At 47.5% G+C, this 127,944-nt stretch overlaps 6 protein-coding genes and 1 non-coding gene across 18 annotated transcripts; 2 read left to right on the plus strand and 5 right to left on the minus strand.

Annotated features, from left to right (window-relative positions):
- Positions 1–2,786: 2,786 nt before the first annotated feature.
- LOC128094077 (leukocyte immunoglobulin-like receptor subfamily A member 5) lies at positions 2,787–11,704 on the minus strand. Its single transcript, XM_052712155.1, has 5 exons — positions 11,236–11,704; positions 10,761–11,045; positions 10,316–10,621; positions 6,221–6,271; positions 2,787–6,091 (listed from the first exon to the last, which is right to left on the minus strand). The coding sequence occupies exons 1-5, from the start codon at positions 11,570–11,572 to the stop codon at positions 5,916–5,918; spliced, it is 1,155 nt and encodes a 384-aa protein (XP_052568115.1). The 5' UTR covers positions 11,573–11,704; the 3' UTR covers positions 2,787–5,915.
- A 3,329-nt stretch (positions 11,705–15,033) lies between these two features.
- Positions 15,034–31,954, minus strand: LOC128094079 (endogenous retrovirus group K member 10 Gag polyprotein-like). 3 transcript variants are annotated; one of them, XM_052712158.1, is made up of 4 exons: positions 31,630–31,954; positions 26,788–27,615; positions 15,669–20,443; positions 15,034–15,182 (listed from the first exon to the last, which is right to left on the minus strand). In XM_052712158.1, exon 3 carries the CDS (start codon positions 19,967–19,969, stop codon positions 18,983–18,985), a length of 987 nt encoding a protein of 328 aa, XP_052568118.1. In that variant the 5' UTR covers positions 19,970–20,443; positions 26,788–27,615; positions 31,630–31,954; the 3' UTR covers positions 15,034–15,182; positions 15,669–18,982. The 3 variants fall into 3 exon arrangements, with proteins under 3 accessions (XP_052568118.1, XP_052568119.1, XP_052568117.1); XM_052712159.1 differs by lacking the exon at positions 26,788–27,615; XM_052712157.1 differs by having other exon boundaries at positions 15,669–27,615.
- A 21,696-nt stretch (positions 31,955–53,650) lies between these two features.
- Positions 53,651–60,350, plus strand: Cdc42ep5 (CDC42 effector protein 5). Its single transcript, XM_052714399.1, has 3 exons — positions 53,651–53,935; positions 54,229–54,335; positions 59,842–60,350. The coding sequence occupies exon 3, from the start codon at positions 59,842–59,844 to the stop codon at positions 60,295–60,297; it is 456 nt and encodes a 151-aa protein (XP_052570359.1). The 5' UTR covers positions 53,651–53,935; positions 54,229–54,335; the 3' UTR covers positions 60,298–60,350.
- A 1,192-nt stretch (positions 60,351–61,542) lies between these two features.
- Leng9 (leukocyte receptor cluster member 9) lies at positions 61,543–63,662 on the plus strand. The gene has a single exon (XM_052714398.1). It carries the CDS (start codon positions 62,144–62,146, stop codon positions 63,608–63,610), a length of 1,467 nt encoding a protein of 488 aa, XP_052570358.1. The 5' UTR covers positions 61,543–62,143; the 3' UTR covers positions 63,611–63,662.
- Positions 63,661–75,784, minus strand: Leng8 (leukocyte receptor cluster member 8). Of its 7 annotated transcripts, XM_052714389.1 has the most exons (17): positions 74,799–74,931; positions 73,035–73,127; positions 72,259–72,430; positions 71,817–71,924; positions 70,742–70,852; positions 69,751–70,003; positions 69,399–69,540; positions 68,979–69,182; positions 68,701–68,751; positions 68,313–68,591; positions 68,083–68,223; positions 67,679–67,964; positions 67,158–67,259; positions 67,005–67,073; positions 66,777–66,906; positions 66,488–66,695; positions 63,661–64,906 (listed from the first exon to the last, which is right to left on the minus strand). In XM_052714389.1, exons 2-17 carry the CDS (start codon positions 73,070–73,072, stop codon positions 64,744–64,746), a joined length of 2,457 nt encoding a protein of 818 aa, XP_052570349.1. In that variant the 5' UTR covers positions 73,073–73,127; positions 74,799–74,931; the 3' UTR covers positions 63,661–64,743. The 7 variants fall into 7 exon arrangements, with proteins under 7 accessions (XP_052570349.1, XP_052570351.1, XP_052570346.1 ...); XM_052714391.1 differs by lacking the exon at positions 68,701–68,751; XM_052714386.1 differs by lacking the exon at positions 74,799–74,931 and adding an exon at positions 75,518–75,784 and having other exon boundaries at positions 64,788–66,695.
- Positions 75,785–76,677: 893 nt separating this feature from the next.
- On the minus strand, positions 76,678–95,166 carry Ttyh1 (tweety family member 1). 4 transcript variants are annotated; one of them, XM_052714396.1, is made up of 14 exons: positions 94,915–95,164; positions 91,885–92,063; positions 89,743–89,854; positions 88,746–88,966; positions 85,986–86,081; positions 84,785–84,857; positions 84,416–84,491; positions 83,088–83,143; positions 82,803–82,895; positions 82,280–82,372; positions 78,436–78,578; positions 78,257–78,302; positions 78,059–78,134; positions 77,349–77,463 (listed from the first exon to the last, which is right to left on the minus strand). In XM_052714396.1, exons 1-13 carry the CDS (start codon positions 95,038–95,040, stop codon positions 78,096–78,098), a joined length of 1,353 nt encoding a protein of 450 aa, XP_052570356.1. In that variant the 5' UTR covers positions 95,041–95,164; the 3' UTR covers positions 77,349–77,463; positions 78,059–78,095. The 4 variants fall into 4 exon arrangements, with proteins under 4 accessions (XP_052570352.1, XP_052570356.1, XP_052570357.1 ...); XM_052714397.1 differs by lacking the exon at positions 77,349–77,463 and adding an exon at positions 77,565–77,935; XM_052714392.1 differs by lacking the exon at positions 78,257–78,302 and having other exon boundaries at positions 76,678–77,463; positions 94,915–95,166.
- An 18,694-nt stretch (positions 95,167–113,860) lies between these two features.
- On the minus strand, positions 113,861–114,024 carry LOC128095884 (U1 spliceosomal RNA). Its single transcript, XR_008213477.1, has one exon. It is a non-coding gene; the product is annotated as a U1 spliceosomal RNA (small nuclear RNA).
- Between the last annotated feature and the right edge of the window lie 13,920 nt (positions 114,025–127,944).

Genomic DNA, 127,944 nt, shown 5'->3' on the forward strand with positions numbered 1-127,944 from the left:
ATTCAGCACCACAGACCTGGATTCACTTCTTCTTCCAAACAGCAGTGTGCTTATCTGTGGTGGTTCAATAAAAGCAGCCCACATAGGCTTTTATATTTGAATGCTTAGTAACAAAGGAGTAGAACTCTTTGATTGGATTAGAAGAATTAGGAGATCTGGCCTTGTTGAAGGGTGTGTGTCACTTATGGGTGGGTTTTGAGATTTCAAAAGCCTATGGCAGACCCAGTTACTCATCTTCTCAGCCTGTGGACCAGGATATAGCTCTTAGCTACTGCTCCAGCACCATAAGTGTCCATCCCACCATGATGATAATGGACTAAACTTCTGAAACTGTAAATAATTCCTAAATTAAAAGCTTTCTTTTATAAGAGTTGCCTTGGTCATGGTGTCTTTTCACAGCAATAGGCCAGTGACTAAGACAGTATCTAGGAGAAAGATTGAGAACATGTGTATGAACAAGTACATGTGGACCCTCTGCTTGACTTCTGCAGGTATACCAGTTATCCTCAAGCCCAAAGACTCTTGGCAAAGTTGCTAGATTTCTTCTGTTCTTTTCACTGAATTCTTCAGCCTCATTATACTGTAGGTGTTCAGTACATGTATCTGAGTCATTTGAGAATGGAGTTCATCTCTGTTGTTTGGCCTTGAGACCCACTAAGTTTAACAAATATCATCTGTATGACCATTGGTTTTGAACTGCCCACTGAAGCCTAGATTCCTCTGTGGGTTCACAGTTGAAGACAATGAATTTCCTGTGCCCTGAATCCATCAGACAGAAATGCATAATTCAGCAAGGAGGGGTAAGAAAAAGACATGAGTTTGGGAAAGTAACTTGGAGTAGGTGGGTAATCAAGTTGGGAGGGAGACTAAAGAGAGTGAGGGTATCGTAGTTTTAATACATTCTCCATAGTCTCGGGAATTTGAACACCTGATTCACAGGTGGTGGCACTGTTTGGAGAAGTTGAGAAGGTGTAGTCTTGTTGGAGGAAGTATGTTACTGGAGGATCAGAGCTCACCGGAATAAGGGTCCTGAATGGTAAGGGGTCAAGTGGGAGGACTGGGGATTGAAGAATAAAGGAGACAAGAAATAAAGAACACTAAAAGCAATCACTGAGACCAGGAGGTCCTGCAAAAGCTGATGACTTATGCTAAGTTTAAGTTTATGTTTAAGAAGTATAGCATCATATATACTGTTTGCAGGGGAAAGGTCAAGGTCAGCAGAGAGCTACATCACACAATGTTGGCAAAGAGAACACAGAATACCACAGATGCAGCTTCCCTGGGACTGATAATCACAGCCCAGAGCAGGGGAAGTCAAGTCCCCAGAAACCACAACCTTGACCCTTTAGAGAAACTGGCTGTATCACCAGACCAGCCTTGCCAAGACTGTTCCTGGACAATGACACAGAACTAATTCTCCCTTTGTCCTTTCATTGGGGCCTCTGAGAAAGCCTTGGGTAGGTCTAGCTCTCAACTATTGGAGGTTGGCTTTGAAAGTTTAAAGACTTGAACCATTTCCCTTTCCAGTTTTGTTGGAGACCGACTCCGGACAGCTGTGTCTTGAATTTTGTGTGACCTTCCTTACTTTATCAAACCTTGCAAAAACAGGTTCCTGGCCTAACCGCGGGCTGTACAACTTCCTGGAGTAGGTGCTAATCAGCCAGCTGCAGGGGCCTGGGACCAAAGCAACCTCACCCTTCCTTAGGAATTTTTCATTCTTCTCTCCTTTTGCTTCCTCTGCTCCCCCTCCCTGCCTGAAGCCCTGCTTATAAGCCTCAATACCCAGTCAATAAACAAGACCTTGACGCGACTCAGACTGACTCTGTCTTCCCTTATGCGCCTGGTCTCCTTTCTCTCTCGCCCCCATTGATCTTTCAGGAGGTGCCTCCTCGGGTCTCCCCAAAAACCTGGCCCGCGGGACGGGTCACAGTTTGTTCTTTTTGTGTTTGTGGTTCAAGAGGTGAGCTCTCAACATCTTACTCCAGCCACCATGCCTGCCTACTGCCTCAGCCCTGCCATTATAGACTCTAACCCTTTGGAACCATAAGCCAAAATAAAATCTTCTATAAATTGTGTTTTATCACAACAACAGAAGAGTAACTAATACATAAGCTGGTACCAGAGTTGGCTGTTGCTGTGAAGAACCTGAGCATGTTGGGTATTTTGAAGGAATGTGGAAGACTCTGGGACACTGGGCTAGAAAAGAAATTGGATTCTATAAGCAAACTTAAAAGGCCATCCTAGTGCAAGCCTGGCAAACAGTTCTGAGACTAAGGCAAACTGAAGAGTTTAACTGTAAGTGGGAGAGAGACCACCCCTGTGATATTTGGGCAATGATCTTGTTTTATTCTGCCCATCCTAAGAATGTGTCTGATGCCAAATTAAAAAGTAATGGTATAATTTCTTTGGTGGGGGCAATTTTGAGACAAAATAATATTGAACCTGTTGTGTGATTGTTATTAATGACTGTTGAGAAAAACTATACAGAGAAGAAGAAGAAAATTAGTAGTACTCTTCCATGCTTTCTCCATCAGTTCCTGCCTCCAGCTCTGCCCTGCTTGAGGTCCTGACTTCCTTTCATTATGGACTGGGACCTGGGAGCTGTAAAATGCAGTAACCTTTTCCTCCCCCATGTTGCCTTTGCTCAAGATGCTTTATCACAGAAATAGAAAATTAACTAGAACTGGGGGTTACAGTAATCAGCATGAACTTTATACATGATGAGACTGTCATGTGTAAGAACATATTTTATTGTTAGTGGTGCATACATGCATTAACAAATTTAATCCACTATATGCAAAAGATTTATACACCATGAACAATGCATTTACACAGGCTTGTAAATCTGGGTCATTCAGAAGTTAGTATCATCCATTACATCAAAAAGGAAAAAATAACATATATGATGAAGGCATTCATGTAGATAAAGAAATGTCAATTTCTCACACCCATTCATTACAAATAGTCATAGAAAATTAGGAATAGAGAAGTTTTTCCATCTGAATAAGATAATACACTAAGGCTGAAACTAACATTACATTTAACAATAAGAAGCATAAAATCTCATTTTAAATCAGGAAAAAGGCAGCAATATACCTTCTCTTCATAGGTTGCTCAGCTTTGTGCTTGAATTCCTAACTATTACACTAATTAAGGACAGTAAGTAAATTAAAGGCCCATATTAGGAACAATTGCTTGTATCAATGTAGATAACACAGAAATGAATTATTTTTCAAAAATGACTTCATGGAACTAATCAGCATTTATAGCAAAGTGGCTCACAATTGACTCATTTACACGCCAGCTGCTTTTATAAATACTAGCAGTGAACAATGGAATTTTAAGTTTAAAAATACATCTGTTTCAACACAGACACTGCCTGCATCTGCTGTGATTGATTGATAAATAAAACACTGATTGGCCAGTAGCCAGGCAGGAAGTATAGGCAAGACTAGGAGAGAGGAGAATTGAGAGAACAGGAAGGCAGGGAGGAGGAGATGCCAGCCTGCTGTCCAGGGAGCATGATGTAAAGACAACAGGTAAAGCCACAGAACACGTGGCAATGTATAGATTAACAGAAATGGGCTGAGTATAAGAGTAAGAGCTAGACAATGGTAAGCCTGAGCTAATAGCCGAGCAGTTTAAATAATATAAGCGTCTGTATGTTTATTTTATAAGTGGGCTATGGGACTGTCGGGGCTTGGTGGGACCTGGAGAAAAAAAACTCTAATTGCATGCATCAATTGCACAAAGTGAACCATCCAGTAACTGCTGGAAGCAGATGAAGAGACCCACATCCAAGCACCAGGCTGAGCTACGGTGGGAGTCCAGTCCATAAGAGGGAAGAGGGATTATAGGAGCAAGGGGCAGTCAAGATCATGATGGGGAAATCCACAGAGACAGATGACCCAAACTTGTGGGAGCTCACAGACACCAGACCAACAGCTGTGGAGCCTGCATGGGATTGAACTAGTACCTCTGCATGTGGGTGACAGTTTTGTTGCCTGGTCTGTTTGTGGGACCCCTGGTAGTGGGACAAGAGTCTATCCCTGGTACATGAGCTGACTTTTTGAAGCTCATTCCATACGGTGGGATGTCTTGCTCAGCCTTGATGGGGGTGGGGGTCTTGGCCCTGCCTCAACTGAATGTGCCAGGCCTTGTTGACTCCCTATAGGAGGCCTTAACCTTTCTGAGGAGTGGATGGGGGTAGATTGGGGGAGGTGGAGAAAAAACAGGAGGAGGGGAAGGAGGAGGGTTGGTATGTAAAATGAACAAAAATAATTAAGTTAAAAAATATATCTGTTTCATACATCAATTCTAAACTCCAAATAAATGATATTCAGTTGGTATTATGAAGTTGCCTATAAAGTGGCTACTGTAATTATAGCCAATAATTAGGCAAGGCTGTGTGCACCAGGATTGTGGGAGGAGTTATTTAATTTTTTCCCAAATTTATTATATGAGTACTGTATTTACAACATTTACACCCCTCCATCTTTCTCCTCCAACTCCTCCCATGTATCCCCACACTCTATCAAATTCATGGCCTCTTCTTTAATTATTATTAAGAAAAATTGTATTTTCAGAGCCATGTCAGCAGTACCACACCAGAGAGTTTCTTCAAATACAAGCGTGTTGACTGCAAGCCTCCATGTTTCAAGAAAACTACACGAAGAGTATGTGTTGAAAGCCTAGGTTTCAAGAGACCACATGCATTCCAATCTTGTTGTCCACTTTGGACTGTGATTTTTGAGCATGATTTTTGCTACTTCAGCCAAGTTCTCGGTACTCATTAGAGAAGATGAAAGCTCATGATGCAGGTGGGGAATGTGGTAGCATCTGAAAAAGGAAAATGGGAGCTGGAGAGATGGCTCAGAGGTTAAGAGCACTGACTGCTCTTCCAGAGGTCCTGAGTTCGTTTCCCAGCAACCACATGGTGGCTCACAACCATCTGTAAAGAGATCTGGTGTCCTCTTCTGGCCTGCAGGCAGAACACTGTATACATAGTAAATAAACAAATCTTTTAAAAAAAAGGAAAATGTTGCCGGGCGGTGGTGGTGCACGCCTTTAATCCCAGGACTTGGGAGGCAGAGGCAGGCAGATCTCTGTGAGTTCGAGGCCAGCCTGGTCTACAAAGTGAGTTCCAGGAAAGACGCAAAACTACACAGAGAAACCCTGTCTCGAAACACAAAAACACAAAGGAAAATGTTACATGAAAGGGAGGAAAAACAGAAGCTACACAAGGGTGGTGACCCAAACCCAATTTACAGGACAGAGTTATCCCTCCCCCGAATCACTGGAGATGTGAAGAGATAGGAGATAGTCAGCTAAAGTATACATCTAGACCAATGGTTCTCCACCTTTGTAATGCTGTGACCCTTTAATACAGCTCCCCATGTTGTGGTGACACCGAACCATAAAATCACTTTCTTGGGAGCTGGAGAGATGGCTCAGAGGTTAAGAGCACTGGCTGCTCTTCCAGAGGTCCTGAGTTCAATTCCCAGCAACCACAGGGTGGCTCACAACGATCTGTAATGAGATCTAGTATCCTCTTCTGGCCTGCAGGCATGCATGCAGACAGAACACTGTATATGTAATAAATAAATAAACCTTTTTAAAAATTACTTTCTTTGCTACTTCATAACTGTAATTTTGCTGCTGTTATGAATTGTAATGTGAATATCTGATACACAAGATATCCGATATGTGTCTCCCAAAGGGGTCGCAAGACACAGATTGAGAACCACTGATATAGGTGGAGAAATAACATCATGATATGCTGAAGAAGACCTCTCCACCACAACATCCAAATGTTTCCCTGCATTCAGATCACATTTACTCTCCAGATATTCTCTGAAAACGGTTCTCCACTGTATTTCCCAGATGTTCTTACAGAACCACGTGAGTCCTCAGACTTATTCCGAGGTCTCTGCCACCATGACAGATGTGCTACTTTCTCTCCTGGCTGCGTGTTGGGTCTGTCTCTGGCTGTGCTGAGCTTCAAAGAGCAGAATGCCAAGGAGTACAAGGACCAAGACAGATACCCCCATCCTGACGAGATTCTCCTTTGTGTAATCCTGGGGCTTTGAGACTGGAGATTGTAGAAAAAGAGGTCACAGAGGTCAGGGCAGATGAAAATCACCCCCAGGAGACTGCTTTCCCCTGGATAGGACTTGATCTTCTGTATTGAGTTCTGTGGCTAAGAATTCTCCTTACTCACCTGACTGGGGGTCTGACATGTTTGGTGATGGCCAGATAGGCTGAACTGTATCTAAGAACCAAAGAAAAAAAGGTAGGATATAGGGGGCTGGAGAGATGGCTCAGTGATTAAGAACACTGGCTTGCTGGGCAGTGGTGGCACACGATTTTAGTCCCAGCACTCAGAACCAGAGGCAGGCAAATCTCTGTGAGTTCCAGTCCAACCTGGTCTATAAAGTAAGTTCTAGGAACTTAGAGAAACCTGAGTTTTACACAGAGAAGCCCTGTCTCAAAAATCAAAAATACAAAAAATAAAAAAAAAGCACTGGCTGCTCTTCCAGAGGACCCAGATTCAATTCCCAGCACTCACATGGCAGCTCACACCAGTTCCAGAGCTTCTGCCTCATGCAGGCAAAACACCAAGGAACATAAAATAAAATAAACATTATTTTTGAAAAAGTAGGATGTGTGAAATACTTGAGACTCAAATGTTTTTTCTAGTTCCCAAGTTTTTAATTTCTTCCTTTCTCCCTCCCCTGCACCATGATTTTAAGAGAAGGGACACTTTAAAAAAGTCAAGTCATGCCAGGCGGTGGTGGTGTATACCTTTAATCCTAGCATTTGGGAGGCTGAGGCAGGCAGATCTCTGTGAGTTCAAGGCCACCCTAGTCTACAGAATGAGTGATAGGACAGCCAGGACTGTTACACAGAGAAACCCTGTCTCATAAAAAAACAAAAACAAAAACAAAAACCACCAAGTCAGGTATGGTGGCACATACTTTTAATCCCAGCACTCAGGAGGCAGAGGAAAGCAGATCTCTGTGAGTTGAAGGTCAATCTGGTCTACATAGTAGGTTGCAGGCCAGCCAGGGTTATATAGTAAGACCCTTCCTCAAAAGCCTCTCTCTCTCTCTCTTTTTCTCTCTCTCTCCAGAATACATAGACCGTCACAGAAATCTACAACTGGTCAAAATACAGAGTAAGAGGGCCTGGAAAATATCATGACAGACTCCAAATGGCCCAGTTAAGAATTAGGCCTCAATTCCTGCTTCTTGAAACTGAGCAGGCAGTTTCTGAGGAAGTCACAAAAAGTACAATCAATCTTTAATGCCCTGAACAGCAGCTCAAGTTATACAAGGCCTGAGCCAGCCCCTACAGCCTCACAGCAGCTCAAGGTAATAACCAAATAAGGACAAAGCCTGAGGCTTGTCCAGGCCTGCCCCAAAATGAAAAAGCCATAGTCTTAGCTAGCCCTTACTAGTTCGAACCAATTGAGCATATACTAACATAATTGCCACTTGCTTAAGCCAATAATATCTAAAGTGACCTTACTGCCCTAGGAACTCCCCTTGGCTATGCTTAAAAGGAGTTCAGACATCCCTCTTGGGGTCTTCATCATCTTGCCTTTGTATGGGATGGCAGGCCCCAGCATGCTGGAATACAAAAGCTCTTGTTGAATGTATACGTGGATGGTGATATTTTGTGGAACTTCTCCAGAACCCCAACATTAGAGATTAGAGAACAGCTAATCATGAGTTGCACACCCCTACTGGCACAGCTACAATACAACCCCTATGCCTAAAACTCAGGGAATATTTCAGAAGAGAGGGCAGAAAGATTATAAGAACCAGAGGACTAGGACACTGGGACATCTGCTATGAGACAGTGTCTTCTATCTATGGCAAGGAATTGTACCCATGAATTCAAATATATATATATATATATATATATATATTTGCCTAAACAAGACCTGCATGATAAAACCAGTTGACATTGACATGCCGGTGTGGGTGGGTGAAATCTCACAAGATCCCACGCCTAAATGAGGAAGCTACAGGCAACTGGTGGCAGCTGGGATTCAGTCTTTTCCAGGGAAGAGCCCTTGGTTGGTGATTCAATCTCAAGTGGTCAGCCCTAAACACACACACACACACACACACACACACACACACACACACACACACACACACACACATGAGCAACACTAAATGTAATACTGTGTTTGTATACTGCATGTTGTATTTATATATACATACACATAGCACAGTAATTAAAGAAAAGGTCATAAATTTGAGAGGAAGTGAAAGATACATAGGAAGAACTGGAGAGGGAGGAGAAGGGGTAGAAATAGTGTAAATACAGTTATGTGTGAAATTCTTTTTAAAACTGAAGTAAATAAATATAAAAAATAAAGAAGGAAAAATATTTGAAGTTTTTATTTATGCTAATTTCACTGTAATATTTTTATAGAATAATTTTATAAAATAATCCAAATTTCTTGGGGGAGTTGCTGTTTATTTGTTTGTTTGAGACAGAATCTCTTTTTGTAGCCTTGGCTGTCATTGAACTTTCTACGTAGACCAGACTAGCCTTGAACTCACAGAGATCTGTCTGCCCTTACCTCTTGAGTTCTGAGATTAAAGATGTGCACTACCCTGCCTGGCAAGTCCAAATTTCTTAATTTAATTTCTTACTCTGTTTCTTCTCCCCCTCCCTCCCTCTCCCCTTCATTCATTCATTCCTTTCTTTCTTTCATATGTCTGTCATTGTTTGCCTTCCTTCCTTCCTATCTGTCTTCTTTTCTTCTTCTTTCTTTTCTTTGGAATAGGGTCTCATGTAGCCCAAGCTCATCCTCAACTCACTATGTAGCCTAGGATGACTTTGAACTTCTGACTCTCCTGCTTCCATTTTCTGCGTGCTGCAGTTATAGGTACCAAACATGGTTCCGAGGTAATTTATAGTGCCAGGACTTCCTGCATGCTAGGCAATAACTCTATACCCCTGGCCCATTTCCTGTGTTTCTTCTTTCCTGTAAATGCACATTGCTTTCATCCTATAACTTCATGCAGACCTGTATGAGCCCTCCCTTTTGTAGGAGCTTCCCAATGGTCTCCTTGCTGGATGCTTCAGACCTACTCTGATCTTTGTGTTCAAATTTTGCATCAGAGTCACTTTAGAACAAAGTTTTCCTGAATTTCACTAAAACATCTCATTAGAGCCAAGAGTTCTCCTGGGAGTAGGGCAATGAGCACAGACAGAACAGGTAAGATTGCTCTGATCTAAGACCCTGAGTTCCACAGGGGGATTGTGGTATGACGACAAGTAGGGTGATGAGTTCCAATAACTACAGCATCTTTAGGTGTCTCTAAAAGGGGAGGTCAAAACACTTATTCAGAATTCTGCCTGATACTGCTGAGCTAGGAAACACAGAAAGGAAGTAACTGTTCTCCCCTTGGTCAGAAGGAAAGTGTCCATTATTTTCAATGACTGACATAGCAGGGTGACTTTCTCTCCAGGACATACCATGGGACTTGGCTTCCACTGAGAGGGAGAGTGTGACAGGGAACTGTCCTAGAGGAAGAAAGATGGGTGGGGGGGCTGCCTATCTTGTTCTGAGCCTGTCTCTGAGGACTTGGATCTCTTTCGGCTTTCTATGACTTTGCTCCTGCCCCACTTCCTGGTCTTTGGGTCCTGAGATCCTCATCTTTCACCCTAACCATCATCTCCTCTTCGTCATTTGGTCCTCTGCAGTTTTGAGTCTCTGAGTGGAGCCACTCGGCTCCTTAACTATAATCAGGAGGTCCACTGACCTCTTGAAGGAGATATGTTGTACATCAGTCGGCTCCTCAACTATAATCAGGAGGTCCACTGACCTCTTGAAGGAGATACGTTGTACACCATGACATCTGTACCAGCCCCTGTGGGAGTGCTTACAAGGCACTAGGGGAGGTTGACCCTGAGAGCCCAGGGCTGTGGATGGGGTCAGTTCCTCATCCTGTGGACTGAGAAAACCTTTCATAACCTATGTAAGAGCAACGGGGAAGAGTCAGGTTCTCTCCAGGGGAAAGGGTGAGGGCCTTGCAAAGTCAGCAGTGAGAGCTTCCTGGGCAGCCCTGCAGGAAAATGGGCTGAGGTTTGGTGGGAAAGCTGGTGTCTGTCAAACACCTGTCTCCTCACATCCTACCTGTGGGTGCCACTGCCACCACCCACACATACAAGGCTCTGGTTCAGTTTCCCTCATCCTCCTAACTCCTGGGACTCCCTTAGGAAAATCAGGGATCATGGCAAAAACTTACCCTGTCAACAACTAATTGAGTCAATGATGGAGCTTCCTTACCTGAGACATGTATTTCCAAGGGATCACTGGGTTCCGACCACACCTGGGGACTGATGACGTAATAGCCGTAACATCTGAATATCCACCTCTGGCTGGGGGTCACAGGGCCCACAAGAAACAAGCCCTGGAATTGCCCAGTCGAGTTTATAAACACTGAGTCCAGGATCAAGGAGGCCTTCTGTTCTCCTTCCTTAGTCAGAACAAACCTGTTAAAACTCAGCTGTGAGCCACACTGAAGGATAACAGTCTCTCCTGAGGTCACCACAGCACTGGGCTGGACAGAGAGGCTGGGTTTACTATAGAGTCCTAGAAAAGAAAGTAATAACGTGTTTAGTGGACTTAGAACAGTCCACATTGGCTTCCAGTGTTGGTCTGTGGGACAAGGAAACTTCTGAAAGCAGACCCCTTTCCTGAGGGCAGAGCCTGGGGCTGAGTGTTCTCTCACCTGTCACTACGAGCTCCAGAGGGTCACTGTGCACTGACCATCCCACAGGGGTCTTATAGTAACATCGATATCTTCCTCCATATTGTTTTTCCATTGATGGGATCAAAAACTCAGCCTTGTTTGTGACCTCCATTGTGTTCTGTGTGCGCCAGGGATGTGGACCCCCCTCTTTGTAAAGACGATATTCCTGGGCCCCTGTGGTCACCTTACATGAGATGGTTACCTGCTTCCCTCTGGCAACCACTGGTCCTGACTGAACACTGAGGGTTGGCTTGGAGGGATTCCCTGAAATGAAATGAGGGGCTCTGTCATAGGACATTCCCCCTCAGATGGCAGCCTTCATTTCCAGCACTCTACCGCCCCCTGCCCCCCGCCTCCCACCCCCGTATCACCTGATGTTCTAAAGCCCGGCTGAGCAGGGATATCTTCAGGTCCCCAGGGAGAAGTGATCTGAAACAGCTGGACGCACACTCACCTGCCAACACTGAGGTCTCTTGGCCCAGATTCAGCCCTAGAAGAGAATCCCTTGTCAGAACTTTGCACCTAATGCTGACATAAGCAAGCCTTCCAACTTCACTGAAACCACTTAAACACCCCGGAGTTTCCTGATTGGCTAGAGCCTGGCTGTGTGGACCGTAATCCCCTTCTCTTCTTCCAATCTTACCCAGACAGAGCAGAGCTGTGAAGGTGAAGGTCATGGCACCTTCTCTCAGGGGCTGCAACTGTGCTAATGGAAGAGACCACAGAGTCTGGCCAAAGAGCCAAACAGCACAGAGTATGAGATCTTTAGAGAGAGACTGGATGCCTGGCATCACATGGGTGTTTCTTAGGAATACTCACGGGAAGAGGAACAACGCTCCCTAGGCGACTCTCATTTCCCTAGGGCTGTGGCTTGGATGCGCTCCAGAACGTCTTACAAAATTGACCATCTCCCCTAACCTCTCTCACTAAGAAGGCAGCAGCAAACAGATTTGTTACCTCCTTTGCTGGGCCCCCTTGCAGTTGAAGGTGGCTGAAGACTGACCCTTCTCTCTTAAAAACTCTCCGTGGAGAATCCACTCTTTCGGCTCATCCATCTGCACAGCACGGTGGGGTCTTGACAGTGATCAGTCATTCCCGCAGCCATAAAATCGCTTCTGAGACGATACAGGGTGATGTTGCAGCGCAGGTGCAGAGGAGCGGGCACACTGAGCATCCAACTGTGCCCCGTACGCGGCGTTTCATCCTGGGGATGGACCCAGAAGAGAACGCAGCTGTTCTCAGGGTTCTGGGTGTGGGTGTCCTGTGGCGAGCAGCCAGCTGCATGGAACTCCCTTTCTTGTCTTAGCAACATCACCCCACCCCATATCTCTTGGAACAACCTTCAGAACTGTTCTTGCCTTCTCAGTATTCATGGGGTTTTTTTTGGGGACTGAGTTCTTTTGCTGAAATAGGGTTGCTTTCTCCTTAATGCCTGCATGTTACTCACTGCTGGTGCCAGTTGGAACACTGGCGTCTCATCTCTAAGGTTCCTCATTTAGAACCTGTTGTAAGCACTTCACTGCTCAGATTGTTCATGCTGCTGTGCTGTCTGGGACGTTCAGAATTTCAGTCATCACTGATTTCCTGCCCAGGGTGCAACATGAGTTAGGGGCGCGAGATGTTCATGTTGTTGCACAGTTTAGGTGCTCACTAATGTGTGTGTGTCTCTCTCTTTCTGCTCTGAGTATTTACAAATGGTCCATTATAATATGTGTGAAAACTGCAGATCATCATGGGTCAGGGAAAGAAAAAGAGAAATAAAAGATCCCTGAATGAAGAAGAATCCATTTCACAGGACACAGCTGGGGCCGTGGATGTAAGATCTTCAGAGGTCTGTAGGGGAGGTTGCTCTCCATGTGGTGGAAGTAAGGTTAGGGATCCTGGCAAAGGCAGGCTCTGTGGCTCCAATTCCCTTGTTTGCAGAGGAGCACTGACATGCCTAAGCTCTCTATGTGGTGGAAGTAAGGTTAGGGATCCTGGCAAAGGCAGGCATCTGTGTAGATGTACCCAACCATCTTATTAAATAAGAAACACAGAGCCAATTCAGAGAAGAAAACCAAGAGGTCAGAGCTAAGAGCCTCACCCTTCCTGATTCAGCAATCCTCTTCAGCCAAGAGAGCTCTCCGCAAGGGACCTACTTCCTGTGTATATGTCTTTATATAGTCTAGCTGTTCTGCCTTCTCATTGGTTGTAAACCCAAACACATGACTGCCTCGTCACTGCCTGTATGTACCGCCCTCCAGGTCCTTAAAGGCGTGTGCCACCGCCGACACGCACTTGCTATTCCTCTAATAGCTCTGACACCCAGGCAACTTTATTTATTAACATACAATTAAAATCACATTTCAGTACAAGTAAAATACCACCACATTTCCCCTTTTCTATTTTAATAAAAAGGAAAAAAAAGAAAAAGGTTATAACTAACAAAAGAAAAACTATATACAAAAGTACAATGACTATATACAATATATACAAGTAATAAATGTCTAAACAATGTCTAGTCCATTTGTATTTGACAAATTCAGAGAAAATAATTTCATTATCTATCCTATTTTGTTAAGTCCAAAATGTATCTAATTCACTTTCTATCCTAATTAATCTTCAACTATAACTAACTAACCTTCAACTATAACTAACTAATCTTCAACTCCCTCAGTGACCCAAGAAGGAAATAATATTAGCTAACAAAAATAAAAACAGGAAGTGCATACAAGCAACTTCCAAAAAATTTGTGAGTTGACAGAAACAGCCAGCTCCCTGGACAGTCACCTGAGGTTTCTCCACAGTGCTGGGGCATCATCTTCAGCCTATAGGCTTAGTGTATCTGACAGACTCATTTGTGAAGTAGGATGTACACAAGGTCAACAGTTCAACCTCACATTGGGTGCAGTCCATGTACCAGAAACATCTGAATTCCACTAGTGTCATGTTATGATTCAGGATTTAAAATTCTGGAAATTGTTGATGGTTTTTTAATTCAACTGTCCATTCTTCTTGGCTGTGTATATATGGCTTCATCTCAGCATCCCATTCTTCTCCACATCCCTCTATCAAATGCCAGTCTACTATTGAGAGGCGTGAGCTTAGTTACTCTTCAAGAATAACTGTTTCAGCTGCTGTTCCATTGCACATCAGAAGCCATCGGCCCACTGCCTATTCAGCTGCCTTCGAAGAAAAGGGCACTGTACCTTTTCCGAATTGCGAAGGCCACTTCAGGGATGGTGCCATATTGTCCTGGCCTCAGAAGATGCCTTTTGATAAAGCCATAACCACACTTGTTTTGGCAAGAATCAGTAGTCCTTTGTTTCATGTCCTGTCTGTCCATTTTGTCAGCAGTTGATTCAAGGATACTTTGTTGTCCAGTGGCTAACTTTTGCCACAATGAAAGTTAACTCCATATGCAGTTTCTTCAATGCCCATATTTTCTCTGAAGTAGATTGGTACTTCCAGGAGCCGACATGTCTCATAATCATAACAAAGAAGAAAAATTTTCTAAGTTATTAAAACATTTTAAATGCCATATTCTGTAGATCTCTGAAGGGTTTGAAGATGACCTGTCTAAAATATATCTGCTCAATTTTTAAAACATATCTAATATGACTACAAGTTCTATTGTAATGTCTAACTGCTAACTTTCATTTCTTTATATCCTAATAGTTGGTAATAATAACATTCAAGGATCAGAAAATTGCATTGTTAAATGAATGGTATAAGTACAATTAGAAATATACATATAGCATTTTCTAACAATATCAATTTCAATATATATAACTTGTATACAATATAAAACAATCCAATCCAATGTAAAATATTTAAAACTAGTAATTGTCTTTTTCTTCTTCTTTCTTTCTTTCTCTGTCTTTTTTTTTAAACAAGAACCTTAAATCTAATTTCCTTTGCTTAGCCTTTTTCCTAACCCTTGACAACAACTTGTAACCAACCCCCCTAAACAATGAAAATTATCCCAGACCCAAACCCATTAAAAAGACCAAAAAACCACCCACCCCACACCACCTCTTTGGGAATGTGGGTGTCGTATTCTTAAAATTGCTTCCTGCTGGGTATGGGCAAAGTTGTTTTTATCCTAAAAGAAAAATTTTAGGTTAATTGTCAAATTCTAGGAAAGGTAACTGTGTCCTTCATTATCCAGTCTGTGTATAATGCCAAAGTTCAGGGTTTATCTCAAGTCCTTATTCAAGTAGTCTTTGAGACTGGATCATCTCAGCTAGTCATCTCAAAATTGCTCTGAGCACCTTGTAGTTCAAAGCTGATCTGTAGATGATGTTTGTCAGCTTAGTGATATTATTATTGTCCACATGGAATTGTTGTTGTTGTGGGGCCCCAACTTCTTCCTGGAGACTTCAGTTGATGTTAGGCCTGGCCGTGATTTCCTGCAGAAAACTGATAAGAGATTCGAACACAAAGACATATATATGCAGCTAATTGAAGCCTTTTTTCTAGAATTAATTAGTACTCTATATGACCATTCATATCTTAACAAAGGTTAAAACGTATATATATCTATATATCTATATATATTAATCTTGTAAATTTTGATATAAAATTTATACTTTAAGAAAAGTTTAAAGAATCAGAATAGAATCAAAGAGTTGAGATTAGTAATAGAATAGTCCCTTAATTAATTTGGCTTTTCTCCTGTCCCATAGCAGAAGATGGCTCTTTTATTCTGGCATGATACAGGGAGTTTGCATTTTCCTTTTAACAACATGCTTGAGTTTAAAGAAGGAGAGAACCGTTCTCCAACTCCAAAGTCAGCTTTAATTTTTAATTGAACTGGGACTATTAGAAGACCAATAGTGTTAAATCTTTAGAGAAAAGCAGAAACAAACATTTAGGAAGACATAAAATTTTTTAGATAATATATACCCATATGCCGTTTCATTCTGTTTCCTGGGATAGATGATTTGTCCCTTTTCTTCAGTTGTCTCATTTGTCCAGTGTTCTTCAGATTCCTTAACCTTCATTCTCCTAAAAGACAAAAACAAAAACCTTTCCCCAAGACTAATTTTGGGGATGTTCCTTTTTGGCAAGTTATTATCTGATTAAATGAAAAGACATGTGTTACTGGTATAAGTTAGTTTAAATTGGATGTTCATGCTTGTTGAAGAACTATCACCTCCTCTAATTAAGAGGTTTCTCTTGTTCAAATCGAACCTTTATCAATCTTGATGGTACCCACAGTTTATCTTCTCCTGTAGAAACAAAAGCAAAACCTCGTCCCCAACGTAACACATACCCTGGTTTCCATTCTGAGGTCAGCACATCCTTGAAGTATATAGGCTGATTTAATTCTGTAGTTTTTTCTATTATCCAATGTCTCTCTGCAGCTGCTGTTCCTTTCTCATTAGCATTAAGAAAATTCAAAGTTAATAGAGCATTATGCAGTCTATTTCTGGGGGGTTTTGTTATCCCTTTCTGTTTATTTAGCATATCCTTTAGAGTTCTGTTTGATCTTTCTATAACTGCTTGACCTGTAGGATTATGTGGTATGCCTGTAATATGTTTTATATTGTAATAAGCAAAAAACTGTTTCATTTTAACAGAGACATATGATGGAGCATTATCAGTTTTGATTTGTGCAGGTATACCCATGATGGCCATAACTTCTGGCAAATGAGTGATTACAGAATCAGCTTTTTCAGAACTCAAAGCAGTTGCCCACTGAAATCCTGAATAAGTATTCATAGTGTGGTGTACATATTTCAGTTTTCCAAATTCTGCAAAGTGAAACACGTCCATCTGCCAGATTTCATTCCTTTGAGTACCCTTTGGTTTACATCCTGCTGGTAATGGCGTTTGATTGTAGAAGGAACAAGTAGGACATTTCTTTACTATTTCTTTGGCTTGTTGCCAGGTTATGGAAAAATCCTTTTTTAAACCTTTACTATTGACATGATGTTTTTTATGAAATTCTGAGGCCTCCAGCACATTTCCTATTAATAACTTATCAATCTCATCATTGCCTTGTGCTAGAGGGCCTGGCAGACCAGTATGGAATCAGATGTGAGTTATATATAAAGGATGACTCTTTTTCCTGATTGTATCTTGTAACTGAATAAATAGTGAAGATAATTCTGAAGCATCAGGGATAAATTCTGCAGTCTCAATATGTAATACTACTCTTTCAGCATACTGAGAGTCAGTAACTATGTTGAGAGGTTCTGAAAAATCCATTAATACCAACAGAATAGCATACAATTCTGATTTTTGAACTGAATTATAAGGACTTTGAACCACTTTACTTAAATTTTCTGATTTGTAACCTGCCTTTCCTTGTTTGTTGGCATCTGTATAAAATGTACGAACTCCAGATATGGGTTTTTCCCATACAATTCGAGGCAAGATCCAATCAGCTCTCTTTATAAGATCAATTCTATCGCTTTTGGGATATTTGCTGTTAATTTCTCCCAAAAAATTACTGCAAGCTCTTTGCCAAGGTTCACTTTCTGTCCATAATTTTTAAATGTCCTCCTTAGTTAAAGGTACGACAATTTCTGTTGGGTCTATTCCTGCTAATTGACGAAGTCTCAATTTTCCTTTCCAAATCAAGTCAGAGATTTTTTCCACATAAGTTTTTAATTTTTTATTTGGTTTATTTGGTAAAAATATCCATTCCAATATAATATCTTCCCTCTGCATTAATATTCCTGTAGGAGAATGCCTAGAAGGTAAAATAACCAAAATGCAATCCAGCTTTGGATCAATCCGATCCACGTGCCCTTCATGTACTTTCTTTTCTACCAAGGCCAATTCTTTCTCAGCTTCAGGTGATAATTCTCATGGACTATTTAAGTCCTTGTCACCTTCTAAGGTTTTGAACAAATTATGCAGTTCATCACTTTTTACCCCAACAATAGTTCGTAGATGAGAAATATCTCCAAATAATCTTTGAAAGTCATTAAGAGTCTGTAGTCTATCTCTCCTAATTTGCACCTTTTGGGGTCTAATTTTTTGTAGCTCTATTTTATATCCTAAATAATTAATAGAATCTCCTCTTTGTATCTTTTCAGAAGCAATTTGTAAGCCCCAGCAAGGCAAAATTTTCTTTACTTCTTCAAACATTCTTTCTAAAGTATCTGCATTTGAGTCAGCTAGTAAAATATCATTCAGATAATGATAAATTATAGATTTAGGAAATTTTTTACATATCACTTCCAATGGCTGTTGTACAAAATATTGGCACAGAGTTGGGCTATTCAACATTCCCTGTGGGAGGACCCTCCACTGAAATCTTTTAACCTGTTGAGAATTATTATAAGTAGGCACTGTGAAAGCAAATCTTTCTCTGTCTTTTTCTTGTAAGGGTATTGAAAAGAAACAGTCTTTTAAATCAATAACTATGAGAGGCCATCCTTTTGGTAACAGAGTAGGCAAAGGAATACCAGATTGTAGAGAGCCCATTGGCTGAATTACTTTGTTAATTGCTCTAAGGTCTGTTACCATTCTCCGTTTACCAGATTTCTTCTTAATAACAAATACAGGAGAATTCCAAGGGCTGGTTGATTCCTCAATATGCTGAGCATTTAACTGTTCTTCTACCAGCTCTTCTAAAGCCTGGAGTTTCTCTGTTGTTAAAGGCCATTGCTGGACCCATACAGGCTTGTCTGTTAACCATTTTAAAGGTAGAACTGTTGTTGTTTTTGGAAGATCATCAGTTGTTGTGCCCTGTTCTTGTATAATATGATGGCTGGTGACCACTCAGAATAATGCCTTCTAATATTTCTCTCAGAAACATGTGCTAGTTTATGATTTGTTTCTGAGATTGGAGGGATGTTAATCTGAGTATTCCATTGTTGTAACAAGTCTCGACCCCACAGGTTCATAGCTATGTTAGCCACATATGGTTTTAATTTTGCTCTCTGTCCTTCTGGACCTATACATTCGAGCCATCTTGCACTCTGTTTCACCTGAGATAATGTCCCAATTCCTAACAGTTGAATGTTTACCTCCTGAAGAGGCCAAGTTGGATGCCAAAATTCTGGTGCAATTATGGTAACGTCCGCACCTGTGTCTACCAGACCAGACAACAAAACACCATTTATTTTTTATCGATAATTTTGGTCTTTGTTCATTAATAGAAGTTTGCCAAAAAATTTTCTTTATGTTTTCTCCTGAATTTTCTATTCTCTCTGTTTCATCATCCTGACCAGCATGACTTATTCCAATAGGCATTTGGTTATTTAATTGCTCTGAGTAGGGGTTTCCTCTACAACTGCAGGAAAGGTTTGAACTGGATTTGCTATTGGGGCCTGCATGAGGCCCCTCTGGGAGTTTCCCGAAGACTGAGGCAAAGGATTACCCTGTCTGTCCCTTGTTGATCTATATTCGTTGGTCCAGTGTTTTCCCTTACCACACCTTCTGCATACTCCAGAAGGAAGGGGCATTCTGTTGCCATTGTTCCTTGAGGAAACATTCTTTCTAGGAATGACCTGTGTACAGTCCCTTTTCAAATGTCCTTGCTTTCCACATCCAAAACATCTAACATTCCTCAAACCTTTTGAAATTGCTTCTGCTACCCACATATCATCATGCTCATGAGCTTCAACATTAACCGTGTCTCTAATCCAATCTTCCAAAGGTACAGATCTTGCCTTTAATGGCCTGATTATTGTTTTGCATGCTGCATTTGCATTCTCAAAGGTCAAAGATTCAATTATTATCTTACTAGCTTCTGAATCCGGGACCATTCTCTTTACTGCTGAAGCCAGTCTTTGTAAAAAATCTGTGAAAGATTCTTTTGGGCCTTGTACAACCTTTGTAAATGACTCAGTTTTTTTTCCTGGTTCCTCAACTCTGTCCCATGCATTCAAGGCTGCTGTTCGACATAAAATTAGGGTTTGGACATCATATAAACATTGTGTTTGTGCTGAAGCATATTGTCCTCCAATAAGCTGATCCTGGCAGACTTGTATTCCTTTATCTCTCCACTGTTTTTCTATGTTTTTAGCTTCATCCTTGAACCAAGTTAGCCACTGAAGCCTTTGACTGGGTTCAAGAACAGCTTGTGCCAGCTCCCACCAGTCCTGTGGTACAATCCTATTATATGCTGACCAAGAGTTTAACATTTGCTTTACATATGGGGAATGCATGCCATAAGATACTATTGCCTCCTTAAACCTTCGTAAATCTAACATTTCAATTGGAGCCCAAATATTTTGTGTAGTCATTTGATCAGGCAACTGCTGTACGGTTACTGGACAAACTAAGGGTGACTATGTGAAAACAGGCTTTCTTTCTGTAACCCTATGATCCAATCTTGAAGCAACTTCACTGTTAGTTTCTTCTGTCTGAGTTTTTACAGGTTTAACAAGTTTTTCTAAAGCTGTCACCCTGGCACTTAAATTGACTATCTTTTTAAATAGTAAAATGAGGATAAGCATAATAATAAACTGCATAATTCAGTCAACATTAATCTTCTCATATAGCTGTTCCATTGTCAGACTGCCTAAAATTGCAAACAAAGCCCAATTTTCTTCCAATGAACACAGAAAACCCAATTTTTTTTTAATGTGGAAAAAAATTTCTCTTTTAAATAGTTTCCTTTAAAATATCTGATATGTTAAGTGACTTACCAAGTCCTCGTAGAACAGTACCAATCTGAGGGAATTTCAAAACAGCCACCTAGTGTCCGAGGTGTGAATCTAGAGAGAGAGAGAGAGAGAGAGAGAGAGAGAGAACACGCAAGAACCGTAGCCGCAAGTTCTGCCTAAGAGCTTCAATCCAGCCACGTGTTCCCGCTTGAGCCTAGTCAAGCCTTGGCTCTGGCTACCTTAAGCTCCAACCACGTGCGTTGGCTTTACAGGCAGGGGCCCTGTTCGGCAGGGCAGGCCTGAGTTGTTTGTAGCGCCGGCTTTAAGCAAGTAACTCAAGGTTAGTCCGGCCTGAGGCCAAGCCGACCTGGGCCCGGGCTAGGGAGCCGGCCGCCCTGGCGGGAAACGGGACCTGCCGCCAAGTCAAGTTAAGCAGTTTTTAATGGATTCTTGTCACGTTGGGCGCCAAATGTAGATGTAACCAACCATCTTATTAAATAAGAAACACAGAGTCAATTCAGAGAAGAAAGCCAAGAGGTCAGAGCTAAGAGCCTCACCCTTCCTGATTCAGTGATCCTCTTCAGCCAAGAGAGCTCTCCACAAGGGACCTACTTCCTGTGTATATGTCTTTATATAGTCTAGCTGTTCTGCCTTCTCATTGGTTGTAAACCCAAACACGTGACTACCTCGTCACTGCCTGTATGCACCGCCCTCCAGGTCCTTAAAGGCGTGCGCCACCGCCGACATGCACTTGCTATGGCTCTAATAGCTCTGACCCCCAGGCAACTTTATTTATTAACATGCAATTAAAATCACATTTCAGTGCAAGTAAAATACCACCACACATCTGTGGCTCCAATCCCCTCGTTTGCAGAGAAGTACTGAGATGTCTAAGCTGATTGTCCAAGCTTCGTAGTCAGCACTAAGCTGTCAACCTCTGTGAGTGCACAGAATAGATCCACTCCAGTATTGTCGCCCATGAGTGTCTGTGTCCCATGAGACTGACTGTGAGTGTGTCACACTGGAGCCATCCCTGACGGTCACAATTCTGAGCAGACACTAAGTGTGGAAAGTAGATACCACAGTGCAGAACTCGTGTACAGTCTCCCCAGTCTGAACTGTTCCCTGGGTCAGACTGGGAGGAACCCTCTGTGGGCAGTCAGAGTCAGGGAGTTGAGATTACCAACAGGAATGGGTAGCACACAGTATGTCAGAAAAATGGGGAGCTAGAAGTAAGTAGGTATTATTTCAGTGAGAAGTTGTAGGTTGAATTACTTCATTTAAATATAATCCTAGCCGGGCGGTGGTGGCACACGCCTTTAATCCCAGCACTCGGGGGGCAGAGGCAGGTGGATCTCTGTGAGTTTGAGGCCAACCTGGTCTACAGAGTGAGATCCAGGACAGGCACCAAAGCTACATGGAGAAACCCTGTCTCAACCTCCCCCGCAAAAAAAAAAAAAAAGTAATTCTATTTTAGTGAAAGAGGCCATGGTGGAGTGTGAGAGGACTACCAGGAAAGAGCACCCCCTCCCCCACACACCAGAACTCCACAAACACTGAGGCTGCAGGAAGGAACATTTCCCACACTCCCATTTTCCACTCTCCCCTCCTCCACAAAGCCAAATGGAACCTATCAGAGCTAGCAGGGGCGGGCAGGGGTGGGTGGGGGAGTCTGAGAACATCTCTTTTCAACCCGACAAAATCATGCCAATAATTCACTCCATAAATGTGTGCTTCTCTCAACCTTGGTCAGAGAAGCTTCCTTTTGCATTTGCAGTGGGCTCATACCTGATCAAAAGGCTGGCAATAAGTAAGTGTAAGTGCTCAGCTCTGTAACACTTCCTCCCTCCTCTGAGGCTCAGGGAACATCATGAACGAAGGGGTAGAAAGAGTAAAAGTCAGAGGCTGGGGAGGAGTGCTGGGAAATGATGTCTTATGGACATGAATGCCTGTTACACACATGAACCTCCAGCAGGTGTGGTTCCCTGGTTCCCTGCAGAAGATCTGCTCAAAATCAGGGCAGCTAAAATCCCAGTGTGTGTGTGTGTGTGTGTGTGTGTGTGTGTGTGTGTGTGTGTGTGTGTGTGCTATTGGCAGATGCTGGTTGTTGTACAGAGGATGGGGGAAGTCACTTTTCTTTAAAAGTATAGCGACTGCAAGGTTGTCCATGTTGTGGTGTATTACCCCATGCCAGTGAACACATGTGCAGCATTAATTGAAATCCAGTAAGTTAAAAATAAAATTATAAAAAGAGAACATGAAATTGGGAGGGAGATGTGATGAAGGGTTCAGGGGTAGGGTTGGAGCAGAACTGTGGAAGTGAGGGGTGGATATATGATCAAGACACTTTGTATGCCCATGGACTGTGGACTGGTGGCTGTGGAGCCCCCGTGGGACTGGACTAGGCCCTCTGGATATGGAAGATGGTTGTTTGGCTCAAACTGTTTGGGGGGGACCCAGGCAGGGGGACCGGGATCTGTCCCTGGTCTATGGTCAGGCTTCTGGAACCCGGTGCCTGCGGTGTGACACCTTGCACAGCCTTGGTGCAGTGAGAAGGGGCTTGGACCTGCCTATGCTCAGTGAGCTGGGCTCTGCTGACTTGCCATGGGAGACCTCGATTTGGGGGATGTGGGGATGCGGGGTGGCTTGGGAAAGAGGGCTGGGGGGTGGGAGAAAGGAGGAGGGGGGATCTGTGGATAGTATGTGGAGTGAGTAGAAAATTTCTTAATAAAGAAAATGAAAGAAAAAAAAGAAATGCACATGGATAAAAAAAGAAAATGGCATCAGAAAAAAGACACTTTGCATGTTTGAAATTTTCAAAGAATAAATTAGAGGAAAAATGTGATTAATAACTAAAAATTTTTTCCTATCTTTTCCTGGTATTAAAATAATTATTACTTTAAAACTTACTATTTGTACATCTATATGTAAAATATTCATGTTCACATATATACATATGTAGCGATAATCAAAGAGAAATAAATTATCAGTTTGAAATGGGGGGGACATGGAAGGAACTGGAGGGAGGAAATAGGAGGGGAATGATGTAATTATATTGTAATTTTAAAATGCATAGAAATGAATAAATAAATTGTAACAAATGAAACTTTACATATATAGTCTTTGTCAGATTGAGAAAGTCTGCTTCTTTTTCTGGACTTCAAATGCTTTTTAAATTACAAGCACATAAAACTTTAAATCAAAAGCTTTGTTTGTGCCTCCCAAGATAATCATATGGGTTTTTTTTCTTTTAATGTAATGGGCCACATATACAGACTTTTTATTTAAAATATCTTTATTTTCTTAGATAAGTCCTACTTAATCACAGTACACTTTTAAACACATTGTTGGACTCAACTAATTTTCCTTCAAACTTAAAATTCCTTAAGATTACTAAGTTGTATTTTTCTTAAGCTATTTTAGACATTTTATAGTTTTAAATAAACTTCAGCCAGGCATGGTAGTTCAAGCCTTTAACTCCAGCACTGGGGAGACCAAAGCAGGTGGATCTCTATGAGTTCAAAGCCATCCTGGTCTACACAATGAGTTCCAGGCCAGGAAACACTATACATAGCAAGACCTTGTCTCAAAATGCAAAACAAAGCAATAAGAACTTAAAATTTTTTTAATTTTTTTTAATTTTGGAGATCATCCCTTGTCTCCAAAATATATAAAGAACTCAAGAAATTAGACATCAAAATACCAAATAATCCAATTAAAAAATGGGATACAGATCTAAACAGAGAATTCTCAACAGAAGAATTTCAAATCACCAAAATATTCAACACCCTTAGTCATTATGGAAATGAAAATCAAAATGACTCTGAGATATTATCTGACACCTGTCAAAATGGCTAAGATCAAAAACACTGGTAACAGCTTATGTTGGAGAGGATATGGAGTAAAGGGAATACTCCTCCACTGTTGGTGGGAGTACAAACTGGTACAGTCACTTTGGAAATCAATATGGTAGTTTTTCAGAAACATGGGAAAGGCCCATGGTCCCACGTTTCTCAGGTCCTGCCCAGCCCCGCAGTCCTGCATCTGCTTATAAAATAATCATTCAGAGGCTTAATATTATTTACAAACTGTATGATCTATGGCAGGATCCTTGCTAGCTAGCTATTTCATCTTAAATTAACCCATTTCTATTAATCTATGTTTTGCCACTTGGCCATGGCATTACCAGTCTGCTGGCATCTTGCTTCTCCTTCAGCAGTGGCTGGCATCTCTCTAGACTCCACCTTTCTCTTTCCTGTCTCTGTCCTTGGATTTCCCACCTGCCTCTAAGAAGCTTTGCCATAGGCCAGAGCAGCTTATTTATTAAGCAATGGGAGCAACATATATTCACAGTGTACAGAAAGACATCCCACACCAGGAAAATGTGGTACATTAACACAATGGAGTATTACTTAGCTATGAAAAACAATGACCTCATGAAATTGCAGGTAAATAAATGGAACTAGAAAAATCATTGTGAGTGAGGTAACCCAGACCCAGAAAGACAAACATGGTATGTACTCACTCATAAGTGGATATTAGGAGTAAAATACAGAATAACCAATGTACAATCCATAGCCCCAGAGAGGCTAGATAATAAAGAGGGCCCAAAAGGTGATGCAAGAATTTCCCTGGGAAAGGGAAATAGAAGAGATCTCCTGAGTAAACTGTGGGTGGGGGTGAGAAGGTGGGGGGATGGGAATTTCAGGGAGTGAGTTGGGTGGGCTGGGTGCAGGAGGTGGGTTGGGGGCAGGACAGATTGGGGGAGTAAGGAAAGAGACATCTTGATGGGGGTTGTATTTCAGGGTTAGTAAGAAACCTAGTGCCAGAGAAACTCCCAAGAATCCACCAGGATGATCCTAGCTAAGACTCCTAGTAATAGTGGAGAGGGTGCCTGAACTAGTCATCTACTGTAATCAGATTGAAGACTACCCTAATTGCCATCAGAGAGCCTTTATCTATTAATTGATGGAAGCAGATGCAGAGATCCACAGACAAGCACTGGGCAAAGCACTGGGAGTCCTCCTAAAGAAAGGGAGGAGAGATTGTAGGAGCCCAGGAGGATGGTAGGGGAAGGCAAGGTCATAATAAAGGAACCCACAGAGACAGTTGACCTAAGCTCCTAGGAGCACATGGACTCAGGAACAACAGTTAGAGCCTGCATGGAACCAACCTAGGCTCTCTGCTTGTGTATGACACTTGTGTAGCTTGGTCTGTTCGTAAGGCTCCTAGCCATGAAATCAGGACCTGTCTCTGGCACTTAGCTGGCTTTTGGGAACCTGGTCCCTGTGCTGGATTACCTCACCCAGCCTTTCTGCAGGAGGAAGAGTTATGTCCTGCCTCAACTTGATGTGCCATGCTTTGGTCAAGCCCATGGGAGGCCCGCCCATTTTTGAATGGAGAGGGAGGAGGAGTGGATGGGGAGGAGGGTAGATGGGAGTTGGGAGGAGAAAATGGGAAGAGAGGAGGGAGAGGCAATTGTGGTTGGTATGTAAAATAAATGAAAAATGCTAATTAAACAAAATAAATGTTTTTAAAAAGAATTCAAAGACAAAAAAATACAATTTTGGACTTACAGGAAAAAATCTACAGAGCAGTCAAGATATAGCTCTTTGGTTAACAGCACTGGCTGTTCTTCCAGAGGACCTCAGGTCAATTCCCAGCACCAGTTCACAGCTGTCTATAATGCCAGCTCCAGGGATAAGCTACACTTCTGGCCTTCAGGGGCATTTGCACTGATGTTCACATAGTCACATGCACATGCACTCACATAACTAAAAATAATTTTAAAATAAGTAGAAAGAAAAATCTCTACATATTTAACATCCATAACTTGACAAGATTGAATATACATAATATATCTTATGAAATTTTCAATATAACCTATATTATAAACATACCTGTCTCCTCTAAGCTTCCTCCTACTGTCTTCACTTTCTGCTGTTACTAATTTTTTAATAACATGATGTTGGAGAAATGACTCAGAAGTTAAGAACACTGTCTGCTCTTCCAGAGGTTCTGAGTTCAAGGCCCCAGAACCACATAGTGGTTCACAATCATCTCTAGTGGGATCTGCTGCCCTCTTCTGGCATAAAATCATATATGCAGATAGAGCACTCATATACATAAAATAAATAAATCTTTAAAAAATAACAAATAGCGTGATATTGATACATATTCTCTTAGGGTGATATTCTTTGAAATGGGGTCCACTTAGTTCATGCTGGGTTTGAACTCATGGCCTCAATAGACTCTTTGGTTTCAGTGTTTTGAGTCAAGTGGTACTAGGTATGCACCACCAAGTCTGATTGCAGTTGTCTAATTATTACTAAACACTTTTATTAATTATATAGTTCTAGAACTTATTCAGTTAATACAAAGGGAACTTTCACACTTCCTTAGCCACTGAATAGGTCTGGCACTATCACAGCAAGCAAGTTTCTGTATTAAAATACCTTCAAATTGTGCAGAATGCTGAGCATGTCAAAGGCTTCCCTACCACTCTTTCATGGCATAGTCTGAGAATGCCCAGTGTTCCTGTCTGCGATACGTATGATGCAAGCTGAGCATGCGTTGAGGAGTTTCTCTTTCTGACAGAGACCATCTTAATGACACATACTGAGCATGTCCACATATAGACACTCTTCCATTAGTGTTGTGCTGCAAGGTGAGTATGTCCCAAAGAGTTTCTGATGACGAGTGTAGGTTTCGTGTCGTATGGTCCATTCCATGATCTTCTTGGGCTACCCAAAATATATCTACAATCTTTCTGTCTTGAACTTCCTTTCTTGAACTCTGACCTTACATTAAGAAGCTGCACATCCCTAAAGCTTTTTCTGACTTGAGTGTGTATGGGCTCACTGCATAAAATCCAATGACTCCTTTCTTCAAAAACTCCTGGCTCTCCTCATATGCTGTGTGTAATGAGCCCATCTTCACTATTTCATTTCCTGGCTGTTTGTTTTTGGATTTCCACCTACTAAATGTGGTTCAGTTGCAAATCAAATGGGTCAGATCAACTGTTCTGCTGAAAGGCTCGGGGAGGGGGGGGCTTGCTATTAACTCCCAATAGGAGAAGGCATGAAGAAAAGCATTATGTACATCATTGACACCTGCACTGGTGGAAATAGGTCTTGAGTTGGCATACACTCCAGTTTTATCCATTAATAAATTCATGTGCTGACATCTATTTAGGCTGTTGCCATTGCTTGGTGATTGTGGGTATTAATTTCACAAACATGAGCATGCTTGAGATCTTGACATCAGTATGTTTGCATATGAACCTAGAAAGGGAAGTACAGAAGCTTTAGGTAGTTCCATTTTAAATTTATTTTACTGTTTTTGTTACCATACAAGAGAATAGGTTTCAATATAATAGTTTTGTATATTTATATCATTGTACATTGCTCATACTCCTCCATTCTGTTATCCTTTCTTGCCTAAATATAACCTAAATATAATCATTATGCTCTCATTTCCTTCTCTGGCTATGGCAAGCCTGAAACAGGAGAATTCCAAGAGTCACTAGAATCAAAGCAGCCACAGTGATCTGAACAAGATTCTCTGCTCTGTGATCCTGGAAATTGGACAAAGAAATCACAGAGGCCAGAGACAACCTGAATGTCCACACAGGGCACATGCCTCCCATAGACAAAGCTGTACCTTCTGTATCTATCTATCTATCTCCATATCTAAGGATTCTCCTTGATCAGGTGTTTTGGTGTCTGACTTATTCTGTAATGGTCTGAGCTGTTCCCAGGAAATAAGGAAGCAGATGAGGATTTTCATCCTGAGATGCGAAATATTCTCCTGAGATACACTTCCTTATGTCTTATTTTCACGACTTAAGGTAGACTATTACTTTTATTTTATGTGCATTTGTGTTTTGCCTGCATGTGTGTCTGTGTAAGGGTGTTGGATTCCCTGGATTTGGAGTTACAGACAGTAGTGAGCCATCATGTGGACATTGGGAATCAAGCTGGGTCCTCTGGAAGAGCAGCCAGTGCTTTTAACTGCTGAGCCGTCTCTCCAGCCTTTTATGATAGATTCTTAGTAAGCACTTTCCCTGACACAGTCAGTTTCCTTCTGATACTTCAGCCTTGCTATCTTTTGTGAGTTCAGAACTTGTGTCTGGATTTTCAAAAATTTATCTGTGCCTCCCAAGAGCTCAGGATTAATGAGAAGTTGTTTACCCATTCAGAAGCAATAGCCCCCCTCTTATGCTGTCTGCCCATTCTGATCACAGGGACATGCAAATTAATTTCCATAGAGATGATTTACCACTCATTTCCTAGCTAAACACCCAGAGGCTAAGGGTCAAGCCCCAGTCCGCAGGGACTCTAGCACATCATCTGTACAAGAGAAGAAATGCATCAGCTCCTAGCTAGATACCCTGGAATTTTATCATCCTTTGGACCACTCATTAACTGAGCATCATAAAGTCAGAATCACAATGCAACATACAGAGAGAGATACACAGAGATGTGTAAATTCTAAGTGCTAGTAATGCTGATAGGAAATACAACCTGCTTCTACATATAGATATATAAACACAGAGGCTGGAGCAATGGCTCAGTAGTTAAAAGAATTCACTGCCTTTGCAAGGGACCTGGGTTCCATTCCCAGCCATCACGTGATAGCTCATAACTTTCTGCAACTCCAGTTCTAGGGCATCTGATGCTCCCTTCTGGCATCTATATATGCTGAACATATATGGGGATTGAACCTGAGTCCTCTGGAAGAATGGACAGTATTCTTAACCACTGAGCCATTTCATCAGTCCCTGTTTTGAAACCTTTAAAACAATAACTTCCTGTGTAAGTCAGTTTATGAGATACATATTTTACTCAAAAAAAAAATGAGACCAATCTTATTTTGTTAGAATTAGATGGCATTTATAAACTTATTATAGAACAAAAATCTGTGTGTGTTTGTGCATGTGTGTATGTGTGTCTGTATGTCCATGCATATGGATGCCAGAGATCAGCATCCAGTGATCTGATGTCTTCTTCAAATTCTCTCCACCATATTTGGGTGGGGGGGCCTCTACCTGAACTTGAGCTTGCTAATTCAGCTAGACTGGGTGCCAAGCAAACTGAAGGAATCCTCCTGTCCCTGCCTCTCCAAATCTTCGGTTATATCTATGCTAAGCCTTCTGCATTGATACTGGAGATCCTAACTCAGGTCCCCATGCTGAGCAAGATTCATTTAAATTATTGAGTCATCTCTCCAGCCCCATGTTTAGAAAGGAAATTCTTTTGCCTGTCCTGGAACTCACTCTGTAACCCAGGCTGGCCTCGAACTCACAGAGATCTGCCTGCCTCTGCCTCCCGAGTGCTGGGATTAAAGGCGTGAACCACCACCACCACCCGGCTTTTTTTTTTTAATTTCAGGGCTGAGGACTCAACCCAGGGTCTTGCGCTTGCTAGGCGAGTGCTCTACCACTGAGCTAAATCCCCAACCCCGGAAATTCTTACAGCTGGAGAGATGGCTCAATGGTTAAGTGCACTGGCTGCTCTTTCAGAGAACCCAGTTCAATTCCCAGCACCCAAATGATGGCCCACACTGGCTGTAACTCCAGTCTCAGGGGTTCCAATGTTCTGTTCTGTCCTCTGTGGGTACTGTATGTGGTGCAGACTTACAGCTCACAACCACCTGTGACTCCATTATCATGGGGATATTATGCCTTCTCCCGGCCTCCGTAGACAAAGTACACGCATAGTGTACAGACTACACTCATACATTATTATGTATTATTAATTATTATTAATATACATTATTCAGGCAAAATACTCATGCATAGATTTTTAAATCATTTTTAAAGGTTTCAGAACTAAAGGAACAAATACACAAGAGTGTAAACAGAAAATGTAGAGTAGAAACAATTGGCTTTTGCTTTAAAAAAAAAAAAGTGCCAAGCAGTGATCCCCATAGTCACAGCACCAAGCAGCTGTACATCCCCTCCTAAGTCTAAGTACATGAGGGGCCATGCATAGTGGTACCCACAGCATGGATGTGTAGTGGGTAGCCATTCCAGCTTTGATCTGGAAGTTCCAACCCCCATTGAGACTTCGGCAATGTCACGCCTACAAGGCGGGGCAAAGGGAGGTGCCTGGGGACCCGAGAGCTGGATCGGCGGGCGCTCTCTCTGTTGCGGGACCCTGGACTGGAGAGGTGGACTGAGCAGAGCTCCAGAGAACACCGCTGGACTGTGATACACCTTCCCCAGACTCCGCGACCTACCTATTCCTTAATTTGTAAGTTACGCCATTAAATAAATCTCCTTTTAACTACGTGGAGTGGCCTTAATAATTTCACCAATATGGATGCCTCTCTAAAAAAGGAGTATGTCTTTGGGGGGGCCTCAGCCTCACCCACAACAAGACCTCACTGTGACCTGAGCAGCCTCATCTCCTTATCTGAGGGGACTCAGGAAGACACTCCATGCTTGAGTGAAGGGTTGAACCCTCAAAGTCTCTCAGCAACTGGAATCAAGAGCTACTAAGGTAGTATCCCTGTGTCCTGCCCTATACTCACCCAATTACCTGTGTTCTCTATCAGCCCCCGGGATCCTCTCTGAGTCCTGGTCAGACCTAGACATCACATCCTGCTAACACAGTGTGTTCTCCCTCCTCTTCTTCCAAAAAATACTTCAGGATTGGTTGGTACCAGTGTGCCATACAGTGTGTTATATACTAGTGCACTGGTGTGTACTAGTGACTCATAGAGTGAAAAAAACTGAATGGATTTTATGGCTCATGAAAGAGGAAGGCTTCTGAATGAGTAGGTTTTCACAAATCTTTACTGTTCCCATAATATTTTGGTTTCCCCTTACCCAGCTGAGACTCAAAACTGATGGGTAAAATCCCATGTTCCAGCTCCACATCTTTTAGGTTTTTTATCTTTTAATAAGAGATTATTTTTTTGAATTATGTGTGCATTGAAGCTGAATGTCATGATACATTCCTTTGACTCCAGCATTCAAGAACTAGGGGCAGGAAGATTTCTGTGAGTTAGAGACTAGCCTGGGCTACATAGGGTGTTCCAGGTCAGCCAGATACATAGAGAGACCCTGCCTTAAAATACAAAAGCAAACAAACAAAAACCACAATATTTGAAAAGAAACCAGAAGCTAGTTACTAGGATGCTCATATCTCAGATAGTTGTTCTCAAGTCCAGGACCCTCCAGCCATCCCCAACATCAGTCAACATCCACTACTCCCCATCCAAACTGCCTGGGTGTTACACAGTGTCCCAAGTAAGGTGGAGGGACCTGGGACATCTGGGAATGCACTCACCTGCCAATACTGCTTTCTTATAGCCCAGACTCAGCTCTGAGAGAGAATGTCCTTTGAGAAGTTTGTCCTGAAAGCTGCGCAGGTCCTCTCCTACCAAGAGCTTCCTGAGCCCTTGGAGTTTCCTCACAAGCCAAGTCCTGTCTATGGAGTGGGGTCTCTCCCAGATGTAGGTGACTCCTTCCCGTTTTTACATCTCACCAAGGCTGAACAGGGCCATGAGAGTGAGAGTCATGGGGTCTTCTCTCACCTGCTGCTGTTCTGCAGGCAGTTTGAGGATCAGACACACAAAGTGTGGCCTTTGTTGGCCTTGTGTTCCCAGAGACAAGGTTGGCACACCACCAGCCTCACAGGAAGAGGAACTGACCAACATCCAGAGCTTGGTCTTTATCTTCTTAGGGCTGAGGCCCAGGCAGTGGTGGGGACAAGACTGTTGACACTTTATATAGAAAGGCATTCTCCCCCAGGTCTATGGACATATGACTTAATGGTCATAATAAGAGTCAGGCTATAAACCCCTCTGGTGAGGGTGACTGAGGGCTGGTCCTTCCATCTGAGAGGCTCTCCATAGGATCCCTTTCCCTCCTTCATCCTGTCATGTATCTACACAACACTGTGTGGTCCTTAGTATGGCCAGCATCCTCCAAACCCTGAAGATATTTTGAAGGAGATACAGGTTGGTGTTGCAAGGAAGACACAGCTACATTCTGGGGATGAGCCCAGAGGGATCCAGAGGAATAGAAAAGGAAAAAAATCTGTTATATGGGCTCTGTATGAGGGTTTCATCAACTATTCCTTTCTCATTTATTTGCTTTTCTTACCAAATCACACGTGGCTGCTACTGGAGTTGTTGGGTTTATAGTCTGGACCCCCAAATCCCTCACAATCCAGGTTCAAGCACTTGTCCTCTATAGGACAAATAGATAGACAGAAATAATAATGAAAAACAAGAGGGGGAGATTTAGTCACTGTTAGAACACTAAGACGATCTAACTGATTTGCAGAAGGATGCTAGCCTCCTTCCTGGAATGGGGCTGTGGTTTTTACTGCCCCAAACTTCCTCCTTCTGACTTCTTCATTTCTATAAGACATTACAGTTCCTCCTGACCCTTCTTCATGGACCAATCCATGTCATTTCTTCTTCCTAATTCCCGTTCTTGTGTTCCTTTCTCACTTTCTCTTCTCTTCTGACCACAAATCGTCGCCTGATAATGTCTGCCTGTCTAGACACTAATGTTCACTAGAAGAAATTCTCTGGTTTCCCATTGAGACATGGGGGAAATATTTACCAATGGCCTTCATCCCATATTCTTCAAGGTGAAAGCATTGTGACATCTCCTCTCAGGGTGTTGTGAGGATTGTCCAGTATAGACACATTCTCATTTTTAGAATAAGACATGGAATCAAGAGTGCTTGTGGTAGGAGTGATTCATCAGTGCTCTACATCTGCCCTCCTACTGCACAGGAACAGAAGATACCATACTGCATCCTGGGTAGAAAGTCAGATGTTGTACAGCACAAACTCTACACTCAGGCAAAGTATTAATCAAATCTTATTTTAGGAATTTTATCAAGGAGGCTGGAGATAAGGTTCAAGAGTAAGGAGCACTGCCTGCTCTTCCAGAGGACCTGAGTTTCTCAACCCACATTGAGTGGCTCACAACTGTCTGTTACTCCAGCACCAGTAGATTTGGCACAATATTCCAGCCTCTGTGAGGACACACACACACACACTCACACAGAGAGTGTGGAGGAGAGAGAGAGAGAGAGAGAGAGAGAGAGAGAGAGAGAGAGAGAGAGAGAGAGAGAGAGAGAGAGAGCATGCATTCACACATACACATAAATAAAAAGTCATTTTGGTTTTTTTTTTTTTCCAGACAGGGTTTCTCTGTGTAGCTTTGCGCCTTTCCTGGAACTCACTCTGTAGCCCAGGTTGGCCTCGAACTCACAGAGATCCACCTGACTCTGCCTCCCGAGTGCTGGGATTAAAGGCGTGTGCCACCACCCGCCCGGCCTAAAAAGTCATTTCTTAAAGTTTCATCAAGGAAGCAATGTTTTATTGCTATGACCTCTGAAGCACAGCACACCTCTATGTTAGTTTCAGTGAGAACCACCATAGACCTGTGTATTTGAACACTTGGTCCCCAGTTGGTGGCATCATTTGGGGATGATTGTGGAACTTTCATGGGAGGCTTTCTGGAGGAAGTAGGTCATCAGAGGTGGACTTCAATAATTTATATAGACTTGATTCATGTCCAGTTCACTGTCTCCGCTTCTTGTTGGGCATCTTATTTCCACAGCCTGCTGTCATGCTCTCCTCTCAATTATGGATTATCCAACCCTCTGGAACCATAATGAAAAACAAACCTTATTCCATAAGTTACTTCTAGTCATGATATCCTATCAGAGCAAGAGAAAAGTAATTAATGTGATCCTCCTTCTGCTATAAGGAGTGTGTGCTGTTGTTTCTCCATTTCCCTTTCTGGACTATAGCTCATAGAACATAAATTTAACCACTAAACACTTTACAAGTATGTAATTCAGTGACACTGAGTAAATTCTCAGTGATACACGGCCACCACCGGTATCTAGTTCCTAGACATTGTCCCCAGTTCAAAAGAGAACCCCAATATCCACAAAGCAGTCACTGCCCTTGTCCGCTCAGTTAGTGATTTCCGCAACTATGGAGCTGTTGGGTACAGCTGCATATTTTTTTTTTTTTTGGTTTTTCGAGACAGGGTTTCTCTGTGTAGCCCAGGCTGGCCTCGAACTCACAAAGATCCACCTGCCTCTGCCTCCCGAGTGCTGGGATTAAAGGCGTGTGCCACCACCGCCCGGCAAGCTGCATATTTTTTAATTAGTTTTTCAAACTAGTTTACAAAGCAATTCCGGTTGTGCAAAGCTGTATTTTTTGTTGTTATTATTATTATTACTATTATTATTATTATTATTATTATTATTATTATTATTATTATTATTTTGGTTTTTCGAGACAGGATTTCTCTGTGTTGCTTTGCGCCTTTCCTGGAAGTCGCTTTGGAGACCAGGCTAGCCTCGAACTCACAGAGATCTGCCTGCCTCTGCCTCCCAAGTGCTGGGATTAAAGGCGTGCGCCACCACCGCCCGGCCTTGTTATTAATTTTTTGGTTTTTCGAGACAGGGTTTCTCTGTGTAGCTTTGGAGCCTTTCCTGGAACTCACTCTGTAGCCCAGACTGGCCTCGAACTCGCAGAGATCCACCTGCCTCTGCCTTCCTAGTGCTGGGGTTAAAAGCATGCGCCACCACTACCCGGCTTATTTTTTATTATTTTTAATTATGAGTGTTTTGGGGGAGGTGCACACATGAACGGAACAACCTTGGAGGCCAGAAGAGGGCACTGTGTCCCCTGGAGCTGGAGTTACTAGTGGTTTTGAGCCACCCGTTGTGGATGCTGGAACCGCATCCAGTCCTCTACAAGAGCAGTAAGTGTTCTTAAACTCTGATCCATCCCCTCAAGCTCTGTCTTTATTTATCCTCCTCCCCATGCACTTCCTCGGTCCCCCTATTCCCATGCTGTCCTACGTCTTCGCCCCCCAAACCCCCCTCCTGTGGATGCATCTTATAGATGAAATGCAGAGTAAGCAGCGCTATTCAATCATGCTCTATCATGTAGCACATTTCAGCCATCTCGTGTATTCTTATAGGATGCATCACAACTTAATTCCTCCTAGATTGAATGTAATGGACACTGCATTGGTCAATTGTCATTTGCCGTTAAGCTTGTTGAAAACTGGACTCTGGGAGTATGGAGGGCTCTCCTTTCCCATTTCTAGCATGTGTATTGCAAGTGTCTTCATGGACTTCTCTTTTCTTTTTTTTTTTTTAACTCTTTAATGATTCCATTTTATTGAATTGTTATTTTTTAATTGTTTTCATTATACATACATACCACAGTTCCCCCTCCCACCCCTCCTCCCACCTCTCCCATCTAACCCCCACCCACCTCCATCCACTCCTCAGAGAGGGTAAGGAAGGAGGGTAAGAGGGAGTCATCTAAGTCTGGTACATCAGGTTGAGCCCTTCTCCCTTGTATTATGGCTGAGCAAGGTATAGGGAACGGGCTCCTAAAAGCCAGTTTATGCACCACGAAAGAACCCTGGTCCCATTGCCGGGGGCTTCACAAACAGATCAAGCCACACAACTGTCGCCACTCTCAGAGGGCCTAGTTCAGTCCCATGCAGCTTCCCCAGCCATCGGACCTCTCTTTTCTTACCAGCATAAGTCATACTTGTATCTATATGTGTCCCTAGTTGCATTATACATAAATATAATAATAATGATGTACATGTAATGCATTCCATAAATAAAAACAACTTACATGTTTATCTTCTTTATTTTCTTCCATCGTTATCTTATCAGTTGTATTAGTACCTGTCTCACTGATGCAATAAAACACCCTGTCAAAAACAACTTAAGGGCCTGAAGAGATGCTCAGTGGTTAAGAGCAGTTGCTGCTCTGGCAGAGGACCCAGGTTCAGTTCCCGGCATCCACGTGGTGACTCACAACCATTTATAACTCCAGTTCCAGAAGATCCAATGCCCCCTTCTGACCTCCAAAGACATCAGGCACATGTGTAGCGTCCATACATAAATGCAGGCAAAACTCTTATAAAAGAAAATACATAAATCTTTTTAGATGAAACTCAAGGAAGGAAGAGTTCATTCTGGCTCATCATTCCAGGTTACAGTCCATCTTGGTGGGGAAATCCTGGTGGCAGGAGCATAAGCAGCTGGTCACATGGTATCCAGTCAGGAAACAGAAAGATCAATGCTGGTGTTCCGCTCACTTTTTCCTTGTTATGCAGTGAGGGATCCTAGCCCATGGCATGTTACTACTCACATTTAAGAGGAGTCTTCCCCATCTCAATTAAGCTAATCTGGATCATCCTAACAGACATGCCCAGAGGCTTGAATCTATAGTAACTCTAGATACTGTCAAGTTGACATTCAGTAGTAACTGTAAGCCATGTGGAGAAAAATGTAAATTTAGAGCACAGATTGTAAAAATTGCCAGCTTTATTTCTTAGAACTTTAACTGTAATATATTAAGAACATAGGTGACATATGGGCACCACTAATTGGATTCAGTAGGGGTGTGTGTGTGTGTGTGTGTGTGAGAGAGAGAGAGAGAGAGAGAGAGAGAGAGAGAGAGAGAGAGAGAGAATTATAGAAGAAATAAATTTGAGATAAGGTTATGAATTTGAGCCAGAGATGTGGGGGGAGGATATGAAAGGGGTCAAAAAAAGAGGAAGGAGTAGATACAATGAAAATGCATTTTGCTCACATATAAAGTTCTCAGAAATTAATTTAAATGAAACAAATGCAACGGTGAAATGTAAACATCACTCAGAGATTTGAACTCTCTTCTAGTAAATTGATATCCAATTGTCTTAGCTTCATTTCCATTTCTGTGTTAAATACCATGACTAGAAACAATTTCAGAAGGAAAGAATATATTTCAGCTTACACTTCCAGCTGACAGTCCATCACTGAGGGAAGTCAGGGCAGGAACTCAAGGAACCTGGAGGCAGCAGCTGATGCAGAGGCCATGGAGGAGTGCTGCTTACTGGCTTGCTCCCTATGGCTTGCTCAGTGGGCTTTCATATACAACCCAGGACCACCTACCCAGGAATGATACCACCTACAGCCTTTAAAAATTCTAACACTTTAAAAGTTGTCTATTTAAAATATTTAAATAAAATTTAAAATAAAAGTTAAGTCTATTTCTTTCTGAAATATCCAGCGTCTTCAGCTGTGGGCTCCCATAAAATCAAAATAACAAGTTTCGTACTTTCTTACTCCCAGAAGGAAAAACACTGAAGTTCCGTTCAAATCAAAGCAAAACCAGAGTCCAGCAGTGTAAAGCTTGGTGTCAGATGTTGAGGACACATAATCTCCTGGGCTCTGAGGGGCTCCCCTCCCCTGGCTCCACCTTTGTAGCACACTCAGCTTCTCTTGCAAGCTCAGGCCCGCTCCATTTGACCGCTGCCGTCCTTGGTGGTCATCTCATAGTACTGGCACCTCCAAAATTCTGGGGTCTCCAAAGCAACTGGGGTGCATTTTTACCAATGTCCTCTCCTGAACTCTGTTCAGGGTTTCTGATCCTGCCACTGGGTGCCAAGCTTTACCTTCTCTCCCATGACTGCTGCCATCATGGGGCTCCTTCTGCAGCGGGGGCTTCGCCTTCACCAATGGCCTCTGAGTCCGTTCCTGTCTCCAGGTTTCTGCTGTGAACTCCTGAATTGACTTTGCTGGATGATGGACTGTAACCTGGAAGCTAAAACAAACCCTTTCATCCCCAAGTGGCTTTTGGCTACAGTCTCAGTGATAGAAACCTTAAGAAGGCAGTTATGGAGGATATCCATATCTTATTAGACAGAACTATGGGCTTATTATCATTTATATGGAGAACAGATGTGGCATGAGGAAATGTGCAGTGCCCTGATAATGGTTAGACTCGGGATGATTGGCTTCATGTGTCAACTTGGTGAGCCATTGTTCCCAGACACATGGTCAAATATTATTCTGGAGGTTTCTCTGATGGTATTTTGGGGTAGGATTAAATTTAAACTTTTTAATCTTCCACTGAAGCAAATCACACATACCCCATAATGTGAGTACACTGGCTGGTTTTATGTCAACTTGGCACAAGTAAGGCTCAACACAGAGAAGGGAGCCTCAACTGAGAAAATGTTTCCAATGGGCTGCAGGCAAGCATGGAGGGAGGGCATTTCTTAATTAGTGACTCATGTGGGAGGGTTCAGGCCATTGTGGGTGGAGCCACCTGGGCTGGTCATCCTGGCTTCTATAAGAAAGCCTTGTGGAGCAAGCCAGTAAGAAGCACCTTTTCATGGCCTCTGCATCAGCTTCTACCTCCAGGTTCCTGGCCTGTTTGAGTTCCTATCCTGACTTCCTTCAGTGATGGACTATAATGTAGAGTGTAAGCTAAGGCGGGGCAGTGGTGGCACATGCCTTTAATCCCAGCACTCGGGAGGCAGAGGCAGGCAGATCTCTGTGAGTTCAAGGCCAGCCTGGGCTACCAAGTGAATTCCAGGAAAGGTACAAAGCTACACAGGGAAACCCTGTCTCAAAAAAAAAAAGAAGTGTAAGCTAAATAAATCCTTTCTTTCCCAAGTTCTTTTTGGTCATGATGTTTCATCACAGCAATATTAACCCCAACTAAGACAGTGAGTGAACTTCATATAATCATGTGTTGGTCTGGATGAAACCAAAGAATGATGTTCTCTAAACAAGAAGAAACTCTACTAGCAGGCAGTCTCTGCTCTGAACATCAAGTTCATTTGTCCCTGGGTTTTCTAACTTGTTGGGTCCACATGTCAATTTGAGAGTTTTGCCAGTTTCAATAATTGTGTGATCAATTGAGTGTGTGTGTATGTGCACATGCACATGCAAGCACAAATTCAGTTGGTTTTGAGTCTCTACAGAACTTACTACAATAAGTGTTTCTTCTTGGTAAAGTAAAAATGTCTTAGAACTTGATAGGTAGAGCTAATGATTACACAAAATACCAAACTCAGAAAATGTCACTGGCTTATACAGTTCCAATGAGTAAAGGGTTAATTTTGACCAATGAAAATGTAAGGATATAAGAAACTCCTATTTAATCCAGTTAAGCAATTGACAGACCGAAGAAAGGATTCCATGCCGGTCCAGCTTGGGAAACTATTGAGTTGCTCAGGGTCACTTACAGAAGCACATCTGAGACATCATTTACAAAAACATGGTCATTCTCAGGCAGCTACAACACCAAGATTTCTCTTAAAATATTACATAACCCACTCCTAGCAACTGTGCCCTTCTTATATAATCTCTGGAAGGGATGGGACCCCATGAGCCTCATGAAATCACAGCCTCTTTGCTTCAAGATCTCAACATTACAAGCTGACAAAATTCTGATGTGTTAGCCGGGCGGGTGGTGGCTCACGCCTTTAATCCCAGCACTCGGGAGGCAGAGGCAGGTGGATCTCTGTGAGTTCGAGGCCAGCCTGGACTGCCAAGTGAGTTCTAGGAAAGGCGCAAAGCTACACAGAGAAACCCTGTCTTGAAAAACCAAAAAAAAAATTCTGATATGTTATAAACTTTCTTATTACCTGTAATATACACTCATAGACAATGAGAGAAGATGTACTGTCTAGACTAATCGAAGCCCACATCTTCCCTGTTAGCCTTCTCTCACTTGGCCTGGAGCAGAGCAATATCTTATGATTGATCTGAACTTTGTCCATGTCTTAAGTTCTTCACCTCCTGTTAAACTCTGAGTCCGTCCCTGGATGTACCTAGAGTCTGGATGCCTTCCCTTGTAGTTTTCTCTTCAGGTGCAGCCTCAAGAGAATGGCTTTCCTGGTTGCTGTCCACAGTGCTGATTGAGATGCTGACATTCTGCTCTGAGTTCAGCACCATGGTCAGAATCTATAGGTTCATGCTGCTCCTTCCAAGTTCTGCTGTCTGAGTTGGAAGAGTCACACAGGCTAAATTAGGTGTTTTTCATACACATAGTCTTCCTGAAGGATTATCATAAGAAATGTGCAGTTGGATTGAGGGTATAGCAAAGTTGTCAAAGTGTCTGCCTATCATGCCTGTCATGCATGAATTCTGGGGTTCTAGCATCTTACTCACAGAAACATCAGGATTATACATACCTATAATCCCAGCACTCACAAAGTGAAAGTGAGAGAATCAGAAATTCAAGGTCACTACTACATCACTACTACATAGTGAGTTCTAGGTCAGTCTGGGTTACCCAAGACCTTGAAGGGAGGGAAAGAGTGAGGGGGGAGAGAGGAAAGGAAGGAAGGGAGGGAGGGAGGGAGGAAGGGAGGGAGGAAGGAAAAGAGAGAGTCATGGCATGAGCATAAGCTTGAAATGTGCAAAGAGATGTCCATCTTTAGCATCAATTTAAATTATCTTCACACTCCATGGATTCTGACTAGAAGAAGAATTTAGAAGTTCAGTTGTCCCCTTATGCCTCAAAATATCTTCTTTTGTTAATTACACAATACCACAGGCCTGGTGATCTATAAAGATGGGTTTGGGGGGCTCATTTTTCAAGTATAATATTGAGGCCACATTTGGAGACAGCGCTCTTGATGTCAGAGTCTTGACGTAACATTTGACATCAAGTGGTGACAGACAAGGAACACCTGACAGACCTAGCCAAACCAGCTAGATAGGGTGGTGCACATCTGCAATCCCAGAATTTGGGAGGTGTGTGTAGGAGGATTGGCAGTCTAGTGCCATCTTCTGCTTATAGCAAGTTGAAGAGCAGACTAGAATACATGAGACCCTGTCTCAAAAACTGAAAATAAAAGAGAGACAGACAGAGACAGAGAAAGAGACAAAGAGAAAAGAAAGGAGGGAGGAGGAATGGAAGGGAGGGAGGAAGGAAGGGAGGGAAAAAGTGGATAACTGTTCTAGCTATGACCGTGAAGCACCGCCCCTAGTGAGGTAGCAGTAGTGATGTCAAATGTTACGTCAAGACTCTGACATCAAGAGCGCTGTCTCCAAATGTGGCCTCAATATTATACTGGAAAAATGAGCCCCCCAAACCCTTCTTTATAGATCCCCAGGTCTGTGGTATTGTGTAATTAACAAAAGAAGATATTTTGAGGCATAAGGGGACAACTGAACTTCTAAATTCTTCTTCTAGTCAGAATCCATGGAGTGTGAAGATAATTTAAATTGATGCTAAAGATGGACATCTCTTTGCACATACCTGCCTATGGCCTTGAAGTACATGCCCCTGGGGCAGGGCCACTTGGAACCCTTAAGACCTGGGATGAATTTTTGTGGCTCTCTCTTCACTCCATCAGGGTTTTGGATGCTGGAACAGACCAATCAGATCTCAGGCAGAAAAATGGTATGAGACCATGCCTCACCCTTCCAGGATCCTGTGACAAATTTCTCTATTCTGTCTTGTGAGTTTTCTTTCTCAAATAAATTCCTTTGCCCTTAAAGCAGACTCCGTGGATTTCTCCCACTAGAAGGAAGGAAGGAAGGAAGGAAGGAAGGAAGGAAGGAAGGAAGGAAGGAAGAGAGATGGAGTGGTGAGATTGTGAGATGAGTAAAGACACTTGTATTACAGCCCTACAATCTGATTTTGATCCCCAGGACCCTCATGGTGGAAAGAAATAACTAACTCCTTCTGGTTGTCTTTTGACCTCCATATATACACTGTGGCATGGGAGTGAGTTCAAAGTGTGTGTGTGTGTGTCACACAAATACACAAAAATAAATAAATGTAATAAAAAGTTTAAATGAAAAAAGGAAGAGAAAAGAAGGAAAAGAAGTCAATTCTAGAGGTAGTTTACTAAACCTGTTTTAAGGTATGAGATCCAAGAGACAGAAGAGACTTGGGAAAATGGATATTACCTTCTATTGTGGATATGGTAAGAGGGTCCTGCATGGAATTCTTCAAGGGACAAAGAGTATTTGGAATGGACAAGATGGAGTCCAGCAAAAGATGAACAGTACAAAAAGGTGAGTCCCAACATATCTAGAATTACTGCTGTCATTGTTTTCTTTTTATTGATCTGATAAACACTATGACTGTGGTGGTTTGAATGAAAATGCCCCCCATAGGCTCATATACTTGAGTGCTTAGTCCCCAGTTACTAGAACTATTGGGAAAGGATTAGGAAGTGCGACCTTGATGAAGGAGGTGTGTCCCTGAGGGTGGGCTTTGAGGTTTCAAAAGCCAAGCCAATCCCAGTCCAGGCCCAGTCTCTCTCCTTTCTCTCTCTCTCTCTCTCTCTCTCTCTCTCTCTCTCTCTCTCTCTCTCTCTCTCTCTCTGTCTCTCTCTCTGTCTCTCCCTATAGACAGAGAGAGAGAGAGAGAGAGAGAGAGAGAGAGAGAGAGAGAGAGAGAGAGATCTGCCTGCAACTTGTGGATCAGATGTGAACTCCCAGCTACTTCTCCAGCACCATGCCTACTGCCACACTCCTCGCCATGGACTAATCCTCTGAAACTGTAAGCAAGCCCCTAACTAAATGCTCTCTTTTGTGAGAGTTGCCTTAGTCATGGTATTTCTCCACAGCAACAGGACAGTACCTAAGACAATAACCAAAAGCAAGTTGGGAAGGCAAGAGTTTATTTCATTAAGGATTGTAGTGCATCATTCAGGGAAGTCAGGACAGTAACTCAAGCAGAGCCTGGAGGCAGGAACTGATTCAGAGGCCATGGAGGAGAGTGCTGATTACCAGCTTCCTCCTTATGCCTTGCTCAGGCCACTTTTTTATAACTCCCAGGACTACCTGCCAGGGGTAGCACCTCCCACAGTGGGTTGGCCCTTCCTGAATCAATCACTAATCAAAAAATGTCTCATAGACTTTGCCTACAGGCCACTCTAATGGAATCGATTCCTCAATTAAGAGTCCCCTCCCAGGTTACTTTAGCTTGAATCAAGTTGACACAAAATCAACCAGCACAACTGCCTCTCCTTGACACTCTTTTTTTTAATTCATGTGTATGTGTGCCCTGTCATCATGCACACCAGAAGAGGGAGTCAGATCCCCTTAGAGATGGCTGTGAGTCACCATGCGATTGCTGGGAATTGAACTCTTGACCTCTGAAAGGGCAGTTAAGTGCTCTTAACCACGGAGTCATCTCTCTAGGCCCCTCAATGCTCTTGACTCTCAATATTCCTGAACATGTTGGTGTCTGGGAAGTCACCAACTGAGTCTACACCTCTCAGGGTAAAAACAGAAGCTCAAGGCCCCTTCAGGAAAGATGCAGATAGGCAACCTAGACACCCATAGGTCAGATACACCCACATGAGGCATCAGTTTGGGAGTTGGTGATGTGACACATTAGACTGGATGAGGAATCCCCTATAATAAGGTGAGATCGTACATAAGTCTTTCAAAAGACACCCTAGCACCGTGATGATGTGGTCTGTGATGTCACCCAGTAGAAAGATAGAGAGAGAATATCTCTTTTTCAGTCCACTAGAGGGCAGCATCGTTATACCGGATGCCAGTTAGTTCTCTGTTGCAGATTTTCACAAAGCCTTCTTCAATTTTGAGTCTCTAATCCTGGAGGGGTCCTGGAGACACTTAAAATTATTTTAGACATTTATTTTCCGACTCAAAGCCATGATGAGAAGCCGTACTACATTTGCTACCAAAGAACAAATATTAACAGTGGTTGGTGAGGCGGAATGCCTCCTCAGAGATGGCGAAATCAGAATCCTGAACTGGGTGTGGTGGCTCATGCCTGTAATGTCAGCACAAGGGAAGCAGAGACCGGCAGACCTCTATGAGTTGGAGGACAGCCTGGTGGTCTACATAGTGAGTTCCAGGACAGTCAGAGGTACATAGAGTGACACTGTCTCAAAAAAAAAAAAAAAAAAGGAAGTGGGAGAGAGAGAGGAGGAAGAGAAAAATAATTTAGAGCACTAGGAAAAAACATAACTAATCTTCGAATCAACTTGCCACCGGGCGGTGGTGGTGCATGCCTTTAATCCCAGCACTCGGGAGGCAGAGGCAGGTGGATCTCTGTGAGTTCGAGGCCAACCTGGTCTACAGAGCTAGTCCAGGACAGACTCCAAAGCTACAGAGAAACCCTGTCTCGAAAAACCACAAAAAAAAAAAAAAAATCAACTTGCCAAATCAGATACAGTGATGCACACCTTTAATCCCAGTACTGGGGAGTCAGGCAGATCTCTGTGAGTTCAAGGCCAGCCTCATCTACATAGTGAGTTCCAGGATAGTCTGAGCTGCATTGTGAGACTGTCGAAGAAGAAGAAGAAGAAGAAGAAGAAGAAGAAGAAGAAGAAGAAGAAGAAGAAGAAGAAGAGGAGGAGGAGGAGGAGGAGGAGGAGGAGGAGGAGGAGGAGGAGGAGGAGGAGGTCCTGCACTGTAATGGACAAACCTCAAGGACATTGTGCTAAAAAGAAAACAAGCCAGCTCCATGTCCCTCCCTCAAAAATCAAATACCATAGGATTCCACTCATACAAAATGTTTAAATGTGTTAGAACCATAGAGACAGCCAGGTTGCAATCCCCAGGAGCTCAGACTGCTGAAGCATGAGTATTGCCACAAGTTCAAGGCCAGCTTGGACTAAATAGGGAGATGCTGCGTCAATGAGAGAGAGAGAGAGAGAGAGAGAGAGAGAGAGAGAGAGAAGTGATTATGAGGGATGGGGAGAGGGAGGAGTGGAAGTTATTAAAAGTAGCTTAAATGGTCAATACTGTTTTTAATCACAGTGTTGTTGTTGGTTTTAAGTTTGTTTTTTGCTTAACCGAGAAACACGGATACTTGTGTGGGGTGGAGCCAGGAGTCACCAGCCAGCCACTCTGCACCCAGGCATGCAGGGCTCTCCCTATAACCCCATCCGCTTGAATTTAGAGTCAGGCAGGAAGACCCTGGTGAAATGGGGAGACCTCAGACAACCCTCTGTCAGGGGCTGTAGCCATTGTCTCTTGAGGATTCCCTACTTCCTCAAATGTCCCACTCATTACCAGGGCATCCAATGCTCTTCCCAGGTCCTCAGTGGGCTTTCGGGAAGTCTTCCTGATGTGAAAGGTGGAGGGGGATGGGGGGACAACTTCAGGCTGCCTGTGCTTTGGGGCAGAAGCCTCAGCTGAAGGAGTAAAGCACCTCCATTAGAACAGAGTGCTCCAGACATAGATCACTGACCCCAGAGCATTGACTCTCTCCTCCCCGACTCTCTCTTCCTCTCTCTCCATCACCTTTTTCCTTCCTTCCTTACGCCTCTCTCTGTCCTCTCTGAACCTAGACAGTGTTCTCACAAAGTCCCTTTGTTGCTGGGCACTGCAATCCCGAGGTACTCTGGCTGTGGGTGGCCCGCCCACACCTAACAGTGAGTTGTACAAATTCTGGAAGCCCCAGGCGCCAGTCACTGCAGACTTATGGCCCCTGGCTTTATGGACTTTGGTACAGGCTCTCCCTAGATGACTCAGCTAGGCTGATATGATGGAAAGAGATAACATACCATGTGCATAACACACCTAAGAAGTATATTTCCTTGTTTCCTGTTTGCTTGCTTGTTTTTTGAGTCAGAGTCTTGCTGTGTAACCCAGGCTGGCCTCAAATCGACCATCCTCCTGCTTCCTGCTCAGAATACTGGGATTATAGGCATGGGCCACCATACCTAGCTAGATGAGAGAGGGTCTTGCATTCAGCAAAAGCTCAGTAGATGCTGTCCTTTAGTCGTCTAGGGCTAGGGTGGACCTGCTTCTGTTTCCTCCCTCCAGCTGAGGCAGAGTCCTTCTTCTCTGAGACCAGCCCAGACAGCAAGTGGCTTAGGGCTGTGTCCTAACCCTCTCCTCCTCCCTCCTTGCCTATTTCCAGAGGAGACTGACTCCTTCTTCCCAGCCAAACCCTCTCTAAATTCTCTGGGCCTGAAACAGTCACTGTAGGATGGGGCCCAAGCCAATAGTGACTGTTTCAATTTGAATAAATTAAAATAACTAAATGAATCTAAAATTCCATTTTCTCAGCCCTACCAGCCACGGGTGACCATCATCTTACAGTGTTAAAAGTCAATCTCACGCCCTCCCCTAGTCCTCTCCCATGCAATAAATAAATAAATATGTTAAAAATAAAATTTTGAAAGACGCTCATTTTTTCAAGGTTATAGCTAGAATAATCTTTTTCCTTTACTCTTTGGAATTGTCACACAATATACAGTGTATGTACCTTAAACTTGTTTTTTAAAATGACAGAAAGGAGGCAGGAAGGGAGGTGAATGGAAAAAAGAGATAAAAAAGAAAGGAACACGACTGCTCCTAGGTATGGTGGAGGAGAAAGTCTATTATAGATGTGTGGAGGAGCATAGCCAGAGACGGGGACATCTAGGAGAGTCCAGAGTGGACATGACCCTGAGCCACGTGTGGAGAGGGGGCGCAGGAGAGAGAAGGGAGAGAGGGGAACCAGGTTTAGTAGTCAGGAGGCCCAAAGGTACAGAGAGCGAGAACTGAAACAGTTGGATTATAAAGGGAAGAGCAGCCCAGTCCCCTGGGGTGGAGAGCTCAGGGTAGGGGGCGGGTTGTGCAAACCTGGAGGACCCCATAAACAGGTAAGGACTGAGGGGTGCTGGGAGAACCTGGCAGGAGCACCCACTTTGAAATGTTAAAAAGGCACCTCAGCCCTTTGTCCCAGGTTTGAAACCTAAGAGAAGGAAGGGAAAGAAACAGAAGAGTAGCTAATGTATCCACAGTACGGAAGAAAGAAAAGAACAACCTTTCCTAATCTTACCTACCCCTGTAGATATCCTATCTCCCTGCCCAGCCCTTCCGGTCCCGCGTGGTGCCCTGTGTCCTCTTCTCCACACTCCCTTTCCTCTCCTGACACCAATCGCGTCCACCCACACAGCCCTCAGGTCCCAGCTCCTACTCACAACCACAGCAGTCTCTGGGCTGTTACCAAATCCTTTGAACATTTTGTCTGGTTGTTTTGTTGTCCTTGGCCTGATTTTGAGCCTCGCGGTTTTGTTTCCATCAATAGGGTCAGGTTAAAGGAAGAGCAGCTTCAGATCTGAAGTTTTAAATTATTATAACTGGGCTCAAAGACATCTTTATTAATCAGCCTAGGAGCCGGGATGGTCCACGCGTTTTTGCCAATGGGACGTCTGTTTATTCCTGTGGTTTTGGGACTTGACAATCTCCTGGTTTTCTGCAACCTGCTGTTTGTGGAAGTGTTTTCCCTGTAAAGTGATTGGGAAGCTTGAATACGCAGTAGAGAGTTGATGTTGATGAGAGGTGATAGATGAGGCAAAGCCTGAGTTCAGTCTCCACATCCCATAGCAGCAAGAGAGACCTTGACTCCCTTTATCTCCACATGTGGATTGTGGCATGCATGTGCCTGCACACACAAACGCTCTAATAGTAATCAGAAAATGATAAAATTATGTATGATGTAATCATATATATATATTAGTTTAGTTGTTTTTAATAACAGCATTATTAAGAATGAATTCCAGGGCTAGCAAGATGGCTCAGTGTGCAGGTGCTTGGTGCCAAGTCTGACAACATGAGTTCCATGCCCAGGCCCCAGATGGTGGAAGAAGAACCAACCCCCTCAAGTGGTCCTTGAGCCTCCACACATGTGCTGTGGCATGGGCATTTGTGTGTGCACACACACAATAAAGGAATGGATATAAAATAAATGATGCAGTCCAGTATCAAATGGCAAATAACAACAACAATAAAGCAGCTACTTTCGCAGTAGCTGGTCCCACTCTCACCGTTGCTATAATTGTAAGAAAGGGACCTAAGATATTCCTGGGAGCTTTTGAGTCTTGGATAACTCTTAGGTGCTATTGTGGGTTTGTTTTAGTTTGGGTTTGTTTCTTTTTTTATTCCTTACTTTTGTGACACTAAAGTTTATTCTCTCTTTCTTCTTAGATCTGTTTCTATGTATGTGAATGATGAAAAAATAATAAAAATAAAACGGAGGAAAGAAGTATAGTGAGCCACAGTCTCCTCTCTCTCTCTCTCTCTCTCTCTCTCTCTCTCTCTCTCTCTCTCTCTCTCCCTCCCTCCCTCTCCCCCCCACCTCTTGATTTATGCCCCAGACTGGCCTTGAACTTGCTATGGGCTGAGGATGACTCTGAACCGATCCTCTTGCCACCTGAGTGCTGAGATTCGAGTCTTGTGCCACCACACCTGCTTTTCCCAAATCATCTCATAGGATTTAGGCGTATTTAAAGAACACTGCAGGTGCCTTTGAGCACAATCAATATGGGTATCAATTATCACAAAGGTGATTTTCTTACCCAGGAGTATTTGGCACCAGCGTCTGTGTTATGATCTGAAGGTCTCTATCCCCAGACACTGAAATCCTCACCCCCAGGGCTATTGAGAGAGTGGATGACAAAATGCTTGGAATTTGTGTCTTTGGAAAAGAGACCATTGCCCCTCGCACCTTTTAAGGACGCAGGCCCAAGAGGCTGTGTGTGAGCAGCAGTCTGCCATCACACCCCAGATCTGTTCTGATCTTGGACTTCATGATTCCAGAACACTGAAAAAAATAAGTGCTTTGGGCGTCTATGGTGTCACACATCTGTGAACCTACCACTGGGGAGGCTGAGACAGGAGGATTGTGAGCTCAAGGCCCAGTTTGTGATACTTTATTATAGAAATATAAACGGAGGAAGCCTAGGAACACTTTTGACCTTTCAAATGAGAAATGTGGGAAATATGGAGGAAAATCTCATAGTCAGAGCCCAGGGATAGCTGCTCAGCTCCCATGGCACTCATGAAGGGTGACCTTCATGACAAAAAAAGTATCCAGCCCCACACAAATGTGGATGGAGAGAACCAACTATATAGAACTGTCCTCTGACCTCCATACACATGCCCCACCCACCCACCCACATACACACACATACACCATACACACAAATAAGTAAATTTTAAGATGTGTTCTTAGTTTTAATTATGTGTGTGCATGTGTGTCTGTGCATGAGTCTATGCACTTGATTCTGGGTACCCACAGAGGCCACAAGACTGGACACTGGATTCCCTGTAGCTGGAGTTACAGGTGGTTGTGACCCACCTGACTTGGCTACTAGGAAGAAAACTTGGGTCCTCTGCTAGAATGGTGCATCACTTAAGCACGGAGCCACCTCTCTAGCCACTATAAAAATAAATAATAAATAAATAAATAAAGCTTTTCAAAAGGCCATGCACAAATAACATGTGCCTATGAGCCCAGCATTAAGAGAGTAGAAATCGACGGATCCCAAGGGTTTGCTGGCCAGCCAGCCTATCCAAATGTGTGAGCTCTGAGTTCATTCTGTAAGAGACCATGTCTGAAAAAATACCAAGGGTCTGGAGAGAGAGCTCAGCAGTTAAGAGCATTTGTTGCTCTTTCAGGGGACCTGATCAACTCCCAGCACCCATACGGTGGCTAAAAACATTCTGGAACTCCAGTTCCAGGGAATCCAATGCCTTCTTCTGTCTTCCACGGGCACCAGGCATGTATGCAGACAAAACACACATATGAATAAAAAGAAAATAAGTAAATCTTTAAAATAAAAAAATAGTAACAATAACAACAACAATAATAATGTGGATAACCATAGAGACACCTGACATCAACCTCTGACCTCCAAAGGAGCATACACAGGTAGCACAGGTGCACACATATGCAAGGAACACACACGCACGCGCACACAGAGAGAGAGAGAGAGAGAGAGAGAGAGAGAGAGAGAGAGAGAGAGAATAAAAAACAAAAAGAAAATTATCCCTAATAAGAACATTTGAGAGTGAAAAAGCGAAAAAGCTTAGGTCAATTTGTAAGAGTTCCTGCCAAAGTCAGGAGCTGTATCCCCCTTACCCCTCCAAACTAACTTCAAGAGATACATAAGATGGCAAATGCCGGGAGCAGGAGAATGCCTTGTGGAAGAACGCCCCAACTGGTTACCCAGTACCAGTTGGTCAGCCCTAAGATGATATACATACAGGTAACCTTACTGGGACTGAACAGGTTGCATTTATGTATTTAGGAATATATATATATATATATATATATATATATATATATATATATATACACATATGTATGTATGTAAGTATGTAACAACTACTGAAGGAAAAAAGAGGCCATGAATTTAAAAGGATGGTGCATGAAAGAGGTTATATGGGGAAAGGGAAGAGGTGGGGAATAATGAGATTATATTATAAGTTTCAAAATTGACTTTAAATAATTTTAACAATAATAAGACAGGAACTAGGTTGGAGGTCACTAAAGCTTTATTAGTTAAAGGTTCCCCCACAAGAGAAAGATGTGTCCGTGCATCCCCGATGTCACTGAAAATTACTTTAAAAAAAAATAGGAAATAAAACTATTTTTTGAAATGAAATAAAATAGTAGCGAATGTGTCTAAACCAACCAAAGAAGAGGAAAGCTTCCTGTGGCTCTAACCCTCCCGGTCCATACCCTGCCCTCCTCAGAACCAACCACCCTTCTTCACTTCTGACCCCAGCCTGGCTTTCTCCTCCCACTCTGCCCTCTACAGCTGGCTCCCACCCACGCCCCCAGCAGTCTTTGGATTGTTATTACATCCAGCAGCCCTGTTTATTCTGTTGTGTTTTGATTTACTGTCCTCGGCGGCTTCCCCGTCCCAGGAGGGTTTGTTGTCTCCTCTCAACCCTCCTCCTCCCCTTTCTCCCAGTTCCACAACAGCCTTGCCCCCGGGGGTCATTCCCTCCTCTTATCACTCAGACTTTGCACTTGAAGAAGATATTGCCCCAAGCCTTACCTTCTCGCTTTTCCTTTCCATAGGTTTCATAATGGACGGGGTAGTGTTAGGAGCCTCTTCTCTAAAAATAGTGAGTTGCACCTGGGGGGGCTGCTGGGCACTAAGTCAAGCACCAGGCACTTCTGAGCATGGAACCCTGGGTGCCTTGACAAAATGCCTGTTCATGAAGCTTACCCTGCTCCAGCCCACAGCATCGCCTAAGACCAGCTATTCTCAACCTTCTTTTTTTTCTTTTTCTTTTTCTTTTTTTTGGTTTTTCAAGACAGGGTTTCTCTGTGTAGCTTTGCGCCTTTCCTGGAACTCGCTTTGTAGACCAGGCTGGCCTCAAACTCACAGTGATCCACCTGCCTCTGCCTCCCGAGTGCTGGGATTAAAGGCGTGCGCCACCACCGCCCGGCTGTTCTCAACCTAATGCTTCGACCCTTTAATACAGTTCCTCATGCTGTAGTGACCCCCCCCAACCATAAAATTATTTTTGTTGCCAGGCGGTGGTGGCACATGCCTTTAATGTCAGCACTTCAGCACTCAGGAGGCAAAGGTGGGAGGGTCTCTGTGGGTTCCAGGCCAGCCTGCCCTACCAACGGTGTTCCAGGGCAGCCAGAGCTGTTACACAGAGAAATTGTCTTGAAAAAAACAAATTAAAAAATAAACAAATAAATGATAAATAAATAATTTTCACTGCCACTTCATAACTGTAATTTTGCTGTTATGAATCATAATGTAAATTTTTGATATGCAAGATGTCCGATATTCAACCTTGTGAAAGGGTCACTCAACCCCAAAGGCGGTAAGACCCATAGGTTGAGCTTGCTGCTCTAGGATGATCTCTGAGGGTCATTGGAGTGGACAGAATGAACCGATTCAAAGACATCCTCACACTAGCCGGTCCCCCCCCCCCCCCCCCCCCCGCCCCAGCCCATGCGTGGGTCACTTCACCTCATGTGACAGAAGGAGTTACATGTGTACATTGCCCCCCTTAACTTGTGTATGTGTCATATATTACATTATATGTCTTAGCAATATATTCGTTGCAATGTTAATGAAATGTAAAAGCATGAACACCGAGAATAGATAACTCAATAAAATCAGAAAACAGCCAGGCATGATAGCATACCTTTAATCTGGGTACTCTGGAGGCAGAGTCAAGCAGATCTCTGTCACTGTGAGGCCAACCTGGCCTAGACAGCAAGTTCCAGGGCTACATAGTGAGACACTGTCGTCTCAGCTGTACAGGATACTGAAGTGGGAGGAAGTAAAATTTGAGTTCAGCCTGGGCAACTTAATGACAGACCCTGCCTGAAAAACACTGTGAAGGGTAGAGGAGGGTGTGCTATATAGCTCAGTGGAAGAGGGCTTAACGAACATGCAGGAAGCCCTGGGTTCAAGCCCTACTGTCACCAACAAAACAATTCATCAACTGCAATGTTTACCTGTGTGCTTGAATATGTGCACATTCGTGTGTGTGTGTGTGTGTGTGTGTGTGTGTGTGTGTGTGTGTGTGAGAGAGAGAGAGAGAGAGAGAGACACGAGAGAGAGAGAGAGAGAGACAGAGAGACAGAGAGAGAGACAGAGAGAGAGACAGAGAGAGAGAGACAGAGAGAGAGAGATCATGTAAATGAATCATAGTAGTCTCCAGGTTCTATCCATTTCCTAAAAAATGACATAATTGTGCTTTTCTTCGTGGCTGCACACACTCCATTGGGAATATACATCACAATTTCTTTATCCACTCATCTATCTGTTGATGGACATCCAGACTAATCCAGTAACCTGGCTCCTGTGAATAAATTACCAGTATGTGGGCTGGCAGGTATGAGGCATGCTGCTGACTTAGATTCCTCCTTGTGGTTTTCAGGCTGACCTCTCAGGGTCTGCCAAAGTCACTTCTATCTGCTCCCCTGTGTGCCTATGTTCTAGGTGGTCTCTGCCTGTTCTCCCTCAACCCAGACCTCTGAGACAAAGTGTCCCTATGAACCCTGTGGAATTCTCTGTGTAGACCAGGATGGCCTGGAACTCACAAAGATCCACCTGCCTCTGCCTTCAGAGTGCTGGGACTAAAGGCCTGTACCACTGTGCCCAGCCTCTGCCTTTCTCTTAATGTGCTCCCTCCTCCGTGGGCTAGGCAAGTTCCCAGTGGTCCTTCAGCGTGCAGCTCAAAGGGGCTTGCTTGTTAGATCTGTGACTGGGTCTCCCCTGCACCCCTTGAACCTGCCCACTCTCAGTAGATTTCAGCAGATTTTGTCCTAAGCCACACCACACCTCAGGACAGCACACTCGGTACCCCCACACCACCCCCAGCTCCCCACTCCAGCCATGCCCCATCAGCTTCAGGAGGATGTTTCCAACACCACTGTGTTGTCTTCCCCACAGACCCCGGCACTCAGAGCAATGACTCTTCTCTGGAAGGTGGCTGAAATAGGAACATCCATCTGGGGAACTCTCCAGGGCGCTGTCAGGCCACTGCTTTCTCCAGCCAGGACTTTTTAGTAGTTCTCGCTTTCCTTCTTTCCTCTCTTCCTGTCTCCTCTCTTTCTCAACACACACACACACACACACACACACACACACACACACACACACACACACACACACACACACACACACACCCCACTCCCCCAACAGCTGCAGAGTCTGGAAGAAATTACTCTTCTAAACAGCCAGACTTCCCTAGTTTCAGGAAATTCCAAGCTGGGCAGGGGGAGGGGCCGGGGCCGGGCTGGGGACGCGCCCGTCCATCCCCCTAGCTCTGCCCCTGCTTCCAGCACGTCCAGTCCTGGTCTCCTCCTGCCCCCACTATCCTCTCAAAGGGCTCTCAGCTTTTCCACCATACACACTTTCTAGTCCTTTAAATCCTAGAGGCAAACTTTGGGGGAATAAGGAAGGCTGGGAGGGGCCTATGGCTTAACCCTCTCAATCCGGGACAAGAAACCAAGACCAACTAAGCTGACTGGGCGTTGACTCTGCGCTCTCCTGGTAGGCTACCATGGCCCCCGAGAGGGGCTGAAGCTTAGTTCCCGGTGCAGGTAAGAAGGAACCACAACCAGGGTTGCCAAACTCTGGGATCGAGTCTCCTGAGTCTCAGGGAGGAGGGCACAGGTCTGGATCCCCATAAACGATAAAGAGTGCAGAAGCCTGGACCCTTGGAATGTGAGAGCGGAGAGCAAGGAAACTCCCTGCCTGTGAAACCAGAGAGCTAGGGGGTGGGGCTCCTGGGACCCAAGAGCGCAGGACCCGGCCTGAGTTGGTGGCATTCAGACCATATGCCTGGGTCCTGGAGCCCCTTCCAGGTGGGGCATGACAGTTGTTTCTTTGCCAGGTGAGATCCCGCCCGGAGAAAGAAGAAAAAGGGCGCCAGCGAGGTAGCCTCCGAGGCCAGGAGGGACCACAGCTTGAGCCGGAACCCACTTGAGTCAGGACCACGAGGTGAGAAGTCTTGTGGTGGGCAGGGGTCTTCAACCAGAGGGAAAAAAGGCACAGACTCGTTACCAAAGAAATCGGGGCCTTTGACGGCCCTGCTGCAGCCGCGTAGCTTTAGGAAAAGCGTTGCCAGTCCTAAGATCCCAGGGGTCTCCAGGTGGGGTCTCCTGCCAGGTCTGGGCTCCACCCTCCTCCAGCCGGAGAACCAGTTGGGCCAGCTCCGGAGCGGGTGGTTATTTGCGTCCTGGCAGGGCTGGGACTCAGAGAGGACAGAGGTGAACCAACTATGCCCCTCACCCCTGCAGCTGGAGCGGCACAGTGCCTAGGCAGGAAAAAGTGTGGAAGAGGCCAGAGGAGGTCTGCTTATCTGAGAGCGCGTCTGTCCGGACCGGCTGGGTCCCCTGCGTGTGCTCGCCTCCAGTCTGCTTTGCATTGATCCCTAACAACAGCCCCTCTGTAAGAGCCTAGGCTGATGACGAACTTTTTCCAAGAATGACCGCATTGCCTTGGGTGTAACAGCCCTGCAACAAGCATATTCGAGCTTAGAGCTGGGTGTGCAGAAGGACACCTAGGCTGAAGAGGGAAGTGACTCTCTCAAGGTCTCAAAGCCAGCCAGGAGCTACAGGAGCGTTAAAATCTCCCCGTGCGTGTGTGAGAGGCAATATATGCACTGTGTGCATACGTGTATGCTAGGGGATGTGAGTGCCTAGGTCAGAGGAGAAGTCGGGTGTCCTGATAGATAATTCTCCACCTTCCTTCACCACCACCACCACCACCACCACCACCACCACCACCCGGGGCCGGGGTTCTCTGTGTGACCGTCCTGGCTGTCCCGGAACTCGCTTTGTAGACCAGACTGGCCTCTAACTCACAGAGATTCACCTGCCTTTGCCTCCCAAGTGCTGGGACCACCCGGCTGGCCACCTTATTCTTGAGATGGTGGAGGGTTGCTTATTCAAAGCGGAGTTGAATGAGCCCACGCTGTCTTCCTGACCTTGCCCTCGGGTTTAGAACAATTAACCATGTTTCCAATCCAAAGAGCTTTTTCCTTTGTTTATTTTTGAGACTGGATCTCACTGTGTCGTCCTGGGTGTCCTGGAACTCTTCACATAGCCCAGTCTGGCCTCAGACTCACGAATCTCCGCCTACTCTGCCTTCTAAACAGTGAGATTAAAGGCATGTGCCACCGTGTCCACCTCCAAAAGCTCTTTTGGACTGTGACCCCAGACTTTAACAGCTTTCTAGCCCCACAAAAGCTCTTTTTAAACTCATTTCCCCCCTCATGTAGAATGGAAAAGAAAACCAAACTCAGGTAAGATACCAAAGAAAGCTCTGGCCTTTGTATGAAATTAAAACATTTTTTCTTTCCTTCCATGTGGTCCACCTCCTGTGAGTGGCTGTGAACTGTAAGAGTTTCGTTACATTCCACACTTTGTCAGCCTGTTCTAAACCCTGCCTGGAGCATTTGTTCTTGTGTGACCCAGGGCCAGTTACTGAATTTTTCTGTTTTTCATCATTGAAAAAGAATTTTAATTATCATCTTCCACTTCTTGGATTGTTCTGAAGACTAACGAGTTTGAGCATCCTTTCAAGGCCTCTAGGCCAGTGCTCAGCCCTGAGAAGGTGCTTGGGAAATAAAATGAGTCAGGCAAGTGTTTCCTGTCATCCCTTAACATGCAGGGGTCTGACTCTTGCTTTTGGAGAATAAATTGAGCAAAAGGATAAGGAAGCTGATCAGAGTCCCACAAGAAAGGAAGGGCAAATTTTGAGCCCCAGTGTATGTAATATAACAAATGTGAGCCTAGTTGAATCCAGTGGTACAGGCCTATAACTCCAACTACTAGGGAGAGGAGCTGAAACAGGAGAATCACAAGTTCAAAGTCTGTCTTCGTTCATCACAGAGTGAATTCAAAACCAGTCTAGGCAAGCTCATGAGGCTCATATGAAAAATCTTTTTTTTTTCTTTTGGTTTTTCAAGACAGGGTTTCTCTGTATATCTCTGGCTGTCCTGAAACTTACTCTGTAGACCAGGCTGGCCTCAGACTCAGAGATCTGCCTACCTCTCTGTCTCCCAAATTCTGGGATTAAAGGTGTACATCACACATGCCATTGATTTTTTTTTTTCCTTTTAAAGGCTAATAGTGTGGCTCAATGTCAGAGTGTTTGCCTAGAATTCCCCCAGTGAGGGCCTAGGGGCGTGGCTCAATGGTAGAGTGCCTTCCCGGAATTCACCAATAAGGTATTAGGGGCGTGGCTCAATGGGAGAGTGCTTGCCTAACACCCAGGGTCTTAGCTAACTCTAGGCTAGCTTCAGCAGCACACCAAAAAGGGGTTGGAATTCTACGTAGCGTTTACTCAGTGAACACCTACCATTTGCTTTGCTAAGATGGAGCATTCTCTTGGCATCCCACCTTGCAGATGGGAAAACAAGGTCAGAAGGGTCACATTGCTTATCCAAAGCCACAGAGCAACAGCCCCAGCCAGATCCAAACCTGGGCAACTCGTTTTCTGAATCCTACCTCTTTTCACTTCTCACTGCAGAGCCAATACTAAGATGAATGGCATCACTTGCACCCAGAGAGGGTTTTTATGGTTAACTGTGGCTCAGTATTCACTAATGAGTCAAACACAGCATCTTAAAAAAAAAAAAAAAAAAAGGAGGGGGGAATTATAATAGGGAAAGTCCGCGTACCTGTCAAATCGTTAAGGGCAAGTCTTACTCTGTCAAAACTTTTGTTTTCATTACAGTGGAAGGAGGGAGTGGTGGTTGTGTGTAGAGTTACAGTAAAAATGTGTTTATTCACTGACGTTAAGGGCAGAGTTGAACTGGTATAGCAAGAGTAGTTTCAGAGATTGGCAAGGAGGCACAGGTTTGTATGCTCAGCACTTGGGGAGGCTGAGGCAGGAGCATTGCCCTGAATTGGAAGCTAGCTAGATCTGGCTTGTAGTATGCTGTCTCCAAAATAAATCTTCTCAAAAACCACCAACAACAAACACCAACACTGGTGGCTAGGCCTGTAATCAGACTTCTCAGGTAGCTGAGGCAGGATGATGAAATTCAAGTCCTGGGCTACAAAGTGAGTTCAAGGACAACTTACTAAGATCTTGTTCCGTAATGAAAAATTAAAAGGGGGTTGAGAGAGGGGCATGGCAATGTTGGAACATGACTCAGGCATTAGGAGCACTGACTACTCTTCCAGAGGACCCGGGTTTGATTCCCACACTCACATGGCAACTCTGGCCTATCTGTAATTCCACTTCCAAGGGATTTGACACCCTCTTCTGGCCTCTGTGGGCACCAACCAGGCATGCATGTGGTACACAGACATACATGCAGGTAAAACACCCATACACATAAAGCATTTTTTTTAAAGAGAGCTGGGGATGTAGTTCAGTGGTAGAGTGCCTTCCTAGCATGCATGCGATTCTAGGTTCAGTGCCCAGCAGAGGGGAAAATACAGGAAGTCTGCAAGTGTACACGTGTGCATGAATTCGATAGTCTTTGGACTATGTCCATCTCAATTATTTCGAACAGTTTTGGCTGTACTTTGTGTTCACATCATCGTTGATACTTCCCAGGGTGCTGAATGCTGAAAGAACAATGTTGGCTCCCTTGCCTTCCTCGGACAGTATTACCAAATCTAATCTTTGTCCCCCAGTTATTGTTTGGGTGACACGGCCTTTTCTACTCCCAACACCAGCACAGCCAGTTGGCAGCACTTAATATTAAAAACACACTTGGAGTCGCTATCTCTGTGTGCTCTGCAGGGAATCGGCACTGTCATTTTATCTGGTGTATAGACAGGAAAAGGAAGGATTAATTTGTGGAGATTCATTTAACAGGAAAAGGGTGGGGTTTTGGTGGAAATAGAAACAAGGGATTTCATCATAGTAGTGAGCGTTAAAAGTACAAAGTTGTCAAAGTCCCTCCCACAATTTCCATGGAAAAAGACCAAGCTCTAGGATTGGGTTTCTGTTTACCACCCAGTCAGGTACAGTAATCTAGCAACTTCACATCAGGTTCACAGTTCACAAGCTAGCAGCTGCAAACATATGCCATTCTTGCCAGTATTTGTGTAGTAGATTGAGTCATTTATTTTATCTATGAGTATTTTGCCTGCATATGTGTGTATGTATACCACATGCATGCTTGGTGCCCGTGGAGGTCAGAAGAGGGCATCAGATCCCCTGGAACTGATGGTAATGGATGTTTGTGAACCATTTCCTGGGTGCTGGGAATGTGTATTTTTGTGCATGCATGTGTGTGCAGTGCCATCAGAGGCCAGCAGAGGGCAGCAGACTTTTTGAAGTTGTAGTTATAGGAAGTTGTAAGCTGCCGAACTTGGGTACTGGGATCAGAACTTCCCTCCCCTGGAAGTGCAGCAAATACTATTAGCCTCTGAGCCAACTCTCCAGGCCCTCATTACTGCCAATTTGTAACATGAGATATTTGCTTTATTATTTGTGTTTTACAAAATGAGATGCTACAACCTAAGTCAAAGTCTTCCCCCAAAGTATATCATTTTAATTGTAAAATTCTGTGTAAACATACGGCTCCCCTGGACCACCTTAAATCTCTCAAATGAGAATCTTTCTTTTTTTTTTTTTTTTGGTTTTCCGAGACAGGGTTTCTCTGTGTAACTTTGCACCTTTCCTGGATCTCGCTCTGTAGACCAGGCTGGCCTCGAACTCACAAAGATCCGCCTGCCTCTGCCTCCCAAGTGCTGGGATTAAAGGCGTGCGCCACCACCGCCCGCCGAGAATCTTCATGTGGTCTGTACAGTGAATTTTGCACATGTTCTGTAGAGCCTTCCTGGTCCACTTCGTCAGTGTGTATGGAGGGAAGGGTGCTTAAGCGTGTGTGGTTGGTCCTAGTCCAGTGCCTGGGGTACTCACTGGCCAGTCTGCCCTGTCCTAGAGGATGGACACTGATAATCTTCATCTATTCTTCCCCTATCTTCATCTATTTTTTTTTTTTTTTTTTTTTTTTTTGGTTTTTTGAGACAGGGTTTCTCTGTGTAGCTTTGTGCCTTTCCTGGAACTCACTTGGTAGCCCAGGCTGGCCTCGAACTCACAGAGATCCGCCTGGCTCTGCCTCCCAAGTGCTGGGATTAAAGGCGTGCGCCACCACCCGCCCGGCCCTATCTTCATCTATAACTAATGCTAACTGGAGTTTTTTTACTAGCCTTGTTGGGAAGCACTTTGGAAGTCATTTTTTGGTACTTACCCTCCAGGAAAGCTCAACTATTAGTTACTGAGGTGACCCACATTGCGTAATGGTCATGGACCTGTTAGACTCGTGAAAAGTTAAACATGTCATCTGAGATTTGAGTCCAGCAGTAGTAACCTTGGGAACCTCTCACAGCCTCAGTTTCTTCACTTGTTGACCGAGAATAGTAGTGCCGACACAGTCCTGCCTTATCGGAGCATTCCTGTGGCTGACTAGGTAGGTCTGGGACATAGAGTTGGGGCTCCAGGGTGAGGCAGCTCTGACATGCCTGTGCCCCCACAGATGCCGGTGTTGAAGCAGCTGGGCCCCGCGCAGCCCAAGAAGCGACTGGAGCGCGGAGCACTCTCTATCTCGGCGCCCCTTGGAGACTTCAGGCACACACTGCACGTGGGGCGCGGTGGCGACGCCTTCGGGGACACCTCGTTCCTGAGTCGCCACGGGGGCGGCCCGCCCCCCGAGCCCCGCGCGCCGCCAGTCGGCGCCCCACACTCCGTCCCTCCACCTGCAGTCCCACAGCCCCCTGCACCTGCTCTCCTCGTGCCTTCACCTGCGGACCCGCTGCTGTCCTTCCATCTGGACCTGGGCCCCTCTATGCTGGACGCAGTGCTAGGCGTCATGGACGCGGAGCGCGCCCAGACAACCAAGCCCGTCGGGGACGCCCACCCTGGAATGCAGCACCCGAAGGCCTGCTGCCGCTCCAACGCAGACCTCCCGCTGGACGATGTCATAGGCCTGTAGTGTCCTTATTCCTGCATTTCTCCCTCCCAACATCCCACTTTTGTACACATAAATGACTGTGTCTGTTCACTTTATACTGGAAGGGGCGCAGAGGCAGGACGGTGGGGTGCCACCAACTAAAAGCCAAGGCTGTCATTAGTGGTGTCCCTTTAAGAGTCTGAAGGTGGCCGGGCGGTGGTGGTGCACACCTTTAATCCCAGTGCTCTGGAGGCAGAGCCAGAGGGATCTCTGTGAGTTCCAGGCCAGCCTGGTAAAAAAGACTCTGAAGGTGTATTCATGTAATGCCCCTCCCCAAGGGCGGAGCCTCACACCTGGCCGCTCCCACAGACGTATTCATTCTTCAAATATTGACCCAGCCTCACTGCTAACCTGGATAAAGTCCAGCCCCCATGACTTGCTTAGCACCACCCACGGCCGCCTGGCCCTCCACATCCCCACCAGGTGCACTTCGATCGGGCGGTGCCGCTCTTTTTTCTAGGAATGGCTGCAAAGGGAAGTAAGTGGTTGAGGAACCTTTGGAGCCCGAGGGGTGTGGTCCCCCGTGGGGAGAGCTTCTGGTCATACCAAACGGTTTGTCGCCTTGAGGGTGGCTGTTGCGTCACAAATCTGGGCACAAAGTTAAACCTGAGTCCACAGATGACCAGATGTTTCAACATCCCAGAGGTGCGGGGCTCCCTAGGCCTATATCGTGGACCGAGGATGGGGCCAGATTCTCGAAGGTTCCCAGAGGGGAGGGACATTTAATATTAATCACGCGGCTTGGGGAGGGTCTATCTTAGGTCCCTGGGGGGCAAAACCAACTTAAGTTAACCGGACCGGAGGCAGAATAAGGTCTTTTGAAGTTTCCAGAGGGATGGGTCGTATGTGTCAACCCCTAGACTGGGGATAGGAGCAAGACCCGTACCCCACAACCAGACTCAGGTAAAACCACTGAACCTTGGTGAGGCCAGGGTAAGGCCAACCAGAGGCGGGGCTTATGTAAATCATTCAGGTGGGTCGGGGCCAAGGTAAGCCACGCTGCCCGGACAGGACGGGACACTTATAAGTAACTTGGCACCGGGCAGGAGCAGGAGTCGCTTTGCTCATAGTGAGGAATCGGATGTAAGTCAATTAATGGTATGGGGACTACACACTTTAAGGACGGTCGAGGGCGGGGCCAGGATACCTGAAACACCGCCCCCACCTCCACCCCCCACCCCCGCCGCAACACACACAAAGGGCGGTGTACGTGTAAATCTTGTGCTGCAGGGTGGTAGGGGGAGGAGGAAGGGCAGGCTCCCTAGAGGTCCTGAGAGAGGGACTGGGTACAAGCAAAGCGTTTGGTTGCCGAGGGCCGCGATCTCGTAGCCCCACCCCCAACGTCATGGGTAAAATATATGTGAATCAGCTGGCTGGGGAGGAGGCCTTGCTCCAAGGCTCCCTGGATGCTCTGAAAGCGGCGGAGTACATGCACAAGTACTCGCAAGGGGTGGAAACTGTCTCGCCAAAGCCCAGAAAGGGAGGAGCACATATAAAATGGTTGGACGGGATGGAACCTGCCTCCCCTTAGTGCCTGGGAGGATCTGCACACTAGTTAATGGGCTGGTTGGGCAGGGCTAGCTAAGCTCGCCAAGGCCCCCGAGGGGTGGGACACATCTGGGGCGGGGCAAGACCAGGTTCCTAGGGAAAATCAGAGGCCGGCTACATGTAAATAAGCTGGGCAGGGCCGGGAGCGCCGGAGCCAGTGGGACACTCCGAGGTCGGGCCTAGGCTATCGGCCTCCCTCTAGGTGCGGCAGGCGGGGCTCCGGGCGTCACAGTTGGGGCTCAGCGCGGTGGACCGAGGCTGCCCAGGGTGCCGCGGTACCATGGAGGCCGCGGCCGATTCCTCCGAGGGCCCCCCGGCCTGCCGCTTCTTCCTAGAGGGCCGCTGTCGCTTCGGCGCGCGTTGCCGCCAGCCACACCCCGGGGCCCCAGCGCCAAGCCCCGAGGTCGCGCGGCCCGAGGCTGGGTCCAAGAAGCCGGCGCTGCGTACTGCCGCTGACGTCATCCAGCGCATCCGCTGGGACCCGCGCCTGGACCCCGCCGACTTTTCGGTGGGCTACACCGACCGCTTCCTGGGCGTGCAGGAAGAGCCCTTCTGCGCCTTCTGCTGGGACGAACCGCTGGCAGCGCTCGGGCCCGGCGTGTTGGCCGTCCCGCAGCACCGCATCCGCTACTTCCGCTTCCGAGGCCGCCTAGTGTGGGACCGTGCCTCTCGTACTGACCTCATTTTTGGCTCGGGTTCTGTGACTGGACGTGGACCCACCATCCTGGACGCGCTGGACGGCGGGGACGAGTACTGGCCAGAGGTTGCACTAGAAATCCCTGACACCGAGAAGACAGAGGCAGCTTCCGAGGTTCAAGACACCCAGGATGCTTCTAGGGAAGAGGATGGAAACGCGGCAAGAACTGGGCTTGGTTCGGGCTTGGAGACACCCAAAGAGGGTGGGGCAACCAAAGAGAGCAGAACTGGGCTTGATTCGGGCCTGGAGACACCCAAAGAGGGTGGGGCAACCAGAGAGACCGTCCTGAATAGGACGGCAGAGTCAGGAACACCAGACCCAAGGGAGTGCTTCACAGGAGTAAAGGAGATCTTGGACTCACTAGAGGCACCTGGAGCCACACTGCTTCCACGGTGGCAGGCACAGGCCATGGAAGCTCCAGGGCTTTCTGCTGAACAGATGGAAAGTGAGTGGGATCAAGGGGCTTGGCCTGATGAAAGGAACACCCCTCGCCAGCCCCGGCCCACACACTTTGTGGCAATGATGGTAACAGAGCCTGGGCTGAGGGCGGAAGTGGTCAAGGCCCAAGAGCATCTGGTCCGGATTGCCCCTTCTTGTGCGGCTTTTCTTGTACCTGCGCAGGCCCTGCACCTGACAATGGCCTTGCTGAGGCTGACAGGCCCTGGGGAGGAGGCCGCAGCAGCTGGGGCTCTGCGGAGGGCCCTCTTGAAACCAGGGCTTCAGGCACCCTCTGAGCTGCAGTTCAAGGACTTGGTTCTTCTGGGCCACCATGTGCTCTGTGCCACACCCTCCCCCACGCTGGCAGGCATGGCCCAAACTCTGAATCAGAGGCTAGAGGCTGAAGGGCTGAGAGTCGTGCAGCCCCCAGGGGGACTACAGCCACACCTCACCCTGGCCAAGGTGCCACACGGATCCCAGGTTTGCATCCCTGAGCCTGGGTCAATCCTGAACCAGGAGCTGGGGAGGCAGCCCCTAGGGAAACTCTGGCTGTGCCGTATGGGCAGAGCAGGGCATAGCTACCTGCCCGTGGCTGAGATTCCCCTAAAGTGACCAAGGTTCCAAACTTTGAAGAAACAAGCCAAATAGAAACAAGTTCTCTCTCTCTCTCTCTCTCTCTCTTTAATTTTGGTTTCAAGCTTCCAAAATGTACTGTACTCAATGCTCAAGGAGAATGAAGGGAGGGGAGGGGAGAGGTGGGGAGGGGAAGCAGGGAGGCATCTGGAAAAAAAGCAGCCTGACAGTCCAGCTGTTTGCAACCTCACAGCACATCCTCCAGTTACATGGCAGAAGAGGGGGGAGGGGTGAAAAGAAAAGGGGGAGAAAGAAGAAAAATAACTTAAACACACACACAGAGAAAAGAGAAGGAAACATGACGTGAGCTGGTGATCCATGAAGGCAGAGGGGAGGAAGGAAAGGAGGGTAACCATTTTACCTGTATTGAACCAGGGAGCAGGGAGGGAAAAGGAAGAGGAGGGAGGGAGGGGAAAAAATCAGAAGAAACATTGGGGCCGAGGGAGGAAGGGACACGGAGACAACTTAATACAACTTGAGTAAGGCGAGGCAGCCCTGCCGGCATGGTCCCGCGAAGGCCTTGGAGTCCTCAGTGCGCTGTGCTGCTGGTCTGGCTGTGTTGGTGGTGCTGGCTGGCGTTTCTGGGGTGAGGGGTTGAAGGTGGGGCATAGTCTTTAAGCAGCTCCCCTCACCCCAAACACTGAGGCCCCAATGGCTGGGCAACAAGAGTCTATGAAGAGGCAGACGAGGCAATAGATGTGGCTGGCTGGTGCCCCGCTGCAGGCCGGTGCGGGCTGGACGGCCTGTCTTCTGCTGGCCCCCCAGCATGGGATGGGCCAGCACGCAGGGTCAGGTGCTGGAGTACGAGCTCGAAAGAGAGAGAGAAAAAACACTGAGACAGCATTAGTGGAGGTGAGAGGTGGACACAGAACCTGTAGCCCCCACCCCACCCTCCTCCACTATACTCCCAATTATCCCCTCTGAGACAAAAAATAAAAACGTAGAAAAATCTCTGTACAGATCCCCGGTGGGAAACGGGGGTAGGGACGCTGGCTCTTCCTGGAGCCCACTCCCCACAAATTAATTTACAACCCATGTCCATGGCTCAAAAACAAAATCAGCAAAGGCGGCGCTGGGCCACAGCCCTAACCCCGCCCGTGCTCGATGGGTGCTCAGAAGGCTGGCAGCTGCGCCAGGCTGAGGCGGCAGTCCACGCTGGAGTTGTCCGGGCCCGTGTAGGACAGGCCCAAGGGCTCTAGGAAGGCCCGGCAGGCGGCCTCGCCCTCGAAGGCCAGCTCGGCCTGCAGGTAGGAGACAGGCAGCGCAGGGCGGAAGCTATGGAGACAAGAGGAGAAAATGATGAGGCAAGCGGACCAGGGAGGGCCCAGGAGCAGGAGCAACGCTCCCCATCCGGGCTCCCACAGTTTTCCTCAGCAAGGAACCTGCTGGCTTCTGCAGCCCCTCCCAACCTCCCCACAGCAGGGGCTTGGGGGGGGGGCAGGGATGGGGTTGGTAGCCCCAGTGCCCAGCTGCCCCCCCCTTGCCCACACTTACCTGTCCAGGAAGGAGGGGGCAGGAGGGAAAGGGCCCAGCTGACTCCTCTGCTGGCTGAGGGGCTGGAGCCAGACAGAGTAAGTGGTACAGGGCTCAGAGGGTAGGGACAGTGGCGCCCCACACTCCAGGATACTTGCACAGAGTATCATACTCAGCAGTGCCTTCTGGTTGGTACTAAGATGTCCTAATAGTGTATGTGTCCTACTAGTTCTGGGGACATTCTACTACAGGCCACCACAGCCCTTTAGCCACTTGGGAAGTCTCACCAAGTATCTGGAACCAGTCATCCTATGGCCCTGGGACAGGGCAACCTCCCTCTCTCTCAAGTGGCCTTCCAGGCCACGGCAGGGACTTGTGTACCAAGAATGGCTGTGCCAAGTTTACAGGGAGATCAACACAGGCCAGCACCCTGAGCACTCACAAGGACCATTTGCGCTGTGCAGCCAAGGCTGACTATGAACAGATTAAGAATCACTTGCACCACTGAGGCTTGAGATCTGCTCATTGAGGGGCCCACTGGACCACAAAAGACTGACAGCCCGATGCCCACTCATCTCAGTCAAATCTGGAACCATATCCCCATAGCCCCTCCCTTGGGTTGAACTGACTACAACAAAATCCTACACGTTTCCTAATGCACAGGTTGCAGGTACCACCATAACAGGACTACTACCTTAATGAGAAAATGCTGCTGTTTAGCTCAGCATTCAAGGCCCCTCGAGATTGTTCACAGACCTCTTGACCAGGGTTTCTCAACCTTGGCAACACTGGCACACACTACTGTGGGCCTTCTGTTGCACAGCATCCCTGGTCTTTACCCACTAGGTGGCAGCATCATCCACACCCATGTGACAAGCAAAAATATCAGGGGACAATAGGCGGCACATCTCTTCCCCACATGGACAAGCCTCATGTCTGATGACCAGAGGGCCTTGCAATACCACCACCCTCCGTGCCACAGGTCCCCAATCACACTGTCCCAAAAGACTTCTGGTACTCAAGAGTGGAATGGGCACAAGGCCTCATCTCAAGAGACTGCTGCAAAATGAGCCAGGCTACTCTTTCTGATGTCAGGAAGAAGAGCAGCAAGTAGCTGCAGGTAAAGGCCGGGAAAGGAGGAGGCAGATAAGCCAGCTTCCAAGCTGACATGGACAGAAGAGGAGTGCAGGGAAGGAGAGGGCACGATACCAGGAGCAGTGAGGTAAGAAGAGTGGGAGAAAACCCCGAACTGAGGGTGGCTGAGGAGGAAAGCAATGAAGGCCAAGGGAGGGACTCCAGCAGAGCAGCTGAAGGACGACCAGGATGTGGAGGGGGCGTGGCAGAGCCACAGCACAGAATGCAGCAGAGTGCAGTGCCACATACGTTTTGATCATGGCCTTGAGGGCGGCCTTGCGCTCCCGGTCTGCAAACTTGTCCACAAGGTAGCCTGACATACAAGGCGCATGGCAATAGAGCCGGAAGAAACGGTGGTAGTTGCCTAGGGCCCAGGCTGCCCGCAGTGCTAATGCATGGGACACACAGGGGTCCGCCTTCAGCTCCCTCGTGAGGTATGCCAGCTCCGTAGTGATGTCTGCACAGGAGAGAAGAGGAGGTCAGGCAGCAGGGCACCACCTTGGGCACGGTACCCTCCATCTTGGGACGGGCCTCTCACCTCCAGAGTTCTTGGTGAAGATGTAGTAGAGGATTCTGTATGCAGTAAATTCACCTACATTGCCTGCCAGGTTTTCTGCGTACAGCGACTTGAGTTGTGTCTGGCACTGGTTGAATTCTTCATGGTCACCCTGAGAGTAGGGCATGGAGGAAGGGTGTGAGGAACAGACAAGTACAGGTGGTTTTGAGAGAGGGGTGGGAGCCCCACGGCAGCTGCCTAGCTCCCTACCTTCTCCAAGGCAATGCGGGCGTGTGTCTCATACACCTCCACGGTGAACTCGGTGCGGATGCCTTGCACCTGGGCAGTGGGAAAGAGCAGTCAGGCTGAGCAGAGAAGGGCAAGATGGCCCTGACTCCAAAGCCTTCTCGGCATCTGCCTTACCGTCAGGTCCTGCCGAATAGACTTCATCTGCTCACAGGCGAAAGCGTAGTCCTGCTTCTCCTTCCAGTGGGACTTGACCATGCACAGAGACTTCTTCAAAACCTGCAGGGAATGGAATCCAGGCTGAGTGCAGAGACAGCCGACAGGCCAAAGCCACTGGGTGGCTGCTCAAGGAGAGCTGCGTACAGCCTGCACAGTGACTCACCACTATGAACAAACAAGATCAAGCCAACACAGCAGGACTGAGTGCCCCACGACTTCCCGTTGACACACGGTGCTGTGCCATCCTCAAGCACAATAGCTACCTTTCATAAGGCCACTGGCTCCAGGGTCCCACATCAAAGTCTGCCTCAACTTTGCTTGTAGTAAGGCTGATGGTGGTCCTGCTATGCCCCAAGTGTGAAGAGCCTGCATGCTAAGGTCTTCTCATAGCCAGAGCTGCCACCTCAGACACCCCACATGTCCCCTGCTCCCCCACTATGTTAGCTCCCTGGCCTAATGCTAACACTGCCTGAACTTACAGAAACAGGTCGCACAGTGGATGGGTCAGGGGCGCAGGTCAGTCGTAGATAGTGCTTTGTGATGTCAGGACAGGTGCCCACAATCTGCAGCTCCTGCCAGTCAGGGTCAGCTCCACTGCTTTCCAGGTTACTCATCTGCAGCACCAAAGGTTCAAGGCGCAGGCGGCGTGAGTGCCCGTGCTGGAAGCGGGCTGCCCTCTTTTGCTTCTTAAGCTCACGCTCTGGGTCCTCACACTCCAGTGCTGCCATCTTCTTGCGGCTGCGTTTGGTGGGAGCTAGGTCGTGTCTGGGGAGAACGTGTAAAGAAGGTCAATGTCTTTAGCCACTGAGAAGGCCATCGACCCACCTGCGAGACCCAATAAACTCCACCTAGGCCCAGGAAGAAATGCCACTCAAAGCCTCACCTCTTTCCACGCTGCGCCCTGCCTCGGCCCCGATCCATGTGGGCCCCACGACCACCCCGACCCTTGGGGGGTGGGTTCCTGCGGCCTACAGGGTGACACTCATTCCCCGAGTAGGAGCTGTCAGAGTCTGAGTGGGAGTCACTGAGTAAGAAAACATTAAAGTCAGGCCTGGAACACAGGGTAAGGCAGCAGCCCCCTCCCAGTTGCCCTCCAGCCACAAGCCTGCACACCTTCTCCGGAAGTGGCGGGTGGGGGACCTGGATGAAGAGCGGGAGCGCGAATCTGTGCTGGAGGAAGAGCTGTTGTCCTTCATGAAGACGTTGCGGTTGCCGAACTTGGCGAAGCTGCTACCCCGGGCTCGGCCAGCACCCCCAGCCCCAGGTGTCCCTCGCTGGGATTGGGCACCCCCGCCCCTGGTCACCGAGCCTGCCCCCCTGGGAGGGTGAAGGCTGCTAGGGGCCTCCCACCGCTTCTTCTTGGGGCTCTCAGCCACAGGCTCCCTGGTCAGCCTGAGGATATAGCAGGGCAGGGCATTACCAACCAGCCACCAACCTGCAGGACTGCAGACCCCACCCTATGGCCCAGGGCCACAAAACCTCAGAAAGGAGAGGCACTTACCCCGGCAACTCAGCCACTGTGGTGCAGGAAAGGGACCAAGCCCAAGATTGTCTGTGTCCAGGGGATGCTCTTAGCCATCAAGCCACCCATACCTCCCCAGCAGGCCCTGCCTGCTCCCCCAAACCCCATCCCTGATCACTCCTGGGCCATCCACCCACCCCACAGGGTCCTGAGATAGAGCTGTCAGTGTTCTGGCTCATTTCCTCTGAAGCTGCTGGGTTTTGAGGCCCCAGCCCCCAGCCCACACCCAGCAGCCCCACTGCGTCCCCCAGACTGACCCAGGCAGAGGCTCTCGGCTCCAGTCGATGGTGTAGGCAGAACCGTCCTGGAGCCGGGCCTGCAGCACCTCCTTGAGCAGCTTCTCTGTCCGGTCCTTGTCCTCTTCCGACTCGCAGGCGGTGAAGCACCGCTCCACATATTCCTTCATATCCTGCGGCCAATCATCCGGCTTCCCAGACAGGTTTCCTCGGCCAGAAGGCCCACTGTGGGAACGGGAAGACAGATGAGGGCACTCAGGTGGGAGGACCCGCGTCACAGCAGACCCTTTCCTGTGATCTGAGATGGCAGTCCTACACTGTACATTTCCAGTGTTCCCTTCGCCTCATGAGGCACTCAGAGTGGCCCCTAGAGAGGGATCCTGGAGTACAGACATTGCTGAACACAGAGCACGTGTAGGCAGGGGTGGGGATGAGAATCACCTGTGGTTCTGAGCTTTCTCAGAGTTGGGCTGGGGGCCAAAGCTGCTGTGTTGACCCTCTGCACTGGAGCTGAAGTTCTGGTTGGTGACAGCAAAGGGCCGCTTCTGGATGTTGAACTTGAGACCTCCAGTCCCAGGGGCTGCTGTGGGAGGACAGCAGAGACTGGAGTTAGGCCTTCCCCAGACATTCAAACTGGCCAAGCTCTGGACCAGGTCCCTAGCATGACCATATGAGTTCCAGAACAGCCTTCCCCTAGACTAGGGCTTACCACAACACCCTGACAGAGGACCAGCCACTCTGTGGCTCATAGCCAAGCCCCAACTTTCTGACCATCAAAGGTCTGTTAACTCACGTTTCATGCGAGTCCACAGCTGCTGACCCTTCTTGGGCTTGGCAGGCTCGCTGTAGTTGTGCGGCCCATAGGTCTGCCCGGTAGGTGCCCCTGCCTGACTGTGCTGAGTGGCTGGGGCTGTTCCAGACTGAGGGCCGTTGCTTAGACCATGTGTTCCATGCTGAGGGTTTGAGGGCTGAGTGGGCTGGGCTGCAGGTAGCTGCTGAGGGGAAGCCTGGTAGGCCATACTCTCATCCATGCCAGGGACTGGAGGCTGTGGGAAGAAGCAGAGGCTGAGGGCAGCAGGCAGTATTCGGAGGCTGGATCACGTGGTACTCAGTTCTTACAGCCACCCTCTTCAGCACTAAATGCTACAACCTTCTGTGGGTTACAACTGTCCACAGCTACCTCGAGCAGCAGCCACCATTACTGCCAACCCTGGGGCCTGACTCTACTGAGGACACAGTCACTAGGGTTCTCTCGAGCACATCAACACTCACGACAGCACACCTGCCCGAACCCTCTGATGAGGCTGCACCCTCTCAACTCTGAAGAGCCACTAAGGTGCAGAGGTCAGGGAAGCGAAGCAAGCACTCAAACCCAGGTCAATGTACTTCCCATGCGCCAGGGACCCCCACTCCTCTAGGCTGCACCAGATGCAAAGGCGGCATGGAGGGTAGGTGTGAGTGTGTGTACACCACTTGCTGTGTGTGTAGGGGGCACACTTGCTCCTGAATGCAGTTATGAGTGCACATGCTGGAGGAAAAGAGAAGACAGACCACAAAGCTACAAACTACTCCTGCTATCTCCCCAACACTACAGCCCCTTGGCCTTGCCCAGTCTCAAGCCCATTCTTGTTTTAAAAGCTAAGCTTTTAGATCAGGAGCTGCTCAACAAGAAAGAACAGGGAGGTAGCAGCTCTGAAACAGTGCAGCCCATTCCTGACTACAAGTCCTCTCAAAACCCAGGCTCCTGCTCCCAGCTGACCAGGAGCAGCTAGGCACAGCATTACCTGGTTCAGAGTCCCTTGGTGCTGGGGAGCCGATGGCTGCTGGGCTGTAGCTGAGCCGTAGGAGCTGGCCATCCCATACTGGGAGGGGGAGCTGTAGCTCTGGTACATGCTCTGCCAAGGCACAGGGAGAGCCGGAGTTAGTGAAGGCTGCTCATGCCTTCGGCCTCCCTTGGAACTGTGCTCAATTCAAGAGGCTATAGACGCCAGGCCCATGTTCTTTCCACCACACAAATCTACCAAATCATGTATTTTCAAAAAAATCCAAACAACAAAAAAACCCTCTTCATTCCACTCATGCCAGCACCCAGAGCTCCTGTTAACAAGTGGTGAGACGTCGTGAGTGCCAACATTTCTAACGCTATGATCAAGAGGCAGGCAGCGGGCAGGGACAGTGGCTCACCCCTTCCATCACATGACTCGGGAGGAGGGTGGAGACAGGTGGGGTTTCTGTGCAGTTTGAGGCAAGCCTGATCTACATAGCTTGTTCCAGGCCAACCAGGGTGACACATTTAGACTGATCTTTAAAAATAAAAAATAAAAAGGCAAGCTTGTGGTGGTGGTGTGCATTTAGGAGGCTGAGGCAGGAGGGGAGTTTGAAGGCAACCTAAGCTAAATAGAGAACTCTGACCCAAAAAGTAAAACAAATCCCAGGCTTCCGCTACACAGCTATCAGTGTAAGTGGGTAACATCCCACAGTAAGTAGCATGAAAGAAGCAAGGCAGAGAAGAGAAGCAGGAGTATGACTTGAAGGGTTTGGCAATGGGAGGCTCTGAAGATGCTCTCTGGGCAGCCAGGAACGCTCAATGAGCACAGTCAAATGGAGAGCTGCAGCAGGGCAAAGCACAGGTGACTGGGATATGCTAATGTCCTGGGGTCTGCAGGGAGGCAGTGAGGATGTCAGCATCAGCAGCTGGGATGGACCATGGCCAGGTCAGATCCTGAGACCTGAGCAGGAAGCCGGTTCACATTGGAGGCTACTGACAGGTTTCTGAACATCGCTCTGTCTGTCTTCACTCCCACTAACCATTCCCCAACATCGACAGAAGACTCTCTCGCCCAGCAGCCAGGTACTCACCATGGGGTAGTAGTAGCTGTAAGGATAGGCGTAGTTGTACTGCTGGTACCACTGGTAGTATTGTTGCTGCTGCTGCTGTAAAGCTGAGGCTTCTGCCTGAGAGACATACTGTGGAGACAGAGGCATGTATGTGGCAGTGAGTACCAGCCACAGGAGCCTATGGGAACTACAGTCCCAAGAGGGAAGGTCTCTACTGCAGAAAAGAAAGAGAGTCCATGCCTGACAGTAAGTGTAGGCTTATGGAAGATGGGGCAGGCCTCCCTCCTTAAGATCACTCAGGCCCTGGCTGACTCCAAGTTGTTGACCTTTCCCTCCACCAGATTTAGTTAACAGGAAAACACATTTACAGTCCCCTAAGGCATGCCATCCTCTAGAAGCCAGCATCCTTTCCATCCTGAGTAACAGCCCCGCCCTAGCACAGTGATTCCCAAGTCCTTCTCACCTGCGCACTGGCCACAGGCCCACTGCTGCTGGCTTTGGAGCTGCTGGCAGCCCCTGCTTTGCTGATGCTGGCCAGGGCCTGGCGGGCCTTCTCCCACTCTGGGTTCTCGTGCATGGGAGTCTCCATGCCATTCTCTCTGCTGGCCCCAGCCACCATGCCATACTGAGAAGACCTGCAAAGGTGAGACAGAGTTCTCCTACTGCACACAGGTAGACAAGGCCCAAGTTCCACAGCTAAGCTCTCTACCTACCAGAGCCCTAGCTGAAGCTGGCACACAGCAAGTGCCAAGCAAATGGAAGGCTGACCAGTGTGTACAAAACTTTACATGACCTATGGCCTTAGGAGGACTCATTTTTCACAAGTAAATGAATTCTGATATGGCCAACTATGGAAAAAAAGAAAGGAATTATTAAAAAGACAGTAAGAGGGGGCTGAGAGATGGGTCAGTGTTTAAGAGCATGTCTGGTCCTGCAGATTTTGCAAGTTCAGTTCCCAGCACCTATGTGAGGTGGCTCAAGACACCTATAACTCCAGCTCCAAGGAATGTCATGCCTCTTCTGGCCTCCATGAGTGTGAACAACACATACATACATACACACACACACACACACACACACACACACACACACACACACACACAGAAAACTCAGAGGGGAAGCTTGCCCCTCTACCCTAGCCCCCGGAATTTGGATTTCTTCTTCTAAGCCATGTGAGGTCCCATTATGTCTTGTTCCTATTTCCCGTCACAACGGCTATGTTCCCCTAGCCCTACTAACCAATCTGCGCTGCGCTGATCACCCACGTTGGCCGCCATCTGGACCTTGGGGTGTAGGGAGTGGACCTCGGGAGCCAGACTGCTTTTTCACTGTCTATAAGAAAAAAGATGAGTTAGACCCAAGGAGGAAGAAGAAAGTAGATCAGACCCATAAAAGGATAGGCAGGAAAGAGAGCATCTCATAGAAGCATTAGTAAAGAATGGAAAAGAAACCAGGCACAGTGGTTCATGACTGCAATCCCAGCACTCTTTTGGGAGTTCAAGGCCTGCCTACACTGCATGTTGAAATCCTGTCTCTAAAACAAACAGCCAAAAGAATCAGAGGGAATCCCTAATGTGAAATGAAGACCCTTAAGCATGAAATGAAGACACTGGACTCCCTAAAATGCAGGATGTGAAAATGAAAGACAGACAAGATGATGAAATTATCATTAGCAGAGTGGATGTGAGAGGAAACCAGGCTGAGGTGGTGGATGGGGAGACCTCAGTCCTGGGCAGAGGCTCTAAAGAGAATTCCTAGAGTATTGATACAGGTTCTGAAAAAAGCAGGAGGAAGGCACTCCAGTGAGTAAAGTCCTAACTATCAGTGAATAAAGTATCAGCTAACAACAAGTTTGGCAAGAGGGAAGTTTCTGGGGACACACTGAGGAGCACAGAGCTGAGATTGGAGAACATCAGCGAACAGAGCAAAGTTTCCAAAGAAAAAGGGCATCTCTGGGTGTCCCACTGAGGAGCATCAGAGAGTGGGAGGTAGGGGAGGCTCTCTCCATGTGAAGTCACTCGATGTCAGAACCTGAATCATCAGGGTCCTCAGAGGACAGAGAAGAGACTTATATAGGACGTTCCTAGGAGCAGGAGCTGGTCTGGGAGAAATAACAGACACTCCCTTGGGTAGGGTGTCTGCAGATAAAGCTTCAGAATGCCCTGGGAGACCCACAACACTCTTAAGAAACCATTAAGGGTGAAGGGTGGGGTGGAAGAAACATGACAGCCTTGGGGACAGGGCCCCAGGGGCCCAAACAACAGGGTTTACAGCAAAGAAGCCCAATGAAGAACCCGAAATCTTACAGGAAGCTTTAGGGGCACTGACAGGCCTCAAAGACCTTTAAAAAGAAAAAAAAAAACAAAAAACAAAAAACACCAGACAGACCGCCGCTGGGTGGAGTCAAAGGGTCGACATTAGGGAAGCAAGTGGGAGAGCCTGAGGGTACTAACTGGTATTAGGAGTTTGGCCTAGGGAGCAGGGGTCTGATGGACGAGGGCAACACGGACTCTTAAGCTCAGAAGCACCTGGCTGTCCCGCAGGCATGGGGTCCACGACACCAGGTGGAAATAGTGGTCGCCCTGAACCCAAGCGACCTTCCTTTCCCCGCCTCCGGCGGCCAGCCACCAGCTCAGCCGCGCCTGCGCACCACGCCGCGAGGGTGGCCTCTCTCTGGGTTGCCCCGGGCAACACGGCGGCCGGCGTAACAGCAGGTCAATGGGGCCGCCAGGGGAGCGTCTGGGGCTCTGGGGACCGCGGCGTTCCCGGGGCCCCCCCACGGCAAAGCGGAAGCGCGTGCGCACGCGCAGTGGCGCAGGTCGCGCGCGCCCGCGCGCACCAGACACGGGGCATGCGCGAAGACGCCCGGGCGGCCACACCCTTTGCAGACGCTGGGTGCGGCGTCGGTTAGCCTCCCCAAGCAGGCCCGGGCTCGCAGAGCGCGGGGCCCGAAGGAGTCCCGGTGCTCGACTGCCAGTCCGCCCCACCATTCCTCACACTCACCAGGACCGCTTACTCCCGGGATGCGTTACGGGCGGCCCAAGGCGGCTACAAGACAACCGCGATAGCGCCCGGTCACCGGCGGGCTCCTCTGGGGCTGGAACGTCCTGGCCGCGGCGTGATGACGTCGCCCGGACGTCTGTACCCGCCCCGTGTCGCGCCCAGCCAATGGCTGTCACCGCTGGGTTTGCGCCACCCTCCACCCCTCCCGCCTACGCAATTGCGCGTGGGCGTTGTCAGCAAGCCGGAAGCAGGGCGTGGACGGTGGCCCCGTGGGGACAAGCGCCGTAAACTCTCCCATATAACAGCCTACTTTTGACAAAGTCTGCAGTAGTCATTAGCCCTAAAATGTAAAGTATGGGGACAGGAGTTGTGAGGCTGCGCACAGCGCCGTGACGTTAAAGAACAAAAACCAAAACAACAACAACAAAAGAAGCCGGGCGGCGGCGGCGGACGCCTTTAATCCCAGCACTCTGGAGGCGGAGCCCGGAGGATCTCTGTGAGTTCGAGGCCAGCCTGGCGCACGCCTTTAACCCCAGCACTCGGGAGGCAGAAACAGGCAGATATCTGTGAGTTTGAGGCCAGCCTGGTCTACAGAGCGAGATCCAGGGCAGGCACTAAAACTACACAGAGAAACTCTGTCTCGAAAAAAGAAAGGAGTGGGATAAGGATGAATCTCCCCTTGGTAGGCTTGCCTAGTGAATAAACCTGGAATGGCTCACCTGGCCTGGGGAACAGTGAGTGCGAACCCAAGGAAGCAGGAAACACGCGTCGCTTGAGGAATGGGAGTAGCCATTGAGCTGTGACGCTGGAAAGGTAGCCGGGGTAGAGGGATGTGTAGAGAGAGGAGGCTTGCAGAAGCTAGAAGTATGTGCGTATGTGCATGAGTCTGTAGATGAGGCTGACGGGGAACTCGAAAGAGATCCGCCTCCCTATAGGACTAGAGTTGTGAGCCGTCACGCCCGGCCACAATAGGCTTTTCATAAAGCTCATTGTTTACACCACGAAAGAGTGAACTGTGCCATTCAGTTAGGGATCCCTGTTAATAAACAAAGAAACAGCACCTTGTAGCCTAGCTTCCGGTCACACTTTGTACTAGCGACTTTTGGTAATTACACACTTGATTAACTTTGTATCATTTTGTTACTGTTAGCATGATAGTTTCTTCCCATCTTTTTTTTTTATAATGAACTTTTATTTTAGAATAAATTTGGGTTTACAGAAAAAAAAAGTTGCAAAGATAATACGGGAGTTGGGCATAGTATTCCCAGTTTCCCCTATTGCTACCACCTCGGATTCACCATGGTTTATTTGTTAAAAGTAATAAAACTGACTGATGTTGCTTTAATACTCTGAACTAAGCCGCAGACTTTACTTAGCCTTCGATACTTTTCTAATTAATGTTTTCTCCGTGCCGGAGTGTAACCCAGAGCATCATGTTGCGTTTATTCTGCTTTCTACCTGTCCTGTCAGAGCTGACGTGTCTAGACTGAAGATACCCATTTGCTTGACGATGCAACTGAGGTTCAAGGAGTCAGATAACTTGCCCGCATCAGCACAGTGGTGCCAGGACTGGGCCCAGAGGTATCCATCCACCGTGAGAGGCCCTTCAGGGTTTTTGTCCCTTGGTGTTTGTGCATCCTACTGCCACTGTTTGTCACACCCAACTTGAGGATCCTGCTCTACCGGCTTCCCCTACAGAGCTGCTGGTCTTCCAGAGAGTGCTACTTCTCTTTCCCTTTTGTGGACTTTTTGTCTCCAGCATTTAACTAGGCCACGTGTTGCCCGGACAGAGGCCTCTTCACACACGTTTTTAGTTGCTTGTTGTCTTTTTCTGGAAGCTCGGTCCCCGAAGGATCACCAGGTGGAGGGATAGTTCTCATTCTTTCACATATGAGCAGGTTTTTCTTTTTTTTTTTTTTTTTCTCACATAACTAGGGATTCATAGCCTCCGGGGCAGCATATTTTGAGCACCTCTTCCTGGGCTTCTAGACCAGCACCAGACAGCACCCCACTTCAATGTCACAATAAGTAAGTACTGGGCTGGGGAGTAGGACATCGTGCTGGGAAATCATTAGAATTTGAACAACTTTGTGAGTTTGTCGTGGGGTTTTTGTTTTTTCCTATGTTCATCTCAGTTGCTTACTTTTAAATTGAGTTGTCTTTTTGTTAAATCAATAGAAGCTTCTGTGGGTTATTTGTCATAGGTGCTGCCTTTTTTTATAAAAGAGAACTACATAGGCATTACTCCCCAGATAATAGATTTCCCTTTTTACTCTGCCGTGTTTGATTTTACTTCATAGCTCATAGGCTGCCTTATCTTTTCCTGTCTAGATTTCATCTTCTTTCCAGTCTCCCCTTCTACATCACCCTGGCCGCACTCCATACAGATATTCTACTTTCTCTTTGAACAGGTCTGCCCCTTGACTGGCACACACTTAGGTTTTCTGACGTCTCGTGCTGGATTTGAGCCGCCAGGAAGCGAGTTGATTCCACACCGTTCCGAAACCCACCAGGCCTTGTACATTCCACGTGACTGGAAGCTCGACTTTGTTCCTGTGGATGCACGCACGTTTAGATCTAATGCTAGGTTTGTTCTCTTCCTGGGATCTGCCTCTTCCATTGTCAGGATATGCATGTGACTTTCAGAACCAGAGCGGTGCTGAGCCTGGACAAGAGGAGAGTTGCCTTTCAACCACCAGGGAAGGGGTCTCCCTAGCCCAGTCAGGATTTCCTCTCTCAGGAGGGAAGAAATAAGAAGGACCTAGCTATTCGTAAAATAGTCTTCCCTTTTATTTCAAATCAACCCTCTTCCAAGTTAGTGCCACAAGTTGAGATCGCTAGGAGATGAGCCCAGACATCCTTATACCCGCCTCCAGCTTAGTCCCTCCAAGGACAATACTGGCAGCCAGCCAGAGGTGAGGGACACCCAGCTGTAGGTCAGCCCCCTTCCCAGTCAGCCCTGGTCACTGCTCTGCCACCTCAGCAGTCCCCTGTGTTAAGGACAAATAGGGATGGAGAAACGTTGGGGCCAGAGCAGAATGTCATCCTATGTGAGGTGTCCATGGCCAGCAGTGTTAGTGGTCAGAACCCAGTCAGGGTCAGGTTAGTGGGGCCTTCTCCAGCAGCCAGGAAAGGAGCTAGAGAGAGAGAGAGAAGGAGCTGACACAGGAAGGAGACACTCCCGTGGACACCCACCCAGCATCAGAGTACCATACATAAGCCAAGGCCCAGCAGAACACCAAGGTGCCATTGAAGCTTACCGAAGAGGAGAGGCAGGCTCCAGGCTGGAGGGGAGGCTCAGATGGAAGACTGCCACTGCACAAAGCGCTTGGATTCCTAGCAGGATAACGGGGAGAAGACGTGCAGTGAGGATCTGTCATTTACTGTGGGGCCCCTTCCTCCTCCCTCAGACCCAGGGGTTGACACCCCAGCCCCCCTCCTCAGACCAGGGTCTGTACCTGAGGGTTGAAAGGGTCGTCGTCATCTGTGTCATCGTAATCATCACTGAAGTGCGATGTGGGGAGTAGCAGAGAAGCAGGATGGGAACCCATCAGGAGGCTGCCCCATCCCCACCAGTGGCCCTGGGTACTGCCTCCTGTCCCCTCCCTGGGGACCCTGCCCTCTCTCCCCTGCTGACCTGGGCGGGAAGAGGGCCCAGGCACGGGGCAGGCTGCAAAGGGTGGTGGCCAGGGCCCCCGCAGACAGGAGGGAGAAGAGCATCAGGAACAGCAGGCCCTCCAGGGCATCTTCACACAGACCTCGGAGTGCCGAGCCGTAGTCCTGAGGCAGAGGGTAAGCCTGAGAGTGTGCACATGTGCACTTTGTACCCAGTTGTACGCAGGTCCAACCATCCATTTACCTGGCTGTGTGGCACTGCATGAGTCAGTCACCCAGACTCTGTGCCCAAGTGCAGTCTCCCATCAGAGAACTGTTTTGAACGTGGATGGTCATTCCATGTGTTCACCTTTCTGCTGAGCTATAGCCTCACAACCCATTCCTATTTTATCCCATGCCCCCACCCCACATGCGAAGTGGTCTAGCATCATCACTCAGGCACCCAGAGAACTCTCCCAGGAACCTAGGTGGGAGGGCCTCTACACTGGTACCTCCCACCAGCACCAGCCCTGCCTGTCCTTGCTCCAGCCAAGTGCTATTGACAGATGAGGATGCCAGCACCCTTTCCTGCAGTTGGGAAAGCCACATCCCCACACATTGTCAAATGCCCCTTGGAACCCACAAATCGCTGGCTTACATAACACTTAGGATTGGACATGGCACATGGAACACATGCAGAAGAGGCTGGCTACTGTGACTACCACCCTGGAGGCCAGCAGAACCACAGTGACCTCAATGCCCAGTGGCACAGCCAACATGCTGATTCATTCTGCAGGAATGGACTAAACCACCTTTGCTCCAGGCATGTCCCCAGCACTGGCAACCTTCAGTACATAGGACCAAGGAGGCCACCTCGGAGGCTGGTAAGCTGGCAGGACAGTAAGATGTTAGGACTGTGCCCAGCAGAGGCCATTTGAGAAGGGCACAAGGAGTCAGGCAGATGGTTACGTCTAGACAGAGGCAGGTGGCCGGGCTGATGTGGAAGACAAGGGTAGAAACCCCAAAGCTGAGGCCACAGAGCTTTTGGTAGGGCTGTCGTCTACACAGGCTCTTCTAGGTCAGTGCCAGGAGCCCTGGCTTTAATCCATGTGCAGGGGGATTCACGCAAGGTTTTTTAGAGGAAGACTCTGATCCGATTGTGTTTGAAAGGATCACCAGCTGTCATTGGACAGATGGAATGAGCAAGACTGGCATGCAAGAGGCTGAGGTCTTGGGAAGGAGGTAAGGAGGGCCAGGGTCTGCAGCCGTGGTGGCTGTGTGAGCAGCAGATGCAGTGGGAAGTGAGGATGGGGAGCGAGAAGGACAGTCCTGACGTCCTAGTTCAAGGGCTAGGGTTAAGGAGCCCACCAGGACACTGACCAGTTAGGTTTGCAGCAGGCACACACATACTATGCCCACACATCCTTGCAACAGCCCCAGGTAATGCTGTCTTTGGCTGTCATGGAAAGCAAGCTGAGCCCAGAGAGTGGGCAATCTACTTGTACAGAGTCATACAGCCTAGAAGGTACAGAGCTGAATCTGGAACCAAGTCTCTCATTTAGACAGGGTCTCTCCCTACAGGCCTGGCTGGCCTAGAACTCACTTTGTAGACCAGGATGGCCTCAAATTCACAGAGATCCACCTGCCTTGGCCTCAGCCTCTGGAAGAGCTGAGATGAAAGGTGTGCACCACCACCACCCCCAGCCCATTCTTTCTCATCCTAATGTTTCTTGTTCCTATTTTGTTTGAGTGTGTGTGTGTGTGTGTGTACAAGTGGAAGGGGTGTTTGGATGCCTGTGCATGTGGGGTGGGGGCAAAGATTTAAGTTCAAATATATTTTGGGTTTTTTTGTTTGTTTGTTCTTGTTTTTCCAGACAGAGTTTCTCTGGGTAGACCTGGCTGGCCTAGAACTCATTTTGTAGACCAGGCTGGCCTCAAACTCAGAGATCCGCCTGCCTCTGCCTCCCGAGGGCTGGGATTAAAGGTGTGCGCCACCACCGCCGTCAGCAAGGTGGTGTTTGTTTTTGAAACAGGCTCTCTCACCTGGACCTGGTGCTCACCAATTGGGCTAGGCTGGCTGGCCAGCAGGCCCCACATAGCCACCTATCTCTGCCTCCTCAGTGCTGGGATTTTTTTTTTTTTTTTTGGTTTTTCGAGACAGGGTTTCTCTGTGTAGCTTTGCGCCTTTCCTGGGACTCACTTGGTAGCCCAGGCTCAGTGCTGGGATTTTAAACCAGCACCAGATGGCCTGCTTTTTCCATGGTTTCTGGGGATCAAACTCAGGTTTTCATGATTGTGTGACAAGTACTTCATAGAGAGAGAGCAATGTTCTCAGTCCTGCTCCTAATTTTAGCATGTGGTAAAAAAAAAAAAAAAAAAAAAAAAGGCCTAGATGGGAAACCAAGGCCCGGGTCATGTGGCTTATCAAGGGTGGGCACAGACTCGGACTCCTCATCTCTCCCTTCACAGTCATCGTGGAACCAGTGTTGGAGCTCAGCATCTTCATGAGTCATAAAACAGAGTTGGGGTCCCAGCATGCCACTGTATAAACAAGCAAGGACCCTTCCCTGGCTCTTCTCGGATACCTACTCAGTGCCCCATTGCTCACTTTTTGGTACCTGCCCCCTGGGGCAGAATACCACATTAATTTCAGACTTTGGATACCCAGCAAACAGTGCTTTGGGACAAGGACCTCCCAGGTGTTGCTAGGGTCTCCTTGTAGAAAGGAATCTCTCTGCTGAATCTGCATGCTAATTCCAAGGTAGACAGATAACCAGAAGGTGGTGAAGAAGCATCTGTCCTGCAGATCTGATCTGCAGTGAGTCCTTGGGTGGTGGATGGGTCAAAATGTTTCAAAAGCAGAAGGGGACAGACTGGCCATGTTTAGAAGTGCAGGCCAGAAGCAGCTCAGTACCCTTCCATGAGGTCCTTGCCCTCTGGGCAAACCACTCAATTGTCTTCTCCTAGTCTCTGGGTTTGAAAAGTATATCTAATAATAGTCCCTGCTGGGTCTGGAAGATCTTGCCATCCCAGCTAGTGGGGAGGCTGAAGCCAGGAGATGGGGAATCCAAGCCGTATCTGGGTAATTTAATGAGACTCTGCCTCAAAATGAAAAATACTTTTTAAAAAAAACTGGAGGCTGGGGACGTAGCCAGGTTGGGGGAGTGCTTGCTTGAAATGCACGAGGCCTTGAGTTCCATTCTCAATACTTCCTAAGGTGTGCGATGGCACACACCTGTAATCTCAGCACTCAGGAGGGAGGTGTGGGCAAAACGATCAGCACTTAGGGTCATCCTCTGCTATAACAGCTAGTCTGAAGCAAGCCTGGGCTACATGAACTCCTACACACACACACACACACACACACACACACACACACACACACACACACACACACTGTGGGAGACTGTGAGCAAGGAAAGCAGGTCCATTTAGAACAACTCTCGATGTTGTAAGGCTGAGAGTCTTTGCAGTGCTCATGATCGTTCCTTCAAAGGTGTAAAGGTGGGGAAACTGAGACTCAGAGATACTGGCTGGCCCTTGAGGCCACACAGCTCACAGCTGAGCCCATGGTGGGGCTTGAACAGGTGGCCCTGCCCTGCTTTTCCCTGCCCCTTTCACATCGAGAGGTCCATGAAGGAGCATTCAACCCTGGGAACTGGGAGCCTGCCCAGGCTCTCACTCCAGGGCTTAAGAGGCTGAGCAGCTTTCAAGGAGGAGAAGGGAAGGTGAAAGATGAAAAACATGGGAGGAGGGAGAGAGGATGAGAAAGAGAGAGAGAGCAGCAGAGGAGAGGGAGAGGGGTAAGGAGAGGGAGAGGAGAGGGGAGAAAGAAGGGGGAGGAAGAAACAGACAGCGTGCAGGCCAGCAAGCACACAGGAGCTCACCTTGTGCAGACTGCGGCAGTGCAACAGCGCCACCAACTGGTGGAAGCTTCCCTCTGTCACATTCAGCGTCTCCTCCAAGGATAACAAGGGCTTCTGTTGTGGGAGGGAACGAACACAGTTACACAGTCCTTTTGCTACCCCCGCAAACTATGCCCTGACCTCAACTCAGGAGCCCCACTTCCCAAAGGGACCATCCCCTCTCTCCCCTTTGCAGAGGTTCAGCAGCACTCCAGAGCCTCCCTCACCTCCACGGCTACCCCAGCCCCAAGACACCAGTCAGCTTCGGTTGCCTCCACCTCTTCCTGTAGGCTCTGGCCCAGAGACCTGCTCAGCGCTATTGCCCCGCCCCTTTCCATAGACTCTACACACAACAGGAGACCCTGCCTACTTGGAGAAGGGCCAGCTCCACGTGCCTATCTGACCCAAGCCAACCTGTCCCGTCATATGAGCAGGCCCAGCATCCCACAGGTTCACCAGGCTCAGCCCTCTCTCCCCTCGGGCTGGTACCGTCCATTGACCTAACCTGTGCTGCAGGAAACTGAGGGACAGCTTCCCGCTCCAGGCCCTGCAGCTGGGAGTGGATGCTGGCTAGAGCTCGCTGGGACAGAGTCAGCCTCTGCAGGGAGATAAGAGAGAGGAGCACTCAGGTCAGGGTATCCATGATGCCGTCTGTCCACTAGAATACACAACTCTGGGCCATGGCACCCTCCACCTCCCACGGAACCCAGGAGTACAGCCCATCATATGCCCTTGAGGTTTCACGTTAGCCATCTCCTCAATTCCCATTTCTTTTGCCCATAGTCCTAACCTGTTGGAAGGGGTTGGAGACCGCCTGGTTGCACAGGAAATAATAGTTGAGGATGTCTGAAGTGGGGGGGAGAGAAAGGAGCAGGCTATGAGCCTGGGCCCAGGCTCTCCCTGGGCAAATCTGGAGGGCCATAGCCCAGGGGACATTCCCCACCCAGTTTGGAACTTTCTTGGGGTCTCAAAGACCTGCTAGCCACTCTCCTATCCGTTCCTTATCCTCCCTTCTTCCTCCCTCCTCTTCCCCTCCTTCCTTCCCTCCCTTCTTCCCTTCCTTTCCTTCCCTCCCCTTGCTCTCCCCCTTCCTTCCATTCTCTCCCCTTCCCCGCTTTCCTTTCCTTCCCTCCTCCTCTTCTTCCTTCTTGTGTTGTTGTTCAGTTTGCTGCTGTTGTTTTGAGACAAGAGTCCTGTAGCCCAAAGCAGCCTTGAACTTGCTATGTAGCTGAGGATCACCTTGAACTTCTGATCTTTCTTCCTGCACTTCCTGAGTGCTGAGATTTCAGGCACAAGCCACTGTGCTAAGTTTTATGTGTTGCTGGGAATCAAACGTAAAGCTTTGGGCATGCAAGGCAAGTACTCTACCAACTGAGCGACATCTCCAACTCCATTCTGTTTTTGCTTTGTTTTAGAACACAGTGCGACAAGGTCTACATAGCTCAGGCTGCCCTTGAACTTATGCCTCAGCCTCCTAATTGCTGGGATTATAGGTGGGCAATATCACACCCCATACTTTCAACCCTTCTGCTTCACTCACATCTGGGAGCAGATTCAACTGACCTAATTATGCTTCCCTGTTCTCCTGTTGGGGTCCACAGAGGTTTCTTAGTGAGATCTGAGCTTGCTTTACACAGCAGGGCTGCATTAGGGGATGGCTTGACCACATGCATGGTCACTAGGTATTTGGAAGGGTCTGTACTTGGCTGTGCTGGGGGGAGGTCTTCTGCTCCCCCCCCCCCCGCCCCCCGGCATTTCTATAAATAGCCCTTTAGAAGAGAAAGAAGGGGCTGGTGGGTTTTGACCCAGGCCCTCCCAAGGCTATCCTGTGTTTCTGTCTCTCTCCTCTATATTTCTATCTAAGTATTTCTCACTTCTCCCTGCTCAAGAGTACCCTAGGGGAAAAAGTGGGGGCAGATCCCCCACATTCTCCCACAGTCACACCCTCCTATCACTGAGGCCCATGGCCCCCTCCCCCTCCCCTCACACTCACAGGCATTTTGATCCTACCCTTTTACCATCCTGCCGGGACTGGTAGATGGTTCTGCACTCTACCACAGACTAGGCACTAGTGGGTGGCAGGGAGCGTAGAGGACAGCAGGGATTTATGGGAATCACCTGAGCTGAGCCCTGTCTCCTCCTGGGTCAGGTTCAGCACATAGGTGTCTGGGTTGGAGCAGAAGTCACTGAGGCCCTGGTGAAGGAAGCAGGAAGGGATCAGACCAGAAATGTCCAATTTCATATTTCCACAGAACTCAGAGGTCCAGGCTCCAATCCTCCTCCCTCAAACCCAGGGGTCCAGACTCTAGCCCTCCTCAGACTGAGGAGTCTAATCCAGACCCCAGCCTCTGCTCTCTCAGGACCCAGCAAATAAGGCTGAAACCTCAGAACTGTGATCATGTTTCCCAAGCCTTAGGATTTATGGCATTAATTAGGTCACGCCCACCCCGGGATTCAAAACACCTGAATCCAGAGCCCCATACTTACCACAGCTGTGGCAGCCTCTAGGCCCATAGAACCCCAGCTCAGGACAAGCACCAGGAGACTCATGGCGGTCATCCTAGAGGGGGAGGTGGCTGGACTCAGGTCTCTTAATCAGCCTTGCCTCTTTCTACACCCCACATCCAATCACAGCCCTCCCCAGTACCCACCAACCTCTGTAGCCTAGAGGATTAGAGGCAGAGGCACGGGAGTAAAGGGTGGGGTAAGGCCCAGACTGACGTCAGATAGAACATCTGTTCAGTTGGAAAAGGAGAGGGGAAGGTCTTGGTTGGCAGGTCAGCAGCCATTATCCCGACTGTTCCTGGACCCTAGGAGGCAGCTGTCCACCCATGAGCTGAATTTCCTGGGATGTTATTGTCCAGGGTCCAGTAGGTTCGGAGCTAGCTCCCAGGCCTGTCCACAGCCCATTTTATTTAGCGATCTTTTCCCTACTCTCTCAACCTCTAAGCCACAAGGTACGGGGAGTGTTCCAGAGTTGATTTCTGAAATTCTGAGCTTAGCTTATTTAAGTCTTGACTTATGTCCAGGGTTGTGAGGGGTAAGATAATTCTGGGTCATGGAGTGGTAGGGGAGGTTGACGGCTGTTGTAAACTGGAAGACCTGGTCCCCAGTCACATACTTGCTCAACACAGTGTGTTCTATCAGTCTCCAGGCCCTGATGAGGGCTTAGATGCAGTCGTTGGGATCTAATGCTGGCATCTCTCCCAGGAGGAGTCCACAGACAGTAGGCACCAAGGGAGGAGGAGGATGGGTTCTTCCCATGATGGGCAGGCTGGACTTGAGCCCTACCACAGTGCATCCTGACTGTTGTGTGGCCCTGATCTAGCCCCAATGGACTTCCACCACCTCCCACTGTTAAACAGAGGTCAGTGCCTACCTCCCTGGGAGGCTGAATGTGAGAGTTCCATGAAGTCCTAAGAATGGTATCTGGCACACAGAGAACTGTTCAGTAAGAACATGGGTCCTAGGTGTCCCCACATTCTGTCATGTCCCTCACCTGCCATATAGACAACCTGGTGGCACTCCCTCCACGGGTTTGTTGTGGTAACCAAGGGAGAAAGCATCTGGCATGTCTCCCTCCCCCCTAGCCTACAGCAAACGCAATCTTCGTCTTTCCCATGACTTTAGCAATGTTGCATGCCGGAAACCCGGCATTTCCCTCCCCTGTGCAATACGCTCTACTCACACAACCACCAGCCACTTGCTCTGCTTCGCCAGGCCCAGGAGGGTGAAGAGACAAACCAGAAGCACCAAGAGCAGCAGGAGGACGTAGGCCAGCCACCTGCAGGAAGAAGGGCCATGGCTGTGGACCTCTGGAGGCCAGCAGGACCTCAGGTTCACCCCAGCCTGATCCGGCAGCCTCTCTGCTGCTCCGTGAAGTTCATTGATGAAATGGTGCAAGGCTCACAAGACTCTGGAGTGCTCTGTAGCATAGGTTCTGGAGTTGAAGCACCTGGGACCTACCCTGACCAAATCACACAGAAGTTCTGTGGTCGTGGACACGGGCAGTGGCCTCTCTGAATAGGATGGATCCTTGAGCCAGCACTATAGGGTGTCAGTTACCTGGGACCTTATTGCACACTTCAGAGGTATGATGTCTAGGTCTCAATTATTCATTTAGCCATGTAACCTATTTGCCTCAGTTTCCCTACTAGTAACCTGAGTGGCATATCAGGATCAACTTCACAATCTGATATCAGGTGAATGAATGGACACATGTAAAGGTCTTAGGAGAGTGGGCTTGTGGGTGAAGTTAATGTTAGCTAAATCACCATCCAGGGGAGGCTTTGAATGCTCCATAATATGTAATCAAATAAGTAACACACCAGGACTGCAGAGGGAGATGCACGGAAGGCCCAAACTCAGTGCTCGGCACATTGCAAATGCTCAATAAAGTGCCGTTCTCAGCAGTCCCCACGGGACTGTGGTTTGCACTCTCTGAGACCTTGCCCCTGGTCATGCCTCCACGCGTGGCCCCAGTGCATTTGCTGGGCCCCTCTAATACCAGACACGTTCACAGAGCATCTGCTGAGCATCATTTGCACCGTCACCTCCACCTCCCCGACCAGACTCTTGGAATCCTAGGTTTGACCGTGACATAGAACCTGTGGCCCTTGGACCTAGGCCTGACTGCCTCCCACTGTTTGATCCGCAGCATGCACCCTCCGCTGGGATTGTTTCAGCCCCAATGTGCTCGTACCAAGGAGCCCGGCCTCCCTGCTTGGGAACAGGAGACTCGGGGTTGTCAGCTGAACGCAAGAAGTAATGAAATACCTAAGAGTGGATAAAGCTTGGTCTTGCTGGCTGCTGAGATGGATGGCTGCCTCGGAGGGCTTCACAGCTTGTTCTCGCCCTCCAGTGTCGCCTTTCAGCATGGCCCTTGCAAACACTCGGATATCAACTGCCTGCCCGTCCCCAGACAAGCCCCTTCCTATTTTATCTGCTCCAAAGCTCTCATGACCCACCTCACAGGAAATGTGTTTGCTTTGCCTACACGTATGTGCGTCTACCTGGGGTCTGCAGAGGTCAGAAGAGGGTGTTGGAGCCCGGGGAACTGGAGTTACAGATGGCTGTGAGCCGCCATGTGAGTGCTGGGAACCGAACCTGGGTCCTCTCTAAGAGCAGCAAGTACCCTTAACCACTGGAACCATCTCTCTAGTCACTCCTCCTCCCCTCCCCACCCCCCACCCCCACCCCCCGGCCCCGAGACCTCCTCTGTGAACGTAAAACCTCACACACGCTAGGCAGGCAACTCTAACCAAGTCATGTTTCCCAGCCCCTCAGGACTGGATTCTAGGTAAATAAATGTTCTACCAGAACCACAAAACCAGCCCCTCATTGTGGAATTCTAGGCACGGACTCTACCACAGGAGCTTTGCTCCCTAGCCCATCATGTCACGGGTGGACTCCTGGCTGGGGCTCTACCACTGAGTCACACCCTCAGAGTCACACCCTCAGCCCCTCACAGGGAGATTCTAGGCAGCCGTTTTACCACCGAGTCATACTCTCAGTCCCTCACCAGTCAATTCTAGGCAAATATCCTTCCGTTATCCATGGCCTCGGCCTTGTTTTGACTCTTCGGTTTGAAACAATGTCTCACTAAGTTATTCAAACTGGCCTTGAAATTACTCGGCAGCCCAGGCAGGCCTGAGTTTTCAACCCTTTTAGCTCAGCCTCCAGAGCAGTTGAGATGACAGGCCTGTTTCCCATTGCTCTCCCGGCTGAGCAGAGTCCTTCCTGGGTGGCATTTCCTGTGCCATTCCTCTGCTTGGCATATCTGTACTTGACTATTTCATCAGTCACCGTGTGTTCTTTGTCTCAGACACTCAAGGTTATCAACTAACTTTCCACAGGGCATTTTGAGCTATGCATGAAAGGACTCACTTTAAGGTGGGAAAACCAAGGCCAAGGCATGGAAAGAAACCTGTTTAAGCCTGTACATATACAGAGTGGCCTCTTAAAGCTGAGGTTCCTAATCATATGCACCGTCTCTCTCCAGATGTTTAGTTGCACAGTGAACACAGTACAGTGAACACAGTTGCCTCCCAGATAATCTAATTTTAGATAAAGCTAAGGTTTGCTACTTGATTAGTCCAGTTACTACTGATTTGCTGAATGAATGAGTCAAGGAACGGCTGAGTGAGTGAATGAATGAGAGATCATTGAGGGGGTATGTAAGTATGAGGATGGGCCCTCAACCTCTGGACCCATCCACACAGCTGGGTTTATCAGGCTGGTCTTATATTCACAACTGGGTAATTCTCCACAGTGGGGCTGGCCTATAGGATGCTGAATAGCATCCCTGCCTCCACCTGCCAAGTGACAGTAGCTTCTCTTCCAACTAGTGGGGCAAATAAAACTGTCTCCAGATACTGTCCCCCACACAACCCCCCAGGGCCTAGTTGAGACTACGATGCTTAAAACAATAGGGAAGCCCTTTCCCTACCTGTACTCCTCCACAAAAGTCACATCTTCAGCCACCTGCACTGGGCTGAGGGACACTCCTTGCCAGAAGGCCAGTCCTTGCAGGTGCTGAGCCGCAGCCTCCGCCTGCCTCCGGGCTCCCCGGGTGGCGGCCACCAGCTCCACGCGCTCTGACAGTACTTCCTCCAGGGTGGTCAGCTCCGTCCTTACTGCCTCACCCAGCCTCTCCACTGTTTCCAGCACCTGGGGAGAGGACGTGGTCTCAGGCCCGGGGTAACCTTTTCCACAGCCTGGGGTTGAGGCTGAAGGATGGGGTCTCGGGGGTGAAGCAGGGATGAGGAGTGTGAGTTGCCAGAGATCTGGGGTTCTGGGGCATCTGAAGACTGGGGAAAAGGGCCCCCAGGTCCTGTCATCTGCTCTAGTTGGTCAGGGGCTTGAGGGCAAGGTAAAGATTCTAACCCCAGCATTGAAATTAGGTCAAAATGGAAGAGTGAGTCTTAAGTCTGAAGTCTGCATCTGCCTTTTTGAGTCTGGGGTCTCAAATCTGATTCCTTGGCTCTCCACAAGTAGGCACCAAACTGCAACACGCGCATGCATCTCAGCCCTGAGCTCTGGAATCCTAGGGTACAAGATCTCCCAGTGGGGGATCCCTGAGCTTGCATTTGGGCCAAGTGTAGGGTCTGTAGCCTTGGCTCTAGCCTGAAGACAGGGACTGGTGTCCTTGGTGTTTTGTCTCTGGCTTGGGATATAAACTGAAGTGCAGGCCTGGGCCTGGATCTGAGTCTTCACTCTCTGTGTCTGAATCTTCTAGATCCAGCTCCAGGTGGCAGCACTGGGGTAGAGCATAGGGCCTAAGGTCTGCAGGTCTGAGTTTGAAGTTCTGCATCTGGGGATTAGGTTTCTGGTCTGGGATCTGCTTTGATTTTGGCTCCTTTTGTTCCTCAGCGGGGGACCACGGTCCCATGGGGAGACCAATTGGGGTATGAGTCTGCAGTCTGGCCAGTGGCTGGCCCCCTCACCAAGTCATCAATGGTGCTGAGCGTGTGGTTGGCATGCAGCAGTGCTGAGCTGAGCTGGGACACCCCGTCGCTGGTCTCGCTGTTGCCATAGAAACCAATGCCAATGCCCGCACTGAGAGAAGAAGGAAGAAGAAATACCAGCCCTCTCAGACCCTGGAGGGCAGGCACCATGCCTCCACGCGGCACCCACCCTCCTCTTTGCTTCATTTGCCTATCCAATCTCTGCATCCACCCTATTGGTTCACCCTCCGTGGGAAAAAGAACAGCTCAAGGTTGGCCTCCACCAGTTGCCAAGGTAACCTGAAGACCTCACTCCCCCAGCTGGAGAGACGTCATTGTGATGCTAATGGTGGGCGGAGTGGAGGAAAAGAAGGAGCCCCCCAGATTTAACTCGCACCTCCCCAGAATGGAACCCTGGTTTCTGCCTAGCCCTGGATAAAAGGTTATCAATTCCTAATTACGATCAGCTCACAACCCACTCCGGCATCCTTTGCCAAAACACCCCGCATTCACAGCCTTGTCTTAGGAGTCATTAGGCCATCCACACCTGTCTCTTCCTAGCCCAGGTGGTCCTTGCCCCTGCCTCCTCAAGGTTCTTAGGAGCACAAGGTCCCTAGCCCCTATTCTTTTGTAAAAGACATTGTGCCTGGAGCTCTCAGCCTTCCCCTATGCTGCCCAGGGATCCAGGCATCTGGCCAGCTGGAAGAGGAGTAAGAGAATGTGGGAGGGAGGGCTGGAGGCCAGGCCAGGAGCTGGGCCCCTGCCCCTGCCCAGCCAACACACAGACTTCCATTGTGGAGCTTGAATATGGGGACCCACTTTCCTCCCTGAGTCTGTGCCTCGCACTGGAGGGGGCGAGAGCCTGATGCCCTCACAGTTCCCAGCCTTGGGCTAAACAGGCCCCCACCCCATCCCTTGGATGGGAGCCTACTGCCCCTGCCCCATTGTTCAGAACCCTACAAAGCTCCTCTTGTTCCCAGGCTCTGAGGGGGCTGGGGCTGTGTCTCTCCCCCACTGGGTCTTTGTCAGCTTCCCCCATCCACCCCCATTCTGGAAAGCCTGATGAGAAAACATCTTGGATATAGGGCGCCCAGCCCTCGTATCCTCCCAAACACACACCCTCTTCTTCCTACAACGAGGAAGAGTGGCCCAGAGCCCAGACTGGGGTGACTACTCCAGGCCATACCCCCAGCTGGCTGGAGGGGGCACCACATTCCTATAGGGCTCCTGATGACCACGCATGAGGTCCCCAGCAGGTCTCAACCCCTTCAAATCCTTAGTCCTCTTATAGGTGACATAAGTCAGCTAACTAGCCATGACCCAGGAGGAGCTGGACTCGGGGTCAGCAGTCTTGCTGTCAAGTTCACTGAAGTTCCTATGGAGTTCCTATGGAGGGTCCTGGGGGGAGGGGGGTGCGGGTAGGGAGGGTTTCTTTCTCCATGAGCCTGAATCTCCACTTGCCTCTTAAACTGGGTGGGCTTAAAAAGTCATTTTCTCTTCCTCCCCGAGCTTCCCTCATTCAGAACCAGGGGTGGCCAGCTTGAGCACAGCTCTTATCATGAGAAAGACTCAGACCCAGCTTGGGTGGGGGCTGAGCAGGCGCTGCTGCTGCTGCTGGTGACCCTGGAAGGCCTGTTGTTTCCCTGACTGGAACTGTGGCTCGGAGTCGCAGAGTGCCCAGGCTGGCATGGTCAGTGTCTGGCACACGGGAGTTATGCTCAGTTGTTGAGTGAATGAGCTCAGTGAATGAATAACTCTTTGATCAGTGTTAACACAGAGGACACCCCCTGGACCCAGGAGCTGTGTGCACTCTCTCCGTGTAACTGGGGTCCGGGCAGCACTGCCAAACCCACTTCAAAGATGTGGAAACTGAAGTCTAGAGAGAATATCTCACTCCCCTAAGTAGTGAGAGAACCACTGAAAACCCCAAACCTGTCCCAGGCTTTCAATTCTACTCTCAGGCTGGCTGCTTAGTCCTCCTTAAGTCTCTAGCCCTCCACTCACCAAGCAGACAGGCACTGGCAGTGCCCAGGGATTCTCTCCCCTGACTGCGCCCACACCCCAAGGTATCATGAAGAAGGCTGACTGCAAGTGTAGAGAGCTCTGTCCCCCTACTCCCCACCCACCCTGGGGCCCCATTACCAGCCCACGAGGAGGGCAGCGATGCAGCTCCAGATGACACAGCCTCCTCCTGGTGGGGGACTCTTGGCCCCAGGGGGTTCCGGGGGCCTGCAGCAGCAGAAGCGGATGAGGTAGACAGCGATGAAGATGAGGCTCAGGCCCAAACCCAGCCCAGCCAAGGCTGCCACCAGCAGCAGGGCCTGAGGAGGAAGTGATGAGAAGCCTCTGAGAGCACTTTCATGTCCCAGACAAGAAGTTCCTCCTCAGCTGCATGGATGGGGGCAAAGCCCAGTCCTTGATGGTGTTCAGGTTGTGGGAAAAGATGAGATACCTATTCTCTCTCAGACTAACAGCTGAGGCCCATCCAGAATTTAGGGCTAGGTTGCTGGAGGCCGCATCCAAGTAGGGGACTCAGGTTTTGGGTTCCAGCCCTGGACAGTTCTTCCCAGGTTGTGTGGCCTCAAAAGGGCCCCCCTCTCTCTGAACCTTGGTTTACTCCTCACTGCGACCAGGCAATTGGAACGCAACACGTCCCAAGGACTCCCTGAGGTTCCCTCTGAACTGTAAGGCAGGAAGGGGCAGGAAGGCTCCCATTTCCATACTTCAGGAGAGCAGGAGAGGCAGCCTTCTTTACCGCCTCTCCCTCCTGCTGCTGAGCTGAGCTCACACACCCACCGCAGTTGAGTCTGTCACCCCAGGGCTGGGGCTGGGGACAGGGTGCTGTGACAGCTGTGTGTGTGTGTGTGTGTGTGTGTGTGTGTGTGTGTGTGTGTGTGGTGTGTGACACAGATACACAGGCTCAGAGTCAAAGACAAGAAAGAAGGGGGTAGAGATGAGACACACAAAACACCAGAGGGATCAAACCAGAGACAGGGGAGCGAAGGGAAGAAAGAGAGAAAGACAGAGAGGTGAAGAGACACAGAGAAAGAACCATATAGAGAAAGAACTATAGAAGAAAGGAGACTGACAGGGCAGTGTATACTGAGACCCAAAGGACGGAGGAAAGGGAAGAGAGGCAAAGGGATGTTAACAGCTGCGAACACCTTGCAGCACACAGTGGCTCTGAGCTAGGTATGGCACCACACCCCTGTAACCCCAGCCTTCTGGAGGCTATGGCAGGAAGATCGCCATATTTTCAGGCCATTCCCTGTTACATAAACTCCAGCCAGCCTGGACTACAGAGTGAGGCCGTGTCTCAGTCAATTACAGAACTGTGGGCTCTGCATGTGGTAGGGTCTTTCAGGAGACCTGTGTCACGTGTCTTCTCCGAGGCCCAGAGCTGGACAGGATTTACCTGGAGCCACACAGCAGGACAGGGGCAGTATGGGGTCTGGAATCACAGCCCTGCAATCCCAGGGACTATGGTCCCTAAACCATAGCCTATCTCCCTGTCCTCCACATCACCTGTGGGAGTGACAAGTGTGTGCAGTGTTTATGTGGCTGTGAATTTGCCTTCCACCAGAGGAGGGCATATGGAGTGTGAGTATAAGGTGTTTGTGTATATCATGCTGCATGTCTATGTGCAAGAGAATGCTTGTGGGCATTAATGTTTTCTAAACATAGCTTCTTCAATCAGTGAGGGGTGATGGGTGGACTATGTGAGTGTATGTGTGACTTGGGGTGAGTTTGAGTTTGTGTGTGTGGGGGGGGGGTAGATGTGTATGTGTGTATGAAGGTGCCTGTGTGTGTGGTGGTGTACACATGAGGGTGCTGTGTATATGTGACTGGGCATGAGATCCTGAAGGTCCTGTCCCAGAGTCCCTCGTAGTGTGTCATTTCTACGAAGAAGAATGTCCCCGTGATGGGACTGTGTGTGCCCCAGCGTTGACTCTGACTGCTGAGGATCAGGTTGAGCAAACTGTTCTAAGCGTCTGTGGTGGTGCTGGGGGCCCACGGGGGAATCCTCGTGGCTGAGGAGCTCTCCAGAGCCATAAGCCCCGTGAGTCTGTTTGGGAGTGGGTGGACCCACCGGCTGGAGGCTGTGATTGTGTAAGTGGCTGTGGGCGAGGGGATGGCGGTCCCCGTTTGGAGGGGAGAGGGGGCGGGTGGAGTAGGCAGGGAGGAGCCGCTCAGGCTGTGCCAGCCATGACCCAAATAGCAAGCACACAGCACACGTTCCCCCTTGCTGCTTTTCTGGGAACACCCCCCTCCCTCGAAGCTCTCCCAACCCTGTGCCCCTTTCCCAGAAGCCACCCTGAACAGCCGCAGAGGTTCAGACTTGGGGGGAGGGCGGGGGCTGACTCCCAGCCCCCGCCCTCCCCCGAAGGCCCCCAGCTCAGCCAAGCTTTTCTCATTAATCTCAAAGTCAAGGACTTGAATTAAACTGGGTCAGGGGACAGCCACCCCCCAACCCAGAGCTACAGCTGGGCCCCTTTCCCTGGGGACCCAGCTTCTGTGAGGTTCCACCACCAGCCTCACCCTCCTGGGACCCAGGCCTGTCGTCTTCAGTGGCCCCAAACCTAACCTCATCTCCACCCGATCCTCTCTGGCGCCCTGACAGCGTCTTCTGTCCTGGGACAGGCCGAAAGCACCCTGAATCCTTATCTCACCTCACCTCATTCCCCAGCCCTAGCCCTAAAATCTCTCATCCCTATTTGAGGATATCAATCCCTGTCCCAGACCTCAGCTGCCGCCCCAGCCTTCCCGCTCTCGGTCCTCTCTCTTGGGTACCCCCTTATCTGGGACATATTTACTAGCTGGGATCCTGTGGGGGCGGGGTCCTTCTCGCCTAGAACCTCAGGAGCAGATCTTTCCTTAGATGACCCTGGAGACTGGCTTCCAAGGCAGGTCTCAGGAACCCAAATGCTGGGGCCTCATCTCCTCCCATTTAGGACTCTTGGGGGTCCAGGCTCCTGGCTTCCTCTTATTTCTGGAGAGAGGGGTCTGCATCCCCAGCGCACGTCCCAGGGAGGAACCTTAAGGTATGAGCTCTCTACCGCTAATCTTGCTCTTGTACCCCCAAACGCAGGCCGGGTCTCCAGTCCCCAAGACGCAGGAACTGTGACCCAGCCTCCTGCTCCCCGGGGACCTGGCCCCTGTTTGCCATCCCACCTGCTGGTACTCTTGGTCGCGGGGCGCAAAACCGCTGGGCACCGGTCGGAGCTGGAAGTCGGCGCGGGGCAGCTGGTGGAGGAGATGCACCCAGGCAGAGGGTCGGTAGCCCGGGGGTGCCCCCATGGCCCCGGGATGGGGCAGCTGGGCGGACCGGGCTGGGAGCCTCGGTGCTGTGCGGGGCGCGGGCGGAGCGGGGTTTGCGGGGCTCCCGGGAGCAGGAGCCCGGAGGGCGGGGGGTGGAGATTGGGGAGGGGGAGGTGCGGCAGGTGCCTCGGTGCTGCCCCTGGCGGCCACCGGAGGCAATGCGGCGTGAGCAGTGGGCCCCGTTGCTCCGCCCTCTCCCGGGCTCCCACCTGCTGCCTGAGCAGGTGCAGGGTCTTTGCTCAAGTCAGTGGTATCCAGGGGCTGAGCTGTGCTGAGAACAAAATCGATTAGCCTTCGTTGTCCCCGTACGTGCAAGAGCCAGGATACTGTGATTTCTCTTTGAAGCACACAAGCTCTTTATCCTTACGTAAAACCTTCACCTTGGTGTAAAGGTCATTAGTATTTGAGCAGCATTTTGTAGGTAATAGCCAGGCGCGCCAATGAAAATTCCTCACTTTTCTAAAGACATTCTCTGTTGTAAAAAGGGCTTGTGCTTGGATAAAAGTCCTCTCCTCCCCCCCCCCCCGCCTCCCACTATGTCCTAATCTGTATACGAACCGTCTTTAGACAGAAGCCTTCCTGTGTGGACAGACCCTTCCAGAATGTTTTTAAAGACCTGCATATGCTGTAAAGACTAATTGTAAGGACTCCTGTTATCCGTAGAGGAACTCATCCCACCTGTATTAGGTGGCTTCCCAGGTCTTTGAAACTTCCTCCAAACTGTTTCAGTCTATACAGTGACCCTCACCCCTTGCCATTCACTTTAAAGTTTTACAAGGTATCTTCTAGAGAAAATACTTGTTTGGGTCTCATAGGAAGTCACTAAAGTCACACAGATAGACGAGGAAGGGGATATAGAGAACCTGGAGGGGACCTGACCACCATGACATCATCACCCAGGCCTTCACTGTGTGACCTAGAACTAACATTCCCAGGGTGCTACTCAAGGGTACCTCTTGGTGTGGAGAAGGGCTAGTCTTTGCCCCTGAAATACCCAGTAATGTTTCTTTCTGGTCAGGGGGATGAGATGGAGGGAGTGAAAGGTAATCCACCCATCCCATCCCTACATTTTGGTCCAGTTGGTAGGAAAGGGGTAGCAATAGGGGAGAGGAGAGAGAGAGAGAGAGAGAGAGAGAGAGAGAGAGAGAGAGAGAGAGAGAGAGAGAGAGAGAGAGAGAGAGAGAATTGCTTCTCTCTCTGCCTCTCTCCTCCATTTGCCATTTGCCTCCGTCTCTCTGCCTCTTGAGTGTGTGGTTTGGTCCCAGAAGGCAGCCTCTTTGGGGAATTGCTTTATCCTGTATTGATTCAACTCGAGACACCTGTCCTATTATATCAGAGTGGTTTTTGTTTTGTTTTTTCGAGACAGGGTTTCTCTGTGTAGCTTTGCACCTTTCCTGGAACTCACTTGGTAGCCCAGGCTGGCCTTGAACTCACAGAGATCTGCCCGGCTCTGCCTCCCAGTGCTGGGATTAAAGGCGTGCGCTACCACTGCCCGGCTAGATCAGAGTTTTGTGGTACCTTCTGATACAGGTCTGTTGGCCTGACTTCCACCTAGCATTGTACCCTGTCTGTTTCATCAGGAAGAGATATGGAGAGATTATTCCCAGATGCTCCATGTGACATTCTAGAGTCCCCAGATGGGGACACCATTCCCAAATGACCTCGGGTTCCACAGGCGTTAGTTAATTCAGGCTGGGTGTAGAGAAGCTGGCTTTGACCACGTGGTCAGTGCCATTTAGTTTCAGCCAATGCTGGCCATATGGGAAGAGGGACCCAGCCTCACCAGATGTTCCAAATTTCCAAACGAAGACAGAAATCTGGATATTTTTAAAGCAAAAATCCCTCAGCTTTTAAATGTTAAAATGAATTCAAATAAAAAAAAATGACTGTGTGGGCCAAATAAAACCTGTCTGTGGGTTGGTGCTGGCTGGTCTGCAAGCTCTGGTCTAGCCAGACGCTGTGCCTCACTGGCATGCAAGGGGCAAGCAGAGGAAGGGGGGGGGGGCATGGTAATGCTGAGCCAGAGAAGTGGGAGAGAAGCCCGGGAGAGGTCGTCATGTGCCTCCTCCAGGGAGCCCTCCTGCCCAGCCCTTCCTGACAGAAGGTGAGAGCAGGTCTCGGCTGAGAAACTCAACCTAGACTCTAGGAGCCTTGCTGGCTAACCAGGTTCCTGAAGATATCACAAAGTTCTGCATCCTGTTTCTGGCACATAGTGGGTCCTCACTAAATAGAATCAACTAGGATTCATTTTCTTACATGCCTCATACACAGAACAGGGTGCCTGCCTATGCGTTCAGGCACTGCTCTGTGTCCTAAAGCAAATGACACAGTCTCATATGGATAGTAGCTACTCAAGTTCATGTAATAGGTAAGGCAAAGAAGAAACCGACTGTAAGTATAGTGTGTAACTTTAGGAAAAGGGAAAAATTTGCTGGGCGGTGGTGGTGCACGCCTTTAATCCCAGCACTCGGAAGGCAGAGGCAGGTGGATCTCTGTGAGTTCGAGGCCAGCCTGGGCTACAGAGTGAATTCCAGGAAAGGCGCAAAGCTACACAGAGAAACCCTGTCTCGAAAAAAAAAAGGGGGGGGATTTAAGTCAGTGTACCACAGAGATACCTACACATCTGTGTTTAGTGCAGCACTATGTATAGTTGTCAAGTGACAGAATCAGCCTGGGTGTCCATCAGCAGATGAGTGGATAAAGAAGATGTCGTCTGTGTGCACAAGAGAGTCTTATAAAGCTGTAAAGAAGAATAAGTTATTATTTGCAAGAAATTATATGGAACTGGAGATCATCTTTTTAAGTGAAATAAGCCAGACTTACAAGGACAATTATTGCATCTTTTCTGTCATATGGGGACCTAGATCATAATTGTATATGTATGTATATATTTATGAATTAAAATATTGTGAAACCCATTGCTGTGTACAATGAATAAACACTAATAACCATTTAAATAAACACTGTATTTGAATGTGTGGTGGAAAGGAATGGTTGCCTATGGATACGGAAGACACTGGGGAAATGGCTCTTCCTGCGTATGGGTGACCTTCAAGCCCAGACTCAAATGACTGACAGCTTGGGACCAGGCCTCACAGCTGAGCTACCTGGTGTGAGTCCAGATGGCAGAGTGGTTAATTCTATGTGCTAACTTGACTGGGTTGGGGGGATACACACATTGCTGGGCACAACCTTACTTCTTTATTCACGTTAGGTGTGTCTGAGAGCAGTTGTTGGAGATTAGATTTTTAACCCATCACATAGATGTAAGATTTGTGTACCCCCAAATCTATTGAGGGTTAGGACAGAGTAAGTTCGCATTCTCTTCCACACCTGTAACATCCTCTTCTCCTGCTGTAGAACACTTAAGTACCTGATTCTCTGGCCTTCAGACTCAAGGTGAAATCAACCTCTGGCTTCCCTGGGTCTCCAGAGAGGACATCAAATTGTGGGACTTCTCACTTGTGTTTGTGGCTGTTTGAGTCAATTCTCATAATAAATTTCCTTCAATCTATTTTTGTATCTATGTATTTATCTATATATGTATGTAAGTATGTAAGTAGGTATGTATGTATGTATGTATGTATGTATGTATGTATGTATCTATCTATCTATCTATCTATCTATCTATCTATCTATCTATCGTATCTGTGTGGGTGCTTTGAGCAATGTCTCCTCATAGGTTCATGGTCTGGAACACTTGGTCCCAGTTAGTGGTACTGTTTTGGGGAGGTTCTGGAACCTTTAGGAGGTGGTGCCTTGTTGGAGGAAGTATATCACAGGGGCCAGATGTTGAGAGTTTTAGCCTCATGAAACTTTCAGTTTGCTGTCTCCGTTTCAGGCTTGCAGTTGAAATGTAGTCCCTCAGCTTCCTGCCCCAGCCTCCTGCTGCTGTGCATCCCCCGCCCCCTGCAGCATTACAGTTTCTCCCTCTAGAATTCCAAGCTCAAACAACTTTTTCCTTCTGTAAGTTGCCTTGGACATGGCCTTTTATCACAACAACAAATGTAACTAATACAGAACTTGGTACCAGAAATGGGGTCTGTCTCTCTACCTATTTCTGTGTCTATCTACTTACCTATCCATCCACCACTCATCCATGTCATTTGTGTTTCTTTTCAGAACTCCTACACCTGGACCTGGCAAGTCTACTCTTACATATTTATTTATTCAGGAAAAATGAGGACATCCATCTACCATAAGAACTATGAAAGAGTGTCTAAAGCTATATATATATATATATATATATATATATATATATATATATATATATATATATATATAATAATCCAGGGCTGGAAATAGCTTGCATGTCTATCCACAGCGGATGACATGTCACCCATACCTAGCACTATTAAAGGGGTCAAGAATCACAGGCCCCAAAGGAGAATCCAATAATGTTCTGCCAAATGGACATAATATTAACAGAATGATTTATTACCATACTCGTAGATCAGAGAACCTCTCATCTCTCATCAGAGAAGCTTCTTCTTGCAGTAGATAGCAATTAACATAGAAACCCTCAACTGGTCATTGTGCAGAGAGCAAAATACTGTGGATATTCATATCACACCCCTCCTTCAAAGGCTCAGGGTTCTTTTCAGAAGAGGCAGGAATATTGTTAAGAGCCAGATGTGGTGAATAACTTAAGTAAATGTTGTTCCCCAGACACAATATGGCAGATGAACTTATGAATTCATGGAGATTGTGACATCATGAATGAAACCTGTTAGAGCTCCAGCCAGACAAAATCCCAGTGTGGAGGAGGGAATGTTGCTACCACTCATTGAGGAGCTATTGACATTTCATGGCTGCTAAGAGAAGGAGAGTCCATTTTCTTTAATGATGTGGCCCCTGACAAGCTGACCATACACCATAACAAGCCTCCATTCAAAGACTAGATGGACAACACAAAGTCCCCAGCCCCAAAGAATGGGCTGAACTTATTGACTCCTCTCTAAAGTATACAGTTTTGGAAAGAAGAAACGAAAAGAAATAACTTTAAAGTTGAAAACTTGACAAGTGCTTCCTCAACCAGTGACCCAGGTCAATGTCACCAGTGATTAAGAGAGCGGCTCCATGTCTGTGGTTATTTAAATGATAAATATCATTCATAGTCTTGGGCACTTGAATACTGAGTTTCCAGTTGGTGGCGCTGTTTGGGGGTGGTGCTTAGCCTTGGGGGGAATATGTCTCTGGTAAGCTATGGAAGAATGGTGGTCCATCTCTAATATCAGGTCTTGGGAGGCAGAGACAGGGGATCTCTGGGAATAGGTGGCTAACAAAGTCTTCAAAGTCTGCATGAAGTGAAAGACCCTGCCTCAACAAAGTGAAGAGAGATAGAGGAAGATAACTGTTGTCAACCCTGACCCCCGACATGTATGTGCACATTCATGCACAAGAACCCTCACATATGTGAACATGTATACAGACATTCATACACACACACACACACACACACACACACACACACACACACACACACACACACTTCCAACTGAATGAAGAACATTTTACAAAAATCCTTAACCAGAGTTCTCCAAGTTGTCAAGGTTAGTGAAAGCAAAAAAAGCCTGAGAAACTCCCAAGGCCAAGAAGGGCTTAAGGAGATAGGAGGGACAAATGTAACAGGATCCTGGGTCAGAAGGGTGACATTAAGTCAAAGCAAAGGGAATCGGAGTACAGTGTGAACTACAGTTAGCAACAATGTGACCATGTGGCTCCTTAGCTGGGACAAAGTATCTTAGGAATGTGAGTTGATAACAGGAGGGGATCTGGGAAAGAAGTACAGGAACTCAGTCCTTGGCAACTTGCCTTGCATCGGAAATTCTAAAAGTAAAATATTACTTAAAAAGCAACCTGAATTTAAAAAAACAAAAAAAACACAATAGAAGAGTTTTAAATATGAGGTCTGAGGTCTGGGGGCCAGTGCAAAGGCTCAGCTTATAAGGCACTTGCCACCAGTTAACTTAAATAAATAAATAAACATATGCATGTATGTTACAAACATCTTCAACAATGAAGCCAGGGCTCCGTGAATAAGCACAAAACACCTTTATTTTTCTCATGTGTCTTCATGTTTCTTGGAGCCCTCTACTTTTGTTTTATTTTAAATTATTTTATTATTGTTTTATGTGTTTGATTGGTTTGCCTGTCTGTGTACCTAGGGCCCTCAGGAGCTAGATGAGGGTGTCAGGTTCCCTGGAAGTGGAGTTACAGATAGTTGTGAACCACCATGTGTGCTCTGGGAACTGAACCTAGGTTCTCTGGAAGAGCAGTCAGTGCTTTTAACCTCTGAGCCGTCTCTCTACATCCCACCTCCACACACACTCACTTTGAGACCTGGCTGACCTGGAACTTGCTATGTAGACCAGGCTGTTCTTGAACTCACAGAGCTCTGCTTGCCCCTGCCTCTTAAGTGCTGTAATTCAACAGATGTAACCAGCTGCAGCCCATTTTTTTTTTTTTTTGTTTCTTGGCCATAATCTGGAGAATGCCTTCAATATTTTAGTGTCATTTTGGGGTTGTCCAGTGGTTGGAATTCTAGGAGCCCTATCATCCAGACTAACATAATGCTAAAATGGCTGTTGATCAGCTCAGAAGTTGCTTCTCTTAAACTGGTGGAGGCCTGAGCTGAGACCCCCACAGGACAAAGGACGGGAGCAGAGCACAGACCGGCCGGTCCTCTCTCCTTATTCTCTCCCTTTCTCCCCTGCTCCAATTTCTGGGGTCAAGTAGAGGACGATGGAGTGCTCTCACTGGCTTTGTTTCCCTCTGGCTGTTCTCTGTAGCATGAATCCTAATTGGTCTTATAATGAAAACCCAGAGCCAGATATTGGGTAAATGCTGGAAGATCAGAGGAACAAATGAACAAGCCGTAGAGAAACTTCTCACCACGACCAAATCCTCAGGCTAAAAGAGAGGTGAGGTCCTGTCTCCAAGAATCCTCAGACTGAACGCCTCTGAGTCCTCGGCCAAAAGGGCCTCCAGCTCCTGTCTCTTCATGCCTTATATTCCTTCCTTTGCCCAGCCATTTCACTTCCCGTCTCAACCTTCCTAGTGCTGGGATTAGAGGCATGTGACTCCCAAGTGCTGGCATTAAAGGTGTATGCTACCACTGCCTGGCTCTGTTTCTCTGTTAGACTGGAGTAATCTTGTATAGTCTAGGGTGGCTTTGAACTCACAGAGATCCAGATGAATCTCTGTCTCCCAAGTGCTAGGATTAAAGGCATATGCCACCACTCACTGCCTGGCCTCTATTTTTAATCTAGTGGCTGGCTATGTCCTCTGGTCTTATCACCACAGTTCTCCCCGACGTCTAGCCAGGAAAGTAGCTGGAATCTTTGTCAATGGAAGCTCTTGGGGAGCCCTTTTCCCTTTTGACCAGTCTTTCAAGAATGGCTGCTTTCCTTAGTGCCCACTACTGTTGATGTTAAGGTAAAAACCACAACCCTTACCTCCGAAACACACTCCTTACCCCAAAGGGAAGAAGTGATAGCTTATTAAGGAACCATATATGAGTAGGCATGATCCAGGAACACAGATTCAGGTCCCCCCCCCCAAAAAAAAGCCATACTCTGCTGTGAAAATAGTTCCATGAGATTTTGTTAGTTACAGAAAAAAAAGTCATAAATCAAATATTTGCCAAAAGACATTGTTGGGAGCCACAGGTAAATGGGTTATGGCAAAGTGGGGGAAATCCTTGCTATAGGTTCCAGTTGCTATATGATGCTATTCTTAGCTTTTGGGTTGGTGGAAGCTGGTGGTATGCTAAGAATAAATTTTAAGGGCTTTCTTTTCATCATATCTTTTAATATCCAGGCAGGTCTCATTTCCCACATTGCTACATGAAACCGTTCAATAATTTATTTCCTCCACCTGGGATCCTAGTTCTGATACCAGCTGGATGTCCAACAGTTCAATTCAGTTCTGACAATAATATTTAAAGGTTTTGATAGTCACAGGGTGTTAGGTCAGACACGGGGGTGGCTAGCCTAGCCGGCGGATTGCTTTCAAAGGGAATAAAAATAACCCAAGATAATTGGGCTCTGGAGTTCTGGTTTGCAGCCTTTTAATTCACACTCTCCAAGTTATGTCCTTTGGCCTTAATCTTTAACACAGGTGCAGCTCCGGTCTCTCTTTTTTATTTTATTAACTTTTTTTTTCATTTATTTTACATACCGACCAGAGTTCCCCCTCCTTCCTTTCCTCCCCTTCCCTCTCCCCAACTCCCATCTACGCCCCTCTGGATCCACTCCTCCTCCATCTCCATTCAGATAGGGGCAGGCCTCCCATGGACTTGAACTTAGCTTAGCTAGCTTAGCAGTCAATTTGAGGTAGGACCTAGCTCCTCCCCCTGCATAAAGGCTGAGCGAGGTAATCCAGCATGAGGAACAGGTTCCCCAAAGCCAGCCAAGTGCCAGGGACAGGTCCCGATCCAACTGCTAGAGCCTTACAAACAGACCAAACCACACAACTGCCACACACACATGCAGAAGGCCTCTGTCATCCCATGCAGGCTCCCCAACTGCCAGCCTAGAGTCCATGCGCTCCCTCGGAGCTCAGGCCAGCTGTCTCCGTGGGCTTCTCCGTCATGACCTTGGCCCGCTTGGCTCACACAATCCCTCCTCCCTATCCTCAGGAGGATTTCCGGAGCTCCTCTGCCCAGTGCTTGGCGGTGGATCTCTGCATCTGCTTCCATTAGTTACTGGGCAAAGGCTCTCTGATGACAATTAGGGTGGTCACCGATCTGATCACAGTAGATGATTAGTTCAGGTACCTTCTCCACCATTGCCAGGAGTCTTAGCTGGGGTCATCCCTGTGGACTCCTGGGAGTCTTCTTGTCTCTTCTTCCTCTTCCCCACCTTCATCTTCTGCTCACGTCATTTTGATGTCTTCCATTCAAAGACCATCAGGAAAGCAGCCCCGTTGCATTACTTCACCCCGGAGTCTCTTTCTATCCACCCAGGAGAGGGCGGGTAGAGACGGGCAGGAGGAACGGTTCCATCCAAATCAGCCTGGTGAACCAGCGAACTTACAGGGGCTACTCACAGGAGCATGGGAGACTTGGGCAGCTGTGCCACTGCAAAGCCCATCCCGGCATGGGTGATGGATGCCTCATAAAACTGGCATCCCTGAAGATGCCTGGATATCTTCCAGACAGTTCCACTGACCAGCTTCCTCTCCTCCATCAGTTGCTGATCTCTACAAGAACCTCCGAGGGAGACCCCGTAAGTCCTTCTTGTAAGTTTCTTGTGGTTTTCATGAGCCTCCTACTTCCCCACAGGGGGAGTATTTCAGTGTGGAGCTTAACAGCCAAGTGACTCTGAGGCCGATCAAGAGGCCTGCATTGCTCCAGGCACAAGGAGGACACACATTATGGGGACCAGAGGTCAGAGGTAATCCACACCCAGTAAACGCGTGTTCTGGATGATGTGTGTTCCCAAATTCCTTATTGAAACCCTAGGCCTCAGTTTCTCAGATGCGGTTGTGTCTTCAAGGAGAGGACTGAAGTAAAATGAGGTCTCAAGAATGGACTCCTATCACAAGTGGAGTCCTTATAAAAAGAGATTAGGGACCAGTGACACGGCTCATTGGGTAAAAGTGCTTGCCGCCAAGCCTGAGGACCTGAGCTCCATCCTTGGGACCCACATGGTTTAAGGAGAGAACAGACTGAAGGGACTCTGGCCAGCTCCAGCATGGCGAGCATGGCTCTGGCAGGCCTTGCCCTTCTCCCCCATTCCCTCCGCCTTGCTAAAAGCCTTTAGATTACACTCCTAAAGCTAGCCACCAAGGGCTATTCCCTTATTTGGACACTTCCTCCTCCTGAGGCTGACTACCAACGTCCAGCTATTAAAGTATTGAAGTCCAGCAATCAAAAGCCCCCTTTTGGCTACCCCAATCAACATGCCTAATTAAGCACCTCATTCTAACGCGAGGTTTCCCCTTTTACCTTTATAAACCACCATTTGCCTATGGGCCATGCCTGTCTCCTCTCTATGCAGAGGCAGTCCTTTGTCCCTGGGGGACAAATATCCCTTATTCCCTTCTCCTGTTCCTTGGTCCTCTATCACCTGTCTTTGTTTCTTATTTCCTGCTCTCTGTCCCTCTGGGGCAAATAAATCTCCTTGCCCTTGGGAGTTCCTTTCACAGACTTCCACACATTATCTTCTGACCTCCACATACATGTTAGGGCATGTGTATACCTGTATATACATAACAAATGAATATTGTTGTTGGAATCTTAGACAGTCTTTTAATAAAAAAAAAAAAACTCAGAGCCAGATATCAGGGTGAAAGCTGAAAGATCAGAGAAGCAGAGCAGCCAGCCACTAGTTCTTACCTTTAACAAAATCCTCAACCTAAGGAGAGTTCCTGTTTTTTTCATGCCTTACATACCTTTCTCTGCCCTGCCGTATTACGTCCTGGGATTAAAAGTATGTGTGCTTCCCAAGCAAAGGCATGAGATCTGAAGTGCTGGGAATAAAGGTGTGTTCACCACTGCCTGGCTGTTTCTTTCCTATACTGGATCAATCTCTTGTAGCCCAGTGCGACCTTGAACTCACAGATCCAGATGAATCTCTGCCTCCTGAGTGATAGGATTAAAGATATTGTGCCACCACTTGCCTGACCTCTATGTTTAATCTAGTGGCTGGCTCTGTCCTCTGATTCTCAGGCAAGTTTATTGGGGTACACAATATATCACCGCAAAATATAAAAATAAATAAAGCCTAGAGAGAAAGTTCAGGAATAAAAAAGCCTGGCTGCTTCTTCCACGGGACCTGAGTTCAGTTCCTAGCACCCATACCAGATGTCTCACACTCACCTGTAACTCCAGATTCAAGGGGTCCAACACTTCTTCTGGTCTTTAAGGCATTAGCATACACACCCAACCCCCACCCCTCTCATAGGGAAGGGATAAAATAAAAATCTTTCAGCCGGGTGGTGGTGGTGGTGGTGGTGGTGGTGGTGGTGGTGGTGGTGGTGGTGGCGCACACCTTTAATCCCAACACTGGGAGGCAGAGGCAGGAGGATCTCTGTGAGTTCGAGATCAGCCTGGGTTCCAGAGCAAGTTCCAGGAAAGGCACAAAGCTACACAGAGAAACCCTGTCTCGAAAAACCAAAATAAATAAATAAATAAATAAATAAATAAATAAATAAATAAATAAATAAATAAAAAAATTCAGTTAGAGGGAGGAGACTTGGATGGAGCAAGGAAATCCAGGGGAAAATGATGTAATACATTTTAATAAAATAATGTACATCTGGGCAGTGGTGGCGCACACCTTTAATCCCAGCACTTGGGAGGCAGAGCCAGGCAGATCTCTGTGAGTTCGAGGCCAGCCTGGGCTACCAAGTGAGTTCCAGGAAAGGCACAAAGCTACACAGAGGAACCCTGTCTCAAAAAACCAAAAAATAAATAATGTACAGACTGGAGAGATGGTTCTGTGGTTAGGAGCACTTTTAGCTCTTGCAAAGGATCTGGGTTCAATTCCCAGCTCCCCCATGGTAGCTTGCAGCCTTCTGTAACTCCAATCCCAGGTAATCTGAAGCCCTCTTCTGACCCTTGAGGGCAAGGTATGTATGTAGCATATGTATGTACAAGCAGGCAAAACACTTGTATACAAAACTTCCAAATTTACATGACTGGGCGTTAGTACTAGCCTAGCATATACCAGGCCTTGCATTCAACACCTAGCATCTCATAATTGGGCATGTTGGTGTATGCCTGTAATGTCAGCACTTGGGAGGCAGAAGCAAGAGGATCAGAAATTCAAGGTCATTCTTGGGTACATAGTCAGTTCAAGGCCAATCCGGGCTACAGGAGACTGTCAGAAAGAAAAAAAGAAAGAAAAGATGGAAGGAAGAAAGAAAGTCGCATGAGACTTGGATTTACTTGGTGTTGTTCACTTGACATTTTATGTTCACTTGACATGAGCTAAAGTCATCTGAGAGGAGGGAACCTCAACTAAGAACATGCCTCGGTGGCTGGAGAGATGACTCAGAGGTTAAGAGCACTGGCTGTTCTTCTTGAGGTCCTGAGTTCAATTCCCAGCACCCACAAGGTGGCTCACAACCATCTGTAATGAGGTGTACATGCAGGCAGAACACTGTATACATAATAAATAAATCTTTAAAAAAAAGAAAATGCCTCTATAGATGGGGATGTAAGCAAGCCTACAGATGTAGGTCATTTTCTTAATTAGTGATTGATAAGGGGGGCTCCAGTCCATTGTGAGTGGTGCCATCCCTGTGCTGGTGGTCCTGAGTTCTATAAGAAAGCAGAGTGAGTAAGTCACAGGGAGCAAGCTGGTAAGCAGCACCCCTCCATGGCCTCTGTGTCAGCTCCTGCTTCCAGGTTCCTGTCCTTCTTGAGTTCCTGTCCTGAATTCCTTCGATAATGAACAGAGATGTCGAAGAGTAAGCCCAAACCCCCTTTCTTCCCCAAGTTTCTTTGGTCATGGTGTTTCATCACAGCAATCGTAACCTTGACTAAGTCATTTGGGTTACTATGCTCTTTACATTTTGTTACCTTTGTTATAAAACCTTACAAACAGAAAAATATCACACATAAAAATGAACCACACCCAAAGTCCCTACTTCTCAGTGAACTTCTACAAAATTAGAGTAGCCATTAGGAATGGACTTTGTGGAGCTTCATCCTGGATTTGCACTTTCACGGTGGAATATATTTTTATGCACTTATCCTCCACCCCAAACTAAAAATCTGTAACAGAGTTAGGAGCAGAAAAAAGGAAATGGGCTAGCTGTACATTGGGTGTATATGATTTGGTGTGTTAATGCATCTAATTTACAGGAGGGCACATGTATCAGACAAGAAGTCATCACTTAAATAAGAAAGGAGTTGTATGGATTTTGTGTACATCCTAAGCATCATCCGCATTAGCTATTTTTGCATCCCCATGACCAAAATACCTGGCAGAGACAACTTAAAAGGAGGAACAATTTGTTCTGGCTTTGTGTCGGAGGGTTTTAGTCCATCATGGCAGAGAAGACATCGTGGAGGTCATTTCATGGTGGCTGGAGCAAGAGGCTGTCCCACAGGTAGACCAGGAAGCAGAGAGAAAATAGGAGTCATGTACAACCTTGAAGGGTCTGTGTCTAGTGACCTACTTCTGTCTGTTAGACCCCTCCTAAAGATTCCACGGCCTCCCTAAACAGCGCCTCCAGCTGGAGATAAGCCTTTATAGCATGAGCCCCTGGAAGCCGTGAGTGCATCTTAGATTTAATTCACAAAAGCATCTGTAACATGAATCTTTTTAAATAAAAAAAAATTTTTATTTAACTTTATTTTATGTGTATTGGTGTTTTTGCCATGGGTGTCAGGTTCCCTGCAACTAGAGTTACAGACAGCTGTAAGTTGCCAGGTGGGTACTGAGAATTTAACTTGGGTTCTCTGGAAGAGCAGCCAGTGCTCTTAACCACTGAGCCATCTCTCCAGCCCTGTAACATGAATCTTAAAAGGTCTTAATAATAATAATAATAATAATAATAATAATAAAGCCAAAAAACCCGGAACCAGATATTTGGAGTGAAAGCTGAAAGATCAGAATAGAATCAGAAAGCCAGCCACAAGTTCTTACTGCTAGGAAATTCTCAGCTCAAGAGAGCTACTTCCTGTCTACTCACGTCTTATATACCTTTCTGTGCCCTGCCATCTTACTTCCTCTCTTAGCCCAGCTACATCACTTCCTCTTTCCATGCAGCTCTATCACTTCCTGTCTGTCTGTGCAGATCTCTACACCTCTAGTGGTTGACTAGTGCTGCGATTAAAGGCCTGTGCCACCGACACCTGGCTCTGTTTCCAGTGTGGCCTTGAACTCACAGAGATCCGGATGAGTCTCTGCCTCCTGAATGCTAGGGTTAAAAGGCGTGTGCTACCATTGCCTGACCTCTATGTTTAATATAGTGGCTGGCTTTGTCCTCTCTTCCCCAGGCAAGCTTTGTTAGAGCACAAATAAAATACCACCACAGGCATTCTGTGGGGTAGTTGGAGTCCTGCTGAATCTGCCATGACATGCATATGATCTGTTTTGGGTAACGAGACTCCTTCCTTCCTTCCTTCCTTCCATCCTCCCTTCCTTCCTTCCTTCTTTTTCTTCTGTTTCGAGACACAGTTTCAAGTAGTCCAGTCTGGCCTCCCTCAAACTTGCTATACAGCAAAGAGTGACCTTGCACTTCTAAACCTCTTGTCTCCACCTCCTGAATTCTAGGTTTACAGGTGTACACTACCACACCCAGTTTTATGTGGTACTGGGGCTCAAACCCAGGGCTGCGTGCATGGTAGGTGAGCGCTCTACCAGCTGAGTTACATGCTCAGCCCCTCCTTGTTTTCTGTATCACTGGAAAACAGCATTCCAGTCAGGTGCCACACCTATGTCCTGCTGTCCCTCTTCTTCAGGCGGGACCTTGTGGCTAGTCTCTAGGGTTGGAAGGTTGCAAAGGTTGCGTGTCATCTTCAGGCTTGGCCAAGGAAATGTGTCTCGGTGGCTCTGTCTCCATCTCATCATCTGCAGGAGCATCCCAGGTGACTAAGGAGCGGTTCACCTGTGCAGAAAGCATCTCCAAGTGAGAAAGAAAACTTGGATGATGTCAGGACTCTGGTTAGGAGGAGTTTTGATGCTCCTTGAATCTGTCTCCACGGTACTTCCAATTCTTGTGCGTGATGCGCTCACTCTTGCTGTCCTGCTCTGCCCCTTCATGCTCTTGCTTACCATGACTCCCCTGGGGCCAATCTCTCCCTCAGGCAGCCTTCTGGCTGTTCTCATTTGTAGGCAGCTGTCTCTTTGCCACACAAAGATCCTGCATTGAGCCCTCTGTGAGCCCTGCAAAGGTGGCCTGGTCCAATGTTCGCAGTGGCATCCTTCCCACTCGCAAAACATCAGCGACCCACATCCTAATCTCTCCTTTCACTCAGGCATCAAGATGTTTTAAAATATAGATATGATGAAACCAATAGATAAGAAGAGAAAATCCATTGAAAGAGCAGCTTTTTATAGACAAGGAGGCATGCAGTGCTACTCAAAAATGCACAGACAAGCACAGGGCTGGTCAGGAGGCACTGGGAATAAGGAGAATTGGTGAACAAGAGACATTATTGTGTTTTGTGAAATCAAGGTTAGAATTAGTTAATGTTAACAGTTTCAGTGGCTCTGAGAACAGGTTGTCTTTAATGCCTGGTACCTTTCTTGGAGTGCTGAGGTCAGAGAATAATTACCCAGAACATGATGGTCCCAAGAGAAGTGTGGGTGGGTGGTGTGTATGGGTTTGGGGGTGGATTCTAGATTGTGTGGGCTGCATAGGGAAACCACAATCACAGACATGTTAGCCATGTTTACTTAGAGGAACAGAATTGACAGAATGGCTTTTTATTTTTCATTTTGTTTTTTTGAGACAGGGTCTCAAGAATGGATATTATATAGGGGCTTTATTAGATTGCTTCACACAATATGGACTAGGTAGTCCAACAATGGCTGTCTGAACATTAGAGAGGGTGAGAGCCCAGTAGCTGCTCAGGCCACAAAGCTGGATGCCTGGGCTGTCTTAATGTAGTGTTGAAGGCCTAGAGGATTCCTGGAGGGCCACTGACCTGCAGTCCGCACTGGAAGATGGGACAATCGGGGCTCTGGTGTCAGCACAGGATGGCTGGCCGCAGAGGCAGCTACAACAGTGTAGATACACTCGCCGGCAAAGGCTTAAGCAGGCAGGCAAAAGCCATCCCGCTTTTCTCTCGGGTCTCTTTATCTGAGCAGCAAAATGTGCCACTCTGGGTGAGAGTCTTCCCCTTCTAATGCTTCTAGGAAACATACTCTGGATGCATATATATATATATATATATATATATATATATATATATATATATATATATATTTTTTTTTTTTTTTCCAGAGCTGAGGACTGAACCCAGGGCCTTGCGCTTGCTAGGCAAGCGCTCTACCACTGAGCTAAATCCCCAACCCCTGGATGCATATTTTTAATTATCAACTTGACACAATCTAGAATCGTCTATGAAAGGTATCTCAATAATGGACTGTCTAGATCAGGCTGGACCCTGGCCATGTCATCGAGGGGTTGTCTTGATTAAATGCAAAGCTCTGCCACTATGGGTGGCACTGGTTCCTGAATAGAGAGGATCCTGGGATGTATAAACATGGAGAAAGTGAGCTGAGCACGAGCGTTCATTTATTAGTTGACTGCTCTTTGCTCTTGACTATGGTTGTAACGTGACTGACTGCTCCAAGTTCCCGCTGCCTTAACTTCCCCACAATGATGGATTGCAACCTGGAAGCGTGAGCCAAATGACCCCTCCCTCCCTCAAATTGCTTTTGTCAGAACATTTTATCACTGTCACAGGAAATGAACCTGCCTCAGACAGGTGGGTCTCTGAGTTGAGCCCAAGTCCAATCAAGTAGACAACCAAGATTAGACATCGTAACAGATGAGTGTTTGTCATGTCTAGAAAGATAGTTAGCCCACTCGGAGTTTTCAAGACCTCAAGATGTCAAGGCACAAACAAACACCATTTAGACTGAAACATAGACAAACATATAGACTGAAAATATGTGATTCATATCCGAGGTCTGTTGGTCAGGAATCCACTGGTTCTGAAGGGAGATGTTTACCTCACTGTCTGAACTGTAGATGACTTCCTGTAAGGTATTTGGTTTGCAGTAATAGAGATCTTGCATAGATCATCCCTTAGGAACTCAAAAGTAACCCCTTCACAGGATTTTAGCCTACAAGATTGCCATTCTGGCCTTACACAAAGAGGGCACACGGAATACTGACATCTAGTGGTACTATCCAGAACTGCAACCAGGGTCCCTTGCGATGTGGCAGCCGGCTTAATTCTCTTGGAATGTTTCAACCTCAAATGTGGAGATTTGAGAGACACTTCTCTCAGGAGTTCCTTGGGATCCTTCCTCTTTGTGTTATAGAAGTCTCTAGACTGCATGGTTTCCATATGGTCCTCTAAATCTACTCTTTTTTTGTTTTATTTTTAGTTAATTAAATTTGTTATTTGACAATTCCATACATGTATGTATTACATCATGATCGCCTTCATTCCCATCCACCCTCTTTTATCTCTCTGCCGCTCTTGTTAAATTCCCTCCTCCATATAGATCCCTTTCTTCCATTCATGTCTTCTGGTTTTGTTTGGAGACTCAGAGTTTAACCATTGCTGTCTGTGTTATCGTCTGCTTAGAAGTATCTACTGGAGCCTGGTAAACTCACCAGTAGGTTCAGAACGCAGAGCAATGGCTCCCTCTCTCATACAATTTATCAATAGCCAATAACTCATCAGAGAGGGTGTGAAATTTACAAACTACACCACCAACCTGCCCGGTGAGATCAGTCCTTTTGTGTGACAGAGGCATGACTTTTGCTGGGGTAACCAATCACTCTCTGATTGAATTTGAGGCATGCCTCACAGGAGGGAATTTATCCTTGCTACTATGAATCTAGTCAGGAACTCACTTGCTCTCGGAGGGAACTTAGTACTGTTTTTCAGCTAAGTTGACCTAGCATCAAACTACCATCTAGATATATTTATACCCGTACATAGTTAATCAAAGAAACTTGTCTTTGCAGTGAGCAGAGGTGGATGCAGAAACTCATGGCTGTACAAGATGTTGAAAATAAGTGACAGCTGAGTTAATCCTTCACCAAGACTTTTATACCTTTCCCTCTGGGCCACCGTTCTCAACCTTCCTAATTCTATGATCCTTTAATACAGTTCCTCATGTTGTGGTGACCCAACCATAACATTATTTTTATTGCCACTTCATAACTATAATTTTGATATTGTTATGAAGAGTAATGTAAACATCTAATATGCAGAATATCTGGTATGTGACCACTGTGAAACTGTTGTTCAATCCCTAAAAGGGTCATGACCCATAGGTTGAGAACCATTGCTCTAGGGCTTAGGGACCATTACAGATGAGGAGGCAGAAAGAACATGAGAGGTATAAGATAGGGAGGGAAGGGCCATGACCTACTACTGTCTTCTGCATATGACACAGCCAATGTAATCACGAGCTTGCAGTAGATTCCGTTACCTGCACTGGGTCTGCACACGACTGGCCATTTTGTAAAGAGTCTCACAGGGAGATAATGCTTCTGGACACTGGTTTAATAAAATGCTGATTGGCCAGTAGCCAGGCAGGAAGTACAGGCAGGATAAGTAGACAAGGAGGAGTATGGGAGGAGGAAGGCTGAGTGAGGAGATGCCATCCCGCCATCCAGAGAGCAGCATGTAGTGACACACAGATAAAGCCGTGGAGCATGTGGCAACATACAGATTAACAGAAATGGGCTGAGTTTAAGTGTAAGAGCTAGTCAGTGGTAGGCCTGAGCTAATGGACGAGCAGTTTTAATTAAAAAAAAAAAAAGAGTCTCACAGGGCCTCCATATTTAACTTTCCTGACTGACACTCTCTGTGGGCTGCTGCAAAGGGCTGCCCTGTATCTGATGGGGGAAATTCTAGAATGTTATGAAAGTTGTCTCTCAGACTTCAGATATGTAGCTATCCTAGTATGTCCTCACATAGTGAGGAGAGCAAGAAATGGAAGGAGAGAGAGAGAGCGAGAGAGAGAGAGAGAGAGAGAGAGAGAGAGAGAGAGAGAGAGAGAGAGAGCGAGAGCGAGAGCGAGAGAGAGAGAGAGCGAGCACCCTCATCACTTCATCTAAAACCAATCGCTGAAAAAGGTACCACTTTTAAATGCCATTTCATTCAGGGTTAGGATTCATGATGTAAATTTATTTATTTATTTTCTGGAGGAGAGTGAGAACACAGTCCCCCACTACCACAAAGTATGCAGTCAAGTTTCCCAAATTTGGGGGAAACTTCAGGGGCCAGCACATCCAGAGTGTAATGGATAAACCTCACCCTGGAAAACCACCTTTGTGATCATGGTATCTCCCCTGCCAGGTAAGTATCATGATATAAATTTCAGAAGTAGAATTAAAAAGTGACTGTGCCTCCTCACTCTTTAATCCGGCCGTGGTGGTGATGGGTTGGGGGACAATATACAATCCTCCCCCGTGACTACACATTGGAAAGAAAGATGACAGAACGTGGATATGGAGGTCTGATGGGGCACAACGAGGAAGACATTTTATTTGGAATAACCAGAGGAAGTATTTAAAAAGTTTTTTTTTTTTAAAGATTTATTTATTTATTATACTTAATGTTCTGTCTGCATGTGTCTTTGCAGGCCAGAAGAGGGCACCAGATCTCATTACAGATGGTTGTGAGCTACTGTATGGTTGCTGGGAATTGAACTCAGGACCTCTGGAAGAGCAGCCAGTGCTCTTAAGCACTGAGCCATCTCTCCAGCCCCCAAAGTTTTTTTTTTTTAATTTAAAAAAATTGATGTATATGTATGAGTGTTTTGCCTATATGTATGTATGAGCACCATGTGTGTGCGGTACCCAAGCATCAGATCCCCTGAAACTGGAATTACAGACTGTGTGACATAATGTATGTCCTGGGAACTGAACCCAGGTCCTCTGGGAACTGAACCCAGGTCCTCTGAAAGAGCAACAAGAGCTGTTAACTGCGGAGCCATCTCTCCAGCCTGCAGGAGAGGTGCTCTGAGGTAGAAACAAAAGGGGGTACAGGGAGCATGAGAAGAAGCTATAGTTAGTGGCCGTGCGGCCGTTGTAAGAGCAAATGCAAAGGCCCAGTACAGGGCTGAAGACTCTGAGGGCATGTCGGTGAGGGCTGGTTGGAGTGAGCTAGAGAACTGCTAAAGCGCGGGCCTGGGAACAGGCAGGGTGAGCTCTGCAGTGTTCTAAAGCGTGCTGGTGGGGAGTTCAGAGTTTATTTCCAGGCAACAGAAGCTGCTGGGGTGATTCCAAGCACAGCAGTAAGATTCTGAATGGAGCTTGGCAGGAAATATGTGTGGGCCTTGCTGCAGATGCGTTAGCTCCAGCAGGTGAGATAAAAATTAAATCATTTTATTTATAGCGTGACAGGCGTGCAGGCATGGAGTGATTTGACACCAACTAGGAGAGAGGCAGTAAAACCTAACAGTTCCTGGATTTTAAAATGCACATTCTGTCTTTCTCATCCACTCTTTCTGTTGATTTCCCTTGCAGGCTCATTGGAGAGGGCCACGAAGTAATTTTATAGGAAAAATTATGTTGGGCATGGTAGCACATGTCCTTAATCTCAACCCTTGGGAGGCAGGGGCAGGCCGATGTCTGTAAGTTCAAGACCAGCCTACTAGTCTACATGTCAAGTTTGAGGACAGTCCGGGACTACACAGAGAGACTTTGCATTTAAAAAAAAAAAAAAGAAACAAAAAAGAATGAAAGAAGGAAATAAATAAATAAACAGATAAATAAATAAATATTGGTTAGAAGCCCAGAATGTGAGAGGAAGCCACACCAGAGCTGATTTGGGGGAGGAAGGAATGGAAACACCCAAGCCCCTTTATCAGGGGAAATTTGCAAGTAGGCCCCTCAGTATCAGCCAGCAGTTTTGAGATAGGATGGTCTATCAGCTTCTCGCTGGCACTGCCATCTCCTAAGTAGTTTTCAGGACCAGAGAGATGACTCAGTGGGTAAAAGCACTTGCCTTGCAAGCCTAAAGGCCTGGGTTGGATGCCCGGGACCCTTGTAAAAAAAAAGCCAGATGCTGTGGTGGGATGCGTGTGAAATCCTGAGACGCAGAGTTATGGGAATCACTTGGAAGTTTGTGAACCAGACAGACCAGAGTGCACAGCATGGCAGAAACAAGAGGGACCCTGCCTCAAAAAGGTAGAAGCCGAGAACCAAGCTCCTAAAACGTATCCTTAGATCTCCACATGCACATTATTATAATTGTGTGTGTGTGTGTGCTTGACGTGCACGCATTTGAGTGTGAGAGTGCACCTTTCACACACACATGTGGGGGCCCGAAGACAAGGTGTTGGTCCTTGCCTTCTGCCTTGTTTGCTGCTGTGTACACCAGGCTAGCTGTGTACACCAGGCTAGCTCACCCATGAGCCTCCAGCACTCTCTTGTTTCCATTTCCTATCCTGCTGTGGGAGCCCTGGGATTGTAGACACATGCTACCCTGCCCAGCTTATGTGGGTTCTAGGGATCTGAACTCAGGTTCTCACATTGTGTGGTAGAAGCCATCCCCCCAGACCCATAGAATGCTCTGCGCCACAGAGAAGTAACTCTCTACCCTTTCTGTCCCCTGTTAATCTGCTTTATGACTTCTGGGTATTTCTTTCTTTTTCTTAAATTTAAAAGTTTTTTTTTCATTTACATACCAACTATAATTCCCTCTTCACTTCCTCCCCATCCTCCACCCACTCTTCAGAGAGGGTAAGGTCTCCCATTGGGAATCAACAAAGTCTGGTGGTGGCACACGACTTTAATCCCAGCACTTGGGAGGCAGAGTCAGGCGGATCTCTGTGTGTTCAAGGCCAGCCTGGTCTACAGAGTGAGATCCAGGACAGGCACCAAAACTACACAGAGAAACCCTGTCTCGAAAAACCAAAAAAAAAAAAAAAAAAAAAAAATCAAGATGAGGCAGGACCAAGCCCCCCTCCCTGCAGCATCAAGGCTGAACAAGGTATCCCTCCATAGGGAATGGGTTCATGTCCCACTGCTAGGGGCCCCACAAACTGCCCAAGCCACACAACTGTCACCCACATTCAGAGGGCCTAGTTCGGTCCCATGCAGGTTCCCCTGCTGTCAGTTCAGAGTCCATGAGCTCCTACTAGCTCTGGTTTCTCAAATATCTTATCTGGAATTACTAACTACAACTGCCAATCCTGGAAGCTTTTCTGACCCAACAGAGACAGGGACATTTGAGAAAACAACACTTGGGACGTTAATCATGACTCACAGTTCTGGAAGGGAGAGTAAGGCATGCATATACAGAATAGGCAAACAGCCTTAGGAATACACATAGTGCCAACTGTTGAGACTAAGTTCCCTGGAAACCAATCATATAGAACCAATGATGAGATCTATTATATTTCTATGGGAAAAAATGCAATGTAAAATATGGGATGGAAAGATCCATCTCTACCATACACAGGAGCTTATGCTGGTGGAAGAAGTGTGGTACAGTGAGATGGGAAGAGAGTGCCTTATCTAAGTCTGCCTTTTACAGAGATTGAGACACGGGACCCTCTTGAAGAAAAGCAAATCTGGCAGACGTGAAAGAATTGTTTGGGTTTGAATATTGTTGTCCTTAAAGCATTGTACTGATGTCTGTTACTTTTTAACTTTGTTACTACAAGTAGCTTCCAGTTGACATAAGTGCTGTAAGAGCAGGATGTGTCCGGCTTGATATTCAGTTAATCCCGTGACCGTGCTGAACTTTATGTCTAGAATAAGGTTATGTAGGGGGTGGGAAAGTGTAACTGGGGGAAGCATAAAGGGGAACAATTAGGGCTTTCATAACGATTGTGATGTATTTCTTAAAATATAATGTATTTCTTAAAAGTCAAAAATGGGAACCAATAATAAAACTGGTCTTATTATGTAACCCTGGTAAGAAAAACTCTGTTGACGTGTAAATAAAGATGGCTCTAGCTTTTTGGAGACACTTGAATGCAATCCACTTGGCGGTCAGAAGTTTTTCTTGCACCGGCGCCCCTTCTCTGTCTCAGGACCTGGTCCCACGAGGAGGCTATGCCCCTGCAACGCACTTCCTCCGATAAGGCCTCACCTCCTAATATTGCCTCTCCCTTTGGGAGCCATTTTCTTTCAAACCGTCACAATATGAAAGCAAACGGAGCGTGCCACGGAGAGCAAGCCAGTAAGTGTTCCTCCGTAGTCTCTGTTTCAGCTCCTGCCTCCCCGTTCCCATCTGAGTTCCTGCCCTGGTTTCCCTCCCTCCATGATGGACTTCAGCTTGTAAGCCAAATAAACCCTTTTCTTCCCAAGGGGTTTTGGGTCAGCATTTTATCACAGCAACGGAGAAGCAAAGTAGACCAGAGACACATCAGTCCTCATTTCTTTTTCGTGACTGGGTATACTATTGTGCACACTTCATCATGTATCTCACTCCTTTCTGACATCATTTCTTCAGCTGTTGTCACCATTATTATGGCTTTGAGGTGTTTCTGGCGGAGGGGGGGGACTTCCAAAAGAAGAAGAAAAAAGGAGAAGAAGGAGGAGGGAAGAGGAAGAGGAGGGGTAGGGAAGGAGGAAAGGAGGAGGGACAAAGAAGAAGAAGGATGAAGAAGAAGAGGATGATGATGAGAAGGAGGAGGAAGAAGAAAAACAGGAGTAAGAAGGGGAGGAGGGACTAGGTCTATATGTAGGACATGTGTGGGGATTGAAATCTGACTCCCTCTCAGTGCATTTGTGACTTGGCTGCACAAAGAGTTAACAGTCATTCCAGTGCCACGGACACTCACCATAGGTCAACCCTCTTGACCTTCACACCCATCCTGTGAGTCAGACACAGTCATTCCTGCCGTTCTGTATTTGAGAAAACAGATGTTCAGTGAATGCGAAGCCATCTGGTCACCACCACACAAATCCAAGGGGTAGTAGAGTGGATGTGTGGCCCCACAGCTTAACCCTGTAACTCCTGGGTTCCACAAGGAAGTTGGAAAGATTATTAGAAATAACCCATCAGTGTACAAATGGGTAAGCAAAAAGTGGTATGACCATGCAATGGAATATTATTTAGCCTAGTATAGTGGTACAGATCTGTCAGCCCAACTATTCAGAAGATTGAGACAGGAGGGGATAAAAGGTCAAGGGTAGCTTGAGCTATGGAGTGATCGAAAGATCTGCCTAGGAAATTTAGTGAAACCCTGTCTCAAAATAAAAGGAAAGGGGATTAGGGATGTAGCTCAGGAATAAATCGCTTGCCTAGAATGCCCCAGTGAGGTGCCGACAGTGTGGCTCAACGGTAGTGCACTTGCCTAGCATGCGTGAGACCTTGGGTTCCATCCCAGCATCCCACAAAAATAAATATTATTCAGCCAAAAATGGGATGAAGTATCAATACCTTGGACATGGGTGGCTATCATGGGTGAGAGAATACAAATTCACAAAGTTGAAGGGCATACAAGTCCACGTATGTCAAAATCCATGGCCAACAGAAGCAGGTCGCTGATTTTGAGAGCTGCCGGCCGGGGAATCTAAGGGGATGGGATCTCCTTTCAGGGTGATGACTTTGTCTTGAAGTTAGGGAACATATGAAGATACCACACCCACCAAATTACCCACCTTAAAACAGTGGTGATGGTGGCGCATGCCTTTAATCCCAGCACTCGGGAGGCAGAGCCAGGCGGATCTCTGTGAGTTCGAGGCCAGCCTGGTCTACAGAGCGAGAGCCAGGAAAGGCGCAAAGCTACACAGAGAAACCCTGTCTCGAAAAACAAAAAAACAAAAAAACAAAAAAACAAAAAACAGTGGTGGGCCAGCTGGGCGGTGGTGGCGCACGCCTTTAATCCCAGCACTCGGGAGGCAGAGCCAGGCGGATCTCTGTGAGTTCGAGGCCAGCCTGGGCTACCAAGTGAGTCCCAGGAAAGGTGCAAAGCTACACAGAGAAACCCTGTCTCGAAAAACCAAAAAAAAAAAAAAAAAAAAAAAAAAAAAAAAAAAAAAAAACAGTGGTGGGCCAGTGAGATGGCTCGGTGGGTAAGGATGCTTGTTGACAAGGCTGACAACCTGAGTTCAGCTCTTGAAACCCAGGGCCTCCCTCACGTTGTCCTCTGACCCTCACACGCCCCAACCCACACTGTGCAATAAGTGTAAGTTACATAAAAATGTAAAAATAGTCAGTGCTTAGTTTCATGTTTTGCTATTTGGTCTCAAACATGAACAAAACCAATAACCAACAGCAGTGAAACGACAAACCTGCATGATTAAATGAAAGAGATATATCCAGAGAAATGAAATTGTAATCTCTTCTCAGGACACAGGAGTTCTAGAGCTCAGCTTTTACCAACAGAAATCCAAACATGCATTCACACGCGTAACTGAGCAGCAATATTCTTGGAAGGGAGCTCACACCTGGTACTGTAAATCTGGCCAGGAACCGATGGAGGAGCTCTCAGGCCCTGCTACTATTATTCTGCTAACTGGACTGGACTGATTTGATTTTTGTTAACTTGACACAAACCTAGACATAGCTGGGAAGAGGGAATCTTAATTAAGAAAATGCCTCTGTTGGATCGGCCTATAGGCAGATCTATGGGGTATTGTCTTGATAAATGATTGACGTGGGAGGGCCCAGATCACTGTAAGCAGTGCCACCCCTGGGTAGGTAATCCCGATTTGTGTGAGAAAGCAGGCTGAGTGAGTCACAAGGAGCAAGCTAGTGGGCATTTCTCTACACTTCCCTTCCTTTCCATTGACTTCTCTATTGAAGGATTGTTACCTGAAAGGGTAAACTTAAAATAAACACTTTCTTCCCCAAGTTGATTTTGCTCATGGTATTTTATCACAGCAACAGAAACCCTAACTAAGACATGGGCATAGTATCTGTCAAACTGCTCTCTCAGTTTCCATCTCTATACTCATTGATTAGTGTGACTCTCAGACCTCAATAGAGAAGTTTTTTTGTATAGTAGAGGACAGTGAAGGCAGAAAAATTGCAGCTGATTAAAATGCAGAGAATAAGTGAGTGTGGAATGCTCAGCCATAAATGGGATGTCTCTATCACACTCATTCTCCAAGGCCAAAGGATCATCCTCGTGGAAGAGGAGACAGAAAGATTCTAAGAGCCAGAGGCCAGGGAAGATTGAGCAAACCGGTTTCTTCTGGACACAACAGGACTGCTGTATTCGTGAACTCAACAGAGGCTGTGAATGCCTGAGCAAGGTCAAGCCAGCCGACAACCCAGCATGGAGGTGTAGGGGCTCACCCGCTCCCCTTCCCGGCTGAGGAGCTGTTGGCAATTGATGGCTTCTGGGAGAGGGAGAGTCAGCTTTCTTCAAGGGGGTGACACCTAGTAAGTCCACCAAGCTCCAGGGTATACCCCTATATAGACGAGTATGTGAGCAGTGCAAATTGGGCTCTGAAGGTTATTAAAAGCAAAACAAGAGGACTCGAAGTTAGGAGAGGTGAAGGATGCATCTGAAAGAAGTTAGGGGAGCAGAGACAGTGGGGACGATCAAAATACATTGTATGCAAGTATGAAATTATCAAAGAATTCAAAAAGACGTTCTATTTTAAAACCAAGCAGGGTAAGCTGCTATTGGAAGAACTCAAGCAGGCTATGAGTAGATAGTCACTGGCAAGTTCTTTCAACCTTTATGTTTGAAAAATTTGCATATTGAAATGTTGAAGAGCTCAACCTTCTCACCCACAAGTCTGTCAGTCTCTTAGTTACTAAAAAAAAAAGTCTTCTCTGGGCACCTGGCAGAAAGTGTGAGGGCAGGCAGGCAGGAGGAGCAGGAGCTTTTATTTAAGGTATCACCTTGGCTGGTGGGCACAGAGACAGAGAGCATGGTTCTGTGCATAGACGTTCTTTTCCTGTTTGGAAAGAAGGTTCCATCCATCTGGAGCTCAGTGGGAAGTCTTGCTCTGCCTCCTTTTATAGAAGCCAAAGTCCTTGCTTGCCCACTGTTCCTACATATTGAGTGTTTTCTTTAGAGTCAGTTCTGGACTCCACCTATCTCAGGGTCCTGTGTGGGACTTCTCTGAGGGGAGCTAAGGCAGAGGTACAAGGAACGATGGTGTTCCTAGTTGCCAGTTCCCCCTTCCTCACCTCCTTCTCTCCCCTCCTTCCTTTTCTTCCTTTTCTCCCTCCTTCCTCCCTCGGCCCCTTCCTCTCTCCCTCCATTCTTTCATTCCTACCTTGAAGCGGTATCTCATGGAGTTCAGGCTGACCTTGAACTTCTGACCCTCCTGCCTTCACCTCTGTAGTGCTGAGATTACCTGTATGTATCACTACACCTAACTTACGTACGTGGTGCTTGGGATGAAACCCAGGGCTTTGTGCTTGCTGGGCAAGGACTCAAACATCTGAGTTACACCCCTAGCCCTAAACACGAGCATCTTCCACACTAGGATATTCCATTTGGTTCTGTGTCCTCTGTCTTGCTTCCTTTGAGTCATTTTGAGTGAGGCAGGGTCTCACGCTGTAGCTCCAGCTGCCTCTGAGATCCCGACAACCCGTCTTCTTCACCGTCCTGAGTGTTGGGACTAGAGGCATAAACCACCACGTCTGTCCTCGTAGCCTCATCCCTCGGCCTGTATTTAGATTTCAAGAGCTGCCTAACATCTTTGCAATCATTTCTCTTCCCCCTCTAGACAAGGTCTCATGTAGCTAAAGATTACCTTGAACTCTTGATCCTTCTGCCTCTACCTCCCCAATGCTGGGATTACATACAGATACATGCCATCACGCCAGCCTCAGCCCTTTACAAAATCCTTGTTTCTTCAAAGAGCTATTTATTACATTTATCTATCTGTCTATCTATCTATCTATCTATCTATCTATCTATCTATCTATCTATCTATCTATCTATTTAGTGTGTGTGTGTGTATAGAGGGAATACATGTCCCAGAGCATACATGTGAAGGTCAACAGGCACATTTTCTCCTTCCACCATGTATGTCCCGGGGATTGAACTCAGGATTTCAGGGGCAGCTGGGACTACAGAGTGAAACTCTCCCTCCCTACCCAACCCTCACTCAAAATGACCCAAAGGAAGCCAGAGAGAGGCCTGACATATTTGACATAACATAATGTCTTCTGGATTTATCCTTGTTGGCACAAGTGACAAAGTTCCCTTCCTTTTAATCTTTCTGTTAAAGTTTTATGTTTTTAATTTGTGTGTGATGTGTCTGTGTGAGTGCATAGGCACATGTGCACACTGTCTGTGTGCCTGTGCATGTGTGCAGAGGCCAGAGCAGGGCATCGGAACACTTGGACCTGGAGTTAGCAACTATATGCAGGACACTCAGCTTATCATGTGAAGGGGCCCCAAAATGGCTTGACCACACAGCAGCCATGACAGGCTTAGGGGCCTAGACACAGCTTCTGTGACAGGCTTACTGGCAGGCAACACCCAGATCCAGGAAAAGCCTTAAGCTGATAAACCCAGGGATCTACCCAGGGATGAGGAAGTACCTGGCATCCCAGACATTCCAACCATTAGATAAGGTGGCCAGATGTCCTGGAGTCTAGCACACACCTATTTTTTGTTTTACAGATACCACTAGACAATTGTCAGCCAATCAGGGTCCTGGGCCCTGGAAATCTCCTCACCCCAACCTCTGCTATGTTAAAAACTGTGACCCACCTGAGTTCAGGGCTATCTGCTCTCACCGCTGCATCAGACAGACAGAGGGACCAAGCTCTGGAACTTGAAATAAAGGCTCTTTGCTTTTACATGCGGGATTCGGTCTCCGAGGTGGTGGTCTTTTGGGGGTCCCCTCGATCTGGGCATAACAGTTATGTGGATGCTGAAATCCTGGCTGCAGCAGGGCTATGGACCTAGACATGGCCCTGGGCCACAGCTTGGGTCCAGATGTCAAGATGGCTCCAGGTAGTAATTGCTGGCCACCCTGATCTACATGGTCCTGGTGGCAGTATGACCCTCTGGCACCAACATGACCTCAGGTGTCAGCCCAGACCCCACGCATCTGGACTGCCTTTGGTGGTGAATGGAGCCACGGACATTGACATAGATCCTGGCTGCAGCAGGGCCACAGACCCAGACGTGGCTCCTGGCAGTCGCTTGGGTACAGGTGACACCATGGCCACAGGTGAGAGCACAGTCACTCAGTGGCATGGTCCCTCGGACCCCAACGTGGCCACAGGTAGTAGCCCCAAAGCTGGGCATTCTTGTGGCCCTTGGTGGCAACTAGGGCCATGAACACCAACACAGACTCTGGCTGCAGTAGGACCACAAACCCAGACATGGTCCTCGGCAGCATCCCAGGCCTAGATGTCCCCATGTCCCCACGTGGCTGCACAGGCCACTCAGATCAACATCACCCCTGCCGCAAAGAAACAGAAAAGAAAAACGGTTTTCCTCGGCACCAGGAACTGTTAGAAAGACTTACGTTCCCATCGTTTCTGAACACAGGGCCTAGCACACTCAGAGGAAAGGAAAAAAAAAAGAAATGCTGGGAATCAAGACAGATTTGGAGAACTCAGCCCTCCCCAGGGTACTGGTTGGAGGTTAACTTCTCTTAGATAAAGTTTACTGAAGATGACTAATTACTTCCACGTCAGATCTTTTCAACCAGCCTACCATAATGTTTTCCCTCAGCTACCAGCAATTTAGCTGCGTGATTGGCAGCTGTCTAGACATTTTCCTTGTGCCTACATATATCAGCAGCTTCCTGGGAGCAGGATGGGTGACTGTCCCAGGAAGGACAACTGCAAAGGCTGGATCAGAAAGTCCAGATTTATCTTCTTGGGTACCAAGCCCAGCATCCCACCGGTCTGTAAATGACACTGTTGGCCAGGCCTCTGGCAGCTCACTGGAGGTAGACAGCCACTCCCTGGGGAACCATGGGGGCTGTCAATCAAACAGCTGCTTCCTCAGCGATCAGCGTGAATGTTGTGGCTGCTTTAAATCCCTCGTGCCTGCTAAAAAAAAGTCACCAATCCAGCTACTGACACCTGGAAGAGACTTCACATTGCGCAATCTCCCCAAGCCACTTTGTTCCTGTTGTAGGAACCACAGTTACCACGACGGCCGCCATGCCAACAGCATCTCTGCTTTGGGGGACTTGGCTTTAGAAAGCCCTTAGATGACCTTGTGATCAGGATCTCACAGCAGCAGTGGTCATCTGCGCTGGGCCCCACACACGTCTGGGCCTGTCGTCAGTCAGTTATAGATGGGGGAGGGGCTTGTGATGTCCTATCTTATCTCAATCGGCTACAGATTCTGCAGGGAGGGAATGGGAATCATTGCCTTCGGTTGTTTACATACTGGTGAGCCTCCAGTGGATACTTTTTTTTTTAAAAAACAACAGCTTTATTGAGTTATATAATTAATTTACCATTGCATGTGTATAACTAAGTCATGAACAAAGACAGAGAATCAAACCAGGGTCTCAGATATATTAAACTATTGCTTTACCATTGAGCTAAACTCCCAGGCCCATTTGTAGCGTATTTAAGAAGTTATTCGACCATAATCACAGTCTAGATTTAGAATTGTCTATAATTCCCCAGAGTTCCCTTGTACTCCCCTCTTGAGTCCCTAGCAATGACTATTCTGTTTTGATTTCTAGAGATTTACATTTTCTGGTAACCTATGAACAGACTCTGTGTGGTCTTTTATGATTGGCTTTTTCACCTGGCATAGTGTTTTTAGGTTGATTTACGTTGTGGCATGGATCAGTAGTTATTCAGCTAGACATATATGCACACTGTATCCCAACACTGAAGAGGCAAGGCCAGCCTGGTCCACATAGTTCCAGGCCAGCCTGCACTACAGAGTGAGACTCTGCCTCAAACAAGTAAACAATAGTTCATTCAGCTTTATACTGGACATAAGTGGATTCTAGATATAAAACCAGTGGATACTTTTAAATCCATGGCCACACAGATAGCCCTGGTTAAACAAAACAAAGCAAAAAGATTGAGTGTGAGGAAGAGACATGTGGCAGGGGAGGGGGAGCCAAAGGCGTGGCTCAGTGGTAGAGCCCCTGCCTAGAATCCCCCAGTGAGGGGCTGGGGTGTGGCTCAGTGGTAGAGCCCCTGCCTAGAATCCCCCAGTGAGGGGCTGGGGGCATGGTTCAGTGATAGAACATCTGCTTAGAATTTCCCAGTGAGGGGCTGGGGTGTGGCTTAGTGGTAGAGCCCCTGCCTAGAATCCCCCCATGAGGGGCTGGGGGTGTGGCTCAGTGATAGAGCCCCTGCCTAGAATCCCCCCATGAGGGGCTGGGGGTGTGGCTCAGTGATAGAGCCCCTGCCTAGAATCCTCCAGCGAGGGGTTAGGGGCATGGCTCAGCAGGACACCTGCATAGACTCCACCAGGGAGAAGTTAGGGACATGGCCGAGTAGCAGAGCCCTTGATATCTGTATGTAAGCAGAGCCCTTGATATCTGTATGTAAGCAGAGTCCTTGATATCTGTATGTAAGGAGCTAGGTTCAATTCCAAGAACTACATAAAAAGGGGGGGAAAAATAATCATTCAATGTTAGGGAACCTCTGAGGCTGTGTGACTGGTGGGGCTATCCTGGGCATCCTGAGGCTCAACATTTCAGGGACATCCTCTGTCTCTGAGCTGTGATCATCACCATGTCTCCAGTTATTGCCTAGTGCCTGTGTTTGGAACCCTGCTATTATCGCTCTGGACTCCGTGACTGCCTGGTAATCACCCAGTAGATCTGTAATTACTCTGCTGGCTGTGGGAGCTCCCGGTACAAAGAGCCAGCTGGGCTGCAGTTCCTCATCTGATCTCAGTGACTGTACATAGTTGCAGTCTGGTATCTAAAACCCCGTCACAGTTTCCTGGCCCTTTGTAGCAACTCGTTTTCTTTATTAAGAATGACATTGAAGCTGCTGTGCTTCTGTTCCTCTTCTGGGTGCTTCTAACGCTATCCTGTCCCTCATGTGAGAGGAGAGAGTTAAGACATCTTATTACCCAGTGAAATAACAGAAGAGACACAAGCTAAAGACACACACACACACACACACAGAGTATGTCAAGAACACTATGCACAGATCTGCGAGGTATGCACTGCAGAACTCGGAGGTCACTGTGCCACATATGGTGAGGAGCCCTATGAGACACCCCTCTGCCCCTGACAAGATAGGCATTCAGGAGTCAATTCATTATGGAGCTGTTGGCCATGATAATCTAGAGGGAGGGGGCTGGAGGTTGCTGAGGAAGTTGGCTAGGACTGTTTGGAGATGACTGGAAAGACAGACCTCTTGTTTGAGTAGTTCAGCTTTACAGTGGAAGTCTAGGTGAAAGACTCATTGCCGGAAGTATCTTCAACTTGGGGCAGCCTGTGTTACTTGCCACTTCTCTCAGAGTAACTGCAGAGACTGAAAGAGTTCCACATGATCTGGAGTCAACACTGGTGCCTTCTCTCCTACCCCTTTCCTCAGGACCCAGCACGCTGTGCTCACTGCAGGTCTGTGGCCCTCTAGATCTCCCGTGCAAGCTGCTCGACTCTCTCATCTTTTCTGATCAGTTTAAGAAGGCTGTGAACAAGCTCACAGCAGCCTGCCATCTGTGGAGAATTCATTTCAAGGCACCCAGCAGATGCCTGGAACCACACAGAGTATTGAATTCTATATATATACTATGTGCCTGCACCCCTACCACAAAGCTCAGTTTATAAACCAGGCACAAGGATTAGCAGTCATCACCAAAAATAAAACAGGACACCTGTAAAACACTGTAATGAAAGTGATGGAGAATGGGGTTTTCCCCCTAACACATATTATTAACGTTGTTTTGGACGGAGTATTACTTTGAGCAAGACTTCATCAAACTACTCAGAGAGGCACATGATTGAAAAGGTACAGTCTGTTTACTTCTGGAATTTTCCATTCAGTATTCTATGGTTGACAGTGGCTGATGAGCTGCAATGAATCACCACTATGGTAAGGAGGACTCCTGTATTGTTCCTGTGGCTACCTATCTGCCTCCCGTCTGTCTGCAAGGATACAAATGTATCCAGGAAAGGGTTGTCTGTATACTGATGGATCGATACCAGGATACTGGAAAAGTATTTGCCAGATCACCACATTTACAAAATCCACTGAACACACACACACACACACACACACACACACACACACACACACACACACACACACACACACACACACACGACTTTAGCAGTTTCAAGACCCCACTCTCTTCCATCCACCTCAAGCTTTCTTCTTCCTGGCAAGTCTCTCTCCCACTTTTCTGTCTTTTTGTGTGTGACTGACTCACTGCAGGGTCGCTTGCATTAGTT

Source organism: Peromyscus californicus, unplaced genomic scaffold, assembly GCF_007827085.1.
Source record: "Peromyscus californicus insignis strain IS unplaced genomic scaffold, ASM782708v3 Scaffold_4__1_contigs__length_199733344, whole genome shotgun sequence".
In the NCBI taxonomy this organism is placed as follows: Eukaryota; Metazoa; Chordata; class Mammalia; order Rodentia; family Cricetidae; genus Peromyscus; species Peromyscus californicus.

Bases quoted from the DNA above. Each gene is read 5' to 3' on its own strand.
- Leng8 (XM_052714386.1), bottom strand. From the start codon at position 73,072: ATGGCGGCCAACGTGGGTGATCAGCGCAGCGCAGATTG. The intron at 68,752-68,978 runs GTCAGTCTGGGG...CCCTGGACACAG, and splicing joins AGCCGAGAGCCTCTGCCTGG to ACAATCTTGGGCTTGGTCCC. The intron at 67,260-67,678 runs GTAAGTTCAGGC...CATTCCCTGCAG, and splicing joins CCACTGTGCGACCTGTTTCT to GTTTTGAAGAAGTCTCTGTG.
- Ttyh1 (XM_052714392.1), bottom strand. From the start codon at position 95,040: ATGGGGGCACCCCCGGGCTACCGACCCTCTGCCTGGGTGCATCTCCTC. The intron at 86,082-88,745 runs GTAGGGAAAGGG...TTCTTCCTGCAG, and splicing joins ACTTTTGTGGAGGAGTACAG to GTGGCTGGCCTACGTCCTCC. The intron at 82,896-83,087 runs GTTAGGACTATG...ATCTCCCTGCAG, and splicing joins TCTCCAACCCCTTCCAACAG to AGGCTGACTCTGTCCCAGCG.
- LOC128094079 (XM_052712159.1), bottom strand. From the start codon at position 19,969: ATGACTACACAAAATATTTGGGCTCCAATTGAAATGTTAGATTTACGA.
- Leng9 (XM_052714398.1), top strand. From the start codon at position 62,144: ATGGAGGCCGCGGCCGATTCCTCCGAGGGCCCCCCGGCCTGCCGCTTC.
- Cdc42ep5 (XM_052714399.1), top strand. From the start codon at position 59,842: ATGCCGGTGTTGAAGCAGCTGGGCCCCGCGCAGCCCAAGAAGCGACTG.
- LOC128094077 (XM_052712155.1), bottom strand. From the start codon at position 11,572: ATGCCAGGCATCCAGTCTCTCTCTAAAGATCTCATACTCTGTGCTGTT. The intron at 6,272-10,315 runs GTAAGGAAGCTC...TTTGGTTCTTAG, and splicing joins CTTGGAAATACATGTCTCAG to ATACAGTTCAGCCTATCTGG. The intron at 6,092-6,220 runs GTGAGTAAGGAG...TACAATCTCCAG, and splicing joins CATGTCAGACCCCCAGTCAG to TCTCAAAGCCCCAGGATTAC.